This window comes from Narcine bancroftii, chromosome 4, assembly GCF_036971445.1.
Source record: "Narcine bancroftii isolate sNarBan1 chromosome 4, sNarBan1.hap1, whole genome shotgun sequence".
Lineage (NCBI taxonomy): Eukaryota > Metazoa > Chordata > Chondrichthyes > Torpediniformes > Narcinidae > Narcine > Narcine bancroftii.
The window spans coordinates 112,471,721-112,612,611 of NC_091472.1; the positions used below are offsets into that span (position 1 = coordinate 112,471,721).

The 140,891-nt window shown below is 42.1% G+C and overlaps 1 protein-coding gene across 1 annotated transcript; it reads right to left on the reverse strand.

Annotated features, from left to right (window-relative positions):
- Positions 1–45,798: 45,798 nt before the first annotated feature.
- hao1 (hydroxyacid oxidase (glycolate oxidase) 1) lies at positions 45,799–120,359 on the reverse strand. Its single transcript, XM_069932438.1, has 6 exons — positions 120,181–120,359; positions 114,333–114,484; positions 77,796–78,051; positions 73,246–73,418; positions 72,309–72,400; positions 45,799–50,646 (listed from the first exon to the last, which is right to left on the reverse strand). The coding sequence occupies exons 1-6, from the start codon at positions 120,318–120,320 to the stop codon at positions 50,632–50,634; spliced, it is 828 nt and encodes a 275-aa protein (XP_069788539.1). The 5' UTR covers positions 120,321–120,359; the 3' UTR covers positions 45,799–50,631.
- Between the last annotated feature and the right edge of the window lie 20,532 nt (positions 120,360–140,891).

A 140,891-nucleotide genomic window follows, 5' to 3' on the forward strand; every position in this document is an offset into this window, starting at 1 on the left:
TGGAAATATTATTTCTTCACACTCACAATGAGAAAATAAGCTGCAACACACAAACATGCTGGAGAAACTCAGCAGATCACGCAACATCGAATGGAAGTAAAAGGGAACCTGTAACGGCCGTGTAGTGGGCCAAGCAGGCGCACAGCGCAGTATTGCGAACCTTTGCTGGCGCGGTTCTTCGGTGGGTACTCAGCCATTTAATGGACCGCACGCGAGCAGTGCTGCGTGACGAGGAACAGCACGTTGATCTGCTGAATCTGGGGCCCGGGACATGCGGTATATAAAAGAAGCTTGTAAAGTCTGAATAAAGGAGTCTTGTGTTGATTAACCTCGTGTGTGTGTGTGTGTGTGTGTGTGTGTGTGTGTGTGTGTGTGTGTGTGTGTGTGTGTGTGTGTGTGTGTGTGTGTGTTGCTTTAGTAGCTCTTCCAAAATAGCCGCTACAAACCGATATTTTGGGGTGAATCCTTTGTCAAGGTGTAAGCAAAAACAGGCTGAATAAAAATGGTGGGGAAAGGGGGGAGGAGGGCAGAAGGGACGGAAAAGCAGCACAAATGAATGGATCAAAGGTGGATACAGATGGGAGGGCAGAAATGAAAAAGGCTGAGGTGATGGGAGAGAGGGTCAAAGGGTACCGTTCTGATAGGAGATGGGAAGGAGGCACAGAGTTGGGGGAAAGGAAACAGATGGATCAGAAAAGAGTAGGGGGAGGGTGTAAACAGAAATTGGAGCTATTGCTGTCTGGTTGGAGAGTACCCAGAATATAAGATGTTGCTCCTCGAATTTGCAAGTGGCCTTTACTTGGGAGTGCATGAGGCCATGGGCAGACACAATGTGGCAATGGTGTGTTGAACTGAAATCAATGGCCACTGGAAACAACCAACCAATTTTCCCCTGCAACCGTTGCAACCGTGTCTGCCTGTCCCGCATCGGACTTGTCAGCCACAATCGAGCCTGCAGCTGACGTGGACATTTACCCCCTCCATAAATCTTCGTCCACGAAGCCAAGCCAAAGAAAAAAATGGCCACTGGGAGGTCCTTGCTGAAGTTGTTCCTTCAAGTACTTTATCTTTCTTTGGCTTGGCTTCGCGGACGAAGATTTATGGAGGGGGTAAAAAGTCCACGTCAGCTGCAGGCTCGTTTGTGGCTGACAAGTCCGATGCGGGACAGGCAGACACGATTGCAGCGGTTGCAGGGGAAAATTGGTTGGTTGGGGTTGGGTGTTGGGTTTTTCCTCCTTTGCCTTTTGTCAGTGAGGTGGGCTCTGCGGTCTTCTTCAAAGGAGGTTGCTGCCCGCCAAACTGTGAGGCGCCAAGATGCACGGTTTGAGGCGTTATCAGCCCACTGGCGGTGGTCAATGTGGCAGGCACCAAGAGATTTCTTTAGGCAGTCCTTGTACCTTTTCTTTGGTGCACCTCTGTCACGGTGGCCAGTGGAGAGCTCGCCATATAACACGATCTTGGGAAGGCGATGGTCCTCCATTCTGGAGACGTGACCCATCCAGCGCAGCTGGATCTTCAGCAGCGTGGACACGATGCTGTCGACCTCTGCCATCTCGAGTACTTCGACGTTAGGGATGTAAGCGCTCCAATGGATGTTGAGGATGGAGCGGAGACAACGCTGGTGGAAGCGTTCTAGGAGCCGTAGGTGGTGCCGGTAGAGGACCCATGATTCGGAGCCAAACAGGAGTGTGGGTATGACAACGGCTCTGTATACGCTTATCTTTGTGAGGTTTTTCAGTTGGTTGTTTTTCCAGACTATTTTGTGTAGTCTTCCAAAGGCGCTATTTGCCTTGGCGAGTCTGTTGTCTATCTCATTGTCGATCCTTGCATCTGATGAAATGGTGCAGCCGAGATAGGTAAACTGGTTGACCGTTTTGAGTTTTGTGTGCCCGATGGAGATGTGGGGGGGCTGGTAATCATGGTGGGGAGCTGGCTGATGGAGGACCTCAGTTTTCTTCAGGCTGACTTCCAGGCCAAACATTTTGGCAGTTTCCGCAAAGCAGGACGTCAAGCGCTGAAGAGCTGGCTCTGAATGGGCAACTAAAGCGGCATCGTCTGCAAAGAGTAGTTCACGGACAAGTTTCTCTTGTGTCTTGGTGTGAGCTTGCAGGCGCCTCAGATTGAAGAGACTGCCATCCGTGCGGTACCGGATGTAAACAGCGTCTTCATTGTTGGGGTCTTTCATGGCTTGGTTCAGCATCATGCTGAAGAAGATTGAAAAGAGGGTTGGTGCGAGAACACAGCCTTGCTTCACGCCATTGTTAACACCACTAGGTCACCAGGGGTCATCCCGGTGACCTTGTATATAAAGCAGTCCAGAGCTACAGTCTAGCCTTCCAGGTTCGTCTTGCAGAGAGACAAAGCCTCTAAGTGTACATATTAGTTTATTAAAGCTGTCTTATACTCGCACTGCTGGTGTGGTTATTGTCTGTACAGTCAGCTTGAGCTTGAACATGATATACAGTTTTGTGCTCTAGTACCTGCCACGATAATGCATAGCCTTCTGATACGGATACTGCACCAAGTTAAAGCCAAAGCCCCCATTCTGTTGATGCTGATCATCCCCAAAGTAGCAGAATTTTATAACACACAAAACAACCTTCAGTAAACCTTCTTCATAGAGAAAATGGTGTATTTAGACAAAGATAATATTTTGGGTTATATAATGGAGGAAGACATCTAAAGATCTTTTAAACTATATTTGATACAGAATCAAACAAGGAAGCATTGTGGCTGATGGGAAGGGGAAGGGGGTGTAAGGAGCATCTTGCAGGAGAAAGGGAGCTGAGACAATGGTGAGGATCAAAGAGTGAATTGCAGAACTCGTGCTCCAGGCAGCTGAAGATGAAACCATCAATGGTGAAGAAAATAAGTTTAGAGAATGATGAAACATGTGGCCAGACTTGAGGCCATCCCCCCCACTCCCCCCCCCCAACCACCCGCTCCCAGCCAGAGGGTGGAATATCTGTGAAATTTATAGAGGCCAAGTCATTTGGTAGATTTAAAGCAGAGATGGACAGCTTCTTGATTAGCAAGGGTGTCAAAAAGTTACAGGGAGAAGGCAGATGAATGGGTTTGAGAGAAAAAAACACATCCGCCATTTTAATTTTTTTCAAATTTAGAGATAGAGCATGGTAACAAGCCCCTTCAGCCCATGACCCCTCACCACCCAACGACAACCAATGAATTACCACAGGTTCGGAAGGTGCAGGCGATCTGGAGCACCTGAGGAAAACCCACACAGACACAAAGGGAAAGTACAAACTCCTTACATGCAAGTGCCAGATTTGTACCCAGGTCACTGGCAGTGTAATAGCATTACGCTAACCACTACGCTGATGGCCCATTTCAAATGGAGGAACAGACTTGATGGGTTGAATGACCAAATTTTGTTCCTACATCCTATGACCTTAAGAACACAAATCTCAAGGTTCATCAATCTGCAAAAGAGCAATGGAAAGGGACAAACCTATGGATGGATATGAAGACCAGAATGGGAATTTTACAATCACAGGCCTGTGGACATTGATTCATGGTGCAAAGAATCTGTACCTTATCAGGAACAGAAGTAAAATGGCAGGGCAAATGGGAACTTTTTAATTGCATCTCAAAGAAGCTTCTCTTTGTGCCATTGAATTTGCAGACCAGATGTTTTATATTTTATTTAGAGATACAGCACATTAACAGATCCTTCAGACCCACGAGCCGCAGGTGCTCAGATTTCATCCCACATTCCAAAAACTGTTGGGGTTAGCAGGTTACTTGGTCACATGGGTTAATTTGGGTGGTGCAACTCATGAATAGGAAAGGCCTGATACCAGGCTCTATCTTTAAATTTAAATTAAATCAAAGACACAATTAAAATTTTTAAAGCTATTGCATTGCTGCAAAGTATTATGAGAATTTAAAGATGCGAAAGGTGCTATATAAATGTAAGCATTTACTAAAGGGTTGGTACCTGTTTTGTACTTGAATTAGGTACCAGAAGAGTACAGAAAATGTAAGAAAACACTTAAGGAGGAAATCAGGAAGGCAAAAATAACACATAAGGTTGTTTTGGCAGATAATATGAAGGTAAACATGAAGGGTTTCTACAAGTTTGTTAAAAAGATAGTAAGGGACAAAATTGCTCCCTTAGAAGATCACAGCACACGTCTATGTGCGGAGCCTCACATAATGGGGGAGATCGTAAACAGTTTTTTGCATCAGTATTTACTCAGAAAATTAGCATTGTGTATAAGGAAGGATGGGAAACAAGCAGTAGTGGAATGGAACATATAGAGTTTAAAGAGGAGGAGGTGCTTGCTTCCTTTCAGTGAATAAAGGTAGATAATTACCCCAGGCCTGACATGATATTCCCTTGGACCTTGAGGGAGCCTAGTATAGAAATTACAGGGGTCCTTGCAGAAATATTTAAAATGTCCTTGGCCATGGGTTTGGTGCTGGACGTTTGGAGGGTAGCTCATGTTGTTCCGTTGTTTAAAAAAGGATCCAAAAGCAACCAGGTAATTACAGGCTGGTGAGCCTTATGTTATGTTATGTTCTGAGAGATTGGATATACAAGTATTTGGACAGCCAAGGGCTGATTAAGGATAGTCAACATGGCTTTGTGTGTGGTAGGTCATGTTTAATAAATCTTATAGTTTTTCGAGGATGTTACCAGGAAAATAGATGAAGGAAAGGCTATGGATGTGGTCTACATGGACTTTAGTAAGGCCTTTGACAAGTTCCCACATGGGCAGTTAGCTCAGAAGGTTCAGACACTATGTATCAATGGAGAGATTATAAAGTGGATTTGAAATTTGCTGAATAGAGAAGACTGAAAGGAGTGGTGGTGAATGATTGCTTCTCAGACTGGAGACCTGTGACTAGTGGTGTTCCTTAGGGCTCTGTGTTGGGTCTATTGTTGTTTATTGTCTGTATCAATGATCTGGTTGATAATGTGGTAAATTGGATAAACATGTTTGCTGATGACACTAAGATTGGGGGCGTTGTGACAGTGAAGAAGACTTTCAAAGCTTGCAGAGGGATCTAGACCAACTGGGAGAATGAGCCAGAAAATGGAAGATGGAGTTGTGATGATGTAATGGGGGGGGGCATATTATACTGACTGCTTGCCATTGGCTATGGCTGTAGAGATACTCCACCCTACTGGTATTGCAGATGGAGATGTTTTCCCACTAGTTAGTTTAGTGGTGGTTATAGTCTGTTAATAAAAACACAGTATTAGTATAGCACTTGTCTGGTCCATGTCTATGGCATATCAGGTGTTTAATGCAGACAAGTGTGAGGTGCTGCATTTTGGAAGGATGAACCAAGGTAGGTCATAAAGAGTAAATGGTAGGGCACTGAGAAGTGTGGAGGAACAAAGGGATCTGAAAATTCAGATTCATAATTGCCTGAAAGTGGTGTCGCATGTAGACAGGGTTGTAAAGAAAGATTTTGGCATTTTGGCCTTCATAAATTAAAGTATTGAGTACAGGAATTGGGATGTTATGGTGAGGTTGTACAAAAGATTGGTAAGCCCAAATTTGAAAAATTGTGTGCAATTCTGGTTGCCAAACTACAGGAAGGATATCAGTGAGATTGAAAAAGCAGAGAAGATTTACTAAGATGTTGCTGGGTCTTCAGGATTTGAGTTACAGGGAAAGGTTGAACAGGTTAGGACTTTATACTTTGGAGTGTAGAAAAATGAGGGGATATTTGATAGAGTTTTACAAAATTATGAGGGGTATAAACAGAATAAATCTGAGTAGGTGCTTTCCACTGAGATTAGAAGAGATAAATATGAGATGACATGGCTTTAGGGTGAAAAAGGAAATTTTAGGGGTGTCATTAGGGGGAATTTCTTCACTCAGATAGTGGGGTGAGTGTGGAACAAGCTGCCATCTGATGTGGTAAATGCAGGCTCACTTACGTTTTAAGAATAAATTGGAGAGATCCATGGATAGGAGAGGTCTAAAGGAGTATGGAATGGGTGCAGGTCAGAAGAATGATGTTTTGACACAGACAAGAGGGCTGAATGGCCTGTTTCCTGTGCTGTATTGTTCTATAGTTCTATGATTGAAATGTGATTTTAATGCAGTTTATTTTAATGTAAACCAGGCATCTAACGCTTGTTCTGCAAGGACTTTTTCCAACTTCATTTGCTGATGCTTTTATGCAGTGCTATGTGATTGATGATGAAGTACTATGAACAATTCCAACAGCTGAAGTGTAGCCCCAGAAAGGAACAGGAATGAGTGGAGAGCTGTGGGGTGTACAGTCCTTGCTACAGTAAGTGCTCAAAGTGTGACCTGCAGAAAGTGCCTGATCGAACTCAGGGCCACAATGGGGTCAACACTGCAGATTAGTAAAGTCCACACCACCAGCCGGTGTGCTCTTTCTCCTTCTGTACAGTGAAGTTCTCTCTTCCTGGATACACCCAGCCCAATTTTACCCCTGGTCACGGAACAGAAATGGGGGAGCTGGATTCCTTCTTTCTATTTGGAGTAGATTCACCTCAGAACAGATGGCCCAAAAACATAAATATGATTTTTGAAATATTGTGTTCAGTTCTTGTCACCTCATTGCAGGAATGTTGATGCTATGAAGAGGCTGCAGAGGAGATTTACAAGGATGATTCCTGGATTGGGGAGCATATCTTATGAGGATATGTTGAGTGAACTTGGTCTTTTCTCCTTGGAGCAATGGAGGATGAGGGTGACCTAATAGAGTGGTATAAGATGATGAGAGACATTGATCAGATGCTTTTAATATCCAGGGCTGAAATGGCTAACATGAGGGAGTATAGTTTTTAAGGTGCTTGGGAGAAAGGACAGGGGGGATGGAAGAGGTATGTATTTCACACAGAGAGAGTGGTGAGTGTGTGGAATGAACTGCCGGCAACAGTGGTGAAGGCAGGTGCAATAGGATCTTTTAAGAGCCTATTAGATAGGTACATGGAAGGGAGAAAAATGGAGGGTTACGCAGCAGGGAAATTCTAGGCAAATGTTAAAGTAGGTTAATAGGTTGGCACCACACTATGGGCCAAAGGGCCGGTACTGACCTGTGGATTTTTGTTTTCTCCCAAATTCACTTGAGTGAGGGGCTTTGGCCCCCTATCACCTATCAAAAGAAAGAAATGATTCTATGCAGGTAACGTTAATGAGCTCAGGATGTCCCAGAGCACTTTACTGCCAATTAAGTCCTCTGGAAGTGTAGTCACTGTTGGAATGGAGGAACCACATAAAAGTGGCATATTGTAAATATTCCTTAGCCCTCAGTTTAACACTGAGCCGCATGGTTGGAATAGCACTAATATTCAAAACTATCATCCTTACTCCGTCTCAAAGCTGTTAAATCGCAGCCAATGAGCTGCTACTGATGCCTCAACCAGCTACAGATCACTAAGGCAAAGTTCAGATAACGTTTAGGGGCAAATGAGTTGGGCAAGATGAATGTGAAAATTCATTGTTTGTGTATATGAGCGAGTGTGCTCGAATGTATGTCAGTGAGTGATGGTACGTGAACGAGCGAGGATGTGATTGTGTGAGGGGGTGCTTGTGAATGATTGCATATTGTGTGTGAGTATGGGCATGTATGTATGAGAGAGAGAGAGAATATGGGTATGTGAGTGTGTGTGTATTTGTGCATGAATGTATGTTTAAATGTTTGTGTATGTGTGTGATCGTGTGCATATGTGTGTGTATAGTCTATGTGTTTGTATCTGTGTGAGTGTGTATGCGTGCCAGTGTGTGCATGTGTGTACTGTATGCACCTGAGTCAATGTATGTGTGGGTATGTGCATGTGTGGAAGTATATATTTTTGTGAGACTGAGTGTCCATGTGTGTTTGTGTGAGTATGCAAGAGTGTGTGTTTGTGTGCAAATGAGAATTGCTGAGAATGTGTATGAGTGGGCATTACATGAGTGTTTATATTTATGTGCATGTCTGTACGTATGTGTGAATGTCTCGGTGTTTTTCGGTGTGTTTTTATTTGAATGTGTGTATAAGTGCATAGTGTAAGCATCCAAATGTGTTTGTATGGGTGTGAATGTGTGTAAGCGTTTGATTTTGTGTGCATGTATGTGTGTAAATATGAGTGTAAATGTGAGGGGGAGAGTTTGTGTGTGTGAGTATGTGTGTATTGACTGCGCAGGTGATTGTGTTAGTGGGTATGCATGTTTGTGAGTTTGTGTGCATGTGTGTGAATCTGAGTGTGTTAGTGTGTGCTTGTGTGTGTATATGTCATGGTGTGTATGTATGTATGTTTGTGAATGCGTGAGGCTGTGGGATTGTGGCTGTGTGTGAGGTTGTCGGTATGTGTGTGTGAGGTGTGTAAATGTGATCAAGTGTGTGGAAATATAGATATGAGTGTGCGTGATTGAATGTTTGTTCGTGCATGTGTGTGAATATATAAATGAGAGTGTGTGCTTGCATGTGTGTTTATGAGTGCAGGGATGCATATGTGGTGAGTACGTGGATGCATTTCTAAGTGTATTGATTGTGAGTCGAGGTGCATGAGGGTATGTATGTGGGTTCGAGTGCAAGTGTGAGTATGTGCGTGAATGTGAGTGTGTGTCAGTATGTGTTGTTAAGTGTATGAGTATCCAGTATATGTGGGTGTATCTGAGTGTATGTGTGTATGTGCATGAGTATGTGTGCTACTGTGTATGTGTGTATGTGCATGAGTATGTGCGCTACTGTGTATGTGTGTATGTGCATGAGTATGTGCGCTACTGTGTATGTGTGTATGTGCATGAGTATGTGCGCTACTGTGTATGTGTGTATGTGCATGAGTATGTGTGCTACTGTGTATGTGTGAGTAACTATGTTTATGTGTGTGCATGTATGAGTGTGTAAGTGTGCATGTGTGTGTGTGACTGCGTATATACTCATGTGCATGCAAGTGTGTGTAGGTGTGCATGTAACTGTGTGTATGCATGTCAGTAAATGTGTGTAGGTGTGAGGGTTTGTTTATATGAGTGTGCGTATGTGTATGCATGGGTGTGAGTGTGCTTGTGTGTGAGGCTTTATATTTATGGGAGTGTGTGTATGAATGTGAGTGTGTGAGTGTGTGTGTCATTGTCTGTGTGAGTATGTGATTGCGGGTGTGAGTGTGCATGCTTATGTTACTGTATGAGAGTGTGTTTCATACAAGATTTGGACCTAAAGATCCATTGACATCCCTGCCGCCAACACCTCCCCATCCTCACAGAGGTACATAAAACATACCATTTTTTTTTTCTTTGGCTTGGCTTCGCGGACGAAGATTTATGGAGGGGGTAAAAGTCCACGTCAGCTGCAGGATCGATTGTGGCTGACAAGTCCGATGCGGGACAGGCAGACACAGTTGCAGCGGTTGCAGGGGAAAATTGGTGGGTTGGGGTTGGGTGTTGGGTTTTTCCTCCTTTGTCTTTTGTCAATGAGGTGGGCTCTGCGGTCTTCTTCAAAGGAGGTTGCTGCCCGCCAAACTGTGAGGCGCCAAGATGCACGGTTTGAGGCGAGATCAGCCCACTGGCGGTGATCAATGTGGCAGGCACCAAGAGATTTCTTTAGGCAGTCCTTGTACCTCATCTTTGGTGCACCTCTGTCACGATGGCCAGTGGAGAGCTCGCCATATAACACGATCTTGGGAAGGCGATGGTCCTCCATTCTGGAGACGTGACCCACTCAGCGCAGCTGGATCTTCAGCAGCGTGGACTCGATGCTGTCGGCCTCTGCCATCTCGAGTACTTCGATGTTAGGGATGAAGTCGCTCCAATGAATTTAGAGGATGGAGCGGAGACAACGCTGGTGGAAGCGTTTTACGAGCCGTAGGTGATGCCGGTAGAGGATCCATGATTCCCCCTTCAAAACAAGCATCGCATCACCCTCATCAGGGTCTATGCTCCAACCCTCCAGGCAGAACCAGCAGAAAAGGACCAGTTCTACACTGACCTGCGCAACCTCATTCAACGCACCCCAACAGCCGACAAGGTTGTCATCCTTGGCGACTTCAACGCTCGCGTCGGCAAAGACTCAGAAACCTGGCCAGGAATCCTGGGCAAGCATGGTGTCGGCAAGTGCAACGACAATGGGCGCCTCCTGTTGGAGCTCTGCGCAGAACAGCGGCTTGTCATTACAAACACCCTTTTTCAGCAGAGGGACAGCCTGAAGACTACCTGGATGCATCCCCGATCCAAACACTGGCACCCCCTGGACTACGTCCTGGTGAGAGAAAGAGACAAACGAGATGTGCTCCACACCAGGGTCATGCCCAGCACAGAATGTCACACTGACCACCGGCTGGTTCGCTGCAAGCTCAACCTTCACTTCAAGCCAAACCCCAGGAACAGTAGAGCCCCTAGAAAGAGGTTCAATGTTGGAAACCTGCAGTCAGACGAAGTGAGAGGAAACCTCCAGGCAAACCTCAAAGCAAAGCTCGACGATGCAATCCGCCTCACGGACTCGTCCCCTGAAACCCTCTGGGATCAGCTGAAGACTACCATACTGCAATCCACTGAAGAGGTACTGGACTTCTCCTCCAGGAAAAACAAGGACTGGTTCGACGATAACAGCCAGGAAATCCAGGAGCTGCTGGCAAAGAAGCGAGCTGCCCACCAGGCTCACCTTACAAAGCCGTCCTGTCCAGAGAAGAAACAAGCCTTCCGTCGCGCATGCAGCCATCTTCAGCGCAAACTCCGGGAGATCCAAAATGAGTGGTGGACTAGCCTCGCCAAGCGAACCCAACTCAGCGCGGACATTGGCGACTTCAGGGGTTTCTACGAGGCTCTAAAGGCTGTGTACGGCCCCTCACTCCAAGTCCAAAGCCCGCTGCACAGCTCAGACGGCAAAGTCCTCCTCAGCGACAAGATCTCCATCCTCAACCGATGGTCAGAACACTTCCAATCTCTTTTCAGTGCCAACCGCTCAGTCCAAGATTCTGCCCTTCTCCAGCTCCCTCAACAGCCCCTAAGGCTAGAGCTGGATGAGGTCCTCACCCAGGATGAGACATATAAGGCAATTGAACAACTGAAAAGTGGCAAAGCAGCAGGTATGGATGGAATCCCCCCAGAGGTCTGGAAGGCTGGCGGCAAAACTCTGCATGTCAAACTGCATGAGTTTTTCAAGCTTTGTTGGGACCAAGGAAAACTGCCTCAGGACCTTTGTGATGCCATCATCATCACCCTGTACAAAAACAAAGGCGAGAAATCAGACTGCTCAAACTACAGGGGAATCACACTGCTCTCCATTGCAGGCAAAATCTTCGCTAGGATTCTCCTAAATAAAATAATACCTAGTGTCGCCGAGAATATTCTCCCAGAATCACAGTGCAGCTTTCACGCAAACAGAGGAACTACTGACATGGTCTTTGCCCTCAGACAGCTCCAAGAAAAGTGCAGAGAACAAAACAAAGGACTCTACATCACCTTTGTTGACCTCACCAAAGCCTTCGACACCGTGAGCAGGAAAGGGCTTTGGCAAATACTAGAGCACATCGGATGCCCCCCAAAGTTCCTCAACATGATTATCCAACTGCACGAAAACCAACAAGGTCGGGTCAGATACAGCAATGAGCTCTCTGAACCCTTCTCCATTAACAATGGCGTGAAGCAAGGCTGTGTTCTCGCACCAACCCTCTTTTCAATCTTCTTCAGGATGATGCTGAAACAAGCCATGAAAGACCTCAACAATGAAGACGCTGTTTACATCCGGTACCGCACGGATGGCAGTCTCTTCAATCTGAGGCGCCTGCAAGCTCACACTAAGACACAAGAGAAACTTGTCCGTGAACTACTCTTTGCAGACGATGCCACTTTAGTTGCCCATTCAGAGCCAGCTCTTCAGCGCTTGACGTCCTGTTTTGCGGAAACTGCCAAAATGTTTGGCCTGGAAGTCAGCCTGAAGAAAACGGAGGTCCTCCATCAGCCAGCTCCCCACCATGACTACCAGCCCCCCCACATCTCCATCGGGCACACAAAACTCAAAACGGTCAACCAGTTTACCTATCTCGGCTGCACCATTTCATCAGATGCAAGGATCGACAACGAGATAGACAACAGACTCTCCAAGGCAAATAGCGCCTTTGGAAGACTACACAAAAGAGTCTGGAAAAACAACCAACTGAAAAACCTCACAAAGATAAAACATACCATATAAATGTGTAAAAAAGTCAACACCTCCCTCCCCACTTTTGGTTCCCAAATCTGGTATTTTCCAATATATCGCATGTAAACTTCAACACGCCCCCCCCCCCACCCACCCACACACACACACACACACACACACACACACACACACACACACACACACACACACACACACACACACACACACACACACACACACACTCTTTTTGGCCCTAGCTGCTCGCCCCTCCAAACTACGGATGGCCATCATTCGCCTGGACTCCAGCTACCTGTCCAGCTGAGCTCCTGATGCCCCAAACACCATCTTTCATCTGCCCACCTATCCGAGTTCCCGAACAACACAGGTATTTACTGCAGTCAAAGGTAGTATGTCGATTCCCTAAATTTTACCCTAAAAATTGGTGCACAAAATTTGACTATAACACAATTATATATGGTAGAATGAGCTGTATAGTAGTGGCCTTTCAGCCCATAGTGTTATGCTGATGTACATAAATCTACTCCATCATCAAACTAAAACTTCCCTTCACCCTCGATTTTTCTTTCATCCATCTAAGAGTGCCTATCTTAGAGTCTTTTGAATGTCCCTACTGTATCATACTCTGCTACTGCCCATAGAAATGCATTCCAGGCACCCATTACTCTCTGTGTAATAAAAGCTAACTCTGACATCTCCCCTAAACTTTCCTCAACTCAACTTACACAAGAGTCCTCTGGGTTTGTTCATTGCCACCCTTGGAAAAAGGTACTTGCTATCCATCCTATCTATGCCCCTCATAATCTACATTTCTGCTGAGGTGCATTGAATGCTGAACAATGCTCCATCAGCCACACTAAAGTCCAAGAATTAGCCAGGTGCCAATAAGAACTGGTCCACTGTCTGAAGTATTCAATCTCATCCTGGGGGATGAACAATCCCGTGGGAGGGAAATTCCAGGTTAACTGGCAGCGATGACTGACGGCTAGAAGCCGGACAATGAGGTTCACCAAGTCAGAACTCTGCAAAGGACCTGGCGGAGGGAGGGGTGATTGCTGGTAACTGGCTTGGAGGGGTGGGAAGTGGGAGGTCACGAGTTGAATTAGTGTGGTCAGTGGGCCCTCATGCCAATTTTATTGCCCATCCACTTGCCTGACTGGTATATTGGTTTACTGACTCCAGTGTTTGCCTAAATATCTTTTAAATGTACCGATTATATAATATTCCACCACATCCTTTGGCACTGCGTTTCAATCAATCACTCTATATGCAAAATCTGATGACTTTTGGCTGGATAACATACAAAACAAAGCTTTCCATTGTATCTCAGCGCACATGACAATAAATCCACATCTCCTCAAATCCCCTTTCTTTTACCTTAAGGCAAGAAGAAGAATCTGATTAACTCCCCATCTCTGACTCTAACATAGGTGACCCTACAATCGACCTGTAGCACGATTGATTGCGCTCAGAGACAAGCGAGGAGTACAAGCATGCTTTTAATAGTTTACAATCAATGGCCAGTAGACACAATAGTCCTCAGGTGAATCTGAAGTAAGACAGGAAAACCAGGGTTTAGATTGGGGTAGGTGAGGGTGGACCCAGGGGAGGATCCAGCCATCTGAACAGTGATAAGCAGTAAATTCCAGTTCACTGCATTCTTCCCTTCCTTCAGATTTAAGTAGACCTTGCAGGACCTGGTCATGTCCTTGATGTCCTCAATGGAGTAGGGCAGGTTGCGTGCCTTGACAAAATGAGCCATGCGAGTGATGCCTGGGTGGCAAAGCTCATCGTGCAGTGACCGCAACTGCCCAGTGTTTGTGGAGGCACAGCTTCCTCTTGACAGGGCATCTAGAGGTTCATTGAGAGTGCCTTGCCTGTATGCTATGTCATAATTATAGGTGGAGAGTTCGATCCTCCACCTGGCAATCTTATCATTCTTTATTTTTCCCCTTTTTGCATTATTAAGCATAAATGCCACCAATCGCTGGTCAGTGAGCAGTGTAAATTTTCTGTTGGCCAGGTCATTCCTCCAGTGCCTGATGGCCTCTTTCTCCACAGATGGTTTTGAAGCTCATGGCCTTGTAGGGTGGGGGTGATAAAGGCAACTAGCCAGCCCAACTGGTTAAGGGTAGCGGCCAGAGCAAGATCAGAGGCATTTCTTTCCACCTGGAAGGGTGCATTCTTGTCCACTGCATGCAAGGTGGCCTTTGCGATGAGGCTCTGAACATAGTCAAAAGCCACCTGGGCTTCAGCTGACAATGGGAAAGAGGTGAACTTTAAGAGGGGGCGGACCTTAACCAAGTAGTGAGGGGCCCACTGGGCATAGTAGAAGAAGCTTAGGAACCTCCTTAAGGCTTTCATGGTCCTTGGGATCAGGAGGACTAACAGGTGATGCATTCGATCGAGGTCAGGGTCAATGACAATATTCTCCAACACATAGCCCAGGATCACCAGATGTTTCATCCAGAACCACCACTTACTGGAGTTGTACATTAGGTTGATGCCCTTGGCCACATGGAGAAACCTCTGGAGGTTGGCATCGTGATCTTCCAGAGAATGCTCACAAATGGTGACATTGATGAGATAAGGGAAGGTGGCCTTCAACCAGTAATCATGGACCATTTTGTCCATCTGTCTCTATAAGACCGATTTCTCATTAGTGATACCAAAAGGGACCCTCCAGAACTGATAAAACTATCCGTCTGCTTCAAATGCTGTGTAGGGGTGGTCCTCGGAATGGATCGGTAACTGGTGGTATGCAGCTTTCTGGTCAATGGTCGAATAGACCCGGTATTGTGCAATTTCATTTACATATCTGAAATTTGAGGGAGAGGATATGCATCCTGGAGTGTGAAACAATTAATTATCTGGCTATAGTCAATCACTAGCCTCGACTTTTCTTCCCCTTTCTTGACTCCACCTGGGTGCAATTATGTTTTCTTTGAGCAGCCGCTGTGTGTTGGCTCTGATAAATTCCTGATCCCCCCCGCACTGTATCACCTGCTCTGTGGCTATTGGTTTGCAATCGGGAGTAAGGTTCGGAAATGGGGTGGGGGTGGGGGAGAGATCAATATTCAAGGTGGAGAGACCGCATGTGCCATTGGCTTTTGGGGCCCTCCATTCCGCACCAAGATTGGAGGCAGTGGGCCAGAGTACTCCGTGGTCATGCTTTTAATGTGACACAGGAAGTCCATGCCCAGGAACACAGCACAAAAATCCTTCAGTACATACAATCATAACTTACAAAATTCCCCCCCTTTTACAGTTAGATGCACTATACAATACCCCTGGATCATTGCAGAATGCAAGTGCTAAGCTAGGAAAATATGATAGTCCATCGGGTACACTCTTAAGTTGTACTGCACAGACTTCACAGAGTTTATAAAGCTCTCCGTAGAGCCAGTGTCTACTAAACAATCATCCAAGTGTCCGTTTACTCTCATCTCCATCGTCGAATTATTCAATTCCTGAGGTATTGCCTGATCCAGGAAGACTGATGGCAATGTTCCAGAAACCCAGTCACTCCCCATGCTGATGTCAACTCTCTCCTCTTGGCCCGCGGGCAAACAAGATTGCGTCGACCACAAGGCTCGGCAAAATGGCCACCCTTCATCTTGATCCTTCGATGGACTAGATGGCTCCGACCTTGAGGCATGTCAAGATGGCCGCTGTGGCTTCGCTTAATGCTTCACTTCCAGTGTCGGGTCCCACCATGAGGCGCAGCAAGACACTGGCGGTGTACAGCATGGAGAGGTGGGGGCCTGCTCTTCTGGACTTAGGAACGGGTCGAGCAATGATTCGGGGGTTGTACACGTGGTCACCCTCTTTGGGTATCCTTTAGCCCACAGACCTTCACCCACTGTCCTTGCTTACCACATCCTGCACACATGGAGTTCTTCATGGGGCATCAGGTGCTGGGTCTGTCCACAGAAGTAGCATCCACGGTTGTACGTGGCTGCAGCAGTTGGCACTGGGGCTGTGGAGGGTCACAGGTGTTTGGGGACAACTCGAGAGAAAAGAGCCGATCTCCGGAGACCATCCGAGTTGAAGACGTCTTGTGTGGCCGTCAGGTAGGACTGGAAGCATTCCAACCAGTAGGCGAATTCTTACGGGGGCTCAGGAGGCAGAGGGTTGATCTGGAGCATGCCTGGCTTCAACAGGGCTTCCGTCCAATTTCAGTTAAGCTATTAAAATTGTAACGCGACTGAACGCACTCCGAGACAAGTGAGGAGTACAAAAACGCATTTAATAGCTTACAATCAATGGCCGGTGGACCCAATAGTCCTCAGGTGAATCTGAGGTAAGGCGGGAAAACCAGGGTTTAAATTGGTGTAGGTGAGGGTGGAGCCAGCCATCTGAACAACATATAGACAGTGAATTCCAGTTCACTGTACTCCCTCACCCCATAACTGTGATCCATAGCTCGTTCCTTCAAGCGCAACCACATCCTTCCCACAATGTGGTGACCAGAACTGCACACAGGACTCCAAATGTCAGGAGGAGAAGGTGTGGCTGAGGAAGCATGGAATTGAATGAAAGTCTGGGAGAGTTGGAAGATGGGAGTCATGCCAGGAAATTCCACAAAAGAGTCTCGTTTTCCAGGCCTCATCTCCTCAGATGGGAGATGTTGAGTGAGGACTATCAGGCTGGGATGGAGATAAGTATCATGGATGAGGTGGGAGAGGAAGAGAATGGCTAAGCAAATAAATTAGAGCTTACTGTTCTCGGTCAGATTGCCAACTTTGGGGCTGGGTGTGCATTGATGACAATCCTTAATTTATGTTGCACATTTAGCAGCACGTTCAAGATTGGGCTGACATTCCTCAAAGGCAAGGGTATTTGAGAGCTCACGGGCAGCTTTGACCCAGAAACCAGTGCTACCAAATGAATGGTATCAATAAATGCATGCTGCAATGTGGAAAATGTGTCATTGAATGCAAGTGTCCAATTTTTAATCTGAAGCATTCAGTCAGTTGTGTGATGTGGTGCATTTTGACCTGGTAATAATTGTGAGAGATGAGTAAAACTAATATAAAAATATGAGAGATGAAGAAAGCTAGTATGGATATATGTGAAATGAATAAAGCCAGTATGACAACGGCTCTGTATACGCTTATCTTTGTGAGGTTTTTCAGTTGGTTGTTTTTCCAGACTCTTTTGTGTAGTCTTCCAAAGGCGCTATTTGCCTTGGCGAGTCTGTTGTCTATCTCGTTGTCGATCCATGAATCTGATGAAATGGTGCTGCCGAGATAGGTAAACTGGTTGACCGTTTTGAGTTTTGTGTGCCCGATGGAGATGTGGGGGGGCTGGTAGTCATGGTGGGGAGCTGGCTGATGGAGGACCCACACTCCTGTTCGGCTCCGAATCATGGGTCCTCTACCGGCATCACCTACAGCTCCTAGAACGCTTCCACCAGCGTTGTCTCCGCTCCATCCTCAACATCCATTGGAGCGCTTTCATCCCTAACGTCGAAGTACTCGAGATGGCAGAGGTCGACAGCATCGAGTCCACGCTGCTGAAGATCCAGCTGCGCTGGGTGGGTCACGTCTCCAGAATGGAGGACCATCGCCTTCCCAAGATCGTGTTATATGGCGAGCTCTCCACTGGCCACCGTGACAGAGTTGCACCAAAGAAAAGGTACAAGGACTGCCTAAAGAAATCTCTTGGTGCCTGCCACATTGACCACCGCCAGTGGGCTGATATCACCTCAAACCGTGCATCTTGGCGCTTCACAGTTTGGCGGGCAGCAACCTCCTTTGAAGAAGACCGCAGAACCCACCTCACTGACAAAAGGCAAAGGAGGAAAAACCCAACACCCAACCCCAACCAACCAATTTTCCCTTGCAACCGCTGCAACCGTGTCTGCCTGTCCCGCATCGGACTTGTCAGCCACAAACGAGCCTGCAGCTGACGTGGACTTTTACCCCCTCCATAAATCTTCGTCCGCGAAGCCAAGCCAAAGAAAGAAAGCCAGTATGAATAGGATAAGGGTAGATAATAGAATGTAGGAAGTAAAGTTAGTCTGAATAAGATAAGGGTCTTCTAGCCTTAGACAGAGTCAGCAAGTTCTGCATATAAGAAGTTAGGGTTGGGAAGGTGTGAATAAGGACAAAGGCAGGTTTGTGAATAAGGACAATAAGGACAATGACATGATGGGACACAGACAGGATACCCCCTGGTCCTCCAAGTTCACAGAAACAGCAAGTAGACAGATAGGATTGCCTAATGCCAAACTCATCCAGGAGGCAGAAGAATGTAAGGGGGAGGGTACTTCTATACTCAAATAAACTGTATAAAAGTTGGGTGAGCCCCAGTGTGTGTGTGTATTCCCAGGGTAAGGGGAAAGCACCCAACTTTGCATTGTTATATAATAAATGTTCTTTGTTCTCAATTTTTGTCTCGAGCAATTTCTGTGAAGGTACTTCTGTTTCTCACAAATGGGGGCTCGTCCGGGATCCCACTCCCTCCACTGACAGAGTGCCCGATGACGAGGGTAGGTGCACCCCGGCTGATTCAGCTGGACTCACGGACGACAGGCGACTGGTCAGCGGATGAAGCGAGTGATATCCGAGAAGAGGCATTGAGAACAAACGACGGGAGGATGTTAAGGAAGCACACTAGGAATAGCTACTGGATCCCAGTAAGAGGAATTTTACTTACCTGTTAGTATGGGAGGTGTGAGTAGCAAGGGAAATAGTCCTAAGGAAGAACGGGACGATCAGATAACTAAGCAAAGTCCGTTAGGATTAATGCTATCTGATTGGGGTGCGGGGAGAACCCGCGGGAAAGACAAACAGACCATGGTCAGGTATTGCTGTCTGGAATGGGTTAAAAACCCGATAAAAGTGAATTTGGTATATTGGCCAAAGTTCAGATCCGAGGAGGACTGGATGTGTCAGGCATTGAACATCTGGCTCTATCAAAATCAAAGAGATATTATTGAGAGCACAGAATATGCAGCCTGCTGGCTCAGTGAATCGGTTGATCAACTGGTTTTGAATGGAATGTAAGGACAAGAAGGATGAGGAACCTTTTGTCCCTGAAACACAAGGATGGGATGTGTTACATTCCCTTCCTCCACCTTATGCTCCTCCTATGCCGGCTCCTATCTTTCCCCTCTCTCCTATGCTCTACCCTTCTTCACCTTCCCCTCCTCCCCCACAGCTAAACAAAGGAGAAGAAAGTAGGGGTGGTATGATGACCCATTCACAAAGTACTAGATTACCACCTTTATTGACAAGAGAGGGAGGAGACTTTGATTCAGAACAGTGTGAGACCCTCCGGGAGGGAAGGGCAAAACCCTTTGATTCATTTCTCAGAGAGCAGGAACCTAGACATTATAAAGGAGAGGATAAGCCAGAAATTAACTGGATGAGACCTTTACGGGAAGTTCCTGTGGGAGGGGGTCTCGGTTTCGTAAATGTGCCCCTGACTAGTATGGTGCGTAACTTTAAGAGAGAGAAATTACCTCCCTGATAGAGGATCCTCAGGGATGTGCTGAACAATTAGATCAATTTTTGGGATCAAATATGTATACATGGGATGAGTTATCATTGATCTTTAGGGCTCTGTTCACTTTGGATGAACATGGAATGATTCGCCAGGCAGGGATTAGAGTCTGGGATAGGGAACACCAAGGGGGACCAGAGGTGATACCTGGGGAACTTAAATCCCCCTGGCAAAACCAAATTGAGATAAGAATACTAATGATGGTCGCACATTAATGGAGGAATATAGGGTTAATCTGATAAAAAGAATCAAGGAATCTGTTCCAAAGGGACAGAATTTTAAGAAAGCATTTGAGGTTACCCAAGGTCCCGAGGAGACTCTCTCTGCATTTCTGAATAGATTGTGTACGGCCATACAGCAATATGGGGGTCTGGATATAGAATCCCCAGCGGGTGAACAATTAGTATTAAAGGGCTTTGTTACAAATTCAGCCCCAGACATCAGAAGGAAATTGCAGAAGACTGAGAATTGGCATGAACAGGGAATAACACAGCTTTTCTTTCTTTGGCTTGGCTTCGCGGACGAAGATTTATGGAGGGGGTAAAAAGTCCACGTCAGCTGCAGGCTCGTTTGTGGCTGACAAGTCCGATGCGGGACAGGCAGACACGATTGCAGCGGTTGCAGGGGAAAATTGGTTGGTTGGGGTTGGGTGTTGGGTTTTTCCTCCTTTGCCTTTTGTCAGTGAGGTGGGCTCTGCGGTCTTCTTCAAAGGAGGTTGCTGCCCGCCAAACTGTGAGGCGCCAAGATGCACGGTTTGAGGCGTTATCAGCCCACTGGCGGTGGTCAATGTGGCAGGCACCAAGAGATTTCTTTAGGCAGTCCTTGTACCTTTTCTTTGGTGCACCTCTGTCACGGTGGCCAGTGGAGAGCTCGCCATATAATACGATCTTGGGAAGGCGATGGTCCTCCATTCTGGAGACGTGACCCATCCAGCGCAGCTGGATCTTCAGCAGCGTGGACTTGATGCTGTCGACCTCTGCCATCTCGAGTACTTCGACGTTAGGGATGTAAGCGCTCCAATGGATGTTGGGGATGGAGCGGAGACAACGCTGGTGGAAGCGTTCTAGGAGCCGTAGGTGGTGCCGGTAGAGGACCCATGATTCGGAGCCGAACAGGAGTGTGGGTATGACAATGGCTCTGTATATGCTTATCTTTGTGAGGTTTTTCAGTTGGTTGTTTTTCCAGACTCTTTTGTGTAGTCTTCCAAAGGCGCTATTTGCCTTGGCGAGTTTGTTGTCTATCTCATTGTCGATCCTTGCATCTGATGAAATGGTGCAGCCGAGATAGGTAAACTGGTTGACCATTTTGAGTTTTGTGTGCCCGATGGAGATGTGGGGGGGCTGGTAGTCATGGTGGGGAGCTGGCTGATGGAGGACCTCAGTTTTCTTCAGGCTGACTTCCAGGCCAAACATTTTGGCAGTTTCCGCAAAGCAGGACGTCAAGCGCTGAAGAGCTGGCTCTGAATGGGCAACTAAAGCGGCATCGTCTGCAAAGAGTAGTTCACGGACAAGTTTCTCTTGTGTCTTGGTGTGAGCTTGCAGGCGCCTCAGATTGAAGAGACTGCCATCCGTGCGGTACCGGATGTAAACAGCGTCTTCATTTTTGGGGTCTTTCATGGCTTGGTTCAGCATCATGCTGAAGAAGATCGAAAAGAGGGTTGGTGCGAGAACACAGCCTTGCTTCACGCCATTGTTAATGGAGAAGGGTTCAGAGAGCTCATTGCTGTATCTGACCCGACCTTGTTGATTTTCGTGCAGTTGCATAATCATGTTGAGGAACTTTGGGGAACATCCGATGCGCTCTAGTATTTGCCAAAGCCCTTTCCTGCTCACGGTGTCGAAGGCTTTGGTGAGGTCAACAAAGGTGATGTAGAGTCCTTTGTTTTGTTCTCTGCACTTTTCTTGGAGCTGTCTGAGGGCAAAGACCATGTCAGTAGTTCCTCTGTTTGCGCGAAAGCCGCACTGTGCTTCTGGGAGAATATTCTCGGCGACACTAGGTATTATTCTATTTAGTAGAATCCTAGCGAAGATTTTGCCTGCAATGGAGAGCAACGTGATTCCCCTGTAGTTTGAGCAGTCTGATTTCTCGCCTTTTTTTTTGTACAGGGTGATGATGGTGGCATCACGAAGATCCTGAGGCAGTTTACCTTGGTCCCAACAAAGCTTGAAAAACTCATGCAGTTTGGCATGCAGAGTTTTGCCGCCAGCCTTCCAGACTTCTGGGGGGATTCCATCCATACCTGCTGCTTTGCCACTTTTCAGTTGTTCGATTGCCTTATATGTCTCATCCAGGGTGGGAACCTCATCCAGCTCTAGCCTTAGGGGCTGTTGAGGGAGCTGGAGCAGGGCGGAATCTTGGACTGAGCGGTTGGCACTGAAAAGAGATTGGAAGTGTTCTGACCATCGGTTGAGGATGGAGATCTTGTCGCTGAGGAGGACTTTGCCGTCTGAGCTGTGCAGCGGGCTTTGGACTTGGGGTGAGGGGCCGTACACAGCCTTTAGAGCCTCGTAGAAATCCCTGAAGTCGCCAATGTCCGCGCTGAGCTGGGTTCGTTTGGCGAGGCTAGTCCACCACTCATTTTGGATCTCCCGGAGTTTGCGCTGAAGATGGCTGCATGCGCGACGGAAGGCTTGTTTCTTCTCTGGACAGGACGGCTTTGTAAGGTGAGCCTGGTGGGCAGCTCGCTTCTTTGCCAGCAGCTCCTGGATTTCCTGGCTGTTTTCGTCAAACCAGTCCTTGTTTTTCCTGGAGGAGAAGCCCAGTACCTCTTCAGTGGATTGCAGTATGGTAGTCTTCAACTGATCCCAGAGGGTTTCAGCGGACGGGTCCGTGAGGCTGGTTGCATCGTCGAGCTTTGCTTTGAGGTTTGCCTGGAAATTTCCTCTCGCTTCGTCTGACTGCAGGTTTCCAACATTGAACCTCTTTCTGGGGGCTTTATTGTTCCTGGGCTTTGGCTTGAAGTGAAGGTTGAGCTTGCAGCGAACCAGCCGGTGGTCAGTGTGGCATTCCGCGCTAGGCATGACCCTGGTGTGGAGCACATCTCGTTTGTCACTTTCTCGCACCAGGATGTAGTCCAGGAGGTGCCAGTGTTTGGATCGGGGATGCATCCAGGTGGTCTTAAGGCTGTCCCTCTGCTGAAAAAGGGTGTTTGTAATGACAAGCCGCTGTTCTGCGCAGAGCTCCAACAGGAGGCGCCCATTGTCGTTGCACTTGCCGACGCCATGCTTGCCCAGGATTCCTGGCCAGGTTTCTGAGTCTTTGCCGACACGAGCGTTGAAGTCGCCCAGGATGACAACCTTGTCGGCTGTAGGGGTGCGTTGGATGAGGTTGCGCAGGTCGGTGTAGAACTTGTCCTTTTCTGCTGGTTCCGCCTGGAGGGTTGGAGCATAGACACTGATGAGGGTGATGTGACGCTTGTTTTGAAGGGGGAGTCGCATGGACATGATTCGGTCCGAGAGGCCTGTCGGAAGGTTTTCGAGTTTGGAGGCAATGAAGCTCTTGACCATGAAGCCTACACCAGACAGGCGTCGTTCATCTGAAGGCTTGCCAGACCAGTAGAGTGTGTAGCCCGCGCCGCGTTTTGGAGGCTGCCTACATCTGCCAGGCGGACTTCACTGAGAGCGGCTATGTCGATGTCAAGTCTGAGGAGTTCATGTGCAATGAGGGCAGACCGACGTTCAGGTCGGTGGCTGTCAGCCTTGTCTAGCATGGTTCTGATGTTCCAGCATGCTAGCTTGAGTTTGTGAGCATCTTTTGAGGGGGAGGACGTGGAGGGGGAGGACGTGGAGGGGGAGGACGTGGAGGGGAGGACGTGGAGGGGGAGGACGTGGAGGGGGAGGACGTGGAGGGGGAGGACGTGGAGGGGGAGGACGTGGAGGGGGAGGACGTGGAGGGGGAGGACGTGGAGGGGGAGGACGTGGAGGGGGAGGACGTGGAGGGGGAGGACGTGGAGGGGGAGGACGTGGAGGGGGAGGACGTGGACCTGTCCTCGGGCCTGTGCAAAGGAGCTTTTAGGTGGAGTGCATTGCGCGCAGTACTGGCCCCACCCTTTACACCCATGGTTCGTGTGCCGTGGCCAAGCAAGCTGGGACGTGGCAGCGAGGTCCTTGGGTCATAGGTTTTATATCGGAGTGGCCTTCTCCTATGCAGGTTTCTTACCCGGGCTGGAGGGGCCTGCCTCCCCTCCTAGGTCGGTCCATACGGCCTCGGTCGAGTGAGGCAGGCGGAGGCCCTGGTCCGGGCAGGGAGTGGGAGGCGGCGGCCCCAGTCCGGGCACAGGGAGAGCAGCAGCGGCCCCGGCCCCGGCCCCGGTCCGGGCGAAGGGTAGACGGCGGCGGCCCCAATACGGGCAGGAGCAAGGGGGAGACGGCGGCCCCAGCCTCGGTCGTGTGAGGCAGGCGGAGGCCCCGATACTGGCAGAGAGTTGGAGGCGGCGGCCCCAGTCCAGGCACAGGGAGAGCAGCAGCGGCCCTGGCCCCGGTCCGGGCGAAGGGTAGACGGCGGCGGCCCCGATCCGGGCAGGAGCAAGGAGGAGACAGCGGCCCCGGCCTCGGTCGAGTGGGGCAGGCGGCGGCCCCGGTCCGGGCAGAGAGTGGGAGGCGGCGGCCCCAGTCCAGGCACAGGGTGAGCTGCGGCGGCCTCGGCCCCGGTCCGGGCAGTATGGACCGATTTTATCTCTAATAAATAGATAAATAATGCTTTGTACAAATGACAGTCTCAGATGGCAAGTGTGAGCAGTTCCTTTCATCGTTCAGCGTTCTCACACAGCTTTTACAGATCGCACAAAGGGCATACGTCCAGAGGTTTGAGGATAAACAGAAAGGAAAGGCTAAGATTTTGATGCAGGCAGTCAAGGAAGTCGTGGAGGGACAGCAAGGAAAGAGTAGGGGCTGATGGCCAGCTCCTGGACATTGGGAGGAGCGCCGGGAGTGGGAGAGTAGAGACCAGAGCAGGGGCAAGGGTAGAGGGGAATTCCGGGGATGAGGACCGTTCCCGGGACCTCGTGGTAATCCCAGTAGGAATTGGGAAACAGGAGCATTAGTTTGCTACCATTGTAAAAAGGAGGGACATTTCAAGAGAGAATGCCCAATGCGAGCCAGGGAGACACGATCTTACGCACTGATGGAAGCAGATTATGAATGGGGGGGGTCATGGTTCTCAGTCAATACACACCGTGGGGCTGCACGGAGAACCATTGGTAAATTTAAGCATAGGACCCCACAGTGACAAGATGACCTTTTTAGTAGATTCTGGGGCAGCCCGGTCTAATATTTTACAACCACCCGAGGGTGTTAAGATAGAGGGGACAGTGATGATTTCGGGAGTAGGAGGAAGAGATTTTACGGTCCCTGTATTAAGGGATGTAAGAATACAAATGGGAGAGAAGATAGTAATGGAGGACATTCTACTAGTTCCCCAAGCTGGAGTTTGTTTGTTAGGACGAGATTTACAGGACCAATTGGCTATCGGCACCAGACCACAGGAATCAGGTATCGGGGTTCAATTGTATGTATTAACCGAGGAGGATCGGGAACTAATAAATCCTGGAGTATGGGCAAAAAGAGACAATAGAGGAGTGTTAGATATTCCTCCCTTGCAAGATACTTTAAAAGATCCTGAGCAAGTAATTAGACGAAAGCAGTATCCAAATCCGATGGCTGGCCGAAAGGGGCTGCAGCCAGTAATTGACCAGTTGGTGAAAGATGGAATACTCGAACCTTGTATGTCACCTTTTAACACCCCAATTTTGCCTGTCCAGAAACCAGATGGTGTGGCCACTGGAGTACTAACACAAGAGAGGGCAGGCTGTAGACAGCCAGTTGCTTTTCTGTCAAAAGTTTTAGACCCAGTTTGTCGTGGTTGGCCAGAATGTGTGCAACCCATCGTAGCCACTGCTATTTTAGTTGAGGAAGGATGAAAGATTATGTTTGGTGCCCCGATGATAGTTCACACCCCTCACACAGTCCGCAATATTATCTTACAACGTGCTGGAAGGTGGCTTACAGACTCTAGAATTTTAAAATATGAAGCGATCCTAATGGATAGGGATGATTTGACCCTGATTACGAATAAAGAACACAATCCAGCAGCTTTCTTGGTTTCTCCAAATTCTGACAATACCATAAATGATTTAGAGCATGTATGTTTAGAGATAATTGATTTACAGACCAAAATTAGAGAGGATTTAAGCGATAAGCCTTTACAGGAGGGTGAAAGGTGGTTTATTGATGGATCTTCCCGTTGCATTGATGGCACTCGCTATAGCGGGTATAGTGTAGTGGATGGGATGGAAGGAGTAGTGATTGAAGCCGGTCGCCTTCCCGGTCATTGGTCAGCACAATCTTGTGAATTGTATACCCTCTGTAGAGCTCTCCAGGGTCTAGAGAACAAGGTGGGCACGATGTACACAGACTCAAAGTACGCTTTTGGTGTAGTGCACACCTTTGGGAAGATCTGGAAAGAGCGGGGAATGATAACTGGGAAAGAACAAAAGTTAATCCATGAAAACTTAATTGTCCAATCTCTAGATGCTCTTACGTTACCTGAGGAGATAGCTGTAGTTCATGTACGGGGCCATCAAAGTGGTGACAGTCCTGAAGCACAGGGGAACAGACAGGCAGATGCAGCTGCCAAACAGGCTGCGCTCACGGAGAAAATAGACATGCAGCTGTTACTGCCCTCCCCATATGAGGTTCAAAAGACTCCCATCTTTTCACAGGAAGAGGAGGTTTACATGAAGGACCAGGGAATGCGTCAAACTGCTGATGGGTTGTGGTGGACGGCAGAAGGACGCCAAGTGCTGAACAAAGCCTTGGCTCGGCAAATTATTGATCAGCTCCACCGGCAGACACACTGGGGAACACAGGCACTTGTGGATACTTTTGTATGGTATTTTCATTGCTCGGGAATATACACTATAGCCAAGTAAAGTACTCAGGGTTGTCCAATCTGTCAGAGAGTAAATAAGAAAGTTATGCACCAGGTAATGCCTGGCGGTCGCGATATAGCTGTATGCCCGATTCAACGGATACAAATTGACTTTACGGAATTACCTAAGATAGGGGTTTACAAATACCTCCTGGTGATGGTAGATTATTTCACACGATGGGCTAAGGCTTTCCCAACCCCTAATGATCATGCCAGCACCATTATCAGGATACTACTGGAGTCTGTGATTCCACGATATGGTATGATTCAAACCATTGACTCAGATCGAGGTACACATTTTACCTCTCAGGTACTCCAGGGTGTGTGTAAAATACTGGGAATAGATTGGCAGCTACATACCCCATGGCACCCCCAGAGCTCAGGCCGTGTTGAATAAATGAATCAGACCTTGAAAAATTAGCTCACTCGACTTCATGAGGAAACTGGCCTCTCCTGGATTAAATGCTTACCCTTAGCTTTAATCAGGACTCGCACAGCCCCTCGTAAGGATCTTGCTGTCTCAGCATATGAGATGATGTTTGGTCTTCCTTACATGGGATTCCTGAGGCTAACGACCAGTACATATCCAAATATTTAAAGGGACTTTCTGCCTCTCTATACGAATTAAAACGGAAGGGTTTATTAGCTCAAAACCCACCCCTGGAGTATCCTATTCATTCTATTACACCTGGTGATTGGGTATATGTAAAAGCATGGCAAGATCACCAACTAAAACCTGTCTGGGATGGCCCCTATTGTGTACTTTTGATTACAGACACTGCCATGCGAACGAAAGAAAAGGGATAGAGCCACATACAACGAATTAAACGAGCTGCTGATCCACGGACTAACGACATTGATAATCTACCCTCCACCTGGCGGGCAGTCCCTCATCCTTCTGATCTAAAAGTTACACTACGCGGGGAAAAAGTGCTGTAAATGCTATTTTTACGATTTGTTGTTATGTTTACTTGTTGGTTCCCAATTTTTGGGAAATCACCAAATTGCTCACGATGTATTAAGTCCTCCTGGAACAGGGGCAGCAGAAGTGACAATTATTTACCTTTAGAATGTAGACAGGGCGCAGGTATAGATATTGTCATAGTGGGGTATGGGTTAATATAGGATCCCAACATGGACCAGGGGAACAGAATGGCCCTTGGGGAGTAGATTTGATTTGTATTTCAGCCTCTACAGGTATTAAAAAGAGGAGTTTTAAAGAGATAGCACAAAGAAGATGGTGGGACAATGACAGACAGAATGTTAGTCAGGATTGTACATGTAGCAGAGATAGAGTGAATACATATGCTAATGTTCACAGACAGGCTGCAACTCACAGGTTCAGTGATACTTATGCTAATGTTCGCAGACAAGCTGGAACTCACAGGTTAAGTGACAAGAAACACCCCTCCCCAACTTGGTCTCCTGTAAATCATCCTTTGGGTCACACAGACATTCGGAATGTTAAGAACCACCACTGTAAGGGGAGTTCCAGTTGTAAATGACTAGTAAGCTGCTCCAGAACACCACAGCTGCTTGGCATTTAAATCGTTTAATCAGACTCCAGGCAGCCTTGGAGATCATCACTGAACAGACAGCGATGGCCCTGAATTTATGGGCTGAAGAAAGACGACAGGTACGAGCCACAGTTCAACAAAACCGCCTGGCTCTCGATTACTCGTTGGCTGCTGAAGGCAGCGTTTGTGAAAGACTGGTTAATGACAATGCTCACAACGGTCAGGCGGTTAAAGACACTTCTTCAAGAGTTCAAAAATCTTCCCATGCCCAGGTTCAGACTTGGCAACCTTGGTCCGGTGTGGGATGGACTAGACTTTTTATTGGTAACTGGAGTCTGATACCCACAGCCCTTATAGCAGCTGGACTCGCTATTCTGGCCATTATGGTGCTCCCCTGCCTAAAGACTTGTGTGCAGTATTTAATTCAACGGCCCCCTCGTCAGATCACTATAACCCAAAGGATGTATGTTTCCCAAATTCTGTCTGATGATGCTGAGACTGCAGTTCGTTTACTGACCCGCTGGGAAAAAGACCAAGTTTACAAGTAATACATTCCAGTTGAGAATTCACGAAGCATAGCTAAAAGAAAAGTGAGGATTGTGAGAGATGAGTAAAACTAATATAAAAATATGAGAGATGAAGAAAGCTAGTATGGATATGTGTAATGAATAAAAAAGCCAGTATGAATAGGATAAAAGTAGATAATAGAATGTAGGAAGTAAAGTTAGTCTGAATAAGATAAGGGTCTTCTAGCCTTAGACAGCGTCAGCAAGTTCCACATATGTAATTAGTAAGCCTTAGACAGAATTAGCAAGTTCTGCATACAAGAGTTAGTAAGCCCTGAGGGTTGGGAAGGTGTTAATAAGGACAATAAGGACAATGACATGATGGGACACAGACAGGATACCCCCTGGTCCTCCAAGTTCACAGAAACAGCACATAGACAGACATGATTGCCTAATGCCAAACTCATCCAGGAGGCAGAAGAATGTAAGGGGGAGGGTACTTCTATACTCAAATAAACTGTATAAAAGTTGGGTGAGCCCCAGTGTGTGTGTGTATTCCCAGGGTAAGGGGAAACACCCAACTTTGCATTGTTGTATAATAAATGTTCTTTGTTCTCAATTTTTGTCTCGAGCAATTTCTGTGAAGGTACTTCTGTTTCTCACAATAATCATAATCATTTCCACTCTGGAAACATTAATCAACTTTCAAATATGTAGCACTGATTAAAAAATGGAGCTATGCAATTGAATGTCTCAGCTCCTTGGGACTTTAGGTTAAATGAGTTGATAGTTTCCATGATGGTGTAGATTGCATGGAGGTTCTCAAACTGAGCTGAATCATAGCTTACCACTTCAATCTTGAGTATGCCTTCCTTCTTCAGAAATTTCATTGCTGAATAGCAAATGGCAGCTTCCCTATCTACTTTGAGTCACCTGCATCCAAAATATGAAATTCAAGCTCCTAAATGCATGTCCTTTACCAATGCTGCTTTCCAGAATCTTCCCCTGGTGGCAAAGGTCAAATCTCGTTTGCACCAGGTGGTGACAACAGGATTTGAATTAAGAGTCCTGAGCAAAACAGGATGGGTGTAGAATTTGGCAGCAATCTAAAGCAACTGATTTTAAAAACAAGGAATGAAATCACAAAAATAATTTTTAAGCTCGACTTGGGTTAAAAAAAATGTTCTTGTGAAAGTTCAGCAGTCACATTTAGAATTCAAAACAGTGTTGAGTCAGTCTTTCTCTCTACATCATGGCGCCATCTGCTGGCTGCCTACGGGAGATCAGTGCTCACCCAGAGCAACTAAAGCAACCCCTGCTTATCCATACTTTTTTTTATTATGATAGGTGATTAATAGGTCTCCGTCAATGGGCTGCATTCATAGTTAGCCTTTGAAAGAAAGGTCCAAGAATGTCTGCTGTGCGTAAGCATCCCAGGTTTGCTCCTGGAAACTCATGCAAAGTCACTTGGTATGTAGTAGGACTGCAGATATTTCCACTGAATGTATCATTTCCACATTTTCAAATCCTCATTTCATCAGGGAACTAGAGAAAATATGTAGATAACTTTTCATAACTGAGTGCCATTGAGGCATTTTGGCTAACTGCATTTATGTTAATTTCCGTTGTACATTTATGTAAGTTTGCCATGAACATGTAAGTTAATGTCCTTTGTCATTTATGATGACTTACCATACATATTTGTTAGTCCTTTGTCCATTTGGACGAAGATTGGTTGACTGCTTTTATCTTAGTTTCCCTTGTCCATTTGACATCCTATCAAGCAAGAGATTTGATATCCCAAGGGAAAAGAGATACAGGATTATCAGAGCTAGCACCACCGGGCTTCTTCTCAAGGGCAGTGAAAATGCTGAATAACCAAAGGAACTGTTCACAGAGATGCTATTTCTGTAGACAGGCACAGCAGCCCCACGCCCAATGCCCTGTGAAGGATGCCGTATGCTTAGGATGTGGTAAGCGAGGGCACTATTGCGCCTCGTGACAAGGCCTACCACCAGAAGTGAAGCATCATGGGAAGCAATGGTGGCCATCTTGCTGAACAATGTGATTGACACCATCTAGACCTCCCTTGGATCAAGACGGAAAGTTTCCATCTTGCGTGCCTAGTAGTTGACACCATCTTGCCTGCCCATGGGTCAAAAAGAGAGAAGGGAAGCAACTTGATTTCTGGAGCACTGGCCTCAGTTGTCCTGGATCAGGCAAGACCTCACCAATTGAATAACTCAATGATGGAGATGAGGGTAAACGATCATTTGACACTGGCTCCACAGAAAGCTTTATAAACTCTGCGATGGTTCTGCAGTACAACTTAAAAGTGTACTATCGTATTTACCTAGCATCACACTCGCACTCTGCGATGATCCAGGGGTAATGTATAGTACATCTAACTGTAAAAGGGGGGAAATTTTGTAAGTTCTGATTGTATGTACTAAAGGATTTGTATGCATCTGTGTTGCTGGGCCTAGACTTCCTGTGTCATCTTAAAGACGTGACCATGGAGTACTCTGGCCCACTTCCTCCAATCACCATTATGGAACTGAGGATCCCAAAAGCCTGACACCACATGTGGCCTTCTCCACACTCAATATTGATCCCCCCCAATTGTTTCTGAACCTGACTCCTGATTGCAAGCCAATAGTCACAAAGAGCAAGCGATACAGTGCGGGGGAATCAGGAATTTATTAGAGCTAAGGTGCAGCGACTGCTCAAAGAAAACATCATTGAGCCCAGCAACAGCCCATGGAGAACCCAGATGGTAGTCGTGAAAGGGGAAGAAAAGTCCAGGCTAGTGACTGACTACATCCAAACAATTAATTGTTTCACACTCCAGGACGCTTACCCCCTCCCTCAAATTTCGGACATGGTTAATCAAATTTGCAGTTTCAGGTCTATTCAAACATCACTCTGAAAGCTGCATACTATCATTTACCGATCCATTCTGAGGACCGCTCCTACACAGTATTTGAAGCAGACGGACAGCTTTATCAGTTCTGGAGGGTCGCTTTTGGTATCACTAACAAGGTATCGGTCTTCCAGAGACAGATGGACAAAATGGTCAACAAATACAGATTAAAGGCCAACTTCCCTTATCCTGACAACATCACCATTTGTGGTGATGTCTCTGGAAGACCATGACGCCAACCTCCAGAAGTTTCTCCACACAGCCAAATCCATGAATCTCACATACAACTCCAGTAAGTGTGAGTTCTGGGCTAAAAGTTCAGTGATTCTGGGCTATGTGGTGGAGGATGGCATAATTGGTCCTGACCCCAATTAAATGTGCCCCCTGTTAGACCTCCCAAACTAAAGACCATGAAGGCTTTCAGGAGGTGCCTGGGCTTCTTTTCTTACTTTGCCCAGTGGGTCCCTCACTATATGGATAAAGTCCACCCCCTCTTAAAGTCCACCTCCTTCCCATTATCAATTGAAGCCCAGACGGCTTTTGTCTACACTCAGAGCTATATCATAAAGGCCACCATGCATGCTTTGGACAAGAATGCACCATTCCAGATAGAGAGTGATGCCTCTGATGGAGCTCTGGCTGCTACCCTTAACCAGGCCAGTTGCCTTGTATTTTTAATACACCCTACAAGGCCATGAGCTTCAGAACCCATCAGTGGAGAAGGACACCCAAGCCACTGTAGAGGCCATCATGCACTGGAACTGTTACCTGGCCAGCAGAAAATTGACACTGTTCACTGACCAGCAATCAGTGGCATCCATGTTTAATAATGCAAAAAAGGATAAACAAGATTGCGAGGTGGAGGATCAAATTCTCCACCTATAATTATGATATAGCCTAAAGGCCAGGTATTCTCAATAAGCCTTCAGATGCTCTGTCAAGAGGAAGCTGTGCATCTGCACATACTGACCAGTTGCAGATACATCAAGCCACGCAACCTGCTCTACACTATTGAGGATATCAGGGAAATTACCAGTTCCTGCCAGGACTGCACTGACTGCAAACCGCACTTCTACCGCCCCGACAAAGCACACCTGATAAAGGCATCCCGCCCAGACTAAACCCACTTTCTAGCACCAAATCTGTGCGTAACAGTTTTCATGTAAAGATATTCCATCTTTCCTCAAGTTTCTAGCAACATGTTAGCAATAGCCTCATAAATCACTCTGCACCTTCCCCATTCAGTGCAATTACATCTTTCCCATAAAGGCGCAGTGGTTAGCGTAATGCCTTTACAGTGCCAACAATTGGGACCTGATCAGTGTTCGAATCCCGCACTATCTGTAAGGAGTTTGTACGTTCTCCCCTTTTCTGCGTGGGTTTTCTCCATGAGCTCCACTCCAGTTTCCTCCCACCATTCAAAATGTACCAGGGATAAAGGTTAATGGGCTGTAAATTGGGCGCCAAGGACTTGTCAGCCGAAATGGCCTGTTATCATGCTATTTGTCTAAATTTAAAATGTTTTAAATGCAATCTAACCAGTGTTGTATATAGATTAAGCATACCTTCTGAGCTCTGATATCCTTTGTTTCTGACACTATTGAAAACCATTTTGCTTGCCTTTTTAATAGTTTTAATGTCCAGTCCTGCTATAGTTGATGATTTATGCACACACATTCCAAGGTGTCTTTGTTCCTCTATGCCACTCAGTATCTCCCACATTCTGTGTCTTCTCTTTCCTTGTCACACCTCCCAAATATGTCATATTTATCTGGATTAAGCTCCATTCGTCATTATCCTGTTCAACTGAACATTGCATTGTATCTTCCTGCAGCCTAAAGCTGTCCTCCACTCTGTAAACTCGACAGCGAAGAATGGTATTGTCTGAAAATTTCTTAACCATGCGTCCCCTCTCCTTAGCTCATTCCAGTTCACTATTTTGAATTCCTTTCTGGTGTACAAATTTTGAGATACCAGCTCATGCAGAACTGTATAAAATCACAGAAAACTGCATATTATGGCAGTATCACCATCTTTCAAGGTTTTTACTATTCCAAGAACATGGGAAGTTAACCTCTTGAATTCTTCCTATCATTCAGCAACATGGAACATCCATAGCACAGGTCCACATCCATAGTGCTTTTAGATAACAATGATATACAATGCTCATTGGGCATCAAGTGCAATTCACAGCGAAATGATCCAAATTTCTAACAGCCTTTGCACATATAAATTTTTGTAAACTTCTCACCTGCAAGACCTGACTCACATTCTTAGACTCTATGCCCTTAAACTGAACACTGTCAGTGGCAAAAGTGGTTGCGCTTGATATACCTCACCCCTATACTTCCTATAGATGCTTTCTGACCAGCTAAGTTTCTCCAGTTCTTTTGTATATTGCACAACAATCCCAGAGACTATTGACTTTCCTGTTTAACTGTCTGCTTATTACTGCTGCTCCCAGCACTGCTTTGTAATCTCCGACTGGTGGTCGGTCTGGAGTCACTTGAAGCCAAGACTCTGTGTGGATGGCGGGTGCCTGGAGAAACTAACTGAACAATATGTTTCATTTTTGCTTGTTTATGTTTGGGACTTGGTTAATGCTGACAAGGCATTTACAGCCCATTGCTAATTGGAGAAGGTAATGGTTGGAGGCCTTCTTGAACTTCTGCACTGCTTCTGATGAAGATGCTCCCACAGTGTCATCAGTTGGTCTTCGACAATTTAAACTCATTATATTTAAGATTTATTGTCAGAGTACATAAATGACATCACATACAACCCTTAGATTCTTTTTCCTGCAGGTGAGGCAGAATCACCACTTATTGGTCATGCATAAAAACTGTACTCAATGTACACAGGTAAACAAATAAAGAAATGTAAACAAACACAGTGCAATACAGAGAGAAAAATAATCAATAAAGAGCCAAAGTAAGAGTCCTTAAAAGAGTCTCTGATTGAGTTTGTCATTGAGTCTGATGGTGGAGGGATAGTAGCTGCTCTTGAACCTGGTGGTGCGAGTCTAGTGGCACCTGTACCTCTTTCCCGATGGCAGCAGCGAGAACAGTGTGCTGGATGATGTGGATTCTCAATGATTGCCGCTGCTTTCTGACAGCAGCGTTCCCTGTAGATGTTCTCGATGGTGGGGAGGGTTTTCCCAGTGATGTACTGGGCTGCATCCATTACCTTTTGTAAGGCTTTATACTCAGGAATATTGGTGTACCCATACCAGACCATGATGCAGCCGATCAGCACACTTACTATCTCACATCTATAGAAATTTACCAGGCAGGGTTTCTGATGTCATACCAAACCTCCTCAAACTCTGGAAGAAGCAGAGGTGGTGATGTGCTTTCTTCATGAGGTCATTAATGTGCTGGGTCCAGGGAAGATCCTCCAAAATATTGACTCCAAAGAACTTAAATTTGCTCACCTTCTCCATCTCTGATCCCCCAATGATAACCTCTGCTTTTCCTTTTTTGAAGTCAACAATTAGCTCCTGAGTAAAAACACATAAGCCTGCAGACACCATGGTTGAAGCAGAAACACAATGCTGGAGAAGCTCAGCTGGTCAAACAGTGTACTTTGTATAGCAAAGATAAAGACACAAAACCAACGTTTCAGGCTTGATGAAGAGCTCAAGCCCTCAAGTGCACTGTTTGAATCAGCTTCTAGGTTTTGGTGACATTGAGTGCAAGGTTATTGCCAGTGCACCATTCAGCCAAGTTTTCAATCTCCCTCCTCCTCTGTTTAATATAATTTTTATTGATTTTCAGTAGTAAGGTTTTACAGTACAATTATGGAATGTGCTACAAAAAAAAGATTAAAAAATGCACTGTGAAAATAATCATATGTTAATTCCCAAAGCACAGCCATAATAATAAAGAATGAACATAATAATTTTTTTAAAATTAAATTTTCCAAATCCCTGAACCTAAACAAGGTTGAAAGCTAATGTTGCTGAAACAAAGTAGCTCACTCTGAAGTGGGGCAACACAGTGCCAAAATTGTATATTAACAGTGAACTTAAAGATTTTGGTAATAGTCCGTCAATAGGCCCCATAACATTTGGAATCTAATGTTTGATTTATTAATCGAATATCTAATTTTTTTCCAAATTTAAACAGGACATTATGTCGCTTAGCCATTATACATGAATAGGTGGGTTATTATCTTTCCACAATCAAACGAGCACGTCTGGCCAGCAACAAAGTAAAAGATAAAATGCAACATTTAATTGGAGTTAGTAAAACATCGTATTCTCCAAGTTCCAAACAGATCAACGAAGCGATTTGGTTCTAATTTTAAATTAAGAATCACCGATAATGTTTGAAAAACACCTCTCCAATATTTTTCCAAACTGGGGTACATCCAGAACATATGAATTAGAGAAGCATCATCTATTTTACATTTGTCACCATGAGGGTTTATATCAGAGTAAAAACAAGATAACTTGAGTTTAGACATTTGGGTCCATATGTTTGTATTCTGACTCATCACCCCTTGAGATACAACCCACTGCTGCGGTACCGTCAGTGAATTTGTAGATTATGTTGATGTTGTACTGAGCCACATATTCATAGGTGTAAAGTGAGTAGAGTGGGGGCGAGATGGTAAAAATGCAGCCCTGTGGTGCTCCGGTACTAATGGAGATTGTGGAGGAGTTGTTCTTACCAATTCTCACTGATTGTGGTCCATTGACACAGTGGGGTGCTGAGTCCTAGGTCTTGGAGTTTGCTGATTAGTTTTGAGTGGATAATGGTGTTGAATGCTGAACTGTAGTTGATAAAGAGCTGTGTTACAGGGCTTTGTGTAGAGTCATAAGCCATTAAACAATAGTCCTGAGAATTCCATGGCTACTGTCATTGATCTGATTTTCTGATTCCAGATTTGGATAATTCATTTAATTAATTATTTGGATATATGTTCCAGCTTTCTGGTGTTTCTCTAACTATCTTGTCCATATTAAGACTTGACTGTGCTCAAATACAGTTCCCATTAATATCCACAATACATTCAAACTGCCTTTGAATCTGCTGAACTCCAAGTAAGATAAGCTTAGTTTGTGTAGCAAAAACAGAAAATGCTGAAATCACTCACCAAATTTTCTGTGGAGAGAAATACAAAGTCAACAATTCAGATCAAAGTCCGACTTCTCAATTTTACTCTTAAATTCCAGATGGAATTTGGTGAATCAAAATGACATGGCTCTCTGGTTTAATTCACATTTTTTTAACTCTTCTGAGGATCCGCCATCATGCAACATTTCAGCCATGTGTTCTCCCACCAGCTCCCTTTACGGGTAGCAGAGAGCAGACGAAGCTTCAAGAATTGCAGAATGTTGGACCCCCTCCCCCCCTACACAGCAATCAGAAGCAGCCACAAGATATCAAGAAACTCAGAGAGAGGTACAGCCACAGAATTACCACCTGGAAGTCTAAAATCAATTGACTCCACATATATATGGAAGAGCTTCCACATATTTGGAACCAAGGCAAAGAAGATGGAACGAAATCGCAGAGAAGCACCCATATCCATACACACAAGGTCAGCATGTAAGCATGCACACATGCATATCCTTGCATGAGTTGGCACAAGAGTGCTGGCAAAACTGAGTTAAGATGCGCAGAGAACTTGATAAGCATCTTCATCCAATGAAAGTACCTGCTGCCATCTTCAATGATCTCCCTGAGCTCTCCTCTTCATTTCCCTGACCCACTATTTGCAACCAAAACACAATTTTTTTTTACTCCATTCAAATCTGGCAAGATATCCTTTGTAGGATAATGAGTCATCTTCACTGCTCTATTGACATCTCTGGGCCTAAGCAGATCCTCAACTTCTCTTGGTTTCTCAACTGATAGCAAGCAGGATGCTTCGAGGGTCGATCGACAAGTCAAGATGAAATATCACTGTTTGCCCTTCCACCAACATCTTTCCATGGATTCCTCTAGTTAGTGTTCCCTGCACAAAAGTGACTGCTATTGAGATGCTATCTCACTGAATCTGACTTATTTCAGTGGAATCACACACCTTGCTGTCTCACTCTGTCTATCTACTTGCGATCACCACTATTCCACCCTCATTTCAGAGAGCAGCATTTTTGACACCGTGTCTCCCTCTCCCTCTGAGATGCTGAAAAATATTTGAAATTCAAACAGAAGGAAAGTTTCTGAGGAGGAATTTTTGCAAAGGCTTCCTTCACACCGGCTCTCCTGCAAGTTCCACACTGAGTAAAGATGCAACGTTAATAATGGTGTCATGGCCCATCATGACACCATTATTAATGTAGAACCAACCTTTAATACCAGTTATTGCTTAGTGTACCTCACCCTTTTGATGAAGGTTGCAACAGTCTGCAAAGGAAGAGTATGATGAAGTATATGAGAAATCATTAGAAGGGTTATTAATTATTATTAAAAATATGTATTTTAAGGGTATACTGGGTTTGGATGCAGTGCAGAGGAGTTTCACAAGGTTAATTCTAAAAATCAGGGGGTTCGCCTTCGAGAGATTGTGTTGCCTAAGACGAGTCTTATTGAATAAGGGAGGATCTTATAGAAACATTGAAAGTTATTAAAGGAATAAATAAGATGAAGGTTCTATCCACTGGCAATCAAGATGAGAATGAGGCGTTCTCAAAATTTGAAGGAATAGATTTAAGACAGAGAAAAGGAGGACTGCTTCTCCTGAAGCGTGGGGAATATGTGGGATTCTTTGCCCAAGGAAAAAACAGAAGGCCTCTCAATGAATTTATTTGAGACAAAGATAGAAAGATTTTTGGAGAATCAAATAAAGGATTTATGGGGAACAGGCTAATAAGTAGAATTGAGTCCCTCCCCAGAATAGCCATGCTCTTATTGAATGGTGGAGCAGACACAATGGGCCAGATGTTCGACGTCTGATCCTATTTCTCAAGTTCTTATGTTATGTTTAATGCAACTCTGAGACCTTTCAAATGGCGCACAGATAGCAAGTTCAGAGAAAGTTCTCAATGAAGGGTTTCTGGCCTGAAACGTTGACTGGCTCTTGATGCCGCCTGGCCTGCTGAATTCCTCCAGCACTTTGTGCATTGCTCAAGCAAACAACAATCTGTTGGAGGAACTCAGCAGATTGAGCAACATCAGTAGGGGGACAAGGGATTGCAGATGTTTTGGATCAAAATCCTTCATTTGAGTCACGATGAAGACTCTCAACCTGAAACGGTGACAATTCCCTCCCTCCTGCTCACCTCGCTGAGTTTCTCCATAGGTTGCTTCTTCGCTTCATATCCTGGTACCAGTCTATTGTATCCACAGGGATACAAAGTTAACATCTATTTCCTTCGAAGAGATAGACAGCAGGTAACAATTCAGTGACTGCCAGTCACAGCGCTCACACTCAGCCATAAATCTGCAGTATATCCAAGGAGCAGAATCCATGCCTCAATCATTTGATCCCAAATTCAGGCCAGGCTTGAATGCTGGTCACTGTCAGAACAGGAACCTCCAGCTTCTAAACTATCTTTCACATTATTGTTTCATTTCTTTAACTGTGGCACTGAAACTTTTTCAGACGGCTGATTCAAAGAAATAATAAAAGGAAGTTCAGGCTTGCCTCCTTTGCCTCTAGAGTGAAGCCCAGTCTTGACTCAGTGGCAGGCACTCTCATCTTGGTAGCAGGAGAATCTGAATCAGAATTTATTGTCATGAACATGTCACAAAATTCATTATTTTGCAGCAGTATCACAGTGAAAATATTGCTATAATATTACATTTCAAAAATAGCGCAGGAAAATAGGATAAAGTGAAGTCATGTCTGTGGCTCATTATCCATTCAGAAATCTGATGGCAGAGGGGAAGAACTGTCCTTGTGCCACTGGGTGTTCATCTTCAGGCACCTGTACCTTTTCCTGATGGTAGATGTGTGAAGAGAGCATGGCCTGGGTGGTGAGGGTGCTTGAGGATAGAGACTGCTTTCAGAAGACTGGTCCTCATGATGGCACTGGCCAAGTTACCTAAAGTTTACCCTGTACTGTGAATTGGTACTTCCATACCAGTCAGAGATGCAACCAGTCAGAATGCTTTCCACGGTACACCTGTAAAGATTTTCAAGAGTCTTTGGTGACACACCAAATCTTCTCAAACACCTCATGAAGTATAGCTGCTGGCAAACCTTGTTCATGATTGCATTGACATGGAGGCCCCAAGACTGATCTTCAGGGATGTTGACACCCAGGAGTTTGAAGTTCTTGACCCTCTCCACCGCTGACCACAATCTGCTCTGTAGTTTTACTAACATTGAGTACAAAGTTGTTCTTGTGACACCACTCAACTAGATTTATCTCCCTCCTGTACACTTCCTCATTGACTTCTGTGATTATGACCCGTGGTATCACTGGCAAATTTGTAGACAACATTTGAATTGTGCCTGGCCACAGAGTCATGGGTGTAGAGTGAGTAGAGCAGTGGGCTAAGCACACATCCTTGAGGTGTATCTGTGTTGATCGTCAGTGAGGAGGAAGCATTTCCAATTCATACTGACTGTGGTCTTCTGATGTGGAAGTTAAGGATCCAGTTAAGGGGGTGGGGGTGCAGAGGCCCAGGGTTTGGAGCTTGTTGACCAGCACTGAGGGAATGAAGGTGTTGAACCAGAGGTGTAATCTATGAAGCCTGACATAATATATATGTTGCTATTTTCTAGGTGATTCAGAGCTGAGTGGAGAGCATGGGAGATTGTATCTGCTGGAGCAATTGTGACGGTAGGCAAATTGGAGTGGGTCCAAACTTTTATTAGATAAGTGTTAATTATGGCCACAACCAACTTTCATGGATCTGGGTCTGAACACTACTCAGTAGGTTGTGGGTCTAAACACTACTCCATAAGACTTCAGCACATAATTTGGCTGGCACTTCAGTGGGCCACTAGACAGTCTGAGATGTAGCCTTGTGGAGGAGGTTCCATCTGCCTTTTCAATTAGATAGAAAACATCACGCTGCACTGTTTACTGAAGGAGAGGAGAATGTCCCAACAAGTCTGTGCTTCAGCCTGCCAATTACTTGTTCCAGTCGTTTTAGCTCATTGCCATGTGTGGCATCTAGCTGTGCCTGTTCCCTGTGTTACAACTTTGATTAGACTATATTAGTTGTGAGGTGTTCTGAGGTCATGAAAAACATCCTATTTCCTCAGTTTTTCTCTCATCTCTTCCGATTTTCCTTCCAGCAAGCAGATTCCACAATGAAGAGAAGAGCTGACCTGGCAAATTATCCACCAGTGATGAAGATAAAGATCGTTCCCACCTACTCCCATAGGTTGAACAGCATACATTATTCTTATTGTACCAGATGATAGAACATATGAAAACTAATTCAGTGTATACCATAGCACTACAGAGAGAAGTTGTAGCTGCAAAGTCAAGTAACCGAGGCAGAATTTGCATTCTATCAGTAGAGGCTGTATTTGGATCCATTATTCTTCTGTGGAATTGAAGAACTTGTGGCAATCACAAAGAGGTAAGTGTCATGGGATGGCCAACAGTTGGATCTTCCCCACCCCCTAGCCCAGTCAGTGCTCACAACCTTCATGCTCAATCGACAAGTCTCTTCGGCTGTAAAGCACATTGATACAGCTTGAGGCTGTGAATGGTGAAATATAAGTGTATGCCTTACTTTTTTTATGTCACAGAAAGCAATTATCTGTAAAGGTCTAAGTCCCTGTTGTTGAATAGGTATACTCTCACTCAGTATCTAAGTATTGGAGGAACAATTGTACATTTGTACTCAGTGTGTAAGTGTAGGGGAAGCAATTGTACATTTGTACTCAGTGTGTAAGTGTAGGGGAAGCAATTGTACACTTGTACTCAGTGTGTAAGTGTAGGGGAAACAATTGTGTACTTGTACTTAGTGTGTAAGTGCAAGGGAAACAATGATACACTTGTACTCAGTGTGTAAGTGTAGGGGAAACAATTGTGTACTTGTACTTAGTGTGTAAGTACAAGGGAAACAATGATACACTTGTACTCAGTGTGTAAGTGTAAGGTAAACAATAGTACACTGGTACTCAGTGTGTAAGTCTAGGTGAAACAATAGTACACTTGTACTCAGCATGTGATGCATTCAGTGCCAAATTGCATTGTCACTCAGGTCAGGATATACCCCCATGTTTGGCACGTTCATATAAAGGTGGAGTTTGGGGCTCTGCCCTCTCTCGAAGCCTTGGTACAAATGGCTGCAGCTATTTTGCTAGCCACTCGGATGTATCCTGAGAACCATCTCCAGCTGTGGGCTCCAGGGAACCCCCACCCCCACCAAACCAGTGATAACTAGCTCAAGGGTTATGCAACCGAGTTAGAGAGGTCATGGAGACTGGAATCCTTGGCAGCAAAGAGAACTCTGTGAAGTGAGGCAGGATGCACAGTTCAAAGTGAATGCAGCTGCTGGGGGAAACTGTCCACATCGGATCGGGAACCCTCGGGCTACGGCACTGGGCAAGAGCACATTCTCCTAAGCTCAGAGCCGGTGACCTGGTGAGGATTCAGCGCACTAATGACCAGCGGCTGACAAAGTCTGCTTCCCTCTCAATACTATAATGACTTCATTCAGCAGCCACCGCTCATGCATGGAAAGTGTTGGTAAAGAAATCCCACAGAGTTCAGACAAACTTTGCTACCTTTGAATCGACACAGAGCTTTCTCTCTCTCTCTCTCTCACATCCTTACACCCCCACCCCTCTGCCTCACCCACCTCCCTATCCCCACCCACCCCTGTGTTTGCATTGCACATTATGCCATGGCTAATATAAATATGAATAAGCTGGTATTGCAGCAGCCACAGGACTAAATTACAACACTGCATCCACAGCATGGCAGCTTCTGGTCTTAGCTTTTAGCCAGATGACGTTTTACAAAACCCCCAAAGTACTCCCCAAGGCTTTTAAAGTCAGCCAGGCTTTAATGTGCTAAACAGAAATACTGTCTGCCTCTTATTTGTCTTGGGATTCCAGCAAAATATATATTACTTCTAAAGTCTTTAAACTTGCTCCTGCCTTGACATAATAGGCAGAAGTGTTGGCAGGTCTTACTCCGTGCATCTCAGCACACTTTTGTCAGGGCTTATTGCAACATTTTCTCCTTTGGGAAAAGAGCAGTACTGCCTGCAGCCTTCAATTTATTTAAGCAACCAGATCCCGAAGAAAATGTCCACTTTTCTAGGCACACATCTGAGCACTGATAATACGCAATTCTTTCTGCTTCACCTACTGTTATGCCATTGGGATGTCCTAAATTAATTAAACCCTCTCTCATTACAAAAATAACCGCAAATCTTTTCCATTGCCAATCTCTGACAAAGCCACATTAGTGAACACTGGACATCTGAGAACTTTATACATAAGGACTGATAAAATTATATTTTCCTTGTCAATATGGACTTAAATACAGGTTGCAAAATAATATTTATTCTCTCTTTAAATGTATGATTGGAATAATGTTTTGTTGGCCTGTACTCAAATGTTTGTATTGAATTCATTTAAATTGAAATTAAATGCACAGAAAATCTCAGTTGGTGTGCTTGACTCAGTTCATTTGCATTCTTGATGAAACTGCAGCCTGAATTTAACACTTATTGACATTTTGCCACTGAGAGAATGGTAAGGAAGAGTTGGCCTGCACAAGGAACATTCCTCTGAACTTGTTCTGGGCTAAATTACAAAGATGGGATAGAGAGAGAGCGAACAGTGCGATTCTGGGCTCCACAAACCTGATGACGTTTTGCATTGTACAACAGGAAAAAAACCTTTCCATCCCCCTGCTCTATCAGCCCACATCATAAAACTATGAAATTGAGTCTTAAGCCCTTTTTCCACTGGCATCCCAGAATTGGCCGTGCAATGTCCCGGTTAGAGAAATTGCTTCCACTGGGGATAGGAGAGTCCACCTTAAACAATAGTCCAGTGATGCAACTTGTCCTTTTTCAAGTGGTTTAATTGGCATGGCAGTGTCAGCTGATGCCAGGGATGTGAGTAGGGGGTCAAAGTCGTCAACCCCCAGCGTGATTTTTACGTCATTTGACGCCAGCGTGCTGATTGTTTCCCTTTTCCACTGGACCCTTAACTGGTAAATTGGCCATCAATTCCTGGGACAAAGTTCCAATGGAAAAGGGGCTAGAGACAAACTACTACCAAAGTTGAAACCGAATGTTTTCTAAGAAATTGAAACATTGCTTTGTTTCAATTGTGCTAATTCATGGTTAGCATAATGTTATTTCCTTGCCAGCGACCATGGTTTGAATCCACTACTGCCTGTACAGAATTTGTACATTCTCCCAATGTATATGTGGGTTTTGTCTGGGTGCTCCGGTTTCCTTTCACCCTCCAAAAACATACACGATTGTAAGCTAATTGGGCACAATTGGGAAGCATGTGTCTCAGTGGCCGGAATTGGCTTCCACCATGTGGTAAATATAAATATTTTAATTAATTACTAATATACTCACGTGATTGTCAATACTGTGAATTGTCAAGCAACCACCCCCCCCCCCCCCACAAATTTTGGCCCCAAATTCACATGTTTTCGTATGACCTGTGTAAAAGTTGACCACTCCTCTTTTGGCCCAAACTACCTGCCCATCCGAGCTCCCGAAGCCCTGATTGCCTGCCCATCTGAGCTGCTGACATCCTGACTGAGGATCCTCACCTTGGCCACTTGCCCATCAGAGCTCTTGATGCCCCGACTGTGGACCCTCACTCTGGCAGCCCACCCATTTGAGTTGCTGACACCCCAGCTACAGACTTTCTCCTAGGCCACGGCTGCCCATCTGAGCTCCCAAGGCCCCGAACGTGAACTCATCATCTGGTCCCAGCCGTTCGAGGGTCCTGAGGCCTTGAACAACATGGGTACTTACCACGGTCAAAAGTATGACCCAAGTAAAAGTCAAAAGTTGACACCCCCAAATATGTCCCGAAAAATTGGATGATTACATGAGTATATATGGTACATTTTAATTTTACAGTAAATAATACTGACTAAAACTTCCGATGTACTTTATTCAATGCTGCCTTAAGAAGTACTCAATGACCCAGGAACAGTGACCAGTGTATTCTACTTACCAAATGAAAAGAGAAAACCTGTCCACAAAGAGATTCTTAAAGAGATTGTTCTTGATATCTAACTTTGACATGGTCATTTGCTTAAATTGTGCTTCTTCAGATAGCATGGTAACATGTTGTTTGAAAGCAGCACGTCACCAGAATCCTAATCAACGGAAATGCAAACAGCAAATTTTCCACTTCATGGATATGTTAACTGCTAGAGAATTTTTCTTAAAGCATGCATCTTGATCAACATGCTATGAAAAATTTGTTCCACAACTCAGGTCATTTTTTATTTATTTCTCTCAGAACACATTCAAACTCCACTTCCAATTAATTTTCTGTAGGTGGAAGGCTCCCTTCTTCAAAGAACTCAGTCATCAGATAGAATCTCATACCTTACACTATCTTTGGTTTCTTAGACTGGTTAACAGAAAAACACAAGATTGCACATTCCCTTTAGATTACAATGAAAGTTTACTAAAGCACAGATAAAAATGTGATAAATACATTGCCGGATACCTCAGATTTTTTTTAAATTTAGAGATACAACACAGTACAGAGTTCGTATGTTCTCTCCATGACTTTGTAGGTTTCCTCTGGGTGCTCTGGTTTCCTCCCACCCTCCAAAAATCTTTGAGGTTTGTAGGTTAATGGTATATTTGTGGGGCACAGGCTCATGCGCTGTAAGGGCCTGTACCATGCTGTATCACTAAATTTTATAAATTATGCAGTGGTGGCTGAGATTTTAGCTGGCTCGTATTGCTCTCCCTGAATTATCTCCACAAATGAACAGCTTTCCCAAGTCAATTGTTATTTGGTTTGTTATACCCATCCCCTTGAGATAACAGGAATTAATTCAGGCAAACCGAGCCTACTGAGACCCTACTAAGTGCCAGGAGATCCCATTTAGGGATAAGGTACCAGACTAAGCATCTGAGTCTTTTCTCAGTCCTCATTTCAATGAAGAACAGGGATATGTTTTGGTTAAACACACCTGTCATTCAACATTACATAACCATGCACTGAGGAAAGTATATTGACTGGTTACATCACAGCTTGGTTTGGTCATTTGAGTGTCCAAGAATGCAGAAGATAACAAACATCACAGGCTCTGACCTCCCATCCATTGGAGACATCTATGTGAGGCACTGACTTAAGAAGGCACCCAACATCATAAAGAACCCCCATCACCCTGGTCACAACCTCTTCTCCCTGATACTTTCAGGAAGAAGATACAGGATCCTGAAGACCAGCATTTCTAGGCCCATGAACAGTTTATTTCCAATGACTATCAGGTTCTTGTTACACCAATCATAGACTGTTCCAACACCATAAAAGGACTGTCTGCACTATTGCAAGTAGCATTTTTATATTAGGATTACTGTGAATATTTATTATCTATCCATCTTGTGTATTAATTATATTAGTTTACCAATATTATTTTTCTTGACAAAGTACCTGTTTGGCTGCAGCAAGTATACATTTTGGTTCACATGTACATTGTACAATGTGTATGACAATAAACTCCTTCACCTTATCATACTATATTTATCACCAAATTGATGCTTGTTGAAGTTTATAAATTGGTTATTGGATTTTTAATGGAATCTTTCTGTGGGTGGAAGGCTCCCTTCTTCAAAGAACTCCGTCATCAGATAGAATCTCATACCTTACACTATCTTTGGTTTCTTAGACTGGTTAACAGAGAAGTGTCTAATTAGTGTAATGGATCTGTGTTAATATTAATATTTAGGTTAATGTTATGCTATATTTCATAAATATGTCTTAGGTTAGTTGTGGGTTGGTTACAGGGTTACACACAGGTCAGCATATTTACGGATACACCAATGAAATCAGAAAGACTGTTCATTTTTGGACGACAGAACTAATGGATCTGGTTGATCTTGATTATTCAAGAAAATTGAGCTTTTGCATTATTAAAAACTGAAGAATCTAAGAACTCAATAAGAACTGCTAAAGGAATCCATCTGATTTTAAATCAAACCACTAAAGTCCTCTTGAGCAAGAGAAATGAAACTCAGAGCCATGTGAATTATATACTTAAGCCTTTGAAACATAAATGTGGTAATCTTTGGCATTGTGACGTCTACAAGCCAAAGTTATAAAGATCACATGGTTCAAAAGAAACTGGGGTTGGCAACTGTTTAAAATTCCAATAACTGAACATGTTTTTCAAGAATTAAGATGAACCTTATTGGTGATGTAATTTCATACGAGTGTAAGGGTATATTCATCCAAAAGCAGAGGCATCTTTAGCCCAGAAGAAGAAGAAACTAGAAGATTGACAGTATTCTCTGGAGAAGGAGGAGGTGCTGTTCTAAGTGGCTTTAAAGTAAGCCAGACCACTTCTGACTGTCTCTTTTTGTTATTAGAAGGCAGCCTGACCGTGGAAAGAAACTCCAAGGAGTTGAAGATCACCAGTGTGAGTTAAAGAAGAAATATCTTTGTAGGGAAATAACTCAACAAGATTTGTGATTTTGAACAGTCCAAGGACTGAATCAGAGTTAACACACATTTCATTACTGCTTTAAGCAACAATTTAAAAGAACTTGATGTTTCGTAATCACTTCTGAAACCACAATATAATAGACCTTCAAGTTCAACAAGATTTTAAAATACTGGGGCTTTAAAATAATTTTTCAGACTTGATTTTAAACTGAAATAGTTTGGTCTTTAATACCAACACATTTATACAATTACATTTGTGCATAGTGGGGTTTAAGCTTAGAGTTAAATGAGAACTGTTATTTGATTAATAGTTTAATTAAAAACTATTATTTTTAATTTACCACTGTTTGGCAAATGTTTCTTGCTGTTCCTGTGTTAATATTAATGGGGGCCATCAGTTAGTTTGTAACATAAGCTGCAAAATGTCTTCAAACATCCTGAAGTCATGTAGGGCATGAGGAGCAGGACACAAAAGGGTAGTGGAGAAACTAATGTTGTTTCTTCTTCTAAGATATTTTATTGTTGAAATAAACAGTGAATAACAGCACCTCACAACTTTACATTCACTCTCTCAATGGATACCAACCGACTCAACAATATAAAAAACAGAATTTAAAAATCTGACAGGTTCCAAATTATCACTTCAAAATAGTTGTTTTTAACCTAACCCTGTGAATCTTACAAAAGTGGAGAATTCCTTAAAAGCTACAGAACATTGTGAAGGTTCAATTTGAGCATTGACCGCTTTTCTTTATTTCTTTTCCAATCACCAATTCTGTTGCCTGAAGAGTGTGTTACTATTCACTTGTCTGTTGCCACAATTAAATGTAATCTGAGTTTCTGTTTGTACCCTTTTATGTCCTTTTTCCCCAGTCTCCTACATTCCGGCTTCATCTGGCACATGTCCTGGACAATAGGCTGCCAATCCACCTCGATATTGCTGATAGGAAGGAGATTAACCCAAGCCAAAACAAGGGGTCACCTTGATCTAGAACAGAGGCATCAGGAAACAAGCAATTCATCAATTATGGGATCACCAGAAGGCAGTAACAGAATTAGCATAAACAGAAATCGTATTAAATAACCTTAACCTGCCGAAGACACACAGGAGACAGCAGACATTGGATTCTGAAGCAGGTCAAGTGGCATCAGTGGGTAAAAAAAGAAATGGTCAATGTTTCAAGCCAAAACCCTTTATCGATACTGGGAAAAAGTAGAGGAGAAGCTAGTGTAAAAAGGAGCAGGAGTCAGTCACCTGACCTCTCACACATACCCCACCATTCAATATGATTATGGCTGACCTCTCCCAGGTTCGGCTCCTCTTCTGTGCAGCCTTACGTTCCATGACCACCTCCAGTAATCTAGTCTCTGCCTCTCTTCAGGGTAGCGGATTCCAGAGATTCTATTATATAACATCAATATTGTGAGAAAAATTGCGAGTCTTGAGAAATGCTAAGGAATAAATGAAGAAAAATAAACCATAAAATGCTCAAAGCAATGATAGACATAGATCCAAGAGTTCTCCAACCATTCAAACATTTAGTCTTAAATGATTTTCTTTCTCCCCATGGCCCCTCTTCCTTTCTCCCTCCCTCTCTCTCCAACTCCCTGTCTATCTCACCCTTTCCCTCTCTTTGTCATTTTGATCCAATTTTTTCTTCTTTCCCACCTTGGCAATATGAGATGATATTTACTCATGTGGTTTTTATTTCAGATTCACTCCAGATAATTCCACGATGTCTCTGACACTCCCTGAGCTCAGAGATTTGAGTCCCCACCATAGTCATTCTCACCAAGTAATACACTAATCTGACTTGAACAAATATTGTTATTCCTGCATAATCACGAGGCAGAAATGCTCAGACTCCTAACCTAAGACAAAACACGATCTGAAATACACTAAAGTGCTGGAGAACCTCAGCAGTTCATGCAGCATCTATACTCTTTACACAGCCTTTACTTCCTGTAGATGCTCCAGCAATTTTTGTCCTTTACATTTGACCCCAGCATCTAGAGACTTTCCTATTTAACTCCATTCAGCTGCTCCACAATAGAGTGCCTTCGAGGGATGTCTACCCTGAAGAAATTCTCCTAGGGTTTGGGCCTGAACTTCCTATAGATATGATCTTCTGAGTTTCTACAACACTTTTGTAAATGACACTACAACCCCTGCATCTAAACACAGACTGCTAGATGAACTCAACAGGTCAAAGAAAAAGATCAGTCAATGTTTCAAACCAGGACTCTTTATCAAGATTGAGTCACGATGAGTCTCGATGAAGAGTTCCGGCTCAAAACGTCAACCATTATTTTCCTCCCACTAAAGCTGCTTGACCCTCTGAGTTTCTCCAGCAGATTGCATTTACCTTCACGTTCCAGCGTCTGCTGTCTCCTGTGAGTCTCCAACTGAAGCACTGTGTTTGAAGAACATTTATCTTATGGATTGCAACAAATCAGGAGATGTTCAAATGTAGCACCACAAGGACAATCAGCAATATGCAATAAATGTTGATCTAACCAATAAATACCAAACCCTGTTAAAGAACAAATTAAACTAATTCTCAAAGATGTGATGGCAGTAACTTTCATGGTTCTCAGAATTTGCTGGGTGTCAAAATCTCTGAGAATCTGTCCTGGAGCCTCCATGTTGATGCAATTACCAGGAAGGCTCACCAACAGCTAAACTTTGTGAAATGTTTGGGGACAACTGTACCATGAAGAGCATTCTGGCTGGTTGCATCATTGTCTTGTATGGAGGTGCCAATGCTCAGGGCAAGAAAAAACTCCAGAGGGTTATCAGCTCGGGCTGTGACATCACAGGCACCAGACTTGACTCCGTCAATGATATCTACAAGAGGAATTGTCTCAAGTATGCAGTCTCTATCCTCAAAGACACCCCACCACCCAGGCGATAACCTATTCATTCTACTATCATCAAATTACCGAATAATCAATGAACCAACGGCACTGCATTAATTTGACTTTTGGTGCACTATTTATTAATTATAAGGTGGTTTATACGAGATGATATTTACTCGCGTGATTTTTATTTCAGATTCACTCCAGCTAATTCCAGGATGTCCCAACCACAGTCATTCTCCAGTGTGTTATGGACGGGGTTTCTGGTGGGGCGTGCACTATTTTTATTTATTATAAGGTGGTTTATATGAACGTTTGCACTGCGATACTGCTGCATAACACTGAATTTCGTGACTTGTTCATGACAATAAATTCAGATTCTGATTGCTCATTGACCTGAAAGGTAAACTCTATTTCTCAGATTCTGCCTGACCTGCTGTGCATTTCCTGTATTTTCTGCTTCATTTGCCTTGTCACCTAATTTTAACCAACATTATTGGCAAACGAAAAGCAGGGGAAAAAAATCATATTGTGAATTTCACAGTAGTAAGTAATACAATACATCATTATATTACAAGGACAAAGAAACATGATCACATGATTTAACCTCAAGCTAATTTTTTCACCTAGAATCCATTCATGGTTCTAACAGTTTCCAGCAATGTTTGCCAATTCCATCCATGTCATCCCCGCAGTATCCTCCTTCACATCCGTGGAGTTGCCCAGGGACTCCTCTTCACAAGCGTTGGGTCTATTTCACTCACGTTGCAACATCCTAAAATGATATTTTATCTTTACTTTAATGCTGCAAAATGTGGAGGGTGCAATAAATCCCATGGGAAGGTTGTTCGTGATGGGGAAGGTTATTCGCGATGGGGAAGGTGAGCAGTTGGTCTTGGCACGATCGGATGGGAAGAGCCTGGGAAAGCAGAGCTTTATAAAGCTTGTAGACAAATAGATCTTCGTGATGTCCCCATAGTACAGGACTGCTGTGATGAATGCAACTGCCCTGTTTCCTTCATGACAAGAATGGTTACACTTCAGAAGCACAAGTAGCTGAGGAAATTGAGAGATCTTCAGCTGTCATGAAGGTGACGATACAAAGAAGGAAGGGGCTGTGTCAGAGAGTGGCTTATCTTAACCCTCTGCCCTCTCCCCATCACTTTTCAGCATCCTTCTCTTCTACTCTCCCATCTGTATCCACCTCTTACCTGTTAGCGTGTGTTCCTCCCCTTTTCCTTCCTCTCTCCTCCCCTTTCCTCCTCCCCAACTTTTTCTTCCCATTTTACTACATTCCTTTTTTAAACTTTAATTAGTATTTTTTCCAATAAAAATAAACAGACTTTTACAGAATAAGTAGTCTAATAATAAAACAGTAAAACAAACCCATCCCCTCCCCCCCCCTCCCACAATAGATCCCTAAAGGGAAGCATTAAAAATAAATAAAAACATTCAGGAATTTACAATATTACTAAATTCAGATTCTTCATACAAGGTGTCCACATCTTAAAAAAAAAATCATAATTATTATGTAAATTATATGTTATTTTCTTCATATAGATACACGACTTCAACTCATTATACCATCAAACTACATTTGACGCCGTTTCATCTTTCCAAGACATAGCAATACATTTACGAGGAACTGTCAATGTTAGACAAATAAACACTGTCTGAAACTTGTACAACCCCAAGTCCACTAACGGAGTAAAATAACCTAACCAAAAAAAAAATTGGATCTAAAGGAAATTGAATTTTAAACAAATTTTGAAGAAATTTCCTAATTTTAAACCAGAAAGGATGAACAGAATGTATAAATGTTCCAACACATAATCCACAAATCTGAATTACTAAATCCATATTTTTTCAATTTTTCAGGGGTTAAATATAACTGATGCAAAAAATTATAATTAACCAAACTATATCTTACATTAATTAATTTAGTCAACCCATCAGAACACATATTTTCCCAATCTACCTGACTAATCTCATAACTTAAATCATGCTCCCATTTAATCCTAGATGTATCTAATTTTTTTAACCATTGTATCTTGTAATAATGCATACATTTCTGAAATAAAACCTTTATCTGAAAAATATGAAACCATAAATTCAAATTTAGTTAACTTAGAAATTTTCATTTCTCTTCCAAAATTATCTTTCACTAATGCCCTAATTTGATAATAAACAGAGAATTATCTAAAATCCCAAATTTCTCTTTAAGATGATTAAATGATAAAAATTTATCTTCTTCAAAACAATCCTGCAATCTTTTTATTCCTTTAATCCACCGAAAACTCTATTATTCAATGAAAAAGGAATCAATTTATTTTGATATATTGGAGTTTGAACTGATAAACTACCTTTTGATCCTATTTAATAAATTCCTTTTAGTCCAAATTTCTAATAAATGTTTCAAAATTGGTACATTATATTTCTGTAATAAGACAGTATTCCATTTAAATACCAACTGATGGGAACAAGGTTCCAATATCGCAGCCAATTCCACACTAGCCCAACTCGGAGTGTTCGAAATATCTAACACACGATTAATAAATTTTAATTGAGCTGCTTCATAATAATTTTAAAGATTAGGTAATTGAAACCCTTCCAAAGCATACTGACAGGTCAGTTTATGCATCGCTACTCTTGCTAATTTTCCTTTCCATAAAAATTCTCAAACTACTTTAGTTAAATCTTGAAAAAAGGATTTCAGAAGAGAACAAGGAATCGATTGAAACAAATATTGAATTTGCAGAAAAATATTGATCTTTATACAATTTACTCGACCTATTAAAGTTAATGGTAAATCTTTCCATTTAATCAAATCCGCTTTAATTTTTCTCATTAATGGTACATAATTTAAATTATACAATGATTGAAAATTTACAGCAATCATTATTCCTAAATACTTAATTTTATCAGTCCATCGAAATATACTAATTTGTCTAGATTGATTGTATTTTCCTTCAGAAATTGGTAGTATTTCACTTTTATTTCAATTCACTTTATATCCAGATAAGTTACCACATAATTCTAAACAATTTTGCAAATAAATTAAAGATTGATCCGGATTAGTTAAATATATCAAAACATCATCAGCAAATAAATTAATCTTATATTCATCCTGACCAATCTTTATACCTGTAATATTCTCATTCTGCCTGATAGCCTGAGCTAATGGTTCATTGACGAACACTAATAGGGCTGGCGACAAAGGACAACCTTGATGAGATGAACACGTTAATTTAAAAAAGGAAGAAGTTTGACCATTTGTCACCACCCTTGCTACAGGATTATTATATAATGCCTTCACCCAACCAATAAATAAGGGTCCAAATTTATATTTCTCCAAAACATGAAATAAAAAATTCCATTTAACCCTTTCAAAAGCTTTTTCAGCGTCTAATGATACTACTGTTGGTAGGTTGGGTTGCTGATGTGAAGCATTGATCAATGAAATCACTCTTAAGAATATTATCTGAAGCATACCTATCTTTAATAAAACCAGTCTGGTCAGAATGTACTAATTGTGGTAAATACTTTGCTAATCTATTTGCTAATAATTTCGCTATTATTTTATAATCCACATTTAATAAAGAAATTGGTCGATAAGAAGAAACCTTCAAAGGGTCTCTGTCTTTTTTTGGTATAACTGTTATTATTGCACTCAAATACGAGTCTGATGAAGCTTGTTCCAGAGTTACCTGTTTAAGAACATCCATGAATACAGAGGACAGATCACCATAAAAACTCAATAAAATTCAGCAGTGAACCCATCATCTCCTGGAGACTTTCCATTATAAATTTGTTGAATAACACCCTTTATTTCTAAATCCGTAAAAAGAGAATCCAACTTTCTCACATCCTCCTCCTTCAATATTGGTAAATTTAACTCTTACAAAATCGCTTCAATAGAACCATCATCTCGCATTCCCACAGAAGCATATAATTTCTGATGAAATGACAAAAATTGGTCATTAATTTCCTGAGGTTTATTAGTAACTGAATTGTCCTTCCTCGCAGCATTAATAATCCTTGAAGCTTGTTCAGTTTTCAATTGCCATGCCAAGACTTTATGTGCTCTGTCCCCTAACTCGTAATAACGTTGCTTAGATCTTTGAATCAAGCGTTCAAATTGGTCAGTTTGCAATATATTATACTTTAGCTTCAATTTTGTCAAAAAAGCCTTATTATCTTCTGTAGAATTCTTCTGAAATTCCTTTTCCAACTCTACTATTTGTTTTTCCAACAACTGAGACTCTACCAGAAATTTATTATTTTCCTTTGAAGCATAACTAATGATTTGACCACATAGAAATGCCTTTAAAGCATCCCATACAATAATATTACTCCTGACTGTATTCTTATTCAAATCTAAATAAATAGCAATTTGATCCTTAATAAATTTTATAAATTCTGTTTTTTTCAATAACATTATATTAAACCTCCAGCAAAAAATTAATTGATTAACTTCCGGCCCCACACAAGAAATAAACAACAGAGAATGGTCAGAAATTATCCTACTCTTATATTCAGCTTGAGTGAAACGTACTTGCAAATGAGCTGATGCTTAAAAAAAAGTCAATCCTAGAAAATGAATCATGACGTGAAGAATAAAATGAAAAATCTTTCTCTGTAGGATTTAATCTTCTCCAGACCTTTATCAAATTCAGATCTTTCATCAAGGAAACGAAATGAACTGCTGCTTTCGATTTTTTCACAACTTTCAGAAATTTATCCAATAATGGGTCTAACACACAAATGAAGTCTCCCCCAATCAAAATATTCTCCTTAGCTTGACCTAAAGTTAAGAAAGCTTCAGACACAAACTGTTCATCATCAACATTAGGTGCATACACATTCAATAAAGACCATGGTTCAGCAAACAATTTACAATTAATCATTAAAATACGACCAACTGATTCCAACAAAGAAACAAGTTCAAATGGTATTTTCTTATGAATCAAAATTGCCACTCCTCTGAATTAAAGAAAGATGAAGATACATATCCAACCCAGTCCCTCTTCAATTTCAAACGTTCTTTTTCAGTTAAATGAGTCTCCTGCAAAAAGCAATATCAACTTTCATCTTTTTTATAAGCTACAACACATTTTCTCTTAATCGGATTATTTAAACCCTGAACATTAAACATTGCAAAATTTATATTAGACATTATTATCCAAGTAAAACTCAAACAACAAATACCAATAAAAACCCTTAACTTTCTATCCCTTCTACTAATTAAAAAAAAACCCTTAAAACTCCCATTAAAACCCCCCTTTCTTTTTATCCCTTCTAATAATTAAAAAAAAAATTAATCTTAAAGTTTCCCTTGATAAATGATCACTAAACAAAACAGCACTACCAAGTAGTAACTCCCCACTTAGCTGGGTGTAGACAGAAATAAATCCTTCCCCACCCCCCCCCCACCCCCGCACAGGTGGCAGATGAATTTGGAAAGCTTCAGCGACCTCTCTTCCCCCAATCAGACTCATAAAATGCTACGTCTAAATCCCCATTGATTTTAATCCCAAAACTTGCTCTGGATCATCAATATCAATCAAGTTCTTTGACAGATTCCCATTCCCTTTTCCATTCTTCTTCTCAGATATCCTCCTCTTAGGTGAAGAGTGCCTTTCAACAGCCCTATCAGGCAGAGAATTAGCAAAGGTTAAAGCATCGTAATCATTCTCAAATAACTGTGATTGAAAATTACCTTTAAAAATTTTCAATACTACAGGATATCTAAAAGAAAATTTATAACCCTTTCTCCAAAGCACCTCATTAGCTGAATTAAACTCTTTACGTCTCCTAATAATTTCTTGACTCAGAAATTTCTTGTACCATCAACAGGGATTGATATCTACGTGCATTCTGAACTGCTACTCTCAAAATAGTTTCTCTATCTTGATATTTTAGATAGCGAATCAAAACTACTCGTGGTGGTTGACCTGGATATGGTTTACTCCTTAAAGCCCTATGAGCCCTATCCAACTCCAAACCTTCTGGAAAAAACTCCAATCCTAATGCCTCAGTAATCCATTAAAAAATTTTTTTATTGAATCTGAATCCTCTATTCCTTCAGGAATTCCCACTAGTTTAACATTATTTGGACGACTTTGATTTTACAGAGTCTATCTTCAACAAATCTTTCTTCTGAATCTCCCATCCAATGAAAGAATCTTCCACTTTCTCTATTTTCTGTTTATTACATTCCACTTGGTCCTTACAAACTTCAAAGGCACCTTCCATTTTCTTAAAATTATCTTGAACTGTGTCCACCAAATTCAAACATTTATTGACATCGCCTTTAATAGCAAAAATGTCCTTTTTAAGAGAATGAACTTCATCAGAAATATTCTTCATATTTTCAGTTATATTCATAAATCCATGATCCGAGTAGATATTTGCATTGACATACTGCCCATTTGATGTGCCAGATTCCAAAACTGTAAAAACAGCTTCAGTTAGTGTCCTCTCCTTGAGGCCTACCTTGTTTCTCTTCAACAACAATCAACGATTCTTCTTCCAATTCTTTTAATTCAGCCTTCGATTTAACCTTGCTTCTGGTCTGGACCCCTACAGGTCCAGACCCAATTTGTTCAGAACGCCATTGATCCTTACCGACAGCCCATACCTTATCCAGTAACTCCCAGACCCACGACGCACTGCGCATGCCCGGCAACACAGAGGTCCGTGCATGCATGTCTTCCAACATGCTGCCCCGAATCTACGCGCCGCCAAGACCCGCAACAGCGCCGCGCATCAGGTCTGCCATGGACTCCAGCGATTCTGCAGCACTCCCGTCATATGAAGAAAAAATTGGTAGCCCGGTGCCATCTTGTGGTAATACTTAGCCGGGCTGGAGACCTTTGTTGCTTGTGTGGCTGTCCAGTCGACTCCGAGGATTCCATTTGATAAGTAGGCCTCACTTCTTCTAAACTTTTAAAGTGAAGTTTCTTCTGAATCTGTGTCTTTGATTTCTTTGTATTAGCTGCCATTACAGTCTTTAAATATTCAGATAACTTCAAAACAAACTTTTCCAAGTATTTAAATTCAGGTATTTTTTAGTCCAACTGGGGGAGATATGGAAATTTGCCATCCCATTTTACCACCTTCCTGACGAAGGGTTCAGGCCCAAAATGTTGACTGCCCTTTTCTTCCTAGAGCCACTGTGTGACCTGCTGAGTTTCTCCAGCTCTTTGGTGCATTAAAATGTTCATGTTTATTTGGAGAAGTCCAATCTCTGTATGATTCACAGTATCTATAAACTGCTCAAAATGTATCTGAATGATTTGGAGGAAGAGGTCAAGGGCAGCATTTATAAGTTTGCTGACAACAGTAAATTAAGTGAAATGCAAATTATGTAGAGGACACAGGGAAGCTGCAGAGATATAGACAGGTTAAGTGGGCAAAGGTGTGGCAGATGGAGTATAACAGCGGTAAAGGTGAGGTCATCCACTGAAAATAAAAATAATGGACAAGATTATTATTTAAATAGTGAAAGATTGTAACATGTCATTGTGCAGATGGACTTGGGAGGGCATCTGCATGAATTTCAAAAGGTTAGCTTGCAGTTGAACAGATAATCAAGATGACAAATGGAATGTTGGTCTTCATGGCTTGTGGGATTGAATTTAAAAGCAGAGAGGTTCTGCTGCAACTCTACAAGGGACTAGTGGGGCAACACCTGGAGCACTGCGTGAAGATCTGGTCTCTACAAGGGACTAGTACGGCCACACCTGGAGCACTGCGTGAAGATCTGGTCTCTAAATTAAAATTTTTAGACACGCAGTTTGATGACAGGCCCTTCTGGCCCACGATACGGTGCCCCCAATTACACCAATTAACCTAAAATTCCATGCAGTTTTGGAGGGAGGGAGGAAACCAGAGCACCCAGAGGAAATTCACGCAAATGTGGGGAAGAGTGGATAAACCTTTTAGAGAGAGCACCAAATTCAAACTCAGATCACTGGGCTGTAATACCGTTGAATTAATTGCTGCACTAATCGTGCCACCCTTCCTTCAGAAAAGATGTATTGGCTTGGGAGGTGGCGCAGAGGAGATTCACTCGGTTGATTCTGGAAATGAAGGTAGTTTATGAGGAGGGATTGAGTCACTGGAGTTTAAAAGGATGAGAGGGGATCTTATGGAGACAGAGGAAATTATGAAAGGAATAAATAAGGTGGAGTTGTTTCCACTGGCAGATGAGACTAAAACTGAGGGGTAGCCTCAAGATTGGAGGAGTGGGTATCAGACAATTCACTGCTTCTCCCAGAGAGTTGGGAATTCTCAGCCCAAAGAAGCAGCAGAGGCTATCTCATGAAATGTATTCAAGATAGAGGTAGATAGATTTTGAAAAATGGGGGAATGAAAGGTTATGGGAAACAGGCAGGAAGGTGGAGCTGATTCCATGGCCATATCAGCCATGATCTTGTTGAACGTTGGAGCAAGCTTGATGGGACCAGATGGTTGACTCCTGCTCCTATTTCTCATATCCTTATAATCTTGCAAATATTGTCCAGAAAGAGGTGGAAGTAACTTCAATTCCTGGCCTGGTGAGACTGCAGGCGGAGATTTAAGCTCTTCATAGTTCTCTATGTTGACCTATTTTCTTAAGGTGCAATCTAAAATCAGAACTTCATTAACATCTCCTGATTTGGCAATGGAATGGGTGATCCAACATAGCTTCCACAATAAGATGAAAATTTGCCCTCCCCAGCCCCCAAAGCCAAACGAATCACACATGGACCCTGACTGGGATTTCAAGGCCAACACCTAATGAGGTGTGCAGTGCACAAAAGTGCTGGAGAAACTCAGCAGGTCATATAGTATCTGGAGGAAGTAAATGGCATTAACATTTCGGGTCTAAGTTCCTTTTCAGATTTCTAAATAAAAAGATAGGGTGAGGAATGAAGGGGAAGGGGGAAATGCAGGCTAACAGGTAAGTGGTAATTCTTGGAATCAGGAGGGGGAGTAGAAAAGAAAGAAGATTAGATGTGATAGGAGAACGATACTATAGATTTCTGACAGGAGAAGGGAGGGAAGGGAGTGGGGATCTGGAAGGAAGAAAGATGAGGGAAAGAGAGAGGGACTGGGGAAAGGGAGTAACAGAAATTGGATAAATTGATATTGATGCCATATGGTTGGAGACTGCCAAGATGGAATACAAGGTGTTGTTCCTCCAATCTGTGGGTGGCCTCAACTTGACAGTGTATGAGGCTATGGACAGACATGGGGCATGATTCACATATAAGGCAATAGTTTCCTTTCTGCTGTGGGAGGCGGGAGAGGGTTAATTTTATGTTTTGATATTTGCATAAAAGAGAAAGGAGGTCCCGCAACAGTTGGGGAAGAAGCCTCCAAAATATAACAGCAACATAAATAACCAAAACAGCAATGATGAAACAAGAGAGATATCTTGGACAGACACATGTAAGTGAATATTAGTCACTGAAAGAAACTCAAGTGAACACAGGCAGACATAATTACTGAAACAGATGCCACTATTTTCAATGGAATAACGGAGCAAATGCGGTGGGAGTAATGACAAGCTGGAACAGAGACTGATATTCACGTAACTGGTATGGGCTGTGGCTGCATCTTAACTGTGGGTACCACACCCATGTGAACAATGTCAGTATGCACACCCAGTAACGTGTTTCAGCGACACTCAGGAGCAACAAGAAGACACAGCAATGCAGTCTCAGAAGTGACAATCTGACTCTCAACCATCACTAAGCTTATTATTCTGCAACAGCATCATTCACCCCCACCTCCCATCCCTCTTTGTCATTTTTCTTTCATGAGATCCAATACGGTGTCTGAAATCAAAAGCAAAAGAGAAAGCAACACATAATTATTTGCTCCTCAACCCTGAGATCTCACTCTGAGATGTTCGGGATCGGGGTGGCGAGGGTGAAGATATGGGGGTTTAGTCATTCAGCTGTGTCTCCAATCTGCAAAGGGTTAAATTTGTGAGACTCGCCCTGACCCAGCTGCCCACACTGAACTTGCTGGATGTGCACTACTACAAAGGTGCGACCAGGCTGTCACTCTCATGAGGTAGGGATAACTTCAGAGTCCATAAGATCAATCCAAGATTAATGGCGTTGTGGCCACGTCTGCAGATGATATCAAGATAGATGAAGGGGCGGATAATATTGTGAAACAAGGGAGTCTGCAGAAGGACTTGGATAGGTTGGGAGAATGGGCAAAAAAATGGTAAATGGAATGCAGCGTAGGGAAGTGTAAGGAGATGCACTTTTGTAGAAGGAAAGTTGGACTATTTTCTAAATGGGGAGAGAATTTGGAAAGCAAGGCTCCAAAGGGACTTGGGAGTCCTAGTGCAGGATTCCCCAAAGATTAGTTCACAGGTTGAGTTGGTAGTAAAGAAGGCAAATGCAGTGTCAGCAATCACAACTTCACTGCTATCTTCAGGCAGAAGGTACAGAAGCCTGAAAATCAGCATTTGTAGGTTTAAGAACAGTTTCTTTCCAACAGCTATCAGGTTCCAGATCCTCTCCTGGTTACACTAATCATAGACTGCTCCAAACCACCAAAGGCCTGCACTATTGCACTGTGATTACTGGAATATTTATAATATTTCATGTATTTATTGTCTCTTTCTTTACAAGTACCTGTTTGGCTCCAGTGAGTAAGAATTTTAGTGCATATATACCACGTGTATGACAATAAACTCATTATCATTTATTTCGAGAGGACTAGAATACGAAAGCTGGGGTGCAATGCTGAGGCTTTATAAAGCATTGGTTAGACCACATTTGGAGAATTCTGTGCAGTTCTATGCCCCTTAACAAAGGAAGATTATTCTGGCATTGGAGAGGGTCCACAGGAGGTAGACGAGAATATTTCTTGTTTTATGGCACTGGATCTGTACTCGCTGAAGTTTAGAAAGGTAAGAGTGGAAAAGAAAATCACATCGAAACCTACAGAATATTGAAAGGGCTGGATTGAGTGGATGTAGAGAAGATGTTTCCAGTAGTGTAAGAATCCAGGATCAGAGGAAACAGCCTCAGAATAAAAAAATGTCTCTTCAGAACAGAGATGAGGAGAAATTTCTCCAGCCAGAGGGTAGTGAATCTGTGGAACTCATTGCCACAGATGGCTGAGGAGGTCATTGGGTATATTTCAAACAGAAGTTGATAGATCCTTGATTAGTAAATATATCAAAGATTATACAGAGAAGTCATGGTTTGAATGGCCTCATTCTGCTCCCAAGTCTTATGGTCTTATCATCAAATAGGTCACCCTGACTCAGCAGGAGACAGTGAACAGGAAGGATGGTGGAACTGGTGCCCTTTCCAAATGGAGTTGGGGACAGAAGTTAAATGCAATGGATTTGGTTTCTCTGATGTTCAAACTGGAAGAAACTGCTTCTCATTTAGCACTGGCTGTTGGTCCAGCAGAGGCAGAAGAGAGAGGGAAGGCAGCATTCACGGATATTGGATGCCACCCATGTGCACACAAACCCTTCACAGGGGTTACTCCTCCTCACTGAAATACACACAAAGGGATAACATAGCTGACTTCACGAGCAACAAGGAGTGCCCAGAACATACAAGGAGTGCCCAGAACAAAACATAAGAAAACAGAGGAGAAACACAAATGTTGTGATTGTAGTAAAGACACAAGTGTGGAGGAATGCAACAGACCATGTAGCGACCATAGAAGGTAAATATATATAACTGACATTTCACGCCTGAGTTCTCTTCAAGGTATGAGCAATAAGCTGACTGATGCCTGAATAAAAAGGCCAGGGAAGGAGGGAAGAAGGGGCAGGGGAAGGATCATAGGTCAAAATGCAAAAACCTATAATTGGACATGGATAGGATGCGAGAGGAAAGGTGAGAATTGATTGGAGGATGGGGGTGGCTCTGTGAATGCAGAGGACAGAAAACAGAGGGAAAGAGAGAAAGGTTGAGCTAGAAGTACAGAGACATAGGGCTAAGAACCAGAAGCACAGGAATCTACACTCCAGCATGCCCAGCTATTCATTGTAATCATGCTACCCCAGGCCTCATCTCCCCCTTTACATCAGTTCTCTATAACCCCCAGTTCTCTGACCTTTCAAAAATGTATCTACTTCCTATAAACATTCCTAAAGACCCAGTCTGCACAACATTCTAAGGTAGAGATATCAGAGATTCACTACCCTCTGCATGATGTTCCTTACACGCCAGTTTTAAGTGACTGAATATCCCCCCTGTACCACCCAATCTTGTAACTCTGCCCTGCCCACTGACATTAAATTTTAATTTTTAAATTCAGATATACAGCACAGTAACAGATCCTACTGGCCCACAAGCCCACGCCACACTGTGACCAATTAATATTCTAATCCCAATGCCTTTGGATTCTCGAAACAACCTGACTAGAAATGTATTGCCTGCTCGGACTTTGATTTATGAGAGGCTCCTAGACTGTGTAACCACATGGCACAAAGTGGTTCCCCACAGCCGGTTCTCTGTTCACTATTGCATATTGCTGGGAATTCCAACACCCACACTCACTTTGGAATGCTCACTCTGCTTGCCAAAAGTATAGAGACAAGAGCACACAGCAAATCACCACTCAAATTGTAATCATGTTGAAATCTTAAAGAGACTTCATACAACAAATGTCTCTCGTTCAACTGAGCATTGACGCTAAAGGTGGGTTTAAGATGGCCACAATACTGCCTCTTAATTTGCCATTTCATTTGTTTCACTGAAAAGTATTTCTCTATTTGAAGCTCTATTTAGATCATAATAAAATGATGTTGAACCAATGTGGAGAATGGTGTAGAAATTGTGAGCAAACAGGCAGAAGGTATTGGATTAATCAGATAGTCAAAGAGCTGGAATAGATCCAATGGGCTGCTTAATCCTTAAATGAATCCAATACTCTGAATGTTTCATACTGAACGAGTGTCAAGGGGGGTGTGGTGTGATGGCGTAGGTCGTTGGTGTGAGGAGACACCTCTCCCAACAGAATTGCTAAAAATCCAATTTTAAAAGTTTTGTTAATTTTCAAAAATATATGAAGTGTTTTTAATAAAGTATTGTTAATTGCAATAATGAGGCAAACAAGACAATCCAGAAGCAACCATCAACTATTGAAGAATTTGGCCCTTCCTTTGAGGTAGAGCCTGGGGAGTCGATTTCTCACCATCCGCGTCCACAGAGACCATCTTCAGGGAAGGCATAGCTGACTCCAGCGCCGTCTCCTCAGAACACTGGCGAAGATGGCACCAGAGCTCGGAGACACCTTCTTCTGGGGTACAAAAAACAATCACATATGCACCTGCACACTTCAGCAAGCTCAGCCCATGCAGCGGAGGGGACAGATCTCTCACTTTGAGGGACAGGGCTAGACCCTGCAGACAGGTGAAGATGCCATCACTTTTCATGGAGGAGGAAGAAGGTGAAGTCATTGGTGGAACTGAGGAAGATGTTTATCCAGACACAGAAGAAGAGGAAACAGTGATATACAGGGTAGGCCCTCATCCAAATATGTTCAGGAGAAGTCTGAAACTTCTCATTATCCTGACCCTGCAGTTCAATTAGATACTCTGCCTAAACAAATTGAAATTATGTCAAAGCAAATCAATCAAGGTTTTTCATCTTTGAATAATCAATTTATTGGCATGAAGGAGGAAATGCTAACTATTAAGACTGATGTGACAAAGTGTGTGAAGCTGGTGGATAAACTACAGGATAAAGTGAAGAAGATTGAAGAGGACTTCCATGATGATGTTGAGCAATGTAAAGAAAGGATGGGACAGATGGAAGATTCTTTGACTGGATGGGAAATACAACAAAAAAGATTTTATTAAAGAAGATTGATGCTTTGGAGAATCAGTGTCAAAGAAACAACATTAAAATTGTTGGGTTACCTGAAGATTTTGAAGGGGTAGGCACGGTGCAATTTTTTTTCAGAATTTGATTCCTAATGTTTTGGGAAAGGAATATTTTCCAAATGGTTTAGAACTGAATAGAGCTCACAGAGCAATTAGGAAAAAACCTTTTCCTGAACAACCGCCATATTCCATATTAATTAGGTGCTTGCGTTACCAAGATAGAGAACTGAGTTTGCGGGTAGCAGTTCAAAATGCAAGAAGAAATCTAGGTCCTTTGGTGGTCAAGAATAATAGTTTTCTTCTCTGCAGATTTGAGTCAAGCTGTTATTAAATGTCGTAAAGAGTTTAATTCTGCCAAAGCTGTTTTGTGAAAGAAAGGATATAAATTTGCTTTTCGATACCCTTATTTTTAAAGGTTTTTATGGAGATTTTCAATCCCAGTTTTTTAGTGAAGATACTGAAGCTCTAACATTTGCTAATTGTTTGGCTGATAATAAACAGAAGAAAAGTCAAGAAGAGAAGAAGAATGATGTGCAAGAGAGGGAATGTCAACAGTTGGTTGAAATTGATATTGATGATGATTAAGTCAACAGAGATTTGGAGGAAGCTTTTCATACTGGAAATGATTTACTGTTTTATATTGATTGTTCTGTTCGGGGGAGGTGAGTTGTTGCTTCTCCTTCCAAAATCGTTGGCCACTTTGTTGCATTAGTCACTTCCCATATAATTGAGGGAGGTAGTTCTGTGGTGCAGTATTTTTTTTTGGTGGGAGGATTTTTTTTTGGTTGTTATGGGTTTTTGTTTTCTTATTATTAGGGTCAATGTCTTTCTTTCTATTGAGGAGATGTATTTATTTTTTGCAGATTGATCATGGATTGGAGTCCCGCTACATGAGGCATGGAGGTTTATTTATGTTATAAATTAAGATGACGACTAATTTAAATTTTGATACTTTGTTAATGAGCTCAAAAATCAAATTAAGGGAAAGACTTTTGGCTTATATTAAAAAGTTGATATTGCTTTTTTTGCAAGAAACACATTTAACTGAGAAGGAACATCAGAAACTAAAAAGAGATTGGGTTGATTAGGTTATGGCTTCTTTTTATTATAAAGCATGAAACATAGCTATTTTGATTAGTATCATTTAAGTTGGAATCAGTAAATGAATTTGTTGGCAGACTTTTAGTTGTAAATTGTAAAATTTATTCTGAATCATGGACTTTGATGAATATCTATGCTCCTAACGTAGAAGATGAGAAATTTATTTTTAAATTCCTTTCTTAATTTAACTTAGGTATATGAAAAAGTTATGATTGGGGGTGACTTTAATTGTTATTTAGATCCATTATTGGATAAATCTCCAAAAACAGTAATTAGAACTAAAATGGCAAAACAGTTGTTAATATTAATGAAAGAAATGAATTTAGTCGATATATGGAGGAGATTGAATCTTAAAGAGAAAGATTTTTTGTTTTATTCATTCCTATTGGAGCGATTACAATGTCATGCCATATCTGCTGAATATAAGAGTAGAACATTATCAGACCATTCTCTTTTATTAATAACATGTACAGGTTCACAAAAGATTGATACTATTTATCGATGGAAATTCAACTCTGTTGCTAAAATTATGAATTTTGTAATTTTATAAGGGATCAAATACAGCAATTTTTGAAAATAAATAGATTCAGTTAATAGTAAATTTGTTTTATGGGACGCTTTGAAGGTATATTTAAGAGGATAAATAACTAGTTTTACATCTAAAATTAAGAAACAATATTCATTTGAAGTTAATAAATTGGAAAAAGGTAGCAATTTTAGAAAAAGATTTACAAAAGAACTCAACGGAAATTAAAAAGTACATTTGATTAATATGAAATTATGATATAATTCATTACATACATAAATTTGAGAAGTTGTTACAAAGAACTGAACAAGTATATTATGAATTAGGGGAAAGAGCTCATAAGGTTTTAGCTTGGCAATTAAAGATGGAACAAGTTTCAAGAACAATAAATGCTATTAGGAAGGATTCAATGATTACATCAAACCTCAGGAGATAAATGATGCATTTAGGGAATTCTGTGTAAACTGATATACTTCTGAATCAAATAAAGATGAAGTTAAAATTGAATTTTTTTAATCTGACCTTCATTTACCTTCTTTGAGTAGTTGGGATATTAATGAATTGGATGCTCCCTTTACTTGTAGCAAGATTATAGAAGCACTTCAATCTATGCCTAATGGGCTCTAGGTGCAAATGGTTTTACTTATGAGTTTTATAAAAAATTTCAAGATTTATTAATTCCTTTATTGATGGAAGTATTGAAACAGGCAACAGAGGTTCATTCTTTCCTGGATTCTTTTTCTCAGGCATTTATTATTCTTGAAAAGGATCAGAACCCTTTGAAAACTGGATCTTATAGACCTATTTCACTGTTAAATGTTGATTATAAAATTGTAACGAAGGTTCTAGCAAATAGATTGGCAAAATATTTACCAGGTTTGATTCATTTGGACCAAGCTGGATTTATTAAAAATCATTATTCTGCTGATGATATTGTGAAAATGATTTCTTTGATTCATATTTCTCAAGAGAAATCCAACCTACCAATGATTATATCATTGGATGCAGAAAAGGCATCCAATGAAAAGCATCCAGAGTAGAATGGAGTTTTTTTTAATTTAAAGTATTTTTTAAATTTAAATTAGGACTAACATTTATTGGTTTGATTAAGGCTTTATATAAAAATCCTATTGCTAGAATTGTGACAAATGGGCAGATATCTTTGCCTTTTACATTGGGAAAAATCTACTAGACAAGGTTTCCCCTTGTCACCAGGTCTTTTTGCATTAGTTATTGAACCTTTGGCTCAGATGATAAGGTAAGATAACAATATTAAAGTGAATCTGATGAATTTAAAATTAATTTATTTGCATATGATATTTTGATATACTTAACAGAACCCCAAAATTCTTTAAAAGGTTACATAATAGGTTGGAACAGTATGGAGAAATATCTGGTTATAAAATTAATTGGGTAAAAAGTGAGATTATGTCATTAGTTGAAGCAGATTATTCTTCTTGTAAATATATTGTTAAATTTAAATGGTCGGATCGATCCAATTAAATATTTAGGTATTAAAGTAGATACTAATTTTAATCATTTGTATGAATTAAATTTACCATTATTTTATAAAATTAAAAATGATTTGAATCGATGGAAAGATTTACCAATAACATATTAAGATGAATATTTTTCCTAGGATTTTTTTCAATCTATTCCTTGTAAGGTTCCTCAAAATGGTAAGAGTCTTTTTACAAAAATTAACTTGGAAATATGATCTAGGAAGTTTACAGCTTTTGAATTTTCAAAATTATTATAAAGTGGCACAATTAAAATTTATTAATAGAATGTTTGATTTGGAAAAAAAATAATTTATATGGGCTAATATTCAATTATCTCAAATTGGTGAGAAGATGGATCATTTATAAATGGAATTCTAAGTTATTATATAATTATAATTCACCTATTTTGATACATTTATTGGAATTATGGAATAAAATAAATGATGCAATTGTTAGTGAGATATTGGTTAGTTCATTATAATTTTAAACATCAATTATATTTGACTCCAGAAAAATTAAAAAGAGATATAATTTAATTTCTTCAGATTCATGTTTTAGATGTCAGAATGAAGTACATTCTTTTTTACATTCTACTTGGTTATGTAAAATGGTAAAACCTATTTGGAAGCCATTTAAAGATTTTTTTTTAAGAAGTTATTTTTAAAGTTACATTTTTATTGGATCCATCAGTATTTTTGTTAGGTAATAAGAAGTTGAGTTTAGAATTAAGACTAGCTAGATTTCAAATTACATTTTTGAGATTAGCATAAAAAATGTTTAGCAATTACTTGGAAAAATGAGACTGATTTGAGTATACATAGATTGCATATGGAATTACATTGTTAAAAATAACAATTTATGTGATAATTATTTTTTTATTGCAAATCTTGTAGGCTTTATTTGGATTATATGGGTTTAAAATTCTGAATTCTCCAGCCACACTGTGGTTATGTTCCTCTAATCCATGGCAATTAATCTCCTTTTCTCTTCTTTGTTAGTTGGGTAATGGAGGACTACACACACTCACACTTACACACACACTCACACACAATTAGCATGGTACATCACTATTAAAATGCCAGTGACCAGGTTTCAATCCAGTGCTGTCTGTAAGGAGCTTTCACATCCTCATCAAGGGTTAAGAACTTCAAAATTCCTGCGTGTCAGCATCTCTGAAGATCGATCCTGGGGCCTCAATGTTGATACAATCACTAAGGTGACTTGCAAGCAGCTATACCTCAGGCGGAGTTTGAGGAGATTTGGTATAATATCAAAGGCTCTTTCAAATTACTGCAGGTATACCATAGAAAGCATTCTGACCGTTTGCATCATTGACATTTTGCCAATTCACAGGACAGGAAAAAACTTCAGTAAATTTGGCCAATGCCGTCGTGGGCACCAGCCTTCATTCCATCGCAGACAGCTGAAAATATATTGAAAATATACAAAAGGAAGTTTCTTACGGTAGCAGCCTGTCTTCAAGGACCCTCGCCACCCAGGCGATGCCCTTTTCACACTGCTACCATCAGGAAGGAAGTACAGGAGTCTGAAGATGAACAGCCAGTGACACAAGAAGAGCTTCTCCTCTGCCATCAGATTTCTGAATGGACATTAAACCACAGACACTACCTTACTTTCTCTTCTTTTGCACTGATTTATTTATTTTCAAATGCAATTTTATAGCAAAATTTGCAGTGTAATGGTGCTGCAAAACAATGAATTTTGTGGCATGTTCATGACAATAAATTCAGATCGCATAATTTTATCCAGGTGTTCTAGTTTCCTCCCATGTTCCAAAGACACAAGGGGTTATTTCTAAATTAAAATTGAAAAATAGTTGCCAGAGGATCAAGCAGTGGGTCAAGCAGTGTCAGTGGAAGAAAAAGAATGGTCAACGTTTGAAGTCAGAATTCAATCAAGACATTCGAGTCTCAATGAAATGTTGACCATTCCTTTTCTCCCATGAGGCTGTTTGACCTGCTGAGTTCCTCTCATCTGTCTCCTGACAAACTTTTAGTCTTTTTGAAGTTATATTTTCTCCCTGGCACTTTTGCTCAATTCCTCTTGCACCGATTAACATTCATCATTGCTTGTTGTCGAGCTCAGACTCGTGGTGCCTGATTGTTCTGGATCCAGCCCACGGTGCATTCACCCACCTCTCCTTCCCAGAGCTCACACGTATATCCTTTTCAGCAGCTCTGTTTGCACAGGGCTGCGAGCATCATGGCAGTACAGATGGGACTGGACACTGACAAGTCTGCAGGCAGCAGAAACCAAGGCTGCATACACAGACTATTTTGTTGCTGTCAGTGACCTTTTTCCACTCTTGGTATATGTCTGGTCATCACAGACCTTTAAAAGCAGCCAAAAAATATTTGGATGATTTAAATTATAAAAATTACTTTCAAGAAAGTAAATTTGTTTGAAATACGGCAGCACAGTTTGTGGAGCAGTTAGCATATTGCTATTACAGTATGTTCTCTTCGAGTCTGTGGGAGCTTCCCGCAGGGGCTCGGGCTTCTTCCCACCCTCCAAAATCATGAGGAATTTGTAAGTTAATTTGAGTACAAGTCCTTATCCCTTTATCTGTGATTCAGAAAACTGGACCTTTTTTTTTACTGCACACACAGTATATTTTAAGCTGTCTAGAGAGAGCAAGGAGAGAACGCGGCTAGGGGAGAGAGCAGCAGTGCGACTCGGGTGGTCGAGCAAAGAGTGAGGAGAGAATTCGGCTGGAAGAGCTTGGAGGCCCAGCAGGGGCAAGGAGAATCAGAGCCCACCGAGCCGCCAGGCCCAAAGGGCGAAGGGATTTGGGTGCTGAACTCCTTGGCCCAGGAGGAAAGAAGTGAGCCGGTGGTGCCAGAGGGAGAGAAGCCAAGAAGATGCCGGCAAGTGGCCGAGCCCAAGCAGCAGCAAGAACCTGGCCCGAGGGAGGAGCAGGTGATGGGAAGCTCCCCAGTAGCCAAGCCAGTGCAGAAGGACCAGATGATGGGAGGCAGCCCAACAGCAGCCAAGCCAGGCCAGAAAGAGGCAGACAAGGGCATCGCAGAGTCCAGTGGGGAGAGCCTCTTTTTGTTTTCATGCAGGATCAATGGCCATAACTCCCCCCCCCCCTTAAACCCCCATGCAGCCAACTTCAATGTGGCATCACTCCATAAAAAGGGGTTATGTTTTATGTGAATCTATACCACTGCCATTTTAATTCCATAATCTGGAATAATCCGAATATTGAGAAGTGTCCGATCCCAAGGATCTCTGATATTCCTTTTGACATTCTGTCCTTTTGACAACCAGGACATTACAAATCATCAAAGACTTCCAAAGCTGGAGAACCAAACCATGGTGTGCACACAATTCCAGACTTTTCAATTCCAGCAAGTAGCCATTTAATTTGCATTTAGTTCTTTGCTTTTATAAATTTTAAGCTAGTTCAGTAATGTGTTGAATTTATAATCTTTGATAATCGCTCAGATTTCAAGTTTAATTGAATATATTCTTGTGCTTTCCAGCAGCAGCTGCAAAGTGACTATTCAAATGCCCATCCTAGTGCGACAACATACTGTACCCCAGTATAGATCATAGTGTTACACCCTTGAACTAGAGGAAACACTATCACAGCACCAGTGGCCAAGATTCAAATCTGGAGCTGTCTGTAAGCAGTTTGTACATTCTCTTGTGACCTCCCGGGTGCTGCAGTTTCTTCCCACCCTATAAAAACATACAGGTTTTAATGGCCAGAATTGGCTTCTACCAGATTGGAAATTTTTTTTAAAAATTTGAATTTAAATAAATATAAAAACAGAGGAAAGCCCAGATCTTTGATAACTGTTCAATTAATCTCGCTCACTTACTTCATAACCCTGATAGTTTTTATTTCCTTTTTTGATATTTATTTAATCTTCTCCTGAATCATATGCTTTCAATAACAAATCCCTTCAAGTTCATGGCAACTTGGGTCACAAGGATGATTCAGGGAATGAAATATGAGGAACATTTAACAGCTCTTGGCCTGTATTCATTGGAATTTAGGAGAATGAGGGGGGATCTCATTTAAACATTTTGAATGTTGAAAGGCATGGACAAAATAGATGTAGAAAGGTTGTTTCCCATTGTGGGAGAAACTAGGACAAAGGGCACAACTTCAGGATTGAAGGGTGTCTATTTAGAAGGGAGATACGGAGAAATGTCTTTAGCCAGAGGGTAGTGAATCTGTGGAATTTGTTGCCACAGGCAATTGTGGAGGCCAGGTCATTGGGTGTATTTAAGGTAGAAATTGATAGCTTCTTGATTACCCAAGGCATCAAAGATTATGAGGAGAAGGCCAGGCTGAATGGAAAAATGGATCAGACTCAATGGGCTGAATAGCCTATTTCTACCCCTGTGTCTTATGGTCAAATAAGATGTTTCTTTCCATCACCTGTGGTTCCTATCTTAATCATTTTCAATTTGTATTCTTGGTTCACTAACCACCCCGTGATCACTGAAAAATAGTTTCTCTTTTCTTACTCAAAGTATTTCCGTCAGAGATTGCAGTCTCCGGAATCTGAGCAAAAGACAATCTGCGGGACGATTGCAGTGGGTCGAGCAGCATCAGTGGGAGAGAAAAAAAAGGCAGTTTCAGACTGGGACTCTTCTTCACTGATGCAGCTCAACCAGCTGAGTTCCTCCTGCAGATTGTTTTTGTTGCTCCTTTTAACCTTCATTCTAACAAGGTCGACCATTACCCTTCCACTTGACCGTAATCTCTAACCTATGGAGACATTCTGAAGTTAAAAGACTGTGATTGTGTGGACAAAGTGTTGTAGAACATGGCAAGTGTGGGAATACAGGGTTAGAATGCTAGTGGAATTTAGAGCAGGAACCCATTGTGTGCTTGTTCAAATTGTTTATTGGCATAATGACTGCAAAACCTCTGGATTTTTATAAAATCGCTTCTACTTCATCAAAGATCTGTCTGCACTATTGTCTCAAAATATATTTTGCAATGGTGATTTTTTAACTTTTTTCCCTATTCCTATATTTAATATATTTTTTCTCTCTGATGTGTTGTGTGTGTTACATAGCTAGAAAGTTTATAATTGCATTTGTGCGTTGATCTTATGTATTTGGTAAACTTCATTAATTCACTGTCCTTCAGGGAAGGAAGTCCACTATTCTTCCTTAATCTGGCATATGTGCGACTCCATTCTGGGAAAACATTCACCATTCGGGTTATGGCTTGTATTGAGTACTGAGATACACGATAGATCAAAGACTTTTAACAGGCATTTAGGTCCAACTAAGCCATTCCAACAACCATTGGCATCTTACAAGACATCATCCCCAATATATTCATTCTAAGAAACTAAGGACATCTGATCTTTAAGCTCTGGTGAAACCTAAAGGTCATTTGTTGCAGTTAAGATCATTTATCATAGGCTGGAAGTAAGTAAGTGTTGACTTACAGTCGCTGGTACGCAATCCAATTGCCTTGCTCCATGATTTGATACAAGTATTCCAGCAATTCCATGCTTAACCCCTTCTCTGGCATCATCAGCTAAAATGACAAAGTCCTGGCACTTAGTAACTAAGCACATAAGGAGCTGAAATAATTTCTAGTCAAAACAAAATTACAGCATCTGTACAAACATTCAAGAACCACTGAATAAACTGTGAAAGTGCAAGCTTCCCCAAACTTGTGAGGTCCTGCAAGTCAGACATGAGTCTTTATACTTTTATGGCCCTTTGCTTTTGTTATCCTTCCTCTCCACACTATGGATGGCCTGTGGAAACGTTTTGTATTCAGTGTGTCAATCACGTTACTTTTTATTCATCTGTACCATTTAGTTCAATTAAGAAAATCTTCCACCAAATGTTTTGATAAAGATTTAAGTCATTAATATGATTACAGTAATAATCAGTGATTCATTTGACTGCTTCACCAGGTGATTGATTGCTGGATTTGTTAAAGAATAATAAAATGTCCCAGTAAAAATAATTATGTCTTCCTTCACAATACAGATTTGAATCATCTATAATCAGAATTTTATTTGCAAAATACTGTTCTTTGTTCATCAAGTGCAAACTACTCTTTCTACTCCCATTTACCATAAAACACAGAAAAAAGAATCTCTTCCATCACTGTTCTGTGAACTAAGAAAAGCAAACTTTATTTCTTTGTAATCATTGTATAAATGTATGATTATTTATTGAGGACACTACAAAAGTAAATTATGGTTTGCAGAATCAAGTCAGTCAATGATCACTTTACAGCTTTCTACTTTTCGGGGTGCAGGTACCAAGATTGACAGGAAGGAGGTATTTGGAAGAGGAAAAGTTAAGTACTTAAATTTAATGTAGCACCTTACACCAGAGATTAGGATGTCTGGACATGCAACATACCTCTCAAGATGCCCTTGAGAACTATAGGCAGTTTGGTCATTTGTCTCAGCCAGTCAACATCCTGCCATGTTATAGTGGGGTCGATAGCATCAGCTGTATATACAGCCAGCCCACTATCCTCTCCATAGTCCTTCTTGGAAAACATCAAATCAAGGGTCTCAAAGTTTTCCATCCTGCAAGCAAACAGTTTACTGATAAAAATAAATAGTTCAGCAGAATTTTGGTTTTGTTATTCACTCTGGTCTATTTTGTTAATCTCATTTCTCTGTTGTTCTTCTCTGCCCCTTGATATCCTTACAACCAAAATCATGATGTAGCTCCCTTTTACACACCTCAATTCATTCAGACTTCTGAACAGGAACCTGTTTGTTTTTATAATAGCAAGTTTAATTTGAATGCTAGCTTGAAGCTATTACAGCGCCAGCAACTAGAGTTCAAATCTGTAAAGAGTTTGTACTTTCTCCCCGTGACCTCAACTGGTTTTCTCCAGGTGTTCTGGTTTCCTCCCACATTTCAAAAATGTGCAGGGTTGGTAGGTTAATTGGGCTGCATGGGACAGAAGGGTCTTCTATCCTATACTGTTAAAATTTTAAAAATAAAATTTAAAAAGACACAATCATGTTAGAAATGGTGCTTCAGAATCAATCACATTTAAAGGAAATGCATTTCAGAAACAATGGCATATTTTAATTAGGAGTAAGTACAGCAGAGATTTACCCTTCAAAGTCTGATCGCACTTCGTCCATTCAGGAATAAAACAAGAAAATAGTAAATACTTAGAAAAAGTTCTCTCTCGGAAGGAACTTGCATTTCCAAGGAGCCGCATCACATCATTTATTCTGTCTGGGCACCCTTCTTAGCCCTCCGTTCCCTCCCCATCTTCTACCCTCCTACCTGTGCCAACCTCTTGCCTCTCACCTGCTAACCTGTGTTTCTCTCCCTTCTCCTTCCTCCCTCCCTCCTCTCTTCCTCATCCTTCTACCCACCTCCCCCACTTTTTTTATTCAGGTGCCTCCCCGTTTTTGCCTGCAACGCAGGTTATCCTTCAATTCCTATGGATGCTGTGTGACCTACTGAGTTTCTCCACCAGGTTAGTGTATTTCATATTAAAAAACCCTCAAGATGCTTCACAGTCAACTCTTTCATCTATGAAGAAAAAAAATCAAACTGGTCTAACATGAAAAATTTAACTTCTGCATATTTTAAAATTTATTCTTACTTTGCTACATGTTCACTGAAGTGGTGTGCAAGGAGTCTTCAACACAGACAGGAATGTCCTACAGCCACTTTGCCAGAAAGCCTGGTGTGAGCTTTGCCACAGTGTGAACTATGAGGAGGTCCCAGTTTGTCTTCTTTTCCCAAAGCCCAAATATGTCTGATGTCACAAGCCCTCAGCAACCATCCACACCTCAGATACCTACCTGAGGAATGAGATATTAATCCAAAGTCCATATTTCATCTCTGGTATAGATGTTTATGTGGTGCTGTGTTTCCCACATTATAAAAGTAACTGCTTTCCAAAGTATTTGATGGTAGCACAGATAACATAACCATTAACATAATGCTATCACAGCACCAGCAACCTGGGTTTGAATGCGATGTTTAGAAGGGATTTTTCATGTTCTCTTCATAACCACATGGGTTTCCTCTGGGTGCTCTGGTTTCCTCACATGTTCCAAAGATGGATGGGGTCAGTAGGTTAACTGATGTATTTGAGCAGTGTGAGCTAGTGGGCCGGAAGGGTCTGTCACTGTTCTGTATCTCTAGATTTAAATATTGATTGATTTTAGAATTCAGAAGTTGTCAAGGGCTTGACTTGTGATAGCTATTCCTTATTTGTGAAGCCTGACATGGCCTTAGAATTATTATGCCCCAACTCAGTCTCCACACACATGGTGCTATATGAGGGTTCAGGATTCATACTGGTGTATGAATGCAAGAAATCCCAGTTATTACAAATGTTGTACAGATGAGGTCACGGGAGAAAGTGCAAACTCTTTACAGTCAGCGCCAGATTTGAACTCTAGTCACTGGTGCTGTAATCGCTTCAGACGAGCTGCCATGCTGACACAAGCAAGACAGGATGGAAGTAAATTCTCCTTCCTGAAGTCTTCGATAGGGATTGTGAAAGATGAGAGAACAAGTGGTAACTGTTTCTGAGTTTCTAGTACAAAATGTTCCATATGACAATTCATTATTTTAAAAATTATGATAGTTTCCTCTCAGGTGGGTGAAGAGCCCAAAAAAAATATTGGCCTGAATGACTTGGTTCGATATCGATCATCAACGAACAGTACTAAAACTAGTTGGTGGTCATAATCCTGCTGCCTTTTGCAGGGACACATACAACTCTGATGCAATATTGAGAAGTTCGAGCCTCCTGTGACCAACTATTTCAACTTTCCCATCCACTCTGACAGTCATGTTGGACCTCTGTCTTATTCCTGGTTAGGGGGAGGCCAAACCTATCCTTGAGGAACAGCAAGTCATATCCACTTGACGCATTGTTGCCAACCCAATCAAAGTGTTCTGTGGATGCTGCCTGACCTGCTGAGTTTGTCCAGCACTGTGTGTGTGTTGCTCCAGTTTCCTAGCATTTGTAATCTTCTTGTTTATCTCTATTTAGATTCCACCCAGCCAGCCCACAAACCCAATGACAGAAACATGGATTTTTATTTTTTTTTGTAATGTATAGTTTGAGGTAACTGCACCCCCATTTAGTTCCAATTTCCATCTCTCCTTTCCCCATTTACTTACTTCAACTGTCTTTCCCCCCCCTTCCCAGTGCACTTTCCCACTGCCTGTCTCATCAGCTCTCCCTCCTTCTGTTCCTTCCTTACTGTCTCACCTCTCAGACTCTCCCTGACCTTTCCCCCTTTTTACTTTAATCTTGTTAAAGGGTCCCTACCCGAAATGCTGACTGACCATTTCTACCCGTGGAATCCTCCTGACCCACTGTATTCTTCCAGCAGCTCGTTTGCTCAAGATTCCAACATTATTCTTGTGTTTCTCTGTGATTAGGTCTCTCACAGTCCTTGCAGAAAACTTGAATGTGCTTCAAGAAGTCTGAGATTGTTAAATACATTAGTGAAAGTCTTTCTTTTTAATTGTTCAAAACAGTATAGTCTAGAAGTTCTTGCACACCTAAAAGGTCTGTTGCTTTGGGTTAGCATTTGGCTGCCACCAAGACTTCAGGGGCAACTATTGAGCATTGGACATTTTCCTCATAGTCAAAGCTTGTGGCCAGGGAAACTGGGTGGGGGATAGTGGCACTGAAGTCCCATGATAGGAGATAAAATGAAGATCCATCTAACCTAGTAATGTTCGGGAGTAGGGTAGGGAGATTTTGGGGGCCTATAACAATGGCTGGTTCTGGAGTGGATCAGGAGCCAGAGTTTGAATTCTGACAGGGTTATAAAATCAAGATGGATGTTGGATAGAGTGACTGATGAGTCATTTCAGAGAAAAGGGAATGGGAGATGAGGAATGAATGGTAAATAATGGGCTTCACTGACACGAGTCCCAGTCCAGCAAAGCACAAGAGAGTAACTACGGTTGTCATTCTCAGGACATGTTCCCCATCAAGGTCTCGAGAGGAGTGTGGCACCAGGAATGTGGTCATATGATGTGGAAGTTGCATCATGGACTGAAAGTGTGATTTGGGGTAAGAAATTCCTGGTCACATTTCCGAAGTGATGTTAAGCGATCGAGACACTATTGCTCACACATTTCACTCTGAGGATAAAAGAATTTTCAGCAAAAAAAAATCAAAATCATCTGATACAATTTCTAAGCATCTGAGAGATTTTGAAAAAAATGGTGAATATAGCACAGATTCATAAGAACAAACAGATCTATTTAAAACTTTTTATCTTGATTGTCAATCATTGCCAGTCTGAAACCAATCTTCCACTCCCAGTCTGAAACCAATCTTCCACTTCTCTGACAATCTCCACACAGACAACATCTTACTTCTGTGTTAATGAAGACGGGTTGCTTTCTTTATCTGGAAAATGCAATATTTCCATATTTTTTCAACTGTAAAATCTGTCACATCACATTGAACTTGAAGGAATAAAGACAAATTAGATAAAGTTCAAAAGAAAATGTAAATGCAACCCAAAGAAATGGCAGATGCTAGATGTCTGAAATAAAAACAGAAAATGTTGGAAACACTCAATGGGTTAGGCTGCATCTCTGGAGAGAGAAGTAGAGTTCAGACTTTAGATCAATTATTCTGCATCAGAACTGACAAAGAACTTAACTGTGAGACAGTAACTTTGTTTCTCTTTCAACAGATGCTGACAAACCGGTGGGTGAAATTTAGACTCTTTAATTTTATTTATTGATCTATCTATCTATTTATTTATCTATTTATCTATCTATCTATTTATTTATCCACCTATTTATTTATTTATTTGAAATCACAAAGAAAGTCTGCAAATCTGCTTCATCTGTCTTCAGGTTGGCTTCAACAGAATGCCTTTCTGTACCTGTGAAGGGAAAAAACCATTGGTGGGCAGAATTTGTTTTCAAAATGTCTCCATTACCTGAGGTGAGGGGGAAGCTTGAACTTGTTCCGGATATCCGCCAGTCGTTTCCCCAGATACGGAGTGTCCACGGTCAGAAAAATTCCTTGGTAGCCTGCCTTCTCCGCTCTTTGTACGAGAGACTTGGTGAGTGTCCGGTCCTTGTAGATGTAGAGCTGCAGCCAACGGATTGCTCTGGGTGCTGCCTTGGCCACTTGTTCAATGCTGGAAGTGGCCCAGGTGCTGAGCATCATGCCCGTGTCCAATGAACTGCAAGCTGCCCTCCCCAGCGCAGGGATAGAAACAAGAGGTGTTAGTGCCGACACCATGGTCAAACAAGAATAACCACCTCCAAAGATCCCATAGGCATTCAAATTTTTCTCAATAGTCCATTCTCCTACTTGAAGGGCTCTCTAATCACTACTTGATGTCAGAGATACTAGGATATCTGGATGAAAATATTAACTTCACCTCAAAAAGGATCAACTCCATATGAACTAAACTCAGCTGAAACACAGGTCCACAATGGAATTTCACACTTGCCATATCGTTTTGAAGCCAATGGCTTTTTCCTTCAAGATGCCAAAATAAGTTGATGTATAGATTCACAGTTCACACTGCTGCCTCATGAGTGCACTGCCAGATTCAGTTCTAACAGAATCAAGTTTTGTGGATAATTCAACAGCAGTTGGCCTCATCGGAGGAATTTGGAAGGTTCATAAATGGTACGATAACAACAACCTGAATCTTAACAGGAACAAGACTAAGGAGATGATTGTGGACTTTAGGAGCATGAAGGTCAACCATTCTCTATAACAGATCTAAGGTTCCATTGTTGGGAGAGTGGAGAGCACAAAGTTCCTTGGTGTGCATTTAAAGGATGACCTATACTGGAGCCACACCACCACCTCATTAGTTAGGAAGGCTAAGGAGGTCGAGGAAGGCAAAGATACTGGCCCCCATTTTGACAACAATTTTTTTTAAACCAGAGCACAAGTGAGAGTGTCCTGTTTGGCTACATCATTGTGTGGTGTAGTAGCTGCAGAGCATCAGACTCTGAAGTCAATACAGAGGATCATCAAAACAGCCGAGAAAATCATTGGGGTCTCCTTTTATAGGGAGCTTTGCTTAAATAGGGCTCAAAGAATTATTAAAGGCCCTTTCCATCCAGCACACCATCTTTGACCCCATCAAGGAGGTGGTACAGGAGCATCAAAATCCATACTGTCAGGCTGAGTAATAGCTTCTTCCCTCAGGCTGTGAGATGGATGAACAACCAAGTAAATCATTCCAAAATATTTCTATAAATTTATGTATATATGTGATTATTCTGTACTGTGTATTCTCTTTGCACATGGGTGCACTGTGATCTGGAGAAATGTGGTTTATTTACAGTCAGATGATAATAAACTTGAACTTGAGATTACTTTGGAATGGTTTCACTCATGCAAGCGAGCCAGATAAGCATCTTGGGGGAAAAAAGTTCAAAAAGGACCACAAATCCAACTAGCTAACTTCTAAAGTTAGCTAGAGGGCTAAAGGAAGGTCAAAAGTGAAGGCCTCAATGCTATATTCTTCAAATATTGCACATTGTTTATGGTCATCTGGATGCTCAGACTCCACCTGCACCAGCACGTATATTGTGCACTGGGGCGAGTTTGCAAAATGAGGCAGACCCATCCTAATATTGCAGGACAGGGTCGTTTAAAATAAAACTGCAGCAGCTGGAAATTTGCAATGAAAACAAATCACTGGTCAGGCAGCTGAGGAGAGAGAGCCAGAGCTGACATCTCAGGCCGATGGCACTTCAATGGACGTAATTTAAATGTTGGATAAGAATGTCTCAAGAAGGCAACCAACATCAGAAAGGACCCCATCACCCTGGTCAAAACCTCTGCACACAGCTACCCTCGGGCAGAAGGTACAGAATCCTGAAGACCTGCACTTCCAGGTTCAAGAACAGTTTCGATCCTACAGCTATCAGACTCTTCTCTCCATTCTACTATAAACTACTCCGGGACCACTAAAAGACCCGCCTACAAGATTGAAACAATAGACAATAGACAATAGACAATAGGAGCTGGAGTAGGCCCTTCGGCCCGTCGAGCCAGCACCGCCATTTTACAGATCATGGCTGATCACTACCATCAGTACCCCTTTCCAGCCTTATCCCCATAACCCTGAACTCCTTTGCCCACTAGAGTCTTATCTAACTCTCTTTTGAACATAATCAGCGAATCTGCCTCTACCACCCTCTGTAGCAGAGCATTCCACAGATTCACACTTCTCTGGGTAAAAAAATGTTTTCTCATCTCCATCCTAAAGGGCCTACCCTGTATTCTTAAACTATCCCCTCTAGTCCTCGTCTCCCCCATCATTGGGAACAAGTAATCTGACTTCACCCTGTCTATACCCCTGATAATTTTGTCTACCTCAATCATGTCCCCCCTCATCCTTCTAAACTCCATTGGATACAAGTCCAGTTTTTCTAGCCTTTCAGCATATGTCAACCCCGCCATCCCTGGAACTAACCTTGTAAATCTGCGCTGCACACCCTCTATAGCTAGTATGTCCTTCCTCAAAATTGGAGACCAGAACTGGACGCAATACTCCAGGTGGGGTCTCATCAGGGCCCTGTACAACTGCAGAAGGGCGTCTCTGTTCCTATACTCCAATCCCCTCTTTATGAAAGCCAACATGCTATTAGCCTTCTTCACAGCTTTCTGAACCTGCATACTAGTCTTCAGTGACCGGTGAACAAGTACTCCCAGATCCATTTACTCCTCCCCACTCCCTAGCTTGTCTCCATTTAAATAATACTCAGCTTTCCTATTATTGCCCCCAAAATGGATAACCTCACATTTGCTTACATTGAACGTCATCTTCCATTCAGCAGCCCACTTCCCCAACCTGTCCAAGTCCCTCTGCATTTTCCTGACATCCTCCTCACACCCCACACCGCCACCCAGTTTCGTGTCATCTGCAAATTTGCTCAAATTATTAATAATCCCCTCATCCAAATCATTTACATAAATTACAAACAACTTAGGACCCAATACCGATCCCTGCGGCACTCCACTCGTCACATCCTGCCATCCTGAAAAAGACCCGCTTACCCCAACCCTTTGTTTCCTATTTCTTAACCAATTTCCTATCCATGTCAGCACCTTACCTCCAATACCATGCTCCCTGATCTTGCCCACTAGTCTCCCGTGCGGTACCTTATCAAAGGCCTTCTGGAAGTCCAAATACACCACATCCACAGGCTCTCCCAAGTCCACCCTCTTTGTCACATCCTCGAAAAATTCCAGAAGGTTAGTCAAGCATGACTTACCCTTAAGGAATCCATGCTGACTAGTCCTTATATAACATCTACTACTTGCTCTAACTGTTATAGTGATTTAATCTACCTACATATCTATCTGTCTATTATAATTATTATCCCTTTCTATATGGAGAGGGGGGTAGGGTAATTTAATGTTATTTATTGATTGTAGTTTTTTTTAAAAACAAAAGTACCCATTTGGCTACAGCAAATGAGAATTTCAGTGCATATATACATTGTACTTCTGTGTATGATAGTACACGTTATTATTGAGAGCTCATTGGTAGATTGGATGAAGATAGTATAGTGGGGGTGTGTGTGCGATATCTGTCATTTCATTGATCGCTAAGGAGGATTTGGCTGATCTGACTGGCTAGGCCCTTACAGCTCCATGTGTGTCCTTCCTGAAGCTCAGTGCTCGGGCACAGAGGATAGCCCCCTAGAAGAGGACCGCTCCACCGGTCGATAGTATATGACGTAGCTACTCCCCTGCTACTCTAAACTCAAAGATAGTGTAGTGGGCTGCACGATGTATCTCAGCTCATAGCCGCTTGTTGATAATACAGCTAACAATGTTAATTTGCTCTGCAACAGTCTACTAAAAGAATGATGAGACAATTTATAAAATGAAAGCAACTAAGGTACTTTCACCTGAAGTAAACGGAGTGGAGAATCCTTGAAAATTAATTACCTGTTTCAATTCCAACTGGCCAGATGAAAATCAAGGAGAGTCAGCAGGGGTTTGTACGCGCGAAATTGGGTCTCAAAAATCTGATCGAATATTTTGAAGAGGTGATAGAGGGTAGACAAGGGCAAGGCAGATAATGTTATTCATATGAATTCTGGTCAAGCAGTTAATAAGGTCCCAAATGGGAGGTTAGAATGGAATGTTAGGGTACATGGGATAGGAGGCTAGCTAGCCAATTGATTAAAATATTGGCTGAGTGATAGGAGTCAGAGAGTGGTTGCAACAGGCAGGTTTCAGACTGGAGGACTCGGAGTGATGGAAGTACCTCAGGGTTTGATACTCGAACCTTTGCCTTTTTTTATATATACATAAATGATTTGGACAAGGATGTATGTGGCAAGATGATGACACAAAAAAAGTGCTACAGAGAAGAAAGTTAACCAAATTTACAACAGGATGAAGACCAGATAGAGAATTGGGCTATGGAATGGCAGATGCAGTTCAACTCTGAGAAGTGCAGGGTGTTGCATCTGGGTAAAATCAACCCATTGCATAACTTACTCTGTTAATGGCAGGGCCCCTACAGAATGTTATGGAGCAGAAGGACCTCAGGGTGCAGGCACACAAATGGACAGAGTAGTGAAGAGAGTGTTTGGGATGCTTGCTTTCATTAGTCAGGGCATTGAATACAAGGGTTGGGATGTCATGTTTAATTTGTACAAAGTATTGGTAAGGCCACACTTGGAACAATACGTGCAGTTTTGGTTGCCTAGCCAGAGGAAGGACATTATAAAGTTGGAAAGGCTATAGAAGAGGTTTATAAAGTTGCTACCCATGATTAGGGAAATTTGAGTTATCATGAGACTGGAAAATCTAGGCCTGTTTTCCTTAGTGTGTAGGAGGTTGAGAGGGGATCTTATTAAGATCTATAAAATCATGAGGGCCACAGATAAGATGAATAGTGACAGTCTATTTCCAAGAGTAGCAGAATCTAAGACGAAAGGACATAATTCTATGGTGAGGAGGGTGGAATTTAGAAGGGATCTGAGGGGATTGTTTTTCATTCAGAGGGTGGTGAACATACGGAACCAGCTGGCAGATAAAGTGGTGGAGGCAGCTAGATTTGCTTCCTTGAAGGAACATGGATAATTCCATTCATGGGAAGGGCTTGGAGAGGTCTGGGCTGAATGTGGGCAAGTAGGACAAAAAATGGGGACAAGCTGGACCCGAAAACATGTTTCTGTGCTGCTTGACACCATGACTCTCTGACTCGATGTCACTTAGACTAATGGAGAACAGTGAAATCACACCAATTGTTTTCAAACAGCATTTCACTGTAAAAGCAGCCTATAAATAATTCATCCTAGCAGCTTGTGACAAAGGTGTCCATCCCACACTACCAATGGAAGTTTGAGTCTAAGCCAGTCCCTCCAAACTTAAAGCATTCCTGATTAAAGATAACCAGCCAGAAAAGCATTAATGTTAGCCTAATGCTATAAACAGGTAATCAAGCAGATGGCATTGCTCTCTTAGTAAAGAATAACATTAAATCATTAGAAAGAGGTGACATAGGATCAGAGTATAAAATCATTTGGGGGGGGGGGGGGGTGGTTGAGATATAAAATGGCATGGATAAATGGACACTGTTCACAGTTACATACAGATCTCCAAACAGTAGCTGATATGTGGATGACAAATTACACCAGCAAACAGAAAAGGCATGCCAGGTGGCCAATCTTATAAGGGATTTTAAAATACAAGTAGATTGGGAAAAGCAGGCGATGATTGGATCTCAAGAGAGAGAATTTGTAGAAAGCCTATGAAATGGCTTCTTCGAGCAGCTTGTTGATGAACTCACCAGGGGATTAGTTGTACTGGATTGGATGCTGTGTAATGCACCCGAGGTGATGAGACAGCTTCGGGGCAGTGATCGCAGGATGACGGAGTTCAATTTGAGATTTAACAAGGAGAAATTCAAAGCTGCTTCCTTCTGGTAACCTCAGCCTGCTTCCCAATTTGTCCTTCAAGTAGGTTTTCAGTTGGTGGTATGCAAACATTGTGCCGTGAGTTATACCATAATTTGTTCAAAAGATAATAAATTATTTCCCAAAAAACAATTTTCTATTCTTTTGATCCCTTTTCTCTCGCATTCTCTAAAGGAAAGGTTATCTATTGTGAAAGGGATGAGTTGATTTTGCTTCAATAATAATTTTGGTAGTTGGTAACTTGTTTTTTTCCTTTCTACGTGAATCTTCTTCCAAATGTTGAGCAGATGGTGCAGTACTGGTGAATCCCTTGTTGCACTAGCTTTTCATCCCACTTATATAGTATATGTTCTGGTACCTTCTCCCCTATTTTATCTAGCTCTAATCTGGTCCAATCTGGTTTTTCCCTTGTTTGATAAAAATCTGATAGGTATCTTAATCGTGCTGCTCTATAATAATACTTAAAATATGTGATTACAGACACAATAATAATTAAAATATTTATAACAAACATGTACATCAAACTGCAAGAGAAAGAGAACGATGAAATAAGCTGTAAACCCAAACAAAAGTGGGAACAAGATCTAAACATAAGATAAAAAAATGAAAAATGGGAAAAGCTATGCTCCGGAACTATGAGAAATACAATAAACATGAGGTTACGCATGATACAATATAATTGGTTACACAGGCTATACACCATGCCCCAAAAGTTAAATAAATGGGACCCAACAGTATCAGATAGATGTTTTCGCTGTAAGAAGGAAACGGGAACAACAGTACATGCAATTTGGGCATGTGAGAAAGTGGAAAAGTTTTGGGAAGATCTAAATCAGGTATTAAATAAAATCACAAAAAGGAACATACCAAAAAAATCCAGAGATCTTTCTTCTAAGTAATACAAGTAAAGAATTAGGCCTCAAACTGGATGAAGCGCAAAAAAGATTTATTATGATAGCCTTAGCTGTAGCAAAAAAATGTATAATGTCAACCTGGAAATCAGAAGAGAGCCTGAGATACAGCAATGGTACATAGAAATGAATAAATGTATTCCAATGGAAAAAATAACATATAATTTAAGAAATAACATCACAGTATTCGAACAAATTTTGGAACCGTACATGGAACACAACAGAGAGGGCCTACCACAGACCTCCACCCCCTAAAATGACAGAATGAGAAGACGACGAAATGAACTGACCCAGCGTGTAAAAGTAGATGACACAATTTTCTTGTTTATTTTCATTGTGTGATGACATTGTTTAATGGGTTTAATGTACTGTACATGTTGAACATTTAGTGAGTGGGGAGGGGGTTGGGAAGGAGGGAGGGAAGGGAGTGGGGAAAAAGGGGAGAAAATGACACTGTATATTCAAGAGGGAAATGTTTGTGTGTATTTTGGTTAATATGGTTCATAGTGTGAAAAATAAAAAAAATTAAAAATAACAAGGAGAAATTAAGGTCAGATATTTCAATGAAGTAAAGATAATTACAGTGGCACGAGAGGGGAACTGGCCAAAGTAGATTGGAGGGGGACCAGAGTTGGGAAGATGGCAGAAGAACAATGGATAGAGTTTATGCAAGATATGAGGGAGATGCAAAATGAGTACATACTAAAAAAGAGGAAATATTAAAATGTAAAAATGTCATAATTGTGGCTGACTAGGGAAGTCAAAGCCAATGTTAAAGAAAAGAGAGGGCACACGAGGAAGCAAAAACATGGGAAGAAAGATAATTGGGAACATGTTAAAAGGTAGCAAAATAACAAGTAAGGAGGGAAAATATGAAGTATGAAAGTAGGCTAGAAAATAATATCAAAGCAGATACAAAAAACTTCTTCAAGTATATAAAGAGTAAAAGAAAGTGAGATTAGACAGAAGGCCACTAGAAAATGACACAGGAGAAGCAATAATGGGAGAAAAGGCAGAGGAACTAAATGAGTTTTTTGCATCACTATGGGAAACATTAGTAATGTGCTGGATGTCCAAGGGTATCAGGTAAGGGAAATAAGTGCAGGTGCTCAGAAAGGTGAATGGTCTAAGGGTAAATAAGTCTCCCAGAATAGATGGATTGTACCCTTGGTATCTGAAAGAAATAGTGGTAGAGATTGTGGAGGCTTTCGAAATGGTCTTGCAGGAACAATGGATTCTGGCATGGTCCCAAAGAAATACAAAATCGCAAACATCACCCCACTATCCAAGAAGAGAGGGAGACAGTAGAAAGGAAATTATAGACTCACTGGACTAATGTCAGTGGTTGGGAAGATGTTGGAGTCTATTGTCAAAGATGAAGTTACAGAGTATATGAAGGCACATGACAAGATGGACCAAAGTTAGCATGGTTTCCTTAGAGGAAAATTTTGCTTGACAAACCTGTTGAATTATTTTTTTTAAAAAAAGAAGGGACAAAGCAGGCTAAATAAGGGAAATGCAGTGGATGTGGTGTATTTGGATTTTCAGAAGTCCTTTGACAAGAAGCTGCACATGAAGCTACTTAACAGGAAATGGTAGCATGGGTAGAGCATTCACTGATTAGCAGGAAGCAAAGAGTTGGAATGCAGTTGCTTGTGGTGTTCCATGGGTCAGTGCTACTTTTACCTTGTATATCAATGATTTAGATTATGAAATGAATAGCTTTGTGGCAAAGTTTGCAGATAATATGAAGGCAAGTGGAGGAGCATGAAGTGCTAAGGAAACAGGGAGGTTGCAGAAAGATTTAGACAGGTGAAGAGAATGGGCAGAGAAGTGGAAAATACAATGTCGGAAAGTGTACACTTTGGTAGAAGAAATAAACAGGCACACTTTTTTTTAATTTACATAGAAAAAAATTGAAAATTCCCAGATGCAAATAGATCTGGGAGTCATCAAGCAGGATAGCCTGAAGGAAAACTTGCATGTTGAGTTGGTGTTGAAGAAGGCAAATGCAACGTTGACATTCATTTCAAGAGAAATAGACTATAAGAGCAGGAATGTGGTGCTGAAGCCTTATAATGCACTGGAGAGCCCTCACTTGGAATACTGTGAGCAGTTTTGGGCTCCTCATTTAAGAAATGCTGACACTAGTACGGATTCAGAAGAAGTTCACAAGGATGATTCGGAGAATAAAAGGCCTATCGTATGAGGTATCTTTGATAGCACTTGGCCTGAACCTGTTGGAACTTAGGAGAATGAAGGGGAAATCTCATTGAAACATACGGAATATTGAAAGGCATGGACAGAGTAGATGTCAAAAGGCTCTTTCCCATGTGGGAAAGTCTAGGACAAGAGGGCACAAATTCAGGATTGAAAAATGCAATTTAGAACAGAGATGCAGATGGATTTCTTCAGACAGAGGGTGGTGAATCTGTGGAATTTGTTGCCACAGGTGATTGTGAAGGCCAGATCATCGGGTGTATTTAAGGCAGAGATTGATAGGTTCTTGATTAGGGGATCAAGGGTTTTGGGGAGAAGGCCAGACAGTGGGACTCAGTGGTAAAATGGGTCAGCTCATGATTGAATGACAGCACAGACTTAAAGGGATGAATAACCTATTTCTGCTCCTGAGCCTATGATCACTGACTTATTGGTCCTGATGCTAGCTTGCTGGCCAAAACTTTCCTCTCACAAATGTTGAGGCCCTGTGTAGGAATGAAGACCAAAACTGTCACCTGCTGCCAGAAGCAGCCCAGCCATGAACTGACTGAGAAAATCTTTCACAGCCAGTAGAGGGTTTGCCAGCTGTCAAAACTGCTAGAAACTAAATGTTACTGAATGACCCACATTTAAAAAAATTCCATTGAAAACCAATCAATTATTGAGAGAAATTTTTAAGTACTAAAAACAACACTTAAACCACTGAATTAAATGTAGTCAACTTTAAAATATGCAGGTAGACTTCATTTAAAGAGCTCACTGTCCTTGCTTCAAATATGATAGCAGTAGATTCATCCTCCCCACTTTTGGATTGGGTAAGGAATTCAACATCAAATCAAGTTCAAATCAGAAAGTATAGCAAGTTCTGAACCCCAATTCTGGGATTCCACAGAAACTGTATAGATTCTCTATTCCAACCAGCTTTAGCCCATTGTTTTGCAGTTAAAAGTAGGTGAAAAAGAAAGAACATTGTATACCTGAAAGTGCCTAAAAAGCAGAGACCAATTTAAAATTAGATTTGACTGTAGTTGTCTGATCCTTTAGTTCAATTATTACCTTGATAAACCTTCACTGAAAATAACAAAAATTCAATGAACTGAAATTTCATTGGGCAACTTTGTAAAATGTTAATTTCATAAATGATCATCTGTAAGTACAAACATGCAAATAGATTTCAAAATATTTCACACAAACAGAAGGGTCAATTTTTTTTCTGAAGAGATTTAGTACAGAAAACTAATCATAGTGCATTGGAAAGTTTGTCATTCCTTAAAAGGTTGTAGAAGAAAAACCTAATTAGTTGTAAATTTTACTACTCACTGCTGCATGTCCTGTGCGGGACTTCAGTCAATAATACCATCTCCCTCAGCTGTTGAGTTGAAGTGAATTAATGCCATCTTATGTCTCAAGATCATTTGATCTCTATTGCCCAATAAACTTCCGGCTGATCTGAGCTTTTCAAATCCAACTGCCTGAAAAACCTGACTCCAATTGCCAGATAAAATTCCTGTTGAAATCTGCTACAAGGTTGAATTCAAGGCCTTTACCTTCTGACTGCAAATAATGTGAGGGAGGAGTAAAGAAAATAACTCTCACCTAACTCTTAGCACCTTAACAAACTGGGCAACTGACCCTAATGTTTATATCCAGACTCACCTGGCAGATCATAGTTGGAGTGCAATCAGTAATGGATACTCTTCCTACTTCTCCATTGTCTCTAATATTCATAAGGACACAACTTCAGACTTCACGTATACATTCACACCCACTTTCCCTGATTGACCTTTCATTCATCTATCCTGATAACTCTTTTTGCCATTTCTTTTTAACTGATAAACCTCCAGTTAAGCAACTTTGAATATTTTGATATCAGTGGATGCTACATAAATTCAAGTTGTTGAAATGGTTGGAAAGTGGCGCATCTAAAACACACCATTTAGTGTATGGCTTTCTTAGTTCTTCATTTGATTTGATCCATTAGCTAATCACTATAAGCTGCAAGCTGAGGGATGAGAGCTGCACCTGAAACATTGGAACACTTCATTCAGTCTGCAGGAGTGACCCTAAATCTGTGTTTGCCTGCCACTTTAATTTTCCATCCGACTCCTACTCTGATCTCTGTCTGTTATCTTCACTGCTGCAATGAGGTCCAAAACAAGCTTGAAACATACCTAGTTTTTTGACTCCACAATTGCAGCCTTCCCAACTCAATAATGAATTCTCCAAAACTACAGAACTCAACCCTTTCTTTCCATCTAAGTCAGAACTCCTGGCTCGGTTTTCCTTGTTCAATTCGTATGATCTTGTCTGCTGCATACACCCCTCAGGCTCCCTATTATCAATATTCCACACAAACATCTAACCCCATTAGCCCATTAATTTGAAGCCTGAAGTCCAGCATCAAGAACAGATTTTATGCTACAGCTATTAGGCTCTTGAACCTCCCTGTGTACCCTAACCCTAACCATAAACTACCCCAGGATCACCAAAAGATCTGTCTACACCACTGAAATTTCACTTTTTTTCTGGCACTAATTGGAACTATAACTAATTATTTATCATTTTGATCTCTTTTTCTGTCTTGATTTTGTGGTTATTTAAAATTTTACCATTGTAGTTAATTAGCCACAGTAAGTAAGAATTTTGGTATATTTACATTGTACTTATGTATAAGATAAGCTTACATTGAACATTGGTCTCAACTTATCAGAGATATTCCTTTTGTTCCACCATCCCTCCCACACTACTCTACTGCTGGAAGCTAACTTAGTTTTCTCTCTCATCTCAGTACCGACAAAAGCTCTTAAACTTGAAATATTAGTGGTTTCTCTTTCTACAGGCACTGCCTTTAGGTCTGTGGCTTTCCAGTACTTTTATTTCAGATCTCGGAAGGTCTACCTAACACATAACTGCTGTATATAAAAGCAGATGTTTGCAGAAAATGAGCTATGAAGAGTGCAGGCTTTCTTAAAACTGATATGGTTTTAAACCATGGCTTCAATGATCTCTAAATTTCAAAACAGATTTCCACTTTTATTTTAGACCAGTGGTTCTCAACCTTTTTCCCCCACTCACATACCATAGGTGCTCTGTGGTTAATAAGGTATTACTTAATGTTGTATAACTATATTGTGTCTTTGAAAGAGATTTTGAGAAAATAATAAATCTTAACAGGCCCTTTCTGTTAAATCCACATCTCATCTACTGTAAATGAAGGATATTGCATGGCACAGAAACTCCAGCTGCGCACACATTTCCTTCATTTTTTTTCTTGAGGAGACTACTGCCTGCAAGCAAAATTCATCCTTTTTTTAATTGGGAACCTGCTTCCTGGAAGGGATGTTCAAGTTCAAGTTTATTATAATATATAGCCAGATGAAACAGCTTTTCTCCAGTCCACAGTGCACACAGCACATAATAGCCACTTATATACATTTTAAAATAAATATATACATAAATATCTTGCAATGATTTACTCGGTTACAGGATGCTGTTCATCAATCTCACAGCCTGCGAAAAGAAACTATTACTGAGTGCTGGATGGAAAGGGTCCTCAATAATTCTTTGAACCCCATTTAGATAACGTTCAAGGTAAGTGTTGGACATCCCAGTGATATTCTCGACCAGTCCGATGTTTTGCAGCTACCAAACCACACAATGATGCAGGCAGAAGGACACCTTGCAATTAGTATCAAAATAAAAGACCAAGAATTGGGCTAGCTTCTGTATAAATGTAAATAGTAATTTACAGTCAATTTCTGTGCAAGTTGAAAAACATTGTAAATTAATGAAATGTTTAAAATTATTAAAATAAGTGTCAGGGTGGCTGATCCCAGATCTTCGCATTTTTGTCTGAGTCATCTGCAATTATTGGTGAGGTTGGGTGCATCTTAAACAAAGCCAACTTCCTTCAAAGCTGGAAACACTCAGCAGGTCAGGCAGCATCTTTAGAAAGAGATCCACTTCACCCGAGACTTGTATATCTGTAAGCTTCATTCACACAAAGCTACTTTTGTGAGCTTTTACATAGGTCCAAGTTTCAGGTCACTCAGAAATGGCCACAACTCCCACCATCTTTCCAATATTCCACCAACAGTAGAAGCAAGCCCTTGAAAATGAATTCTTTTTTTTTCTTAGACATACAAGAATGTTTTTCTTATTGACTAATACGTAGTCTAAAAAACCAAAGTATTTTCACCACTGCAAGTTTAAAATGATTCAGTGTTGTTTTTATAAGCTATAATAAAGAATGGTGGTTTTAAATGAAAATGTTTTTTTTAGTTGAAAGACCCATTTTAGCTACATCTGTGTCAGATCCCCACTGATGAATACATCAAGAACTACTTCATAATGGAAGGAAAAAGAAATAGCAGATTGCTTTTAATTCCTCTGTCCAACTTTGTTAGTTTAGAAGATTGAGAGGGGATCTCATAGAGACATATAAAATTCTGGCAGGACTGGACAGAATGGATGCGGAAGGGATGTTTCCAATGTTGGGGGAGTCCAGAACACGGGGCCATGGTTCGAGGATAATAGGCAAACCATTTAGAACCGAGATGAGGAGGAATTTCTTTACCCAGAGGGTGGTGAATCTGTGGAATTCATTGCCACAGAGAGCAATTTTACAATTTTAAATATTTAAAGCATAACCAAACTAGAACAATTTCAAGTATGTTTTTGATCCAATTTCATTATTTTACTCAAAGCAAAAAAAAACTTACTATATTGTCATATATCCCTTTCACCAGTAAAAGAGTTCATGCTGTGTGCAACTTTTAACACCTACATACTGATTAAATTGAGATACTTCCTCACAATTATTTGGCATTTATTCATGAAACTAATTTTGAGAATCAATTATTTAGCAGAAATGGGGGACATCACAGTATTAAATAACTAGAGCATTCATTATTTTTGTGAAATCAAATAAATTGAACTATAAGTGCCACAGCGATTGAACTAGTCTCTAGACAGGATTTATAACTCAGGACAAAATCTATGAATCATCAATCTCTGATCTAATTCATATTTATTGTGCAACTTTAAAATAGTAAATAGCTTCAGGATGTTTTACTACATTTATAGGAGCAACTTCAATGTGCATTTACTGATTTCTGTTGTTGCCGTGTCTGGCCTTTGATCACTATAAACTCCATCAATTCCACAGCTGAGTTTCTGGCCGGGAGAAATGGTCTTTGGTGCTATTTATGCACTGAAGACAAAGTAGCTTTAGTGGAGCAGCAGATAGGAATATCCAAAGGTTTCCCCATTCAGACTTTGAATATGGACATGGCATTTCACAGTATGCCTCAGTCTTAAAATGCAAGGAATGACAGAAGGATGTTGCATTTAGTCAGAAATACTCACCATGGAAACTTATCACTTGCCATCCAAGCTCCAGACCTCATTTAAGTGATACAATAAGTCTAACTTATGGACAATCAATCTTCCTGCCACTTAAAAGTATCTGTTACATCTCATTCTCCGGGAATTAGTTGTTAATCTTAACATTTCTAATTTTTAAAAAAATTCACTTTCCCTTCTTGTCAACTTTTGTCCTACATCCTTCCATTCTTTTTATTCTTGATGCCCAGTAGCTTTGAATTTACCCACATTAACCACGTTAACTTCAGAATTCTTCATTGGTTAAGGAGATGCATCATTGTTTCAATGTTCACTCAGATATTAAGTTTTTTTTTGGTGTGATTTTATCAGTTTGCACTCTAAGCAGCTGGCCACACCAACAACTTTGCAATGGAAGTTCAGTTTCCAGTAGTCACTGGTACATCAAAGGGAGAATCAATGCTGTTACTTGGTAGGATATCCATTTGGAGATGACCATATTACTCCTGATCTCTGACTGCAGCTGCCTGCCTCTGATCCCTATCGCCCTGGATACAACTTCTTCTCACTTCTATCTTTGGGCAGCAGATGGGAAAATCAAAATGTTGTCTGAAGCCTGAAGATCAAAACCGCCAAGCACAAGTCAAATTTATCGTCATCTGACGTACAACTCAACGAAACAGCATTTTCCAGTCCTCTGTACAAAACATGCAGACACATAACCAGACATAATACACTTACAGACAAACCATACATATGCATTACATATTTTATCTATAGAAATAAATAAATATTGTTTTGTACATATGAAATTTTGGGATGGTTAGTTTGAGCAGTTCCTTTGGTCATTCAGCATTCTCACTGCCCATTGGAAAAAGCTGTTTCTCAGCCTAATATAAACATAGAAGATAGGAGCAGGAGTAGGTCATTCGGCCCTTCGAGCCTGCTCTGCCATTCAATGAGATCATGTCTGATCTTAGTTCAGTACCCCGTCCCCGCCTTCTCTCCGTAACCCCTAATTCCCTTACACTGAAGAAATATATCTAATTCCCTCTTAAATATATTAAATGAACCTGCCTCTACTGCTCTCTGTGGCAATGAATTCCACAGATTCACCACCCTCTGGGTAAAGAAATTCCTCCTCATCTCGGTTCTAAATGGTTTGCCTATTATCCTTGAACCATGGCCCCGGGTTCTGGACTCCCCCACCATTGGAAACATCCCTTCCGCATTCATTCTGTCCAGTCCTGCCAGAATTTTATATCTCTCTATGAGATCTCCTCTCAATCTTCTAAACTCCAGTGAGTACAATCCCAAATTGCGCAATCTTTCCTCATAAGTTATTCCTGCCATTCCAGGTATCAGCCTGATGAATCGCCTCTGCACTCCCTCCATTGCAAGAACATCCTTCCTCAGATAAGGCAACCAAAACTGGACACAATACTCCAGGTGTGGTCTCACCAAGGCTCTGACCAGCTGCAGTAAGGTATCCTTATTCCTATACTCAAACCCTCTTGATATGAAGGTCAACATACCATTTGCCTTTTTAACCATCTGCTGTACCTGCATGCTCGCCTTCAGTGACTGGCGCACAAGAACTCCTAGGTCTCTCTGCACCTCCCCATCTCCCAATCTATTGCCATTCAAATAGTAATCTGCCCTCTGGTTTGTATTACCAAAGTGGATAACCTCACATTTATCCACATTGTAGTGCATTTGCCATGTATCTGCCCAGTCCCCCAATTTATCCAAATCACACTGGAGCTTCCTGACCCCCTCTTCAGTGCACACAACCCCTCCTAGCTTAGTGTTCTCTAATACTCCTGTATCTCTTCCTCCACGGGAGGAGCTGAAATGACCTGAAAACTCCCTCGATTCAAGTAGTAGCTAATGATGGGCGAAGAATGCGAGTTTTACCAGTGGTGCCCACATCCCACTAACAAGAAAAATGCTGTGTTGCTGATAGCGCAGTAAATGACCCTGCAGATTCACAAGTGAAGTACTGCTTCACGTGAAAGGGCTGGTTAGGCCCCGTTTGGTGGTGAGGCAGAACTTGAAGGCACAAGTGTAACATTTTTTGCAATCACAGGGTAAGTGCCAAGGTGGTGAGTGGTGGGAAGGGAGGAGTGGACAAGGAAGTACTAGAGGGAGCTGTCCCTGCTGAAGGCAGAGAGGAAGAGCGTGTCTGGTGGTGGATTCACGTTGTAGGTGGCGGAATTGGTGGAGGATAATATGTTGGATGCAGAGGCTGATGGGGTGGTAAGTGAGGACAAGGGAAATCCTGTCCTTGTTGCATCTAGGGGCGGAGGAGGCAAGATCAAATGTGTGGGAAGTAGAAGATAAGTGGCTAAGTTCATGGCAGCAGAAGGGAAGCCATTTTATTTGAAGAAGGACATTTCAGATTTTCTGGAATGGAAAGTCTCATCTCAGGAGTAAATGAGACAGAGCCAGAATAATTGCATGGAAGGAATAGAATCCTTACAGAACACAGGGTGGGAAGATGTGTGACTGAAGTTGGAGGATTTGTAGAAAATGACTACAGTGAGTTTGTCTCCTGAGATGGAGACATATAGATTGAAAAAGGGATATAGTTGCCAGAGATTGACCAAGTAAATTTGACATCAAAGTGAAATTTGGCAGCAAAGTGGATAAAGTGGACAAGCTCATCGTGTGTGTATGAAGCAGCTCCAATTTTATCATTGATGAAGCAGAGGAAGAGTTCAGGAGACTTGCCTATTAAGGCTTGTAGCATGGATTGCTCTGCATAGCCATCAAAAAGGCATGCATAGCTGCAACCCACGCAGGTACCCGTGGTTACCCCCTTAACAGAGAAAGTGGGATGAGCCAAAGGAGAAATTATTGAAGGTGAAGAGAAGTTTTGCCAGGCAGAAGAGGGTGGTGGTGGAGAGGGATTTGTTAGGACTGTTATTCAGGAATAAATAAAGAGCTTTGAGACCTTTGGCATGAGGGATGGAGGTGCATAGGGATTGGATGTCCATGGTGAAAATGAGGAAGTCCAGCCCAACAAAGTGATATTAGGTATCGTGGATATAGGTTGGAAGGGACTAGACCATGGAGGAAAAATAGAGTAAAGACAAGTCATTGTTCAGTGGGGCAGGAGGATGCAGAAACCAAGGGTCTACGGGACAATTGGGTCTGCAGAGTGAAACACGAAAATCTGCAGATGCTGTGATTGATATAAAAAAACACACAGAAATGCTGGAGGAACTCAGACAGTCTTGGAGTGTCCATAGGAGGTAAAGATATATTACTGATGTTTTGGTCCTGAGCCCTTCTTCAAGGTCTAAGCAAAAAACAGGAAGGTGTCAGAATAAATTCTGAAGATTGACAGGGGGAGGAATCCAAACAACAAAAGGTCCCATGGACACGACAAGACCGGCAATCTCCAGCATCTCTGTGAGCACTTGGGTTAGAGGACTTTCAAAGCAGGCAGATTTGATTGTAAATGGTCCTATATTGACCCCTTGTGGTTCACTGTGATTTGCAGTCATGGCCTCTTACATTTGCAATATATGCCGACTAATTTGATGCTTAACTGCAAGTGAGATTGTTACTTTAGAGAATAGCCCAAAATTAATTACAAGGTGAATTTTATTGATCATACTTCACTATTAAAGTACTAATGGAGTTTAAGGGTGGCACAGCTAGTGTTAGCAGTTAGCGTCTGTGCTCGAGTGTAAGGAGTTTGTCTACAAGGGTTTCCTCCGGGTACTCTGGTTTCCTCCCATATTCCAAAGACATATGAGGCTGCTAGGCTAATTGGTCACATGGGTGTATTTGGGGAGTACAGGTTCGTGAACCGAAAGGGCCTGTTTATCTCTAAATTAATTTTTCCTTTTTATAAAAAATTACAATAATCAACCTCCCAGGATTACAAGCTTATACCCATTATTTGAATATTATGTCCGGCATGATACCACAAGAACAATTAAAAGATTCTTCAATCGGAATACAGATATAAGAATAATGGGGGGGTCGTGGTTATAGACTGTGAAGGAAGGAAGGGCTAGGTTGATGGTGTAGTATGTTTATATGGGTGATACTGACCTGGTGCTGTACTGAGGGTATGCTTTGCTCATGGAGCTAAATCCCTGGAATGAAGTGTTGGGCTGTGATCCAATCCTCCTTCTATGGCACCACACTGAACAATGGGGAAGTTATCCAAATGCAGATTGGGTGACCACTCTGCTGGACACCTGCAATTCGTCGGTGGGTTCAAGCCTGAGCTCTTATTCACCAAACATTTCAATTCCTTTCACCTTTCCCACATGGTCATATCTGCCCTCACACTCATTCACTGCCAGGGCGAGGCCAGACTTGAGGAACAGCACATCATATTCCTCCCAGACGGCTTTAACCTCAATAGCATGAACATTGATTTTTCTAATTTGAGGTAACCCTCGACCTCTCTCTGTTTTCATCTCTTCTGTACCCATTCCTGGTCTTACTTTTCTTTTTAACTCCCCCCCCCCCACTCCCTACATGGTCTCTCCCTCTACTTGTCTCTCCACCTCTCCTCCTCACCCCCCCCCCACTTCTGTCCCACACCCTATGACCAGAGCCCCTTTTCAGGTTCTTTCCCCTTGATATACCTGATATCACCCCTTCCTACTTGCGTCTCAATAAAACATCCTGATCTGAAACTTTGACTGGCCATTTCTACCCACGAAAACTTTGACTGGGCATTTCTACCCACGAAAACTTTGACTGGCCATTTCTACCCACGAAAACTTTGACTGGCCATTTCTACCCACGAAAACTTTGACTGGCCATTTCTACCCACGAAAACTTTGACTGGCCATTTCTACCCACGAAAACTTTGACTGGCTATTTCTACCCACAGATGTTGCATGACCCGCTGAGTCCCTCCAGCTTCTCATTGCTTGCTCAAAATTCCAACATTTGTAGTTCTTGTATTTCTTGTGTTATCCTGAGCAATATTTCCCTGGCTAATTGTTTTGCGTGGGACCTTGCTGAGCCTGAAGAACACTGCTGACTTTCCTTCACTACAAATTGATCGTACTTGGGAACACTTTATTGCAATCAAAATATTTCTGGACATCTATGGTGCTCCAGAAAATAGCAGCACTATTGGAGCTGTTGTCATGGTAGCACTGGTGCAGACCCAGGGAGAGAGGGGTGCAGAGTCACAGCGCTCCACTGAAGGGTCCTACCACCCAGTTCTACTGTTGACAACTCCATACAGGCTTTAAATGACCTGTTAAAGGAGTCAATGGTGTTTTATTTAAAATCCTGCAATCACGGAGTCAGTGCCTAAGATGTCAGTGTCTGTGTTTGGCAGCGGCTATGAGAGGTTGCAAACCCCGAGGGAGAAGTGGACTGGTGCAGGGCACCAGTATCGGGAAGAAGCAGAGATGACCCCAAGGACGGTGACCATGGTGATGGACCAGCGACGGGCTTTGCAGCTGAAGGACACACACAGGCAGTGAGGTATTGACAACCTGAGGGTGAGAAACCCATACAGACTGTGGACAGATGGTGACTTGGGTCAAAGGACTCACACCAGGAGACTGCCCCATGAGAACAACGTTTTGAAACCAGGATTTGAGAGGGTGCAGTGGGTAAGAAGGCCTCCCAAAGGACCCAGGGTGCTGAAGGCTTTCTCAATGTGTTGGAGGTTTGGATCTAGGCTCCAGTTATTGATGGTTTGAACAGAACTGGAGTCTCAAAACTGATCAGCAAATTCGAAGACCTACTGTGTAATTGAGAGAGAGAGAAAGAGAGAGCGCGAAAGAGAGAGAGAGAGAGAGAGAGAGAGAGAGAGAGAGAATTCAGTTCTACAGTTCTACAGCAGCAGCTGGGACTGGAACATGACAAGCTGGCAAGTTTGTGGAAAACCCCATTCTTAAGACAGGTTGTGAGTTCTTAGTTCAGCCTGGTCAAAGCCCTTGTGGTCCATACAAGAGAAGATGGCTGGGTGTATAATGTTTCACTTGAAATAAGGGAAACAAAAAGGAATTCTGTGGTGACCTGAAAGAAAGAGGTTACCATCTGGAAAACCCCAATGGGGCAAGATTCTTCAGCAAGACATTGAAATGGCTGATTGGAAGGAATCAGTTGTGGGTGTCCAATGAGCAACAAATCTCTCTCTGAAAACCAACAAGAACCTTCCTGAGCGGTAACCATTCACCTTTCAGGCACCAAAGCCTGGTGAAATTCATAAATGTTAAATTCTGTGCACAGTATAAGAATTGTCTGATTGCCTGACACCATTGAACTTGGAGAAGTGATAAGTGAGATTGGACTGTGAATCAAAGAACTTTTCTGAACTGATTCATACATTATATATATATGTGCACTTAGAATTAGAAGGGGGTTAAGTTAGGTTAAGTTAAATCAATAGTAATAAGTTAAAGTTTGATCCTATTTTCATGTTTAAAGATAATTAAAAGTAACTTTTGTTTAAGTAACCATTTGTCTTGGTGAATTTCTATGGCTGCTGGATTGTGAGGTCCTCAGGCCTCGTAACAAGGGTAACCAACAGCCTGAGCCTGTCATCAAGGTATGAGCAAAATGCTGGCAGGCAACTAAGTAAAAAGGTGAGGGGAGGAGAGGAGGAGTATAGGATAACTGTTAAGAGATCATAGGTGGTTATGGGTGGGAGGGTATAAAAAAGTAACACATGTATGATTCTTTCTCTCTTTGTCCCCTGAGCCATCTCCTGGCTCTGATCCAGTGAGTGGCTGGTACTGCTTGTTCTTACTCTCAGTGGTTTTAAATACCTCCTCTTGGTATTTGCAGTTTACAAACTTGCACGCTAATGAGATCAGTTTGCATGTGGCCATTCTGCGTTTGTTGCAAATAAAATTTGCATTTTGATACTAACACATGTCCAGGGTTGTAAGTCTTTGAACCCTTTGAATCTATGACCTCAAACCTCACCATCAGTTTGCAAAGTAATCTGAACCAAATCTGCCCATGAGATGAAATGGTTTTATGACCACAGAGGGGAATCACAGAGGCAAACCCATTTAACATTTATAGCCTGGCTTTCATTTTAATTGCAATTCCAGTACAATGTGTCAGAAAATCACCCCTCCAGGTTTTCATTAAGTCTGACCAAGGACCCCTGTGCATTTTCACTCAAGTGCTGGACTTGTTCTGGTTTTAAATCGGAGGAAATACTGATGCACCTCCTGCAACATACCAGATGATGGTGACAGGGTCTGCAAAAGAGGATCCCAGAACAGGGCAGGTGTAAAAATGCAGCTCATTTTCCCCAAACTATATTCCGTCACCTCTTGCAAAGCTGCTTTGCGCAGCCAATTCATTCTTCCTCCATCTATAACTGCAAAATTCTCCAGACTGTCTTTCAAGGGCTATGTTTGGTGAACAGCCTCCTATGGGCGTTATGAAGGGCACTGAGATTGGACCTCAGAAGGTTCAGTATTAAGGGACAGAGAATCTCTGGCAACACTCACCTCTCTGGGAATGAAAACTGCAAAGTCTGCAGCTAACATAGGACTTTGTGTTACTTCACCAAATGAGCTCACCCTGAGAGTCACATCAGGGTGGTGAACTCGCCTGCAAACGAAATAAACACATCAAATAAATAGAGCAATACACAAATGTGCTGGGAAAGCTCAGCAGGTCACGCCTCATCTATAGGGAGTGAAGGGTAACTAAAGTTTCAGGCCTGAGCCCTTTGTCAAGCTGTGAGTGAAAACACAGGCAGGCGCCTGAATAAAATGCACTGCCCTCTACTCTTTCCCACCAATCCCAATCTCACTATCTAATTTTCAGACAAGGATGGTCCTGTTGTAGACTGGCACACCAACTGCTACTTTGCCAAGGCCAGACTATAACTCTCAGACACCTCCTCTTATGTACGCCTTAAACAAGACCCCACTAAGAAACATCAAAATGCTCTCTCATGCACCATCACTGACTTCACTTCCAGCCATCTCCCTCCCATACCATCTAACCACATTGTTTCCCAAATACACACTGCTTGGTTCTATATTGTACTTAAGATTCACACACTCAATTGTCCCAGTAGACCCATTGTTTCCACATGTTCCTGCCTCACCAAACTCCTATCCGGGTACCTTGACTCCATTTTGTCCCCCTGATCCAATCACTCTATCTGCGATACTTCACATGCCCTCCATTTCTTCAACAAGTTCCATTTCCCTGGACTTGACTGCCTAATTTTCACAATGGACATCCAACCTCCACACACATCCATCCCCAGACTGAAGACCTCTGTTTCTCAACAACAGACCCATCCGAATCGCCTCCACTTCCACCCAACTCCACCTGGCAGATCTTGTTCTCACCCTCAATAACTTCTCTTGCTGATCCCACTTTCTCAAAGTCAAAGGGGTAGCCATGGGTACCTGAATGGGTCCCAGCTATCCCAGCCTTTTTGTTGGCTGTAAAGCAATCCATGTTACAAGCATAGACAGACATGGCCACTCATCGCTTCCTCTGCTACATCGATGACTACACTGGGGCTGCCTCCTGAACCCATGAGCTTGTCAACATAATCCACTTTGCTGCTAACTTCCACTTGGTCTTCAAATTCACTTGGTCCATTTCTGGAAAAACTCACCCCTTTCCTGATCTCTGGGTCCATCTTGAAAGACAAACTTTCTGTAAATATATTCCATAAGCCTACTAATTCCTACAGTTACCTCAACTGCTCTCTTCAAACCCTGTCCTCTGTAAAAGATTCAATTTCCTTTCTTTCAGTACCTCTGTCTCTGTCGCATCTTATGAGGTGTTCTATTCCAGAAAATTTGGGAAGTGTGGCTTCCCCTCTACTGCCACCAACTCAGCCCTTCCCTATGTCTCCTCTATTCCTGCACATCTGCTCCTAGATGCAACTACCTACTACTCCACCCGCCACCATATGCAACATATTATTATCCTCCACAATCTCCGCCACCTATACAGGATCCCACCACCACACACATCTTCCCCTCCTTCTCTGCTTTCACTAGGGACCACTTCCTCTGCAACTCCATCGACCACATCCCTTCCCGCTAATCGCCCCCTCGGTATCTACCCCTGTAATACTTACACCCAGTCCTCTTCCCTCCCCACCATTTGTGGCCCTAAACCGTCCATTCAAGTGAAGCAACACTTGTGAATCTGCAGGAGTCATTAACTGCATCCAGTGCTCCTGATGTGGCCTCATCTACATCGATGAGACTGGACACAGACTAGGAAATTGTTTCCTTGAGTGCCTTCTCTCTGTCTGCTCCAATAACACAGACCTCCCAGTGGCCAACCATATTAATTCCACATCCCATTCCCACACTGATATGTCTTTTCATGACCACATGCACTACCAAACTGAGGCCATGTGCAAATTGGAGGAGCAATACCTTATATTCCATCTGGGCATTCTCCAACTACATGGCATTAACATTGACCTCCAATTTCTGTTGAACCCATCCCCTGAGTTACTCTCTCTTTTCCTGTCCCTTGTCTCCTTTCCTCCAGCTTCCCTCCATATTCAGAGAGCTACCACCTCCCACTATCGTCAGCTTTTTTTCTGTTCTTCCCTCCCCACCATATCCACCTGTGACCTCTGTTAGCCTCCTCTGCCCCTTCCTTCCTCCTCTCCTCTCCTCCCCCCACCTTTTTATTCAGCCACCTGTCTGTCTTTTTACTCATACATTGACGAAGGGCCCAGACCTGAAATGTTGGTTACTCTTTTCTTCCTGTAGGAGCCAGAATTTACCTGATCACATTGTCTGAATGCCACAGCTATGGCTCTGAGCGTCTTCGACATCACTGGGTACAGAGGCTGTGTGCGTTTGATTTCTTCCAGTGCGCATGTGGGGATGTTGGTGCATGCATGAGGGTTTTGCACAGTTGAATTTTCATTAGCCTGCATTGATTGTAATGGTGGGATAGATAGTGTGTGAGTAGGGCTCCGCTATCATCTGTTGACCACTATGCAAAATTATGTTATGTTACATTAGGATAGGCGCTATTGATGGCGATAAGATGAGACTCCAATAGATCAGTGGTTAGAGCACTTGTCTTGCAAACCAGGGGTCATGAGTTTATTCCTTGTTGGGGCCTCATTTCTGTGAGAAACGCTTGACAAAGTGGCGACTCTCTGTCTTCCTTACAGTACACAAAGTTAAAAATTTCATGTATATTACATTCTAAATGTAGTATTATGTTAGCAAGATCGTTACTGTGCTATTGTTACCAAGTTTATAGGCGTTAAAAGTCCTTTTGTGTTAATAAATAAACCGTTTAAAACTCATCTGGACTTCGTCATGAATTCCTCGAATGCGTCATAGTAAAGAGCCCACTTAGCATCCGAGCAGCATTTTTTTGGATAGTAGTCACTACAATTCCTATGGATGCTGAGTTTTTCCAGCACGTTAGTGTATTTGCACTCAATTCTAGCATCTGCATATTTCCTTGTTTAACTGGATAAAGAGAGCAAAGGGGAATTAATAAACAATCACATCAAGACCATGAGCACGGCAGAAACTCCCTTCTTCGAAAGCCAAATGGACCCTTTGCAGAAACAAGTCATTCATGGATTGATGCATCTCCAGCTAAAACTGTCCACCATTCCCATAATTCAACTTGCTATTGGTGCAAGGCTTTGGTACAATTTCCTGAGTCAGCATTGCTGCTGTTTTCATGGTTTACCAGCCCCTATTATGCTTTGTGGACTTTCAACAAATTTCAAACATCAGACATAAATTTCTTGGAATCAGACCCACTGGTGCAGCAAGAAATACCAAATTTTAATTATTTTACCTTTAATTTTACAGCCAATTGAAGCCTTCAAAGGTTTAACTCCTGGTACACTATTTTCTTTGGCTTGGCTTCGCGGACGAAGATTTATGGAGGGGGTAAAAGTCCACGTCAGCTGCAGGCTCGTTTGTGGCTGACAAGTCCGATGCGGGACAGGCAGACACGGTTGCAGCGGCTGCAGGGGAAAATTGGTAGGTTGGGGTTGGGTGTTGGGTTTTTCCTCCTTTGCCTTTTGTCAGTGAGGTGGGCTCTGCGGTCTTCTTCAAAGGAGTTTGCTGCCCGCCAAACTGTGAGGCGCCAAGATGCACGGTTTGAGGCGAGATCAGCCCACTGGCGGTGGTCAATGTGGCAGGCACCAAGAGATTTCTTTAGGCAGTCCTTGTACCTCTTCTTTGGTGCACCTCTGTCATGGTGGCCAGTAGAGAGCTCGCCATATAACACGATCTTGGGAAGGCGATGGTCCTCCATTCTGGAGACGTGACCCACAATACTACATAAATGTTTTATTAGCTCACTTAACATTTTGTATGTGTTCATCCCCCAGGCCCTCTTTGCATTACCAAGACTTTAATGTGTGTTCAGTGATTTCCTCCCCAGGGTTTACTCTATTCCCCTGCAGAGTTAATGGGATTTTATTGTTTTATATATTTCCCATATAAATAACAATCACATCTACTTCACAGGACACTTATTTGCCGTTAGCAGTGTCGCGATGAGGCGAACAATGTTCAACCTTGTCCACAAAAGAGCCAGATATTCTCCCAGATAAGGTGTTCCTCACTGAAGGAGGCAATAGTAGTTCCTGAAGTGTCTGATTTCTGAGGAGGAAAAGGTTGCATTATTGAAGGTGATGGGATACTCGGAAAGATGAGGTGTTGAGACCTTGGATGGATCAGCCATGTGATAATGAATGGTGGAGTAGCCTTGAGGGAAGGGGTAACTTATTTATGCCCCAATATTGGGGCATATTGTGATGTTCTTTGGTTCTCACCACCCAAGCTAGCATTCACAGAAAGTTCCTGTCATGAGGGTTAGATAAAGTACAAGTTGGGTCCATTTCAATCAAAGACATGTCAAGTACAAAAGCAAACTCCCTGGTTTTCAAAATTTCCCTTTCCAAGTATGAGGATTCTTTCCATCATTGGTGGAGATGTTTTTTTTTCTTATGACATAGAAAGGGGTCGCTCTACCCATCAAGTCAATGCTAACTCACAGAACCCTCCCATCATCCCACTGAGAAAATAAAAAAAGACTACTGACACTGGAAGTCCAACATAAAAATTAGAATTTTCTGGAAATACTCAGCAGGTCAGACTGTATCTGAGGGAAGGGAAACAGAGTTCATGTTTCAGGTCAAATGCCCTTCATCAGAACCACACTGTTTTCCTTCCCACAGATGCTGCCTGACGCTATGAGTATTTCCAGCATCTTCTGTTTTTATGAAACTATTAATCCCATTCCCTCACTTATTTTCTCTTCTTTCTCACATTTCCATGAACCTCTCCTCTCTCACAATTCTTCTACAACCCATAAACCATACTCAGTATAATTTATAGGAACCCAAGACCAAATCTTACTGCCTGGTTGTGAAGTTGAAAGTCCAGTAAAGACTTTACAGGGGATGACGGTGTTTTTGTATACATTCTGAAAGCCACTGAGGTCCATGCCCAAGGTGCAGTGCCCAGACGTGGTGGTGAATCACAAGGGTTGCGGACTCCAGGAGACCGGCACAGGGCACAAGAGCTGAAAACAACTCCTCCCCCCCCCCCCCCCACCATCCAATTGTTGTGGAGAAGCCTGGCAGACCATAAAACCATAGAACACTACAGCATTGAAACAGGCTCTTCGGCCCATCTAGTCTGTACCAAACCATTTTTATGTCAAGTCCCACTGACCTACACCTGGACCATACCCCTCCCATCCATGTACCTGTCCAAATGTTTTTAAATGTGAAAATTGAGGCAATTGAACTGGTAGTTCATTCTGCACTCCCACCATTCTCTGTGTGAAGAAGTTCCCCCTCATGTTCCCTTTAAACTTTTCCCCTTTCACCCTTGATCTTTGTGACAACCAGAATTTTTCCCCAGGGTAACAGTGTCACACACCAGGAAACATATACTTAAGGTGAAGGGGGGGGGGGTGGTGATGGTAGTTTAAGGGAGGTGTGTGGGACAATATTTTTATACAGAGAGTAGTGGGTGCCTGTAATGGGCTACTAGGAGTAGTGATGAAAGCAGATACAAGAGTGGTGTTTAAGAGGCTTCCAGACAGACACACAAATATGAAGGGGAAGGAGGGATAGCAACCAGGTTCAAACAGCAGAGTTTTAGTTTGAATTAGGTCACCGTGTTCAGCACAGAAATGTGGGCCAAAGGCCCTGTTCCTGTGCTGTACCCTTTGATGCTCCATGTCCTATCCATGCAGATGCCTTTTATGCATTATAATTGTACCCACTTCCACTCCTTATTCTGAGCTGCCAGAGAGTGGAAGAAGCGGTTACAATCAGAAATTAAAATAGTAAATGCTGAAAAATACTAAGCATGTCAGGTGAAGCATCCATGGAAACGGAATTCTCTTTATCAACATTTCCCCATCTAATAGTGCATCATTTCACCATGTTACAGACCCCCCTCATTATTCCACCCACAGAGTCTCCCATTTTCTCCAATGCTTTGACTAACTTGGCTTCTCCCTTTCTTGGATTGGATAAAGGGCCTTGGACCTGAATAATACACTGTTTCTCTTTCCCCAGATAATATCCACCTTGCTGAGTTTTCCAGCATTGCCTGCCTTGATGTCAGAGGTGCACCACAGTTACAACTGGTCTGGCTCAGATTCAGACACTTAACTAAGGTGTGGGTCCAAATTGTTAATACACAAAAGTTCTGAAGAAACTTAACAGGTCCCGCAGCATCCAGAGGAAGCAAAAATATATAAGCAATGTTTCAGGCTTGAGCCCTTAATCAAGATTTGAGCAGGAAGTTGTCTGAATAAAAAGGTCAGGGAGGAGGGAAAAAGGGGCAGGGGGAGGACAACAGGCCAAGAGGTCAAAGGTGGCCATGAATAGGAGGGCAGGAGAGAAGCTGAGAATTGATCAGGGGAAGGGGTGGTTCAGTGGAGGCAGAGCTGGAGGAGTGAAGACAGAGGGATAAGAAAAGAGAGAGAGAAAGAGAGGAAGGGTGGGGATCTGGAGGAAAGGAGACAAAGGGATAGGGAAAGAGAAATATGGGGAGGGAGTAGGGGGTACATTAACATAAAACGGGGTAGTCGATGTTAATGTCTTCAATTTGAAGGGTGCCCAAACAGAATATGTGGGTGCCAGTTGGTGATTTGAGAATGGCATTCATGATAGGCACCAAAGAGGATGGTTTCAATCTTACTTACATTTAAATGAAGCAAGGTTTTGGTTCATTCAGTACTGTATATCAGATGATGCAGTGAGGGAGAGCTCGATGTGAGGAAGACCCTGTTGTTAGTGCATGTGTATAAATTGATACTGTGTTTATCATTGAATTTAAAATAATTAGAGACCTCCCTTTCTTTGTGTACAGCCTCTCCCTGTCTCCCTTACCCCATCCCCTGTCCTCTAGTTCTGGCTGTCTGTATACTCCTCTTTGATCTACCATTGAATCTTCAATACCCTCAGCCACAATGGATAAACACCCCTTCCTAAACTTTCCCATTTCTCATTCCTATAAAATAACCTACTGAACAGTGGCTTTGGACACACAGTAAACCATGAAGTTGGCAAGAAAATTATACAGAGAACTTTGACCCACTACCATCAACAAAGAGGTACAGGAGCATCAAAATCAGGGCTGCCAGGCTGAGAATGATGAACAGAATACCATAACCAAGTAAATCATCCCAAAATATTTATATATATATTTATTTTGAATTATACTTTTATGTCATAATGTGATTACTATGGTAATGTGAATTGTGTGTCTATGTGTGAGTACTGTGGTCTGGAGAAACACTGTTTTGTCATGTTGTATATGTACATGTACAGTCAGATGGTATAAACCTAAACTTGAACATCACTCTCTTTACTTAAGACAGAAAAGCAGAGCTAAGCTGGTAAGGAAGATCCTGAACTTGACAGTCTCAATCAGATCATCAAATCAGAAAATCAAGGAGAGACTTTGTAATGAACCAGACATTTCATGATACCAGCCCTCTCCAGAAAAGAAGAAATAAAGACGCCGGAAGAGAAAGGAGCCCGCTCCCCAAGGTTAGTGGCGACCCCGCAGAGTCACGACCTCCCGAACACGGGACTGCAAAAATGGCTCTCCGAGCCAAACAGCAGTGCGCAACTGCGCATACCAAGGAAAAGGAAAACACCGACGGGAGGGGGACCCAGCTGTGGAGTGAACTTACACAGCGTGACCAGCTGAGAGATGCCCGACGGCAGGGCTCTAAGCTGGAAGAAGAGGGAAGCAACAGGAAAGGGAGTGATAAGAAAGAAAAACAGCAACATGAAGCCCAACAGATAACTAGCCCAGAAGAAGAGGACCAACAACAAGAATCTATGCAAAAAAGCACCCAACAAACTGAGGCAAGCAACTCAACAAGAAAGTCAAAAGAGACACAGATACAAGGAAGAGAAGTAGAAGACACAAACACAGGTGCAGACACAGAAGAAGAAGAAGAAGAAGAAGAAGAAGAAGAAGAAGCTCTGCACAGTGAAATAGAAGGTAAAATAGATGGACAATATATAGATTAAAAAAAATTTCAAGAACAAATGAAAACATTAAAAAAATGGTTGACATTAGAATTTAGTGAAATTAAAAGAAAAATGAAAAGTACAGAAGAAAAAGTGAGTAGAAAAGTGGTCATGACAGAAATAGGGAAAAGATTATAAAATGTGGAAGAATGTGTAATGGCGGTAGAAATGGAAGTGAATGACTTAAGAAGAAAATTGGAAGACAGTGACAAAAATGTTGAAGAGTCACAAGAGTTGTTAGCTCAGAAGATTGATATAATGGAAAACTATAGTAGGCGAAACAACATAAAGATAGTGGGCCTAAAGAAAGATGAAGAAGGCAAAAATATGAAAGAATTTATAAAAGAATGGATCCCAAAGGTCCTGGGAATGCCAGAAATGCAGGAGGGAATGGAAATAGAAAGGGCACACAGAACATTAGCCCCGAAACCACAGTCACAACAAAAACCAAGATCCGTTTTAGTAGAATTTCTGAGATACACTACAAGAGAAAATATATTGAAGAGGGCAAGGAATAAAATTAGAGAAGACAAAAAAAAACATTGGAATACAAGGGTCAAAAAATATTTTTTTACCCAGACATAAATTTTGAACTCGTACAGAAGAGGAAGAAGTTTAACACAGCAAAATCGATCCTATGGAAAAAAGGCTATAAATTTATGTTAAGATATCCAGCTGTGCTTAAAATATTTATTCTGGGTGAGCAAAACAGACTGTTCGCGGATCCGGAGAAAGCATGAGAATTTGCAGAAAGCCTGCAGGACAGAAGGAGAGATGAAGAGATGTAACAATAATGAAGAACGATGACAAACTACATATAAAGATGTAAAAATAATGTCTAAGTAAGAACTAAAGAGGGGAAAGAAAATGGAAGTAAGGGAGAGGGGGGGAAAAAGGAGGGGAAAAAAAGAAAAAAAGAGGGTGAGCTTTGTTAAATGTGAAGATAAAAGTCTTTTCTGGATGGAGTTGGGTGGGAGAGAATAACAGTCACTGCAAAATCAGTTGACGCTTGCGAGCGGGTTCGCAATCCGAATGGAGAGGGGAGTTGTGGTTGCCCGGCAAGGGGCGACTCAGAGAGGGGGAGACACTTGGTGTTAAGGGAATTTTAGATGTGGGAGTGGTTGGAGTATTTTATGTTTTATAAGTGTTGTCATATTTTGAATTCAAAAAAAAACTGAGAGATTAAAATGGGGAAAAGGAGAAAGGTGGTAGTGAGGAAGTGGAAATGAGGTGTAAACAGAGTATGAGATGGCCATGTTGAACTTTATGACTATAAATATTAATGGAATACATAACCAAATTAAAAGAAAGAGGCTATTAAATTTACTGAAAAAATAAAATAATAGATATAGCATTTGTGCAGGAAACACATCTAATTGAAATGGAACATAATAAATTAAGGAGGGACTGGGTAGGGCACGTAACGGCAGCATCATATAATTCAAAAGCCAGAGGTGTAGCTATATTAATCAATAAAAATGTACCAATCAAAATAGAAGAGGAAGTAATAAATCCAGCAAGGAGGTATGTAATGATAAAGTGTCAGATATATTCAGAATTCTGGAATTTGGTCAATATATATGCACCAAATGAAGAGGATCAAAAGTTTATGCAAGATATTTTTTTGAAGATTGTAGATACGCAGGGGAATATATTGATAGGAAGGGATTTTAACCTTAATTTGGACATGAAGTTGGATAAAACTGGTCAAAAGACTAGCAAAAAGAATAAAGAGGCCAAATTTATGGTTAAATCAATGCAGGAAATGCAACTTTTGGATATATGGAGGAGGCAACACCGAAGGGAGAAAGAATACTCATATTATTTGAGTAGACACAAAACATACTCAAGGATTGACATGTTCCTGTTGTCAGCCCATATCCAAGGGAGAGTTAGGAAAATGGAATATAAAGCTAGATTGCTATCTGATCATTCATCCCTGTTATTAGCAATAGAACAGGATGACATCCCACCAAGAACATGTAGATGGAGATTAAACTCCATGCTACTTAAAAGACATGAATTTAGAGAATTTATTGAACGCAAAATTAAAATGTACTTTGAAATAAATACAGAATCAATGAAAGACAAATTTATATTATGGGATGCAATGAAAGCCTTCATTAGAGGGCAGATAATAAGTTATGTAACTAAGATGAAAAAGGATTACAATTGGGAAATAGAACAGTTGGAAAGGGAAATAGTAAGTACAGAAAAATAACTAGCAACAGGGGAAGATACAGCAAAAAGAATAGAATTGGCAGACAAAAAAATAAAATACAAAACATTACAAACTTATAAGATGGAGAAGAACATAATCAAAATAAAGCAGAAGTATTACGAGCAAGGAGAAAAAACGCACAAAATATTGGCCTGACATCTTAAAACAGAACAAGCGAAAAGAACTGTATTGGCATCAAGGAAAAAGGACAAACAAATTACATATAACCCAACAGAGATTAATGAAAACTTTAAAGAATTATATGAACAATTATACCGAACTGAGAACGAAGGAAAAGAAGACAAAATAAATGAGTTTTTAGCTAAAATTGAACTACCAAAATTGCAAGAAGAGGAGCAAAACAAATTGATAAAACCATTTGAAATAGAGGAAATACAGGATATATTAAAAAAGATGCTGAACAATAAATCACCTGGAGAGGATGGACTCCCAATTGAATTCTATAAAAGATTTAAAGAGTTATTAATTCCTCCTCTCCTGGAAGTAATGAACCAGATAAAAGAAACACAAAACTTGCCAGATTCATGTAAAACAGCAATAACTACAGTAATATCAAAGATGGAGAAAGATCCACTAACACCAGCATCAAATAGACCAATATCTCTACTTAATTCAGATTATAAGATAATAGCAAAATTATTCGCAAACAGATTGGCCGACTGTGTACCAAAAATAGTAAAACAAGATCAAACTGGATTTATTAAGAAAAGAAGAACAACGGACAATGTCTGTAAGTTCATTAATTTAATCCATGTAGTACAAGGAAAGAAGATACCAACATTGGTTGTTGCTTTAGATGCAGAAAAATCCTTTGACAGGGTAGAATGGAATTATTTATTCAAAATATTACAGAGGTTCAACCCACCAGAAAAATATATTAATTGGATTAAAGCATTATATAAGGGACCATTGGCGAAGGTGACAGTAAATGGATATGTATCGAACCAATTTAAATTAAGTAGGTCAACTAGGCAGGGATGTCCACTATCTCCCTCACTGATGGCTTTAGTAATAGAACCAATGGCAGAACTGATAAGAAAAAAGGGATAAAAATAAAGGAGAAGGAGTATAAAATCAGTTTATTTGCAGATGACATCATAGATGTCATCATAGACCTCAACATGATTATCCAACTGCACGAAAACCAACAAGGTCAGGTCAGATACAGCAATGAGCTCTCTAAACCCTTCTCCATTAACAATGGCGTGAAGCAAGGCTGTGTTCTCACACCAACCCTCTTTTCAATCTTCTTCAGCATGATGCTGAACCAAGCCATGAAAGACCTCAACAATGAAGACGCTGTTTACATCCGGTACCGCACGGATGGCAGTCTCTTCAATCTGAGGCGCCTGCAAGCTCACACCAAGACACAAGAGAAACTTGTCCGTGAACTACTCTTTGCAGATGATGCCGCTTTAGTTGCCCATTCAGAGCCAGCTCTTCAGCGCTTGACGTCCTGCTTTGCAGAAACTGCCAAAATGTTTGGCCTGGAAATCAGCCTGAAGAAAACTGAGGTCCTCCATCAGCCAGCTCCCCACCATGACTACCAGCCCCCCCACATCTCCATTGGGCACACAAACTCAAAACGGTCAACCAGTTTACCTATCTCGGCTGCACCATTTCATCAGATGCAAGGATCGACAATGAGATAGACAACAGACACGCCAAGGCAAATAGCGCCTTTGGAAGACTACACAAAAGAGTCTGGAAAAACAACCAACTGAAAAACCTCACAAAGATAAGCGTATACAGAGCCGTTGTCATACCCACACTCCTGTTCGGCTCCGAATCATGGGTCCTACGGCTCCTAGAACGCTTCCACCAGCGTTGTCTCCGCTCCATCCTCAACATCCATTGGAGCGCTTTCATCCCTAACGTCGAAGTACTCGAGATGGCAGAGGTCGACAGCATCGAGTCCACGCTGTTGAAGATCCAGCTGCACTGGGTGAGTCACGTCTCCAGAATGGAGGACCATCGCCTTCCCAAGATCGTGTTATATGGCAAGCTTTCCACTGGCCACTGTGACAGAGGTGCACCAAAGAAAAGGTACAAGGACTGCCTAAAGAAATCTCTTGGTGCCTGCCACATTGACCACCGCCAGTAGGCTGATATCGCCTCAAACCGTGCATCTTGGCGCCTCACAGTTTGGCGGGCAGCAACCTCCTTTGAAGAAGACCGCAGAGCCCACCTCACTGACAAAAGGCAAAGGAGGAAAAACCCAACACCCAACCCCAACCAACCAATTTTCCCCTGCAGCCGCTGCAACCGTGTCTGCCTGTCCCGCATCGGACTTGTCAGCCACAAACGAGCCTGCAGCTGACATGGACTTTTTACCCCCTCCATAAATCTTCGTCTGCGAAGATGTTAAGATGACTTAACAGAACCAGAAATATCAATAAAAGAACTAAATAAGAAATTGAAGGAATATGGAGAAATATCGGTGTACACGATCAACGCAAATAAAAGTGAAGTGATGCCAATGAATAATGCGGATTACACAGAGTTTTTTTAAAAATCATCATTTAAATGGCAAACACAAGCAATCCGATACCTAGGTATTAGATCAGATAATAATTTAGGCCACCTATACAAATTAAATTATCAGCCATTAATGAAAAAATTACAGGATGACTTAGAACATTTGAAAGAATTGCCACTAACATTGATAGGGAGGGTAATTTGCATTAAAATGAATGTCTTCCCAAGGATACAATACCTATTTCAATCATTACCAATTCCCTTAACAGAGAAATTATTTAATGAACTAAAGAGAATAATAAGGAAATTCTTATGGAAAGTGGGGGAAACTGAGGATAGCGCTAGATAAATTAACAGAATGGTACAAACAAGGTGGTTTGCAGCTACCAAACTTTAAAAATTATTATAGAGCAGCACAATTAAGGTATCTATCAGATTTTTATCAAACAAGGGAAAAACCAGATTGGACCAAGATAGAGCTAGATAAAATAGGGAAGAAGGTACCAGAACATATACTTTATAAGTGGGATGAAAAACTGGTGCAATATAAAAGTTCACCAGTACTGCACCATTTACTCAACATGTGGAAGAAGATTCACGTAGAAAGGAAAAAAACAAATTACCAACTACCAAAATTATTATTGACACAAAATCAACTAATCCCTTTCACAATAGATAACCTTTCCTTTAGAGAATGGGAGAGAAAAGGAATTAAAAGAATAGAAAATTGTTTTTTGGGAAATAATTTATTAACATTTGAACAAATGAAGTACAAATATGGAATAACTCATGGAACAATGCTTGCATACCACCAACTGAAAACCTATTTAAAGGACAAATTGGGAAGCAGACTGAGATTACCAGAAGGAAGCAGCTTTGAATATGTGATTACAGAAACAACGATAATAAAAAGATTTATATTAAACATGTACATCAAGCTGCAAGAAAAGGAAAATTATGAAATAAGCTATAAACCCAAACAAAAGTGAGAAAAAGATCTAAACATAAGATAAAAATTGAAATATGGGAAAATTATGCTCTGGAACTATAAAAAATATAATAAACACGAGGTTACACATGATACAATATAATTGGTTACACAGGCTATATACCACACCCCAAAAGTTAAATAAATGGGATCCAACATTATCAGATAGATGTTTTCGCTGTAAGAAGGAAATGAGAACAACAGTACATGCAATTTGGGCATGTGAGAAAGTGAAAAAAGTTTTGGGAAGATCTAAATCAGGTATTAAATAAAATCACGAAAAGCAACATACCAAAAAAATCCAGAGATCTTTCTTCTAAGTAATATAAGAATTAAAGAATTAGGCCTCAAACTGGATGAAGCACAAAAAAGATTTATTATGATAGCCTTAGCTGTAGCAAAAAAATGTATAATGTCAACTCGGAAATCAGAAGAGAGCCTGAGAATACAGCAATGCTACATAGAAATGAATAAATGTATTCCATTGGAAAAAAATAACATAAAATTTAAAAAATAAAGTCACATTATTTGAACAAATTTGGGAACCGTACATGGAACACAACAGAGAAGGCTTGCCTCGGACCTCCACCCCCTAAAATGAGAAGAATGGGTGATGACATTGTTTAATGGTTTTATTGCATTGTATAGGTTGAACGTTTAATGGGTTTGGAGGGGGGTGGGAAGGAGGGAGGGAAGGTAGGGGGAAATAAAGGGGAAAAAATGCCACTGTGTATATTGAAGAGGGAAATGTTTGTAGAATTTTGATTGATATGGTTCACAGTGTGAAAAATATTTTTTTTTAAAAACTCAGATATTTCAATGCAAGCTGTGGTGAGTAACTGCGAAAATAAGCACTTCACCAGCAATCTCAATTACCTCTCACTGTTGCCACTTCTCCTTCTGGATGTGCCATCCGCTGCATAGCAGTCGCAGAAACACAAATGGGCATGCTGATTCTTTGTCCCAAAATATTTACAGATAAGTCCACGTTTGACACATCTCTGAGCACACGTGGGCAGAGTCGCCATCTAAAAAAGCAGACAGGCAAATTAGAAATGGCTTCTCTGGTCTGATGCACTTACTGGCAGCACTAGGGAATGGAAAGAATCATGGACAACTTGGTGGCCAGCAATCTCTTCAGCATTGAGAAAGGATCTTTTGGGAGTAAACAATCTAAGACAACATGTATATTGAGGAGAACTAATTGTTTCCTTGTATATAATAACCCTATTCAGATTTGGTCTGATTTGGTTTCAGTCAAGACTACCTTCTCAGGCTGCCACACACAATGTTTCAATTGTTGATGTGATAATGCACCAAGGACAAATGCAGCAGAGGGTGAGAGGATAATGTTGCAGGAACATTGGGAGGTCAGTCAAAGAACAAAGGAATCCAGTCAATCCTTGGATGTTTCAGGTGCAACGTTTCAAAGACACCTTTCTTTGGTCTATCCCTGCTTTTTCGCAAATGGAACCTTTCTAGGTTGAGACCTTGAGAAAGTGAAATTCTCCAACATCCATGACACTGCCGCAACACACAAGATTCCATGGGGTACGCCAGCCTGAACATTCGAACCTTTCCAAAACATTGTGCAAGGAATATGTGGTGTGTCTGACAAATTTCCCGGTGATCTTAAGGCTCTGGTTGTACATGTATGCAGAGCTAACAATCCAAATATTCTTTGATTTAATGAAGAGATCCAGCTCGGTGACAGACCCTTATGGCCAAACACACCCAGGTGAGCAATTAATCTATTAAATCTTTATGTCTTTGGAAGGTGGGTGGGGGGGGAACTGGAGTACTTGGAGGAAACCACGCGATCACGGGGAGAATTTCTAAACCCCTCACAGACAGTTGAACCTGGGTCGCTGGTGTGGTAATCTTGTTGCACTAACCATGCTGCCTTTAATATTTTTGATGTAAAATTTTGACATAAAAGAAATATAATAATAAAATATGTAATAATCCAAAGATATACAGGGTTTGTAGGTTAATTAATTAAAAAGCTAAATTAATTATAATTGTTAGTTGAGTATAGGGTGATAAAATGAATAATAATGATAAATGATGCAAAATGTTATCGGTTGGAAGTGAAGGCAGTGAATTAACTGCCTGGGAACCGTCTACTCATGTAAAGAATTTAGTTCCTGTTAACAAATGATGCTGCCTGGCATTCTGATGTCTTGATGTTTGCTTGTTTGCAATACAATCATGGGAAATCGGCTACTTCAGTGAACCCCTAACCCCTTTCTCTCTGCTGGATTATACTCATGAAGGCCAATGTGGTGCCAATGATCAAGTTGGCAATGTAAATGATGGTAGGGAGGGCTTAATAGTCTCTGGTTGCAGTGGTAATGTTAGTGAGCACCTGAATAAAGATCAGCAAGGTTAATCAAGGTTGATTTGCAGCAAATATCTCTGGTGGCCTCTATAAACCAACCTGCCCATCCAATGTTGCAAATTGCTGGAGGAACTCAGCAGGTCAGATAGTAGAAAAGGTCATGGACACTGCCTGACCGACTGAGTGCTTCCAGCAATTCTTTATTTGTCCCAGATTCCAGCACCAGTAACTTCTGTGTTTCTCTGTCTGCTCAAGCAGGTGACATTGGAGAACACAGATTCAAGAAAGCACATTTCATCTGAGAGGTCACGAGAAGTTTGCTGCATATCCATATTTAATTTTGCTAATTTTTACTCAAGAACTCACTCACATTGCCACTTCAGCTAAAGGTTTTTAAGCCCTCCATCCCAGCATCCACATTGCCAATTTGAACAGTAGCACGCTGTTGCGATGGACCTAATCCATCAAAGAGAAAGGAGTCAGAGGTGCAGGGAAGTGGCCGACATTGATTCCTGAACACTGTTAAACTGGTGGACTTTGGTCAATCAATTCCACAAACTGTTAGAGAAAGTAAATGGTCACAAACAGGCAGAGCAATGAACCAGAGTTCTCCACCAGAGCTCCTGAGTTGGAAGGTCATCTCAAGCTCTCATCAGGAGTGATGGTCCTTGGCAGAGTGAAATTCTTCAATGACGAGGAATAGGATGTTGAACTGATGTGCATTCATTCTAACAGAAGGTAATAATGAGTAATAAAGAACAAGGTGTAGACATATCCCTTCAGTTGCAAGCACATTGAGATTCCCTTTGTTCTCCTTCTCCTAACCAACATAGATGGGGAAAGGGAGAACTACAGGTCTCTGAGACTTTTGTGGGGCCCATCAAAGTTATTTTCCACCAGACATTTTCAAACAGTCAAGAGTTGCTCGATTAGACAAAAGAAAGAACACTGAAAATGACAGGGGGGGTGGCAGAGCAATAGGACAATGAAAACTGAGCCATCAGGGCTGGCAGCAAACAGCAAGATTATGGAGCTACCATGGGTAGAAATAATCAGTCAATGTTACGTGTCAGGACACTTAATCCAGATGAGTTCACCATGCCCTGGAGCTGGAACTGGGATGTTCCAACAGCAACAAACGTGAAGAAGAGGCCTTTGAGAAGTTTGGAGTATGAGAGGAGTTCACAAAGTAAGCCAGCAAGAAATAGCTATTGAAGCAGGAGAGGCAGTGCTCTGTGAGGCTACATCAATAGCTTAGCTAATGGTCATGAAGAGAGTTATTTATTCCCCACTGAAGCTGAATACACAATGTCCGAAATATTGTGAGCAGCACGATGAAGGTCTTCCCTTCGTGAACTGGTCAGGGGCCAGATACAGAGGCCAGGACTGGAGAGATTTGGGGAAGCGGGTGGGGAGGGGGGGGGGGTGAGGGATTGGGAGTGAGTGTGGTGATTTGGTCTGATCAGGGAGCACCGAGGGAGGGACTGGCATGGTCACTGGAGGGAAGGGATGTGGTATGGCTAGCCTTTGTTAAGGGGATTAAGGGAAAGCCTTGATCATGGTGTTTGGGGAGATGGCATTGGGATCCCAGGAGAGCTAATTAAGAACTTTGGAATGACTTGTATGAGATTCCCAATGCTAGTTTGGGATCAAAGAGGTGCCCTTTAAACCTCACATATGCAAACTTCAGTTCTGGACCATATAGAAAACTTCAAAAGCATATGCCAGATGTACATTGCTTAAAATTGGGCCTCTTGTATAAAGCTGGATTCCTTCCTGGGATTGGTGGATCAGAGACACTAAAATCCCATACAGGCCCTCTGCAAGTTGCATGGAAGTCCTAACCATTTCCATTGAAATTGGATCATGCAGCAAAAACGGTTCAAGGGAACCACAGATCCATAGAACTATAGAACACTACAGCAACAAGGGCCTTTGGTCCTTCTGGTCTGTGCTGAACTATTCTTTTGCCTAGTCCCACTGGCCTGCACCCAGATCATATCCCTCCATCCCCTTCCCATCTGTGTACATCTAATTTTTTTTATTAAATATCAAAATTGAGCCTGTATTCACCATTTCAGCTGGCAGCTTGGTTCACACTCCACTATTCTCTATCGAGATATTTTTCTCTAATATTCCCCCTGAACTTTCCCCTTTCACCCTTAACCCATGTCTTTGGCTTGTATTTCACCTAATTGCAGTGGAAAAAGTCTTTCTGCATTTACTCTCTCAGTACTCCTTATAATTTTGTATACCTCTATCAAATCTCCCTCATTCTTCTGCATTTCCATGAAATAAAGTCCTAATTTGTTTAACCTTTCCCTGTAACTCAGTTCTTCAAATCCTGGCAACATCGTTGTAAATCCCCTATGCACTTTTTCAATCTTATATCTTGTATCTTATATCCTTCCTGGAGTTAGGTTACCAAAACTGCACACAATACTCCTGCTATGGGTTATATCATAGATAAAAATGTTTTTAAAAGAGTTAGATTGTGGGGGGTTTAGTGTAGGTCAGCACAGATAGAGTAACCCTTCACATCTCATTTAAAATTCAAGAGGTTGGCTGAAGCTAGTCATGGAGGCACCAGCGGTTTTATAAGGACAATGGAAGTGCTTTGAAAGGCATTTTCAAAAGCAGGTGCAAATGGAAGAGTCCAGCCTCAAAGTGCTGATAAAGATCTTTCAAGTATTGGGTTACCCCTGCAAGGAGTTCTGGTTTTTACAGCACAGAGAGAAGAAAAGACCAACCAAACAGAGATTCTCTGAGAGAGAGAGAGAGAGAGAGAGAGAGAGGGTGGGAGAGAGAGAGAGATGGGGGGAGAAAGAGAGAGAGAGGGGAGAGGGAGAGAGAGAACTGACTTCTGCAGTGGCTTTTGGAAGCTTGTGGAAAACCCCATTTTGAAGACAGGTTGTGGGTTCTGAGTTCAGCCTGTTGAAAAAACCCTGGTAGTCCTTACAAGAGGAAATGGCTGGCTCGAGTGTTTCACCTAAAATAAGGGAAACAAGAGGAACTCTGTGATGACCTGGAAGAAGAGGTTATCTTTTAGAAAACCCACGATGGGCAAGTTTCTTCGGCAAGACATTGAAGTGACTGATCGGAGGAAATCAGTTTGTGTGTGTCCAATGAGCAACAAATCTCTTTCTGAAACCAACTAGAACCTTCCTGAGCAGTAACCATTCACCTTTTCACTAGAGCCTGGTGAAAATTCATAAATGTTAAATTCTGTGCACTGTATAAGAATTGCCTGATACCAGTGAACTTGGAGGAGTGAGAAGTGAGATTGGACTGCAAATCAAAGAACTTTCCTGCACATATACATATTACATACACATGCGCTTAGAATTAGAAGGGGGTTAAGTTAGGTTAAGTTAATAGTAATAAGTTAAAGTGTGATCCTGTTTTTATGTTTAAAGAAAATTAAAAACAACTTTTGTTTAAGTAACCATTTGTCTTGGTGAATTTCAATTGCTGATGGGTTTTGGGGTCCTCTGGACTCTTAACACTCCACATTTGGCCTCACCAATGCCTGATACAATGCCAATACAACTTCATTATAACATCCTAACTCCTATATTCAGTACTTTGACTTATGAAGGCTAATATGCCAAAAGCACTCTTTATGACCCTATCTACCTGTGAACCACTTTCAGGAAATTATGGTTCTATATTCTCTGTTCTATTACACTCCTCAGTACCCTGCTATTTACAGTGTGTGTTCTACCTTGGTTTGTCCTTCCAAAGTGCAACACTTCACATTTCTTTGGATTAAATTCCATCTGCCATTTTGCAGCCCATTTTTTTCCAGCTGGTCCAGATCCCTCTGCAAGCTTTAAAAGCCTTTCTCACTGTCCACTACAATCTTTGTATCAACTGCAAACTTTCTGATCCAATTTACCACATTATCATCCAAATCATTGATATAGATAGTAGACCCATATGCAGGGTTTTATTATACCATCGCCTGCCAAGCTCAACTCATGGAAATTGGCTATAGGGATCAAAGATGTTTGCTCAGACCAAAACTCCAAACTGTTGCAAATGGCCCTAGCCCTAAATTCTCCTCCTTGATGGCTTCAAAGAAAATTTCCTCTGTTCACAATGTTGACACAGCATTAAGCTGCCTCCAATAACTGTCCCCATGTTAAGAAAGCATTTGTAAATAGCACTTTAACATAAAAAGAGTAATTTTTAGTCAAATGAGCTTCATAAATTGATTTGCAAATTGACTGTCATGATATATATAAGTGCAAATAAATGTACTAATTTAATGTTCCCTTCTTTAGATGATTGTAATGTATTTAACAGAGAAATATTTTTTCTAGATACAATGAAATATAGCCTGGGAGAATCAATATTGTCTGTTTCCTATTTCAAAAGTACCTGGAGAAAGCAGCCACGTTGTCCTTTAAGGTCTGTTGTTCATCTGCTCCTGAGAAGTAATAGTCATAGATTGCTTTGGGTAGAACATCTTTTGCATGTTTTTCAAAATCATTAACACAGACTGGCTTATTGGATATCATTTCTACCTTGACTTGAGCAGGAATCAGATGCAGTCAGTCAGTGACTACACGACAATGTACCTTGCTTATCCACATAGTTAACATTTAACTTTCAGGGCAACAGTGGCTTCAATGTGGCAATCGATGAGCAAATGAGATTCATACATGGCCAACAGGAAAACCATCCAAATCTCATACAGTGCATGGCAGTGGACTTTATACTCAGCCGCATATGTTGCAAAGACACAGCAATCCAGAAAGCAGGCTTTTGGTCTTGTTTATGCCTGTTCCCCATTGCTTATTATTTAGCTTTTATTTTTGTTTTAATTTCATTCAATATAAACTCAACAAAAAACATCCCCAATGGTTAGTTCGGGAAAATCAGCTTTTTTTTTTTAATAGGCTTTCAAAATTGGCATCAAGTTACATTTTGGCCAGGACACTGGGTTAATTACCCTGTCCCTCTTTAAAGAGAGGCATTGGACCTCGCTGTCCAGGATCCTATTTCCAAACACTGCTTAACTCCTGTCCCTTGCAAAAAAGGAGACAGTTATTCAACATCCCCCCAAACTATATGGCAATTTCAAGTTAAGTTTATTATCACCTGCAGCAAGATGAGACAAAAGTTTATTTTGAATCAGTCCAGCTGGATATCTCATACAAAGTAAGAGGTGGTACGGAAATGCAGATGGAGATCAGATGGCAACATTATCTTACATTTTATTATACCTGATGAAGGGCCCAGGCATAAAACACTTACTTTGTTTATTACTTCTGGAGGCTGCATGTCCTACTGAGTTTCTTCAGCTCAGTTGTGAGAATTGCAACATTATTTTACCATTGTGAGGAGCCTGCAAACAGCGAGAAACTGTCCCTGAATCTAGCTGTGCATTATCTCACTCTCATGAATCTTCTTCCTGACACAAGGAGTGTATGGAGTCCTTTATTAGCTGCTTTTCTAAGGCTGCTTGAGTTATAGATGGAGTTGATGGAGGGGAAGGAGGTGCGTGTGATGGAGTGAGACTCATTCACAACCCTTTGCAGTTTCTTGTGCTTTGGGTGGAGTGTTCCCATTCCACACAATGATGCACCCTGACAGGAGGCAGAGTTGTTACAGGGAGCAGATGAGATGCCTAGTTTCCTCAGGCTTCTGAGGCAGTAGAGGTGCAGGTGCACTTTATTGGCCATTGCATCAATGTGGGTGGATGAGGATAGGTTAGTGGAGATGTATACCCCTAGGAATCTAGAGCTGCTTACCATCCCCACCTTAGCACCGCTGATGTGGACCATAGGATGATTTCTGGTCCTCCTCCAGAAGACTATGACCACCTCTTTAGTCTTGCTGACATTGAGGGAGAGGATGTCCTGACACCAAGCCACGGCCTCTATTTTCCTTCAGTACTCCATTGAAATCAATGGGTATCTGAAGTGTATCTGTTCCTCTCATTTGCAAGCTTTTGAGACTTAGCTTAAATTTCGATGTGAGTGAAAACTAGCAGAGGCAGGGGGAATGAATTCAATAGATACAAAAAAGAGATAGTAAATCAACTCCTGAATGAGTGCTGAGTGGATTTTGATGATTTATTCATCAAAACATACTTTTTCCAGAAACTAATATACCCCACGCAGAAGTCCGTGCCGTACAACAAATTACAAAACAGGAGCTTAGCTAATTTTCATGTGATTGATGTCATTGAGCAGGATGTTCCATTGACTGGCAAACTCATCATCAACATCATTATGGATGTCCATTACCCTGGTCACAACTTCTTCTCACTATTACCTTTGGGCAGTAGGTACAGAAGAGTGAAGTCCAGCCCATCCAGGTTCAAGTTAAACAAGAAAGCCTGCAGATTCTGGGATCAAGTACAATGCACAAATGTGCTGGAGAAACTCAGCAGGTCAGGCAGCATCCATAGGAAGTAAAAGGTAACCAATGACAATCACCCTCCTCTTCCAGTCATAACTTGTCTGGCCCTCAATAATTTCTCCTTTTATTCATCCCACTTTTTTCAAGTCAAGGGGGTTGCCATGGATAACTGTGTGGGGCCCAGCTATGCCTGCCTTTTTGTTGGCTACATAGAGCAATCCATACTACAAACCTACAAAGACAAGGCTCCTCAGCTCTTCCTCTGCAAAATTGATGACGACATTGGTGCTGCCTCCTATACCCATGATGAACTCATCAACTTTATCCACTTTTATGCTAACTTTCCACCCAACTTCATCTCAAGCAACACGCTCCTGTTTCTCAATCTCTCTGTCTCTATCTCAGGAGAGAAGCTCTTCACAGATATCAACAATAAACCTACAAACTTCCACGGTTACCTCAAGAACACCTCATTAAACCCTATCTCCTGTCAGGATTCTATTCCTTTCTCTCAATTCTTCTCTCTCCATTACATCTGCTGCCAGGAAGAGGTCTTCCATTCCAGAGCATCCAAGATGTCCTCCTTAAAAAAGCATGGCTTCCCTTCTACTGCCATTAACTTACCTGCACCTCCTCTATTTCCAACGTGTTGGGTATAAGCCCGCCCTCGGCTGGACATCATGACACTCATGTCATGATGCCACCCTTCCCTGTGTGTCAGTAGCCATGTTAGTCTAAAGGTTAAGGAAGCATCACGTCTCCGAGTCTTGTGAGTGTATACACAACAGTGGTGACAAGGAACGAAACGAACCCTATAAATACACTATGCACCAACCGTGAGAAGGAAAACAACAGAAGAAAGGTAGAAAATGACTACCTAACAACCTCAACAAATTCCTGCCAAAAGATCAAGGCGAAAGTGTGCCAAGATGGTGGAGGGAAAGGTCTGGGAATTCAATGGAATAGAAGAAAGTTGGGAATAACTGCACAGAACGGTTTAACCACTGCTGTGTAGCCCACAATATTGTGGAAGCTCCAGTAAACCACAAACGTCCCCTCTTCCTCAGTAGAATGGGCAGCAAAACATTTGACCACCTTAAGATCTTGCTGGTCCCGGAGGATCAAGGTACGAAGCCATTCAACAAATTATACACAGCTATAAGGAACCATTTAAGCCTCAAACCACCAGTTATGGCAGAAAGGCAACAATTGTATGAAAGGAGACAAGGACCAGGAGAAATAGTAAGTAAATAACTGGCATAGTTACACAAACTGATGGAGCACTGTCATTTTGAGCAATTTCTAAATTGGTCACTGCGAGGCGGATTAGTGATGGGGCTGGCAAATCGCCAAGCATGCAAATATTATTAGCAATGGATGAAGATGTTACATTATAAATTGCGTACAGAACCTGCAGCTCTGAAATGGCAGATAAAAACTTGGATGTGGGTCAACCAGACCTACTGGTCGGGAGGTCTTTCCGCCAACAATGTTTCTGTGGTGGGAAATATAACCACTGACCAGAAAACTGTTTCTTCAAAAATTCTAAATGCAACCCTTGAAAAACAGAAGGACATATCAAAGCTAAATGTCCACTTCTAAAGCAAAGATGGCCTGCAAATAAGCAGGAAGCTAAAGTCAAAACGGAGCACTCAAGGTCATAAAATTTCAGCTCCTGAGATATTACACATTCGAGGAATAAACGGAGGAAGCACAGCAATCTAAATACAGCTAAAAATAAACGGACACCTCCTGAAGATGGAGTTAGAAACAGGGGCAGAGGTGTTCCTAATGCCGTTACATGTAAAGGAATGCTTGCTACCACACCTCCCAGTAAAAACAACTGAAATAACTAAGATCTGCTACAGGAGACAGAATCAAAGTGTTTGGAAAATGTACGGACCATGTACAATACAAACAAGAGCAACCAAAAACACCATCGTCAATATCCAGAGACCAGCACTTTTTGGAAGAAACTGGCTACAACACATTCCCCTAGACTGGCTGGAAATCAGTTCAATACTAAATGTAAACCACACGGACACCTCCTAGCCAGAACACGACCAAATCCTCAACAATCACGCAGTGGTTTTCCAACAAGAACTGGGGAAAATCAAAGGTGTTCAAGCCAAACAGCAATTAAAAGATAATGCAGAACCAAAATTCTTCAAAGCCAGAACAATCCCACTTGATATGAAAGGGAAAATTGAGGCTGAAGTAAACAGACTAAAACATGAAGGCATATTCTTTCTTCTTTCTTTGGTTTGGCTTCGCGGACAAAGATTTATGGAGGGGTAATGTCCACGTCAGCTGCAGGCTCGTTTGTGGCTGACAAGTCCGATGTGGGACAGGCAGACACGGTTGCAGCGGTTGCAAGGGAAAATTGGTTGGTTGCGGTTGGGTGTTGGGTTTTTCCTCCTTTGTCTTTTGTCATTGAGGTGGGCTCTGCGGTCTTCTTCAAAGGAGGTTGCTGCCCGCCAAACTGTGAGGCGCCAAGATGCACTGTTTGAGGCGAGATCAGCCCACTGGCGGTGGTCAATGTGGCAGGCACCAAGAGATTTCTTTAGGCAGTTCTTGTACCTCTTCTTTGGTGCACCTCTCTCTCGGTGGCCAGTGGAGAGCTCGCCATATAACACGATCTTGGGAAGGCGATGGTCCTCCATTCTGGAGACGTGACCTACCCAGCGCAATTGGATCTTCAGCAGCGTGGATTCAATGCTGTCGGCCTCTGCCATCTCGAGTACTTCGATGTTGGAGATGAAGTCGCTCCAATAAATGTTGAGGATGGAGTGGAGACAACACTGGTGGAAGCGTTCTAGGAGCCGTAGGTGATGCCGGTAGAGGACCCATGATTCGGAGCCGAACGGGAGTGTGGATATGACAACGGCTCTGTATACGCTAATCTTTGTGACGTTTTTCAGTTGGTTGTTTTTCCAGACTCTTTTGTGTAGTCTTCCAAAGGTGCTATTTCCCTTGGCGAGTCTGTTGTCTATCTCGTTGTCGATCCTTGCATCCGATGAAATGGTGCCTCCGAGATAGGTAAACTGGTTGACCGTTTTGAGTTTTGTGTGCCCGATGGAGATGTGGGGGGCCTGATAATCATGGTGGGGAGCTGGCTGATGGAGGACCTCAGTTTTCTTCAGGCTGACTTCCAGGCCAATCATTTTGGCAGTTTCCGCAAAACAGGACGTCAAGCGCTGAAGAGCTGGCTCTGAATGGGCAACTAAAGCGGCATCGTCTGCAAAGAGTAGTTCACGGACAAGTTGCTCTTGTGTCTTGGTGTGAGTTTGCAGGCGCCTCAGATTGAAGAGACTGCCATCCATGCGGTATCAGATGTAAACAGTGTCTTCATTGTTGAGGTCTTTCATGGCTTGTTTCAGCATCATGCTGAAGAAGATTGAAAAGAGGGTTGGTGCGAGAACGCAGCCTTGCTTCACGCCATTGTTAATGGAGAAGGGTTCAGAGAGCTCATTGCTGTATCTGACCCGACCTTGTTGGTTTTCATGCAGTTGGAAACCATGTTGAGGAACTTTGGGGGGCATCCGAGGCGCTCTAGTATTTGCCAAAGCCCTTTCCTACTCACGAAGTCAAAGGCTTTGGTGAGGTTAACAAAGGTGATGTAGAGTCCTTTGTTTTGTTCTCTGCACTTTTCTTGGAGCTGTCTGACTTCAAAGACCATGTCAGTAGTTCCTCTGTTTGCGCGAAAGCCGCACTGTGATTCTGGGAGAACATTTTCGGCGACACTAGGTATTATTCTATTTAGAAGAATCCTAGCGAAGATTTTGCCTGCAATGGAGAGCAGCGTGATTCCCCTGTAGTTTGAGCAGTCTGATTTCTCGCCTTTGTTTTTGTACAGGGTGATAATGATGGCATCACGAAGGTCCTGAGGCAGCTTTCCTTGGTCCCAGCAGAGCTTGAAAAACTCATGCAGTTTGGGTTGCAGAGTTTTGCCGCCAGCCTTCCAGACCTCTGGGGGGATTTCCATCTATACCTGCTGCTTTGCCACTTTTCAGTTGTTCAATTGCCTTATATGTCTCTTCCCGTGTGAGGACCTCATCCAGCTCTAGCCTTAAGGGCTGTTGAGGGAGCTGGAGCAGGGCGGATTCTTGGACTGAGCGGTTGGCACTGAAAAGAGATTAGAATCAATACAATACAGCAATTGGGCAGAGCCCATCATACCCGTACAAAAAGCAAATGGTGAGATTCGCATTTGTGGCGATTACAAAGTCACTATCAATCCCTCACTCAAAATACCCGAACACCCCATGACCAAGGCAGAAGAATTGTTCCAAGCACTAAACGGAGGGCAAAAATTCACAAAACTAGATTTGTCATAAACATATGAACAGATAGAATTGAGTCAATCAATACCCATCTGGGACTATTCATCTATACACACCTGCCTTACGGAATTTCAGCAAAACCTGCGACTTTTCAAACAACAATGGACAAATTACTACATAGACTCTCAGCTGGGTGTTACCTAGATGACATCATCATCATGGGCCGAAACAACAGTGAACACTTACAAAACCTTGAAAAGGTCTTAACCTGACTACAACAGGCTAATATACGATTATATTACAATCAACAAAGAGAGAGTGTGAATGAATCCAGCAGGAACAGAAACCGTTCGCAAGGCTCCATACCTTACCAACAAATCGGAATTACAGTCCTTCCTAGGATAAGTTCATCACTACTGAAAACATGTCCCTAATATGCAGCCCGCTGAACCAATTACTCAAGAATGATCAAACATGGTATTGGAACACAGAAACTAAGAACACAGTTGGTCAACTCAAGGAAATACTAACTTCAACAAATAAGGTGCTGATCCACTATGACTCTAGTTAAGAAGTTACACTCGCCGTGGATGCTTCACCAGTGGGAATAGGAATGGTGCTACCCAAATTACAGAAAAAGGTGAGCAACCAGTAGCGTATGCTTCACGAACATTAACCATAAGTGAACACAATTATGCCCAACTAGAAAAAGAAGGATTGGCAATCATTTTTGGTGTAAAAGAATTCCACCAATATCTTTACGGAAGAAAATTCACCCTGATCTTAGTTTAATCCTGGGGCCATTCAAAGGTATACCACTATTAGCTGCAGCCAGAATTCAAAGATGGGCCATGCTACTAGTGACATATAACTAATGATATAAAACATACACCAGGAACATTCAACAGCCATGCAAATACTTTATCATGCCGACAGAACAATGAGAAGAAATTATTAAATGGACAGCAGAGGCGGCAGCCATCAACCAAAAACAAATTCAACAACTGCCCATTACAGCTCAGATGATCAGAAAGGAAACCCAAAAAGAGACAACATTAAGCAAGATTCTATACTTTACCCTTAATGGCTGGCCCAAATCTGGTTATTCCAGAAGATCTAAAAACCTTACCACACATGCCGCCATGAACTATCAGTCGAAGAAGGATGTTTACTATGGGGTACCTGTACAATTATTCCAGCCAAATGGCAAACTACCATGTTATCAGAACGAGACCACAACCATCCAGGAATGGTATGAATTAAGGCACTGGCCTGGATGCATGTCTGGTGGCAGAGAAACATTGAAACAACAGTATGCAAAGTATGTCAGTTAATGAAGTCAAAAATGCTGCAAGCCGAAGCTAACCCATGGAAATGGCCATCCAAACCCTGGCATCAGATTCATGTGAACTTCGATGGACCATTCATGGGTGAGACTTTCCTAATAGCTGTGGATGCACACTCCAAATGGCCAGTAATTACACGGCTGAAAAACACCAAAGCAGATCCCACGCTTGACTGTCTACAAGCTATCTTTAACACTTATGAATTGCCTCATGAATTAATTATGGACAATGGGATTCAATTTACATCAGAACTTTTAAAATAATTTATGCATGACAAAAATATCAGATATATTTTGTCCACACCCTATCATTCAAAACATTCAAAAAAACCAATGAAAACCATGAAACTTCTAAATGCCTCCAGGACACACAAAATAATAGATTTCCTATTGGGATACAGAAACATGCCGCATTCTACCACAAAATGCACCCCAGCAGAACTAATGTTTGGCCGCAACCCGCGGATCAGGCTATCCACAGTTCATCCAGATCTGGGTCTCCTATTGCAAAAAAACAGCATCACCACAAACCTCACCTAGAACATTGGAAGTGGGCGAGAGAGTTCTGGTACAAGATAATAAACATTATAAAGAACCATGGTGGTAGGAGTAATCTTAAAAAAATTGAGCCCCTGCTCATACTCTGATTGTGGAAGCGACACATTGACCAATTGCGAACAATGACTGACACTAAGGTCCATGAACTGCCTCATGAGTTGGAGGAGGTACAACCAGACCTGCCCTGGCCTGCCTCAACCATCCCACCCCTCAGGCCGAGTGAGGGGGAACGAGAGATGGTCGCAGAGCTGAGCAGTCCAGTGAAGAGTCCAGTAACTGAGACACACAGCCAGGAGGGCATCAAAGATGGGCAGTTGCTGCCGAAGGTCAGCAAAGGTTAGCAGTCGCCGCCGACTTGACCGCAGACCCGACTATCTATGGGTCCCGAGCAAAGATTGGCACAGGAAACCACCGAGGCGGTCCAAAAAAGAAAGACCACCTGAACGTTTTAAGGACTATGTACCCTGATTAATGTTAAATACTTTCCATTTTATAATTATAATTACTCATGTGATGTATTCTAATTCTCACTTGTAGTCCTAGGCCCAATATAATCTTATTAGTTTGAAGGAGCCCAGTCAGCATTTATCACACAGAGGGGAAAGAGTGTTCGGTATAAGGCTGCCCTCTGCTGGACATCATGACACCCACGTCATGATGTCACCCTTCCATATATATATAACCCTGTGTGTCAGTAGCTATGTTAGTTTAATAGAAGTAAAGGATGAGGAGGCATCACATCTCCAAGTCTTAATTGTGTGAGTGCATACACAACACCAGCATCTGCCCTGGCCCCCTCCATCAAAAGGATAAGGTTCCCCTTGTCCTCACCTACCACCCCACGAGCCTCCACATTCAACATATTATCCTCTGTAATTACTGCAACCAACAGCATGACCCCACCACCAGACACATCTTCCCCTTCCCTCCTCTCTACCCTTTACTTCCTATGGATGCTGCATGTCCTACTGAGTTTCTCCAGCATGTTTGTGTATTGCACCTGTAGGCTCAAGAATGTTCTTTCCAACATTTATCAAGCTCTTGAACCTCCCCTTATTGACCACCGCCAGTGGGCTGATAACGCCTCAAACCGTGCATCTTGGCGCCTCACAGTTTGGCGGGCAGCAACCTCCTTTGAAGAAGACCGCAGAGCCCACCTCACTGACAAAAGGCAAAGGAGGAAAAACCCAACACCCAACCCCAACCAACCAATTTTCCCCTGCAACCGCTGCAATCGTGTCTGCCTGTCCCGCATCGGACTTGTCAGCCACAAACGAGCCTGCAGTTGACGTGGACTTTTTACCCCCTCCATAATTCTTCGTCCGCGAAGCCAAGCCAAAGGAAAAAGGACTGCTCTGACACCACAAAAATACTCTTTGTACTATTGGAACTCTATTTTTCCTTCTTGCACTCTGCTAACTGTGAATATATATTATCTCTCTTCTGTATTTATAATATAAATTTGTACGATAATTTAATGTATACTATTGGAGTTTTTAACCAAAGTACCTGATCAGTGCAGCAAAAAAGACATTTGATGCATATGTATATTGTACAATGTATATGACAATAAACTCATTATAAAATTGGTCACATGACATTGAACCATATCGTTTCTTCCACATTCATCGAAGGGAGTCTGGATGCCAAGTGATCAGGATGCCACATGTTCTCTTGCAATGAATGCCTTTGGCAGCCAGTGAATCCCTGCCACCTGGTTCACCCTGCTGTCAAAACTGTCACTGAAATTCAAGGTGTGGGCTTGTGGCAATGGGTTATTCCACATAGTCAACAAAAAAGTATGCACGTGAACCAAGGTTGAGAGCCACTGATTTAAAGGATCTTTAAAATATATAATACAGTACTTAAAACATACAGATTTCAACCAATTGCAATAATGCAAATAAAACTAATTTGTGAGGGGCCACTTGCTGTCACAAAATGGTGGTACTTTCACTTCAACTAACATGATGCAGTTGGTGGTACTTACATCTTCACTACCCTGCAACAGTCGGTGATACATGCACCTCAACTAACATGCCACAGATGGTGGCACTAACACCTTGCCTAACATGACACAGTCGGTGGTACTTGCACCTTGACTAACCTGCTACAGTCGGTGTTACATATACCTTGACTAACCTGCCACAGTCCAAATGGGCAGATTTCCCAGCCCCTGAGAGCTGAGAAACCTGTGGAAATCTGCACCAGCCTATTATCCTCCACATGATCTGGAATGGGAAACACGTCACAAAAGGTCTTTTTAAAATTGACAATTTGTTATATTCTTGCGAAGATGTCAGATTAATTCAAGGGCCTGAATGGAGGAGGGTGAGGATCACTGAGAACATAAGAAATAGGGGTAAAAGTTGTCCATCTGGCCTGTCTAGCCTGGTCTGCCATTTAATAGGATCAATGCTGGTCTGGCTGTGAACTCAGCCCTGTCTACCTGCCTTTTCCCCATAACCCTCACTGCCGCACCAGAGACCTCAGTTCAAATCCAGTGCTTCCTATAAGGAGTTAAGACATTTTCCCCATGACCACATGGATTTCCTTCATTTGCTCTGGGTTCCTCCCATATTACATCGGTGACTCTGGCTGATGGATGGAAGAGCCCATTGATGTATCTCTAAAAAAATAATTCCCCTACAATGCAAAAATCTGTTTCTTAGATATATATAAGAAGCAGCCTCCACTACATTTTTGGGCAGGGAACTCCAGATATACTACATTCTGGGAGAAGCAGCTCCTCCTCATCTCTGTCCTAAATGTAATCCTCTTAGCCATGAGGCAATGTCCTAAAGTTCTGGAAAATGGGGAAAAGATCTGGACTCATTTGAAATCCAGATCCGGTTTCAAGGCATGGCACAAGTAAAGGTCAACCGATCTGCATACAATGTGTGGGCTGTCAGTTTCAATTCAGCTAGGATAAAGGATAACTTCTGAGAGAAGTGTCTTCCTACCTTTCATCAGATTCCCCCATCAAAAGAAAGGGAAAGGTAGATATCTTTGCAAAGTGGTCCAAAACATTTAACTTGAAGAAGGGCTCAGGCCTGAAATGTCAGTAATATATCTTTATTTCCTTTACAGCAATACAATGCAAAGGGAAGAGATTGAATGATGGTTGAGAGACAGAAGCACAGAGGCTAGCATCGACATTGGGGTGGTTGGGCTAAAGAGGTAGAAGGGGATTCACACGAGGATCTTGGCAGGTGAAAACCTTTCTCTTGAAGTAAAGTGCTGTGGGATATTGAATGAAACCCCCGTGTTGGAAATTATGTGAAAGCTCTAAGCACGATTGTGAAAGGGAGGAGCTCGATCCTAGTCTTTGGTGTTCCTCCAGCATTTCTGTGCGCTTTTACTGTAATCACAGCGCTGGATTTAAAATTGATTTGCAGAGGGATGGGAACCAGGGTGCCAGAGCAGATAAAGGAGTGGAGGAGGGAAAAGATGTTTGCATGTGCCTTTAGAAGTCAACGGGTTGTACATGGTGGAAGTGTTCTCAGGTGCATCTATTTCAATGCAAGGAATATTGTAGGAAAGGCAAACAAGCTTAGAGCATAGATTGGCACATGGAATTATGACATTGTGGCCATTAGTGAAATTTGGTTGCAGGAAGAGCAGGATTGACAGCTAAATGTTCAGGGCTTCCGTTGCTTTAGATACAGTAGGTCGGGGAAAATATCACAGCTGTGCTCAGGCAGGAGAGACCAGAGTGCTCATCTACTGAGGTTATACGGATGGAGCTGAGGAATGGAAAAGACATAACCACATTCATGGGGGTGTATTATAGACCACCCAATAGCCAGCGAGAATTGGAGGAGCAAATCTGTAGAGAGATAGCAGACAGCTGCAGAAAACATAAGTTTGTAATAGTAGGAGATTTCAACTTTCCACATATTGACTGGAACTCCCATACTGTAAAAGGGCTGGATGGCTTGGAGTTTGTCAAATGTGCTCAAGAAAGTTTTGTAAATCAATATATAGAGGTACCAACCAGAGAGGGTGCAATACTGGATCTCCTGCTAGGGAATGAGATAGGACAGGTAACAGAGCTATGTGTAGGGGAACATTTTGGGTCCAGTAATCCTAAAGCCATTAGTTTGAAGTTAATTATGGAGGAGAAGTCTGCACCTTGGGTTGAGATTCTAAATTGTAGAAAGGTCAATTTTGAGGAAATGAGAAAAGATCTAGAAAGCGTGGATTAGGATAAATTGATTTCGGGCAAGGATGGGCGAGTTAAGCAGAGGAACTTCAAATGTGAAATTTTCTGAGCACAGAATTTGTTCGTTCCTGTCAGGATTAAAGGGTAGATTAGCAGGCTTAGGGATCCTTGGCTTTTGAGGGATATTGTGGATCTGGTTCGGAAGAATAGAGAGAGGTGGATAGCAGGTATAGAAAACATGAAGCAAATGAGGAACTTGTGGAGTATAAAAAATGCAATAAAAACCTCAAGAAAGATATCAGGAAGGATCATTGGTAAAGGAAAATCCTAAGGGTTTTTACAGATACATCAGAATCAGAATTTATTGTCATGAATAAGTCATGGAGTTCAGTGTTTTGTGGCAGCATCACATTGCAAATATTCATTATAACCATCTTATGCCATTATTATATTAAAAAAATTAAAATAGTAGTGCATGAAAAGTAAGGCCGCGTCTTTGGTTCATTGATTATTCAGGAATCTGATGGCAGCGGGGAAGAAGCTGTCCTGCCATTGAGTGCTTGTCTTCAGGCTCCTGTACCTTTTTCCCGATGGTAGCAGAGTGAAGTGGTGGGTGTCTTTGAGGATAGAGGCTGCTTGAGACACCAACTTATGAAGATGTCCTCGATGGAGTGAAGCCTGGTGCTTGTGATGTTAACAACCCTTTGGAGTTTATTCTTGCCTCCATACTAGGCAGTGATGTAAACAGCCAAAATGTTCTCTTGTAGAAGTTTACAAGATTCTTCAATTACATACCGAATATCCTCAGACATCTCACCAAGTATTGCAACTGACGAGCCTTCCTTGAGATTGTAAGGATAGTAAGGGACAAAATTGGTCCCATTGAAGATCAGAGTGGTCATCTTTGCATGGAGCCAAAAGAGATGGGGGGGGAGACCTTAATTTTTTTTTTCATCCGTATTAACTCAGGAAAATTAGGGAAGCATGCTTAGTGTAATGATTAGCACAGCCTCTTTACAGCGCCAGCAATCCAGACCGGGGTTCGAATCCCACACCGTCTCTAAGGATTTTGCACGTTCTCCCTGTGTCTGCGTGGGTTTTCCTCTAGGGATCTGGTTTTCTCCCACTGTTCAAAACATACTGGGGATGTAGGTTAATTGAGTGTAAATTGGGCAGCACAGACTCATGGGATGAAATGGCCTGCTACCGTACAATGTGTCTACATTTTTTTTAAATTACAAAATGGGTACATTCATGAGAAGGAAAAGCAGTGAGGTCATGGAACGTATATAGATTAAATAGGAAGAAGTGCTTGCTGACTTAAAGCAAATAAGGGTGGATAAATCCCAGAGGCCGACAAGGTATTCACTCAAACCTTCAGGGAGGCTAGAGTAGAAATTGCAGGAGCTCTGGCAGAAATATTTAACATGTCCTTAGCCACAGGTGTGGGGCTGGATGATTAGAGGGTAGCTCATATTGTTCCGTTGTTTTAAAATGGTTTCAAAAGTAACCTTGGAAATTATAGGCAAGTGAGCCTGACATCAACAGTAGGTAAATCATTGGAAGGTGTTCTAGGAGATCTGATATGTTGTGGTTATGTACTTACCTTCGTTGGGAGGAGATTGGGAATGTCAGGATCACCTGTGTGGCAGTGAGCCAATGAGAAGGTCAGAGGAGTTTAGCTGGGTGGGGTTTGGGGTGTTGAAGAATGCAATGTTGTGTCCAGTGAATACTAAAAGAAAGTCGACTTCATAGTGAGCTGAAAGAAACAAGTGAGTGCATACTTTATTTGTTGCAAGCTGTGTTAAATTAGTGCCATTACAAGTGGTGACCCCGTGAGTTCACAGTCGTGATGAGAATAAACCCATTACAGGAACAGTAGGGAAGGTCAAACTAAAGATTCACCCCCCCACCACATTTTTATTAATAATGCACCAACATGGTTCATGATCCTCGAAGTGCATTTCTCTGCCTCAGTGTGACGAGTCAGAAGATGAAGTACAGTTTACTTGTGGCACATCTTCCACAGCAGAATTACCTCCGAAGTGGAGGATGTCTTAGTGCATCTGGAAGGTAATCTCCCATGACATGCTTAAGGTGGCTATTCTGTGGTGTACTCAGCCATCTAGGGAGAATCCGTTTGCCCAATTACCAGTTGATGACAGCCTAGGTAATAGGCAACCATCACAGATGTTGAGGAGGTGGTGCAGGCTAGCGGGAACAGAACCTGTTGAAGGCAAATTTTTGGAAACAGAGGTTCCTTCGATGTTTACCTCATCATGTTCAAGAGCATTTGGTGAGTATCTTTCAAATGTTCACCCTCGATCAGTTTCATTATGTCCATGATCTCTGTATTGAAGATAGGATTGGCTTCTTCCCCTAGTCAACAGGAGCAAATGGAACTGGAACAAATGCTTACTGCGCCAATGCCTTCTCAATCAAAAATAGCACCAGCACCATATCAATAGAAGATAACGTAGTTGGAGCAGCAAATATCAGCACTGAATATACAGGTTCAGGCTTTGAGCACACAATGGAATTCCTTCTGTCGACTTGGTAGGAATCATGGTGGTGGAGAATGTGGTAGAGGCAATGGATGGCATATTTATTGGAAGCATTGGAGATTTGGTGCTGCCGCCTGGTCCTGTCAGTCACCTTGTGACTTCTATAAATGGTAGCCGGGAAATGACTAGGCCCGGCAGTAGAGGCAACCACTGCCCATGGGCACATCAGCTGCTGTCCTTTCCTCAAAAATCATCTCTTGGGTGTTTAATTTCTTGTCAATTCCTCCAAGGTCCCTCCAATCCGAGGAACTCAGACACCCTAATGTGTCATGTGTTCTTTCAGTCGCTAATGTTCAGAGGTCACTCACGCTGGTTCTTGGTCTCAAGAAACCTTTTCGGTGAGTTTTCATGGTTGCAAACGTGGCAAATTCCATTTCTGAGCGGATTTCTTGACACATTTTTCTTTGTTGGTGGATTTGAAAAATCACTGTCATTGACCAGCTCCCGTGTGCAAGAGAGCTGTATTTGTCGAACCTCCAATGTCGTCAACCCCCTGAAGAGCCTTCAACATGGCTCCTGCACTTTCTGAGCCTTGCTCAAGTATTTCCCTCACCTAGTGACCCCACCCCCCCACCCCATTTGTATCATCACAAATACATTAAACATACAGTAATCCACCATAGAAAGACTCGGGGTCCTCCGGTGGTTGCGCAGACTCTTAGATTACACGCGGACCATCTTAAAAATTGCAAAATTAGTATTTGACCACATGCAAGAGTTGGGCATAGTCTGCAGATCTGACAGCTGCTGGGCTTCACCTTTGCATATGGTTCGAAATAAATCTCCTGGGGATTGGCAGCCTGAACAATTTCATGGTGCCTGACCAATACAATATCCCCAATTTACAAGATTTCTCAGCAAACCTCCATGGCAAACATGTGTTTGTGAATATAAATCTAATCCGTGTTTATTATTAGATTCCAGTTGAGCCTTCTGATGTCGCAAAGACGGCAGTAATTACCACTTTCGGCATGTTTGAGTTTCTGCGAATCCCATTCTACGGAATTGCAATGGTTTATGGACCACGTATTCACTGGGCTCGATTTTATGTTTGTTTACATCAACAATATTCATGTTGCGAGTGCGGATGAAGAGAACAAATGCCATATTATCTCATTGTTTCACTGGCTTGATGAATTTGGCAGTGATCGATCCCAGTAAATGCATTTTTGGCACTGCTGATCTTATATTTTTGGGACATAGAGTTATGCAACATGGTATTTTGTCCGATGAATCAGAACTGTGAGATTCCAGAATTTCCTACACCCATTACATTTGGCGAGTTGTGACTTTTTAGGCATCATGAATTTTTATTGCCGATCCCTGCCAAATGCTGCAGTATCTCTCTTACCCCTTACTGAACTACTAAAAGAATCCAATATGTCCGTGTCGAAAAGACTGTTAACTTTAGATGAAGCTGTGCGTCCTTTCAATGATGTGAAGACTGGGCTTGAGAATGCCATGATGTTTATACATCAAAAGCCTAATGCATTGCTCTCTCTTACCACAGATGCATCTGTCAGTGCCATCGAGGCAGTGTTAGAACAATGAGTCTGTGGGCAATTGGAACCGCTGGAATTTTTGTCAGCCAAGCTGTCACTGGCTCAAGCGAAGTATAGGACGTTTGGACGAGAACACTTGACCATATATCTCACAGTGAAACATTTCTCTTTTTTATTGGAAGGTCATCCTTTCACCTTTTATACAGACCACCAGCCTCATACGTATAGTGTGAGTACAAGCACAGAGAGATTACAATTTTTATCAGATATGCAGCACATCCAAGGAAAAGTGAATGCTGTGGCTGACGCCCCGTCCAGGTGTAAAATTGATGTGTTAAATTCAACTACTGCATCGATTTCCAATTCTAGTTCCAGATGATGGCAGCGCAGCTTAGTTGCAACAACCTCTCCACACCATGATGCTACCGAAATGATCAAAGTGGAGCGCCATGCTTAATTTTTAAAAGGTGAAAATTGGATTGTAGCGCTGTGGAGACGGGAAGCTGCAAAGTAAGGTGAAAGTGTGGAAGAAGCGGCATGGCCTGGTCTGGTCTGCTGTGATTGGGCCTCTGCTGTGGGGACAAGGCTTCTGGACATCGGGTGCTGCGGGTGGCCAAGGAGGAGATGCCGTGGTGGGTCTGCAGAACTGCATCAGGGTGTCCGGAGCTGGCGGCTTATGTTTGGCTGGCTGTTCAGCGGAGCATGGAGTGGCTGTGTTGTGTGCCTGGCCTGGAGGTTTGGAAGGCTGTGCCATCTTGGAGCATGAGGCCCTGCAGCAGAGTGGGGTTGCAAAGGAAGCCATGCGGGTTTCTCTACCATTACAGTGCCAAAGCTGACTGGGCTGTATGGGCTTGTGAACAGTGTGTAAGTTCTTTTTTCAAATCACCGGACTTTTTAAAAATGTAAGTCTCTGAAATGTGATTGTCTCCACTTTGCTTATGTCTAGTTTTTCATCTTTTACTGTATTGTTAAGTGGGTGGCATTTTTAACTGTGTACTGGTTTTAAATGACAATAAAGGCTACTACTACCACTTCACTGCCATGGCTCGTGTACAGCACACTGATCCCAATCTTATCTGATGTTGCCTGATCAACTCTGGTCACCATCTTCAAGATGTGACCCTGGATGAATCGAGTGAAAAGTTAGTCTGCGATTTTTTCACAGGAAGGCCAAGGCGTTTTGTGCCTGCGGCTGTGAGGCAGGAGATTTTTGAGTCTCTTCACAATCTATTGAAGCCTGGTAGAAGAGCATCAATCAACATGGCCTCATGTTAAACATGATGTTGGATTATGGGCATGAACCTGCTTGCTGTGTCAACGATCTAAAGCAGTGGTTCTCAACTATTTTCTTTCCACACACATACCACTTTAAGTATTCCCTCTGCCATAGGTACTCTGTGATTAGTAAGGGATTGCTTAAGGTGGTATGTGGGTGAAAAGAAAAAGGTTGAGAATCACTGGTCTAGTCTCCAGACACACAAAATCCAAGCTGGGGGCTTTTGCTGTACCGGATTCCCATTTCCAGCACATGCACCTGGACTTGGTAGGCCCACTTCCTCCATCTCGGGGACATACCTATATGCTCACATGTGAAGGCCAGACTACCAGGAGGCAGGAGGCCATTCCTATCACTGATATCTGTGTGGATACAGTTGCTAGGGCTTTCATGGGTCATTGGATTCCATCTTTCGGTGTTCTGTTCACTATTACAACAAATCGAGAGTCTCAGTTTGTGTCGGCATTGTTCCGACCTCTCACTGATCTACTGGGCACTTCCGTATCTGCACTAAGGCTTACCATCTGCAGGTCAACGGGCTTGTTGAACGTTTCCACCAACAATTGAAGTCAGCATTGACAGCAGGTGGTGATGCATCTACGTTGAGAAAATGGTGGCCCGTGGTTTTCTTTGGCGCGTGTACTGCTTTTAAGGCAGGTCTTGGATGTTCAGCAGCAGAGCTAGTATATGGCGCTACATTAACCATGCCAGGTGAGTTTGTGAATCTGAGTCCAAACACATCGCTCTATGATCTGGCTAGTTATGTTGATCAATGTTGATTACTCCAACCTACACCTATGCAGTAGGCGTCACCTGTAGTGTATGTGTGTTACAACGCTGTACTCCTGTGTTCCTCTGGCATGATGCTGTTCACAAACCACTTCAGCCCATTTACAATGGTTCTTTTCAGGTTTTACGATGCCACCCAAAGATTTTGTGATCAACAGGAATGGAAAAGTTGACATGTATCGATGGTCCATGTTCTGTGTTGGAGCCAGAGTCAGAGGACCAGTCCCACCCCTGCCAGTTGGACCAAGCATCGTCAATCTTGCTCTATCGTACGAGGTTTGGCTGAACTGTTAGCCCTCCAGACCGTTATGTAATGAGCCAGTAGCTGGGTAGTGTTTTGGGAGTTGAAGAATGCAATGTTATGTCGAGCAAATAATAAACAGAAAGTCAACTTCATGCTGTGGTGAAAGAAATGATTGAGTATTCTTTGTTTGTTCATAAGCTGTGGTAAATCAGTGCCATTACAGATATACAATTATTTGGATAGCCAAGAAATTATTAGGGTTAGTCAACATGGTTTTTCTGCATGGTAAGTCATGTTTAACCAATCTTATAGAGTTTTTCAAAGAGGTTACCAGGAAAGTTAACAAAGGGAAGGCTGTGGATGTTGACTACATGGACTTTAGTGAGGCCTTTGTCAAGGTTCAACATGGAAGGTTAGTTAGGAAGATTCTGATGCTAGGCATTTGTTTGAAGTAGTGAATTGGGTTTGACAATGGCTGGATGGGAGAAGCCATAGAGTAGTGGTGGATGATTGCTTCTCAGACTGGAGGCCTGTGACTAGTGGATTGGTGCAGGGACCATTGTTGCTTGTCATCTATATCAATGATCTGGATGATCATGTGGTAAATTGGATCAGCAAGTTTGCAGATGACACTAAGATTGAAGGTATTTTGGACAGTTAAGGTTTTCAAACTCTCTTCAGATTAATCTGGACCAGCTGGAAAAATGGGCTGAAAATTTAGCAGATGAAATTTAATACAGATAAGTGTGAGGTGTTGTATTTTGGATGGAGAAACCAAGAAAAGACATATATGGTAATTGGAATGCAGTAGAACAGAAGGATCTGGGAATACAGATACATAATTCCCTGAAAGTGGTGTCACAGGTGGATAACATTATCAATACAGCTTTTGGCATATTGGCCTTCATAAATCCAAGTATTGAGTATAGGAGTTGGGATGTATGGAAAAGTTGTCTAAGAGACATTGGTGAGGCCAAATTTGGAGTATTATGTGCAGTTTTGGTCACTTAACTACATGAAAGCTATCAATAAGATAGAAAGAGTGCAGAGAATATTTACTAGGATGTTGCTTGGACTTCAGGAACTGAGTTACAGGGCAAGGTTAAATAGGTTAGGGCATTATTCCCTAGAGTGTAGAAATATGAGTGGAGATTTGATAGAGGTATCTAGAGTTATGTCTATCTAGAGATAGACAGTAAATGTAGGCCAGCTTTTTCCACTAAGGGAGGGTGAGATACAAACCAGAGGACATGGGTTAAGGGTGAAAGGGGAAAAGTTTAGGGAGAACATAAGGGTGTTTCACTCTAGAGACTGGCGGGGTGTGAAACGAGCTGCCAGCTGAGGTGGTGAATGAGGGGTCAATTTTAACATTTAAGAAGAATTTGGACAGGTAGATGGATGGGAGAGGTATGGAGGCCTATGGATTGGTGTAGGTCAGCGGATCTAGGCAAAAAAATGGTTCAGCACAACCTAAAAGGGCCCGTTTCTGTGTTGTAATGATCTTTATTCTACAGATTTTTGAATTTCACTCCATTGGTTTGAGAGTTTTACTTGACCTACAACTTGGCTGTTGTAGGGGTCTCCCAGATATTCTGGAGACAAAAGAAGCAGGAATCAAATTTTAATTAAGCGTTCCAGCTCAAATTGTGGATTGTACTCTCCCCCACTGATGCTGCTCGAGCTGATTGTCCTTTCCTCCCAGATATCCATTGTCCTGCAGTTGTTCACTGGGTCATTGGCTGAGCCACACAGATAAGTGGCAGGTACATGGAATATGCTTCTGGCAACAATGGCAAAGGCACATTCAATAGGATCTTTTGAGAAACTATTAGATAGGTACACAGATGAGAAAAATGCAAGGTTATGGAGAAGGGAAATTCTTGGCAGTTAGTAATTTAGGTTAATATATCAGCCTAACACTGTGGGCCAAAGGGCCTTAAAACTATAGAACACAGAAATAGGCCCTAGTCTGTCGAACTATTATTCTGCCTCATTT

Bases quoted from the DNA above. Each gene is read 5' to 3' on its own strand.
- hao1 (XM_069932438.1), bottom strand. From the start codon at position 120,320: ATGATATCCAATAAGCCAGTCTGTGTTAATGATTTTGAAAAACATGCA. The intron at 73,419-77,795 runs GTAATGGAGACA...GTTTGCTTGCAG, and splicing joins AAGCTTCCCCCTCACCTCAG to GATGGAAAACTTTGAGACCC. The intron at 72,401-73,245 runs GTATGTTGCATG...TTGTCATTTTAG, and splicing joins TCTCAAGGGCATCTTGAGAG to CTGATGATGCCAGAGAAGGG.